Source organism: Xenopus laevis, chromosome 9_10S (genome assembly GCF_017654675.1).
Source record: "Xenopus laevis strain J_2021 chromosome 9_10S, Xenopus_laevis_v10.1, whole genome shotgun sequence".
Lineage (NCBI taxonomy): Eukaryota > Metazoa > Chordata > Amphibia > Anura > Pipidae > Xenopus > Xenopus laevis.
In genome coordinates, this window is record NC_054388.1 from 53,262,495 (window position 1) to 53,383,719 (window position 121,225).

A 121,225-nucleotide genomic window follows, 5' to 3' on the forward strand; every position below is an offset into this window, starting at 1 on the left:
AGAAGAAAATATTGGGTATTGTGGTTCTGGACCCCGAGTCTGATTTTTTCTTTGCAAATGAAACATAGTATGTGCTTTACGTGAAAAATGTGTACTGTCATGCATATGTAACATGCCAAAAGTAAGAACATGTGGCAATTGGGTTACATAGCACCAGGCACAGACAACTGCTTTATTGAAGAAAGGTTAAGCTAATAAGCAATATTTCAACCTTATTACCAGTATATAACTGTTACTCAATAACAGTTACTCAACAACTGCACTATAGGAAACATCTCAAAAGGGCAATTACGGGTCAGTGGCACAGCTGAATTCTACTTCCATTGTGTGTATTGGCTGTTGCACAAGGTGAGACATATTTTAAAGGCATGTGTCATGGTTGTATTACATAGTAACATAGTAACATAGTAAGTAAGGTTGAAAAAAGCTGCTAGTTGATCCAGAGAGGAAGGAAAAAAAACATCTGAAGCCTCTCCAATTTGCCTCAGAGGGGGAAAAAATTCCTTCCTGACTCCAAAATGGCAATCGGACTGGTCCCTGGATCAACTTGTACTATGAGCTATTTCCCATAACCCTGTATTCCTTCACTTGCTAAAAAGCCATCCAACCCCTTCTTAAAGTTATCTAATGTATCAGCCTGTACAACTGATTCAGGGAGAGAATTCCACATCTTCACTCTGTTACTCTGCCTAATAAATTTTCCTAATATTGCCTAATAGATTTTAAGACACTCTGGGATCTATGGAAAAAGATGAGTATAGAGAAAGAGTAGGAATCAATAATCAGAGCACAATGTATAACCAAAATAAAGACCACGGTACAGTATGTTAGAGAGTTTTACTCTTTGTTTCATAGGATGCAGAAATGTTATTGGGACTAAGGATGAGATGTAGCCATCCATGGGTTGTTCAATGATTACAGATGTTGCCAGAGGTATCCCAATGATAAGCTTGTAAGCTCTCATGAGCAAGGACCTTCTATGATTGAGTTGGGATCTTCCTAGTGATAACAAGCTTGTAAGATCTTGTGAGAGGGGCCCTTCTGTGCTTCAGTTTGGTTCTTCCCAGTGATATCAAGCTTGTAAGCTCTTATGGGAGGTGCCCCTCAGTCCTTGTGTTGGGTTGTTCCATTTTATTATTCCTGTTTGTATTCATTGTTCCCTATATGAGCACACGGCTTTTAGAGATCATTGCTCCTGATCCATTGTTCAGAGCTGCATAAAGTTGGGTCAGGAAAATGTACAAACTGCTCTTGACTGTAACCTGTTAGTATCAACAAAAATAATTTAGAGGCCTTTGCCATTTTAATGACCCAAACACAAACCATCAAATGAAATCAATGAATAAAGGGGGCCAAAAGAAATAACACAGCAGACCCTTATTTCAGGTCAAATATACTGTATTTACTTGCCTGAATTCTGGCCTAAAACCCACCCTAACCCACATTTGTAGGTTAAACCATGGGTAAACATGTGGGACATAGAGACTACCCTAGACATTTATATTGACATACATTTCTGCCATAGGCTTTCCCAGCTGTTAGTAGCATGAGATACGTCCTTTTACAGACAATATTACTTTTACTGGCCAGAACACTAAGATACTGATGAAGTTGAACAATAACCTCTATATAAAAGAGCTAATTCAATAAACAGCACCCATCACTTAAGACACATTTTAAACACATTTAAAAGCTAATAGAGATGCTTGTGAACCAAATCTCCTCTACTGTGATCTTCTGGTCACCAGCTATACATGTAATGAAAGATCATGATTAGGTACCACTGCATTATAGTCACTTGGGAAAGTACGATTAACTCATAATTCTAACCCAACCACTGTCTCGTACATAGAATGCAGCATAAAGGGGCTCAGTGAAGGTGGAAGTGAAGGTGTGGAGATGCTTGATTGGCTCAGAAAGCACATAAAATGATAATCGTCCAGCCTCATAATCAAGAAATATCCCAATTCTTTGGCAGTGGGCCTCAATGGTTAAGGGGTTTATGTTTGAGTTATGTATCACTGAAAACTCTTTATTGTATTTGTACAGGCACCATGACTTTTTGTTGTTTCCCAACCAGGACTGGTCTCCTTTCTTTTCTATACTGGGAAAGGCCACTCCAATTTTCCAGCCACCAGTCTGACTCGTCTCCACTTCCCAGTAACTTTGCCCAGTTGAGAACGACCTGATGCTTAGGATCTGGAAATAGAATTTAAATCTGCCCCGAGCTGGTCGGTGGCTTTGCTTCCTATCTGACCTTGAGAGACTTTTCAGATCACTGGATACAGCAATGTTACTGTGAGCTGTGTTGATATCTAGTAGAATGTCTCTGGCCTCCTGAATAAAGAGTCCTCTCTTTCTCTCTGCATCAGATACAATATCAGCTAAGGCCCTGTTCAGAGTCACTGAGATCAGCACGTCATCCAGATCTCCAACGGCAGCCATGTCTCTGTCATCTCTTTCTCTGTCCTTGTGATATTTGTGCTCATTATAATCTGACTCTCGCCCCTGTAGGACAGTTAATGGATCAGTAATGTTGCACAGCATTTCAATTTGGTGCATCTTTCCCATCAGCTCTTCCTTCTTTATTTCCAACTGCTGAATTAGATCAGAGACATGAAGTAAAACTTGTTCCTCCTGCTTGGAGATCTCACACAATACCCGCTTCTCTAGTACATCAAGTTGTTCTCTGATGTCCGTAAAAAAATCTGTGACTTGGTCCGATACAACAGCAGCTTTGTCTTGGACATCCCTCCGGTGTTCCTGCAGGTTCTGGATTCTTTTGTGGGCCTGCTCTTGTTTTGAGGTTAAATTTTCCAGAATATTTCTTAATCTTCGCTTCTTTTTCTCAGTGGCCTCATTAAGGAGCTCCACCTGGTGACCCCTGTGTTCCCCCAACACACAGCAGGAGACACATATGCAAACAGCATCTTCGGGGCAATAATACTTCAAGACCTCTTTGTGTACTGAGCATTTTCGATTGCACAGTGAAGTTGTGGGGTCAGTTAGAACATGTTCTGGGGACTTACTATGGACCATAACATGGTTATCACACAAATATGCCTCACAGAGGAGACAAGACTTGATAGCAGGCGCTGGGCTGTGAATGCAATATGTACAGAAGATTCCAGTCTTTTTGGATTGTGTAGAGCGAGTAGAACGGAATCGCTCTGCTATGTTGCTCAGCTTCATGTTTCTCTGCAGTGCTGGGCGCTCCCGAAACTCTGCTCTGCATTCAGGGCAAGAATAAGCTCCAGACCCCTTCTGTGTGGTCAACACACTTTTGATACATGCCAGGCAGAAATTGTGCCCACATTTAAGTGTCACAGGTTCAGAGTAAATATTTAAGCAGATGGAACAATTAAGTTCTTCTCTTAGGTCAGAAGATGCCATTCTGGAAAACAGGAAAGACATAGAAGTTTAAGTCAAGTGAAGACAAAGTCTCCATGATCTGTTCTCCTATCCCCACTGGTATATACAGAAAGAACACATATCCCATGATACAGTATGAGCTCTTTGCTAATAGTAGTGATTTTCCAATTGCATTGATCGAATCGGAGAATATAAAGCAAGTTGCTAATGCTCTGGCCACCGGAATGAATGCCAAAATGTAAACAGTATTAACACTGGTTCCCTTAACCCACTGTATTGCAATATACTCTGTGAAGCTAAATGCAAATGGACACAAATCCACTAGATGAATCCCACTGTGTATGTGAATCTCTCTCTTAGGCGCGATAAGCAGAGAAAATGCCAGAGGAAGTTTACTAAAGTGTGAGCACTTCTGTCATTGGCAATATTCTGGTGAACATACTGAATATATTAACACCTATTAATGCATTCATGCCACGCAAGTTGTCTCACAAGGTTTACTAAAGAGTATCACCAGAATTGTTGCCAAATATAGACACATTTCTCGCCAATTTTTATGGCTGTAAAAATAACGTCCAAAATATCGCATGCTATAAATACCGTACACAATTCACCTAAAATGAAAGGAAAAAAACGCTTATTAACTCAAACAAGTGAACTTTTACTGAATTGATCGTTAATTCTAAGAATATCAGAAGTGATGCCATTTTTAAGGGTTAGTTCACACGAGGAGATTCGGGGAGATTTTGTCGCCTGGCGGACTAATCGCCTCGACTTCTGGGCAACAATCTCCCCAAACTGCCTCCTCGTGTCTTCCCATCCGCTATGATGAAAAGTCGCCTGCGCAAAAGCACACACGGCTTCAGTCGTCTGAAGTTGCCTCACGAGGAAACTTCGGAAAACGCCGTGCCGCGTGTGCTTTAGTGCAGGCGACTTTTCATCATAGCGGATGGGAAGACACGAGGAGGCAGTTTGGGGAGATTGTTGCCCAGAAGTCGAGGCGATTAGTCCGCCAGGCGACAAAATCTCCCCGAATCTCCTTGTGTGAACTAACCCTAAGGCATGCTATAAATAGCACTCACTTTTTAGACCTTTTGTGAATCAGCCACTTAGTGTTAGAACTTTGACTAGACAGAACACTGGTTGTATTGATCTTATTGGGAGAAGGTAGCTGTGAAAAGCAGTTCTAAGAGAGTATAATCCCCCTCTAGTGATCCAGCTCTATTCAGCTGCTTTACACTACACACACAGAGATTGGCAAGAGGTGAAAAAAACCTTTAACATCCCTTCTCCTTCCTCCCCACAACAACTCCCTTAAATCTCCAGTCTCCTCCCACACACCTTTATATTACAGCCTCAACTTTCAGAATTCTCTAATAAGCTTCCTCTGGACTCCACTAACCCCCAGTTTTGTCTTATCCATATTATCCACAGAGTCTCCAATTTATCCCCACACATACCTGTCTTACTTTAACACTCCAATTTATGCTCCCATATTTTCAAAACTCTGTATGCCTACTCATGTGGAGATTCAGTCGCCCTTCGAAAGATCGCCTCTTCTTTGGACGACTAATCTCTCCGAACTGCCTTCCCCCCGGCTAGAATCGAAATTGCCATCAGGTTGGCACTTGGAGCGCGAGGAAGCTTCGGGAAAACAAAGCTCTCTGAGTGCCATCCCGCCAGCTATTTCGATTCTAGCTGGCGGGAAGGCATTGTGGTGAGATTGGTCGCCCAACGAAGAGGCGATTTGTCGCTGGACGACTAATCTCCCCGAATCTCCAGGTATGTCTGCCTTTAACCCCAACTCCTTAATCTGTATCTCAATACTGTTTCTGAAGTTACAGAATTCTCCACAGTATCTTCACAGCTGAAGTGCCCCTGAGTGATCCTCTGTAGTGGTACAGAAAGCTCTGATCCCCTGTCTGTGCATCTTTACACTATTCTGGATCTGCCATACTCTTGCCTGAACCTTCACAGAGGTCAAATTCCTCAAACTAACCCATTGTACCCCCATACCATTCTCCACATAAATCCCTGACTTTACCACACGGTTCACTCTATCTCAAAACAAGAGAAAAATAACCACATCTTAGTCTATATCAATATGTACTTCCCATGATCTTACACCCTCTTCTGTGAGACTCAAATAGCAGTTTGTGCCCCAATACCATCCTCTGCTCTTCACATTAGCTAATTATATCACCATGATTTCCTCTGTTCAAACCAATACACTTGCAAACATCCCCACTACCCCTTGGGTTACGGATTGCATTTCTACTTCAGACCTACCTTTAATCACTTGCTGTTCTGTGGGTAACTGTTCTCAGGCTGCTCCTGGCTTATTGGCAGTTCACTCTGGATCAGTGGCTCTTGTTTGTAGCTCTTCTACTTGCTGCTGTTTCCACCAGTAGTGGTGGGAGTAGAGAGGGGGAGTTTCCTGAAATGGAACAGCCTGGGAAAATGATACACTGGAATTCTGGCCTGTACATGTGCTGAGAAAGCATTTTAATACATACAGTACAGTGGGGTGGATGGGACAGATATACAGTGTGGGACGGATGGATACAGTGGGACAGTTGGAAGGGACAAAACTACAGTGGGTAACTGCCATATGACCGGCGATTGGATGGAACTCTTGTATGAATAGGGGGTAGTGCAGCAGTTGGATAGAACTGTATTTAAACTGCATGGGAAAATCCTGTTGGGCTAGAGGACCACACTAGGCTCGAGATGTGCTTCTCTTCCAGCTAGCTTTGGAAGGGCTACAGGTAAACAGGACAATTGTGTCAGGCAGTGGGACATATGTACAGTCAGGACTATTTTATTATTGGATGGGATGAGTGTTGCAGTTGCAAGGGACTGTGATATCATTGGGAAGGACAGTGATGCAGTTCAACTGTAGAGTAGTCGCTGACCCTTGCAACCAGGCAGTGGTCTGCATGACAGACTTCAGAAAGATTAGGAGAGGAACAGAAAGCTAAATAATCTGGGGTTACCGACTGGGTTTGAGCTGTGCTGGCACAGTAACTGGGGATCCTATTCAATATGTAACTATACAGGGTGCTTAGTTTACTCTTATCCATGAGGTTGCTTAGCTTACTTTTATCTATGAGAGTCTTAAAGGAATTTTATAAACATTAATATAATTAAGACAAGGCTAAACGGAAGGATTCCTAGTGCTTTGAATTCATTGTAAATGTTTGGTTGTGCAGTTGGCAATCAAGTAAATGTTTGGTTGTGCAGTTGCTAAATGTCATCCTGTGGATTGGATTTCAAGGCATTTAGCAGCCGGGTTATTTACAGATACTCAGAAATAGCCATTATGCATCTGTCAATCATCCTGGCAACCGTACAACTTCCCAAGTAGGTCTGTTTACTATGGGGGGATGGGACGATTTCCTCAAAGTTCACATAACAATTAAAAATATTATGGCAGATTTGCACTCAGTCTGAAAAGTCACTGAAAATCCCACAGACTGAATAATCTGCATTAACCCACGTGCTACCAGAAATCACTTCATCTAATAGTATAACATTTGTGACCCGAACTGTTATGGATGTAGGGTCCCTTAGTGTAGATTTCTACCTGTTCACAAGACTTGGGAAACAATATCAATGTATATTTTATGGAAACATCTAAAAGAAATGCAGTTATCATGTGAACCCACCACAGGCCAAGAGTAAAACACAGATTAAAGTGTACAGTCCATGTTGTGTTCTGATCCTCAGTCTGCTTGGTTAGTTTGTTGCTGTTTGTTTCTCCGGTGACATTGTTGGAGTCTGAGCTGCCAGCAAAGTAGGCTTAAATAACTCTGCAGCCTTGTGCCTTTATATGGTCACAGAACCCCTCATTGAAGTCTAATATCCTTATAATTTACAGTAGGGGGTACATTGTCCCTAATACGTGGGTGATACTCAAGAGTTCCCTGTATAACTTAGCCTGCAGCCTTGTGCCTTTATATGGTCACAGGACTCCTTAGTGACTTCTAATATCTTTATAATTTACAGTAGGGGATACATTATCCCTATGCACAAGTGATACTCAGAGTCCACTTTACAAATCTGCCCTGTGCCTTTATACGGTCACAGAACTCTTTAGTGATCCTTAAAGAAAACCTATCCCCCCCCCGAATAAATACTTAACCAACTGTTAGTTTATATCATATTAAGTAGCCAATAAATTAACAAACTGGAATATGTAAGTCAATAAATAGTGCCATTCTACATCTTTTCTCCTGAACCACCATTTCGTGATGGTCTGTGTGCTGTCTCAGAGATCACCTGACCAGAAATACTGCAGCTCTAACTGTAACAGGAAGAAGTGTGGGTGTAAATGACAGAAGTCTGTCCATTCATAGGCTCATGTGACCTAATATGTATGTGTGACCTTGGTGTTTGTGTGCACCGTGAATTGTAGGATCCTAGGAGGGAGGCCTTTGGTACTTAAAATGGCAATTTTCTATTTAGGATTACCCAATGGCACATACTATTAAAAATATGTATTTTTAAGAAAATGGTTTATTTAGATGAAGCAGGGTTTTATATATGAGCTGTTTTATGAAATATATTTTTATAGTGACCTACATTGTTTGGGGGTATAGTTTTCCTTTGATGGGGTGGTGCACCTTTCAGCTAACTTTTAGTAGGCTATAGAATGGCCAATTCTAAACAACTTTTAAACTGGTCTTAATATTTTCTTTTTTTCTTCCAATTCAGGGTCACTGACCCATCTAAAAAACAAATGCTCTCTACGGCTACACATTTATTGTTATTTTGTATTACTCGTCTTTTTATTCAGGCCTCTCATATTCATATTCCAGTCTCTTATTCCAATCAATGCATGGTTGCTCAGCTAATTTGGACCCTAGCAATCAATTTGCTGAAATTGCAAACCGGAGAGCAGCTGAATAAAAAGCTAAATAACTAAAAAAAACAACAATAATAAAAAATGATAACCAATTGCAAATTGTCTCAGAATATCACTCGCTACATCACACTAAAAGTTCATTTAAAGGTAAACAACACCTTTAATATCCACATAAGAGAGATCATTAACATTTCGTTTTATGCTATATGACTTTCTGTAGAGGGAAATAAGAGTATCAGACATTTCATTATTATTAGTTACTGGTTAATTGATAACCAGCGCCGGATTTGTTTCCCAGCCGCCCCCAGTGCCCGCCTACACTTCCCCTTCCCAGTGCGCCGGCGAAAAAGCACACGTCCCCACAATGTGGCTGGGCGGCATGCCGCCCCAGGCCCGGGCCTATGTGGCCTCGCCACAAATCCGGGCCTGTTGATAACTATCATTCACTTTTCTGCCAAGAGGTATGACTGATGTGTTTAAGTCTCAATAACATTGCACTGGATATATTTGTCATGTGAAATGCTTATTAAAATGATAATTCAATAAAAACCATGTGAAAAGAAAAAACAAGTCTGCTCTCATGCCGGTCTCGGGTGTATTTGGGGCGTGTGCAGGAACGCTCCTGTCATGAGGAAAAGTGAGAACCTTGTCTCAGGCAGCAGCAAGTGGCCAGTTACAAGGGGCAGCAAAAGGCCAAAAACACGGAAATTTGTCTCCGTTAATACAGAGAGCGTTATTGCACTCATTGCATTAGCATTGCTGCCCCCCTTTGACCCACTCCAACGCTGATCTTTTAAGCATCTGGGCTGCTGCCTCATACAGGTCATGGAACTCCTCAGTAGCTTCTAATATCCTTATATTTTACAAGAGGGGGTACTTTAGTCACTATATAAACCCACCGGAAGCCAGCACTCTCGACAATAAAGTGTTCATATGCCTGGGTGCACGTTCAACACATTATCTTCATCCATCCCATATAGAACTGCACTCTCAGTACTTCAAATGATAAAAAAAAGCCAGCACTCTCGACAGAACGCTGAGGTAACTTCTAATACCCTCATATCCACAGGGGGTACTTTATTTATTATAATACGCAACTTTCAGTGAGTCATGTGACAGAAATGACATCAGAACTTGTTTATAAGGATATCATTTACAAGACATACATGGCTTTTGTGTATTATATATATTTATATATGAACTTGTACACTGTACTAGTGGGCTAAGGACCTTATCTAGAAGCTCAGCTGCTTTATTAGTTAGGGACCCTATACGCTCCACAACTGGTCTCCCTGGTGGGTTAATAGGGTCCTTGTGTATCTTAGGTAAGACATAAGAGGGTTTATAGGAAAATCCACATTCATATACAGTAGAACCACCATTTTACGTTTTTCAGGGGACCAGAAAAAAATGGTGTAAAATCCAGGAAAATGTAAAATCAGGGAAATGTATTCTGCATAATATATAGGTGGGACCACTAAACAACAATGTAAAATGAGGGAAAAATTAAAATCAGGGGATGTAAAATTGAGGTTCCACTGTAAGGGAATCCAGTTCTAACCCCTTCTTGCCATGATTTTTTTCTAGGGATGCACCAAATTATTTTGGATTTAGCTGAACCCCTGAATCCTTCACAAAAGATTCGGCCGAATACCGAACCCAAATGCTATTTTGCATATGCAAATTAGGGGTGGGGAAACATTTTTTACTTCCTTGTTTTGTGGCAAAATGTCACGTAATTTCCCTCCCCACGCCTATTTTGCATATGCAAATTTGGATTCAGTACGGCCGGGCGGAAGGATTCGGCCAAATCCTGCTGAAAAAGTTCAAATCCTGGCCGAATTCGGTGCATCCCTAATTTTTTTCAGAATTAAATCAAACTCCAATTTGAACTTTTCATAAGGGTCACTTCCAATACACTTCCTTGTCTGCCAATTGTCGCTCTTTTCCGAGTCCAATACCACCCTTATAAAATGACTTGACCTTGATTTGTTGGACATGGAGAACAATTCAGACAGCCTGTTAGATTATATGGCCCTTTACTGTGATTCATATCAGTAACACGCTCAATTTCAAATTGAACTTTTTGGGTGGTAGGGTAGGTTGTAGGTTGAACAAACCTACTCTTGGCTTTGAGACCAATCTTATTTACATCAAAACCAACCAAAACACTAGATTCTGTAAGGTAGACTTGTTCCTGTGAAAAAAGTACTTTTAATCCAAATAATGAGTGTGGAGTTCAATTAGTGAGGTCATTCTGTGAAAATGATGGCCCTTATTTAAGAAGGGAAGGCAGCAAATGTTGGCATAATCATCATGATATGGGGAAGTTTCTCATACTATGGTGTTGGGTCTATTTATCACATACCAGAGATCATGGATCAGTTTCAAAACATCAAATTACTTGAAGAAGTCATTTACTTTATGCCAAAGAGGAAAGCAAAATCTTCAAAGAGTTTTCAGTTTATACAGTGAATGTTTGAGTTTGTAAAGAAGAATTCAGACATTGCTATTTTTTGGAACATTCTAATATTCCATTTTCTTCCATTTCTGTAAAGGAATAACACAAACATTTTTTCATGTTTTGATTTGGAATAGAATGTGCAGTGTTCCCAATGCATTTGTGTGTATGGAAATAAAAGCTAGTATAAGGATTTTGAGCTGTATTCACTTTTGTTAAACACACTGCTATTATTCTGAACACAGCGGTATACTATATATTTTAATTAGAGATCAATACAAGACGGGACCAGTGTGAAATGGCTGGTAAGATAATAAGACTGGATGGGAATGCTGGCACAGCAGCCATATTGTTTTAGTCCATCAAATGAAAGCATTTCTACTAATATGCAGGCTTTGTGTAGGGCCTGGTATCTTGTTGCTAAACTACAGCTCCCAGCAATCTTCAGCATATAAGCAAAGCCTAAAGTACAGGGCCACCATTGGGGAGCTGGGAATCCTATCAGGGATCTGAGGACTTAAGTAACAGGGTTCTAGGTCTTACCACCTATTCAAATGAGAAGTATACCCGTTTTACTATTAAAGAGAGGGTCTTTAATGTTGTTCAACAGTTTTCTCTCAAACCTAATTGCCCACAACATGCTTATAGCTAGCGGCACTGTTCTATTGCTTTCTATAGAAGAGACTTGCAGCCAGAAACAGGTGAGAACTGGTAATACAAGGCCCCAAAAACCTGTTAACCACAATAAGATTGTATCCACTTTCCATAATATGTATGAGAAACCTACAGCTATCCTACAAGTCATCAGAATATTCTACAGCGAGGATCAGCAACCTGTGGCTCTCCATTTGTAGGACCACCACCTTCCCATGAAGGCACCGAGTATGACATCCTGCAGCAGGAACTGTAAAGGTATATGAGAAACACAGCACATTCACATTTACATTCATCATTTATTTGGTTGTTATAAATTAAAATAAGCAGAAAAGGATTTGCAACTAGGGCTGTGTGGCTTAGGGCTCACCCAAGAAAACCTATGGGAAGTGGTTTTGTTTCTCCGACCAATCAAAGCAGAGATCACAGTGTCAGCGGAATATGTCATTGTCATGCACTTCCACCCCCAGTGCTTGTCGGACCTGAAAATAATGCAGAATATGTTCAAAGATCATCATTTTAGATTCAATGTTTACTCAATGCTGAAAGTCGCAATTGCAGCCTCAACAGGTTTCCCAGCACGTTAACCACTCCATGCTGGGACAAGCGGAGTAAGACTGTAAATATGACATACATTTACACATGCTGTTTTTTTATTCCCTTTTCTATTGGACCTCCCACTTTACAGAACATAAAACATGCCTAATAATCCATCACCTACAGTAAGTTTCCCAATATCTCTCAAGTCTCCCAGCTTTCCCTGACACAATAAGGCAACGTCCAACTAGAGTTTTAACTTGAATAAAGAGCCGGTTGGATTTTTTAAAGCTGGGGAAGGGGTTTGCCTATCATGCAGAAAGTAGGAGGTCACTGCAAGTGATGCATCACTTTTTAAAAAGATTTTTTGATTAGCATAAAATATTCCTATTAAAACTGTGCTATAAATTCTTACTTGCTGCTTTACTCTCTGTCCCAAAATATTTGTCCCCTGCCCCAATGAGCATGTCATGCATTTCAATCAATACTTATTTTGAATATATACATGTATTTAAAGTTCAAAGGAGATCATTCTGCTGCTTGTTGGTGCCACTTGCCTGAGCTTTTTTTCAAGTGCAGACAGATTCTCCAATCAATTCAAATAAATTCAAGGGTTCATCTACAGACATAAGAGATCATTTACTACTGTCATGGACACAAGTGCTATAATGTTGAGGCCCAGGTACAGATTACTAGAATTTATGGCAATGGTCACCTGCACCCAACACCTAAATAAATCAGTAATGTCAGACACAAAGAAGCCCTGTACTTCACTCTTGCTGGTTGCTAATTACAGAACTCTCCAGCATCCAGTAGACAACTAGTATCCTCATTCAGGGCAAGTTACCTATGGACCTCTCTGTAGAACAGTGATCCCCAACCAGTAGCTCTTGAGCAACATGTTGCTCCCAGTGGCCTCAAAGCATAAGCTTGTTTTTGAATTCCATGCTTGGAGGCAAGTTTTGGTTGTATAAAAACCAGGTGTACTGCCAAACAGAGCCTCAATATAGGTTGACAATCCACATAGGGCCTACCAAATGGCCAATCACAGCACTTATTTGGCACCCAAGAACATTTTTCATGCTTTTGTTGCTCCCCAACTCCTTTTATTTCTGAATGTTGCTCACGGGTTCAAAAGGTTGGGGATCGCTGCTGTAGAACAAAACCAGCTGTCTATACAGAGTGTGGCACTATTAATTCTCTCCGTTGTAGGGTGAAAATGTTTTGCCATGGTGGCATAGTGCAAAAAAACTGGTGTGCTTTATGAAATGAATAGCTGCTAAACTGCACCAGTACTGTGATCCCCAGCAAACAAATGAGCTTTGATCTATAGATTTTCAAGATTGGTATGAATGGAAATCTCTAGTGGCATTAGGGCTATAGAATACAGCACTGATGCAATTCAGTAGCTCCATCTGTAACAAGCACTGATATTATGCTTGCCATCAGGCAACACTGCGTGTATAGGCTCAGCTCTGATGAGTTTAAAGCTTTTGTCTGCCAAATGTTTACACTTAATTCAACTTTCCATCTTAAAGGAATTGTTAGGTGTAAAAATAAAAACTAGGTAAATAGACAGACTGTGCAAAATAAAAAATGTTTCTAATATAGTTAGTTATCCAAATATGTAATGTATAAAGGCTGGAGTGACTGGATGTCTAATATAACAGAACATAGCCCAACTTCCTGATTTTCAACTCTCTTGGCTTTCCACCAATGGTTCAGAGACTTGAAGGGGGGCCACATGGGTCATATCTGTTGCTTTTGAATCTGAGCTGAATGCTGAAGATCAATTGTAAACTCACTGAACAGAAATGTACCATGTGGCCCCCCTTCAACTCAGAGTTAGAGAGCTGCAAAGCAGGAAGTAGTGTTCTGGCTATTATATTAGACATCCAGTCACTCCAGCCTTTATACATTACATTTTTGGCTAACTAACTATATTAGAAACATTTTTTATTTTGCACAGCCTATCTATTTACACAGTTTTTATTTTCTCGCTGAACTACTCCTTTAAAGAACTTCTTTCCCTTTTGTACCCGATATCATACCAGAATATGATTACATAGAGAGGGGGTTTATTGTGCCTAGTCTACATATAACTGTAACCATGCAGCATGTCTGGTATTAAATCCAATGTTTAAATCCTTCTGCCCTATGAACAAGAGCCGTGTGCAGTTGGCAGCATGTGGTTTAGGGAGGATTCTCGCTGAATAATGGTTTGCCTCGAGCACCAGAAAGTAGAGTGAGATCCTTGATGGACACAACTGTACATCTGAGGGATGCATAGAGAAACAATTATATCAAGTAATCAGTGGGTTTTTGTTCCATTTAAAAATTTGATTTTTAAACGTATAGAATCACATGAAATTCGGAAACAATCTTCAAGTCCTCCTCACACACATCTCTCATACAATCAGATCAGTAAGACACTGTTAAAGGGTATCTGGCAGTCAGCTTGAATGCTTTACGGAGCAGAGTACAGTACAATTCACTTCAATCAGGCTTGTGCCTTAGATGCCCACAGCAACACTGTATTCATTAATAAGCAAGTGAATTTCATTATGGGATACATATGTATACTTGAATTCCACCTTGCTAATGTAGCTTTAAACATTTTTGCCACATGTAACAGTACTCAGTTACTTTGGGGGTCTGTAGCAAGAACATTCAACATGTATCTCTCCAGCTGCTGTCTGTCTACAACTCCCAAAATCCCCTGATTGTGGTTTAACGACAACTGGAGAGCCAGAAAAGTGAAACTTCTTCCTTCATGAACCAAACCTACTGCTTCTGGAACGCAGCAGATCAGAAAAGGATTTATTATTACAAGACTATACAGCTGACTTGTTTGCACAAACGTAACAGAGTAGCTGCTTCCCTTGAGATCCAATCAGCGCTGGCAGGAGGAAACGACCCTCTGTGTCCACAGAGCAGAGTAGCCTGTAGAAATAGTCGGTGACGTGTCTGTGCTGCAGTCTACGTTCCATTGGCTCCTGAGCTATGAAATGTTGCACATAGACCGTTTGGCATTTCGATTCTGTCCTTGGATCTGAATGTCACAGGAAAGTTTAGCCAGCCATGCATTGCTTTTAGATATAACATAAATAAAGTCCATATTATTGCAAGAAAATTCCTCTTATACAAGAAATTGGTTTCCTGAATAACAACATGAAAGTGTCTACCTCCCTATAGTCTCTTTCCCAGTGCTAAAGCTCAGCATATTACTTTGTAACAAAGGTTTATGTAATTTTAGTGGCTCCAACAAACCGAATTAGAACTTTCCCATCCAGCTATTATAAAAAGACAATTTCTGTTGTAGCATATAATTCATATGCCAGCTTCTACCCAAATATGAATAGAGTGCACAAATGGTTTATGCACTTAATAAACTATACCCTTGTACACCCTACAGTATGTACATACATATTACAGATATACAAACAATAAGCTAAACCCACATACTAGACACAGTATGATAGCTCCCATCGATAAATATGAATACAAATATAAAGATGTTCTGGCCTTCTGGGCACACAATAAGTTATACTCTGATACTGTGCTGTCTAAGAGACACAGTATGAAAGCTCCCACCCAAACTGTATACATATATACAGATAATTGGGCACACAACAAGCTATACCCACATAGCTTATGAGCATTTACAATTTTCTCTAATATAAAGAGCCATACTAGCAAACTCACCGCCTGCTGTTGCCTGTATTCCTCCTCACTTGCTGAGAGAGCTTGTGCCAGAGCTAAATCCTCTTCCTCTTGAGAGCTGAAATAACATAGTTAACAAACACTGTGGTATCTAAAATTTTAGAATAAGAGAAAACCTAGGGTGATGCCCCATAAATGGCCTTATGAAAGACCAATTGGGCTAAAACATTGGCCTGTGCCTAGGTAACTGCATGCTTTCTTATCCTAGAACTGCTCTAGGTATAGTGTTTTAATTTTCTAGACTTTCTGTTCCTAGTCTGCGCTCTTTACAATTCTTTATTGGCTTTTTGGTCAGAACCAATTCATGCTTCAACACCTGGAAAAGAGCAACCTATGAACAGAAAGCAAAGAAAACCAGATCCATAACTGGCTTAGTTTTAGGGAGATACTTTATTCCCTTACCCAGGTGTAAGTAACCAATAAATCTAAAAAAAAATGTGGATGAGGTTTTAGGTCATGTGGACCCTTATAAACCAAATATTATACACCCACCAATCCAGTCAGTGAAACTGTACTCACTTGCCCGACTGTGCTGCAGCTCCAGCAGATTCTGAAAGTGACATTTCTAGTGCCCTCTGGAGAGCCTCTTCCTCTGTCTGACAGAGCAAATTTAGAGTCAGACCCAAGACATTTTGGTAGAAAAGTAACACTCAATATTAGCTCACGAAGGGAAGAAACACACAGCATTCATAGTTTGCAGCATACAAAGGAATACTAGTTTGCAGCAGACATTATTTCAGGTACTACAAGTCCTTTAACGAGACCACGGCTAGATAAATAATTGTAAAGCTAATATGCTATGAAACTAGCAGTGATATAGTCCCATGTAGGTATATTTCCCCCTTATTTAACTGACTGGCATGAGATGGATTTGGGCCCACTTAAGAACCTTTATGCAATACAGGCAAATGCTAAAGAAACCATCTAATATGTACACTTCTGTGTTATTCATCATGTGTTTAGAGGGAGAGCGGGAGAAATGAGTACCTACCAACCCATTTTGCAAAGATGCAGCAGCAGGAGGTTGAGCGCTGGGGACACTTGTCCTTAAAGAGACAGGGAAAATGGAGTTATATGGAGACGGTGCCTGCTCATCATTTATATTACAGCATCAACACTACAGCCACTCCTTCCTTACACCCTACTCAATTAATTTTCCTGCCTACTCATTTGTCCCAATCCACTTCAGTTCAGTGGAATAGTCACTCCACTGACTCCATCTTAGTCTATATTTATAGGATCTTTATCTGAGAACAATAATCCTCATGCCATGCATGCTTACCAATAATATCAGGGTAAATAAGCCCCTACAGTTCCAAAAGTCAGAGACAGCTACTATATAATCTGTCTAGCTGTCAACTCTACTAATCTGGTGGCACTCAGGGCAATTTGCCTGCTGTCTACACAATGAAAATATTTTGGGTCACCCGAGATCCACTTCTATGGTACAGACTGGGAATTCCCAGACACATCCAACTAATCATGGGCCAATCACAGCCCACATTCAAGCACTGCCCGTGTGATGTCTCGGGAATCTATGATCAAAAGCACTGTCTGCCACAAGGTTAATTGCCTGCATTCACTTTCATAATTTTTTTGGGAAGATGGCATTCAGCACACATAAACACAAAAATGATTTACCTGCTAAGAGGAGGCTGTATGGCTGGTTTTGGTGCTGCATGACTGGAATACGCTGATGCCTTTGAAGTGGAAGCCTGGGATCTCAGCAAAGCCACATGACTTTAAGATAGAGCAGCACATGATATAAATAAAACATATACATATTTTTTTACTTTTAGTGTATATATTACATTTATTTTAGGACCTGGAGTGTTGCACCTTAAAGGGGTTGTTCACCTTTAAATTAACTTTTAGCATGATGTATAAAGTGATATTCTGAGACAATTTGCAATTGGTTTTCATTTTTTATTATGTAAGGTTTTTGAGTTATTTAGCTTTTTATTCAGCAGCTCTCCAGTTTGCAGTTTCAGTAATCTGATTGCTAGGTTCTGATTTCCCCTAACAACCATGCACTGATTTGAATAAGAGACTGGAATACGAATAGGAGAGGCCTGAATAGAAAGACGAGTAATAAAAAGTAATAATAACAATACATTTGTAGCCTTACAGTGCATTTGCTTTTTAGACGGGGTCAGCGACGCCCATTTGAAAGCAAATTAACTATAAAAAATAAATAATGAAGACCAATTGAAAAGTTGCTTGGAATTGGACATTTTATATCATACTAAAAGTTACCTTAAAGGTGAACCACCCCTTTAATGAAGTACTTGTGTGTCTGCAACACTTACTGATTGGCTGATCTCTGGTTCAGTTAATGGTAAGAATGTGGTGGGTTCAAATGCAGACAAAATAAAAGAATGTGAAACCCTTAGGGATTACGACTAGCAGCTAAAAAGACATGGTGCAGTTGAAAAAGTTGAATACTAGATATAGTAACCACAAGGCAAATGTTGTTCCTATGGTTTTCTTACCTATGACTTACTTACCCAGCCCTGGAAATGGGAGCGCTCTTCCCCTTGCAGTCATGATCAAGTGGGTGTCTGTGCTTGAGGCAGAAGTTTCCATGGCAATCCTCACAAATCACCTTCATTAGCTCTTTCTGTCGGCAGCCTGGCTTCGCACACTTGTTAGTGAAAATCTAAGACAAAATCAAGAGATATGTAACACTGTCCAATTTGTAGATCAAACTAGAAAAGCCATAATCAGATTTTAAGATTTCAAAGGTACCTGAACGCACAGCCTAATGGGAACTGTTCCGAACCAATCCTCTAAAACAATCAGACTATGACCTGACATTTGCATTCAAGGATTCCATTTGATATTTTCTGCCAAAGACCAGTCCCAAATCATCCATATTGAAAAAGTAAACGTGCATCACGTCTGTAGCAGTCCCTTTATAAAACTCTTACCTTCCGCTTCTGCCTAGCTGGGTCAGACTTGCAGTCCTGATCAATGTGTTCACCAACAACAACATCAGGAGTCTGTCCTCTTGTTACTGGAATTGGGGTATTGCATAGGGGGCAAACAGGAACCTGGACATCCTATAAAGAAAAGAATAATCCAAAGACAATGTAATACATGGCTAAAATGTTAAAAGGATTGCATGTAACCCCAGTACTTTTGGATTTGGCTATATCCCTAGTACTCAGACAAAATTAATCAGCTGTGACTGGATAACTAAAAACAACTATGTTTTTTTCCAGATCATGCAGATGTTTTTAGATTCTGTTCAAATATGAATAGTTAATGATTTTTAAATATATTTAATGCAGCATTCGGATATCGCTTGGCGTTGGGCTCAGGCTTTTGCCGAGAACTCCTTAGTGTGCGAGTGCATCCTTAGTTTGAGAAGGGCTATTAAACAACATAATTAAAATAGCAATTACCTTTTTATATGCTGAACTGCATTGGTGCTGTGCGTAAGCGATGTGATCTTTGCAGAATATTTGCTCACAGGCATCACACTTTAAAGGCAGGAAATCTATGGAACAAACACATGATTGCAATGATGAACACACAACTGGCATGGTTACGTCAATTGTTCCCCACACTCTGAGCCAGACACATGATAAATATGTTGCCAGCCTCGACCAATAAAATTAGCACCTCTGCAAAGGAACTGATGATCGCTTATCCAAAACTAGAATTGGCTTGTTCTTGAGTATTTAGTAATTGACCAGGCAGATATTCTGCTCAACTGCATTTGGATGTGTATGCAATAAACAGCTGGCAGCCCTCATGGGCCTCCCTGCTTAAGTCAAACACTTGGATCTGCCCTATAGCTTTTATGTGGGTACCCACAGAGGAGAGTAGCCTGAACTGCTCCTTGTGTAGAATAAACTATACCCGCAGTTTACTATAGTGCAGTGTAATAAGAAAAATATAACAAAATGCTGAAATTTAATACAGGGGGAGCAAGACATTACTATCCCAGCCATCTTTGTATGGTATAACCACTTCTATAATGCTGCCTACAGACATGTGACATGTCAAATAACCAAACCACTACCTACACAAACACACAGTACTGGTTTACATTAAATCAAGTCAGAGATTTCTTACCAAGCTGTTTGCATGTTGTCTCAGAGCAATGCTTCCCTAGGTCAGGAAACTCCATATTGAATAGCACAAGCAGGGTCTATTGTAAATAGCATAAGAGATGATCAGTGCACTTACTTGCATAATTCTATGAATCATTGACAGCATACAGGAGACAATCCCACAAACATGAGAAAATGTTAAATTTGGTCGGCCTCCACACCTCATTTCAATTGCTGCAATCAGTTTAGCAGTACACTTTCAGGTTTGGCATGTATAGGCATATAATACACAAAAGCTATGACTATCTTGTAAATTATATCTTTATAAACGGTGATGTCATTTCTGTCACATGATTCACTGAAATGTGTGTATTATAATAAATAAAGTACCCCCAGTTGTAAAATATGAGGATATTAGAAGTTACCTCGGAGTTCCATGACCTGTATAAAAACACTCTGCCTTTGGCCTCGTCCTTTTATATGGTCATGAAACTCCTCAGTAACTTATAATATCCTTATATTTTATATTTTACAAGAGGAGGTACTTTATTCACTGTATATATCCTAAGCAATGGAAGCAAATCTAGTATCTACATTGATGCTGCATTCTTATGTACAACTGGAAAAGGCAGATGTGTTTTGCCTGTGCCTGGGAAGAAAATTTCCTGGAACTTATGTGACTGCCACTACTTTATTTTCAGCAAAAGTAAAGCATTCTATTTGTCTTTTATAGCTGGTATTGCAGCTACTGACTCAGAATCAGAGCAAGAGTTTCATATGACTTATAGCAAGATTAACTGCCCCTTAACAAAAAGGTTATTTACATACCGTCCTATGGTGCCAATGTAGGCCAGACAGTCCTTAATTGTAAGTCCCAAAGTGGGTGGCACTTCTGTCTAATTTGTCCTGCTGGAAATAGGTGTACATGTATAGCACTGCTAGGGTACAATAGCTTTAACTAGTGCTAAATACACCAGCATTCAGAATGAGTTCAATGAATAAACATGTATTCAGCCAACTGTTTTTATATATGAAATATGTGTATGTGTTTAATTACATTACACCAAACCGTAAAGGACTGTGAAATTAAAGCCCTCTTTATCCTTGTTCTCACCTTATTAATTCTTCACAGCAGAAATTAGAAATTAGAAGTATTTAATTAGATCTCCCTCACAGCTAAACTCTAGCATTACGATCTTCTCTTCTGTGTATGAAAAGGACACAGGGAAAGAGCTTATTTATTCAGAGCTAGTAAACTATATTTTAAACCAACACCGCACGAGGTGTAATTAATAATTCCTTTTCAGATTAAATGAAAGGAAAAACAACTTTAATATTATTTCATTTGCTAATGTTGTTCTTTCAGCCCACTCTCAATAAAAGCTGGCCTGAGCCTTGACTTCTTTACAGACATTTTAGCTCCACTTTCTGCTGACGACTTACCAATATTATAAATACATCTAGAGCTAAAAATACGATTAGTAGGAAAGAGAAAAGATCTGACCCATATTGTTGCAGTCCCTCCACTAATCATGTTTAATCCACTTGATCACAATTGATGGTTGGTGCTCCCTAATCCTTGTTTATTAGAGCTAAAAATACCCACCAACCAGTGAAAGAGACTGGGTGTTAAATACTTTTATTACTTATCCACCAAGGTAAGTGACCAGTGAGTGCTTATGTAATTCTGCCTATTACTGGGAAGCCCCCAGGCCTTATATTGTGCAGTTCCCTCTCCACCTCCATACACTTTAGACTGGCACACACTGACAAGAGAATGGGGTTAAAGCTCAAATAAACGTGAATCCCAATTATCAACAACAACCCACACGACTCGAGTCTTAAATTCGCTCTCCGAACATCCCCTCTGCCTGCTGATAATACTCACCAAAGCACTGCCCTGAGCTTCATACACCCACAAATACCGTCACTTCCTGCCCGTTTCCCAGGAAACGGTCGATGCATTCCACACAGAACCAATCGTTAAGCCCAGTCGGGTTGTTATTCAGGATGAGGCGTGGCCTTCACATGTTGGTACACCCGGATGTTTAGATAAACCAGCGTCATCAAGTTGTAGGTCAGGGATTGATCTGTCAGTCTTATGAAATATGTTAGTGGGATTTTTTTGTTATCGTCACTGCTCAGTCATTATTTGAGTTTATTTGGCGGCCCGTGTCGACTAATACACCGACAGTGGGTGGGTAGGTCCCAGAGAAAAGTAAATGGCCTATTTAGCAAGCTTCACACATATTCCAAGTCTATTGTATTATACTGATCTGCTGTTTATACGTTGATCATAATTTTTTAGTTCCAAAGGCTATGGTTGCTAGGGTCCCACTTCCTAGCAACTTAACAGCACTGCCCTGAGCTTTACACATACCTCCCAACATTTTGGAAGTAAAAAGAGGGACAAAAAATTTTTTCCGCACATAGCGCAGCAATTTTTTTAACCACACCCCTTTCTGTGGCCACACCCCCTAATTACCATGTTTGTTTTACAAAATTTGCCAGGTTATGAAAGTTTGAAAATATTTCTCCTTGTCTAAACTGTGTTTTTGTGTCTGAAATTTGTTACAAAGTATCTTATTTGCACCTGTTAGCTGTTCTGGGCTCTCTGCTAAAAGCCAATTAAGTGAGAAACTTTGTTTCTTTTTCTGGCTCTTCAGTGCAGAGAAAAGACGGACTTTCCAGTACAAATGAGGGACTGCGGGTTGAGCTTTCAAAAGAGGGACTATCCCTCCGAAAAAGGGACAGTTGGGAGGTATGCTTTACACACCCAAAAATAGTGTTTGGTTTATACGTTGATAATTTGTTTAATTTCAAAGGCTATGGTTGCTAGGATCCCACCTCTTAGCAACCTAGTAGCACTGCCCTGAGCGCTACACACCCAAAAATAGTGTTTGGTAATTGTAATGGAACACGACGAAGGCATACAGACAAACAAAGTGTTGCGTCATGGAACTATGTTTCATTTAGTAGAGTCACTATCCTTCATAATCAGATAGTATTTTTAAAGATTTAAAAATTGTATATCTCCAACAGGGCATTTGCTTGTAAGGTCCTGGGGAACGTTCACTTTTCATATCTCAGAATGTGTGACCCGCTGAGGTGGGATGGGGGCTTCTTGGAACCAGCTAGAAAATAGAAGGTTGCAGTGACAACCCACTATGAGCACATTATGTTTGAGAAACTTTCAGACAGTACAGAAGAGTCTTTATTTAGAATTATACAGTAGTACAAAATAAGCAATATACATTTTCTATACAAAATATTTTCCCTCCTTATTTCAGTGGTGCAAATATTGACACAAACGCTCAGCAATGACAGGATCCTTTTAGGAGCCTTGCGGGATTATTATAAAGCTTTTACCATGCTAAGGGGTTTCATTCTGTAGCACACACACAATCATAATCATTATGAGTTGATGTTAGGAAAGGGATCTCCACAGCATGGTACACTAGGGTAAAGGGTAGAATAGGGGAGAATGGGTTCTTACTACATAGGGCCTGACTGTATTCCTTGTGGGAGGATCTCGGTTCTGCTCAAAGTGAATGCAAACAGTGATCTTCAGCCTGTGTGCACCCACCAGCTTTTGCTAAACAACTTCCAGCAGGAGAGCTCAGGTTGCAGGTGGACAAGACATCTGCAAAGGTTTTAGTCCTACCTCAGTGCTATGTATCCTTTGCTTTCCATAGAGTCTACTGTGTTAAAATCCCATCCCTTCGGCGAATCACGAGCAGGTGCATACGCAAGGCATCAATATACATATATTTTATGTATCTATAATTACAACGAGAGGAGGTGGCGAGGATCAGCACTCACAACCAGATTATGTTCCAGCTTCAGCTATCTTGTCAGATCAACAAGTAATAACAGGAAGGACAAGAGTAAAGTACACTGAAAAATGTCTCTCTTTTCCTATCCAATTGTAGGACAGTTGGGACAGCACCACACATTAGAATTTGTCTTTATTGCACACTGTAGGACATTCCAATTGTCCTACAATTGGTTTGCCGATAGGAAGTGGCCATTGGAGAACGCTCACTATGTAGAGAAGATTTTGCAAGTTCTCTTTTCCTATCCAGACAGCGCCTATACCTGTAGGGAGGAGACACATTAAATAAAGGCTTTGCTTTTATGAGATATGTGAATGATTTTATTTTGACATCCAGATATTCCTTGTGATACATCACAAAACCCACAAAGAAGTTACCTTCTGAACTTGTGGAGGGAGCTCATCTTCAGACCCTTCCTCTGGCACAGGTTCTGGGAGTCTGCTGGGCTGTACATCCTCACTCCACCCTCCCATTGGCTGTCGAGCTAGCGAAGTTCTTTGCACAGACCCAAGATCTGAAATGAGAGTAATGAAACAATACAATATAGAGACCTAATCCATTACAGACTATAAGACTGCAGTATCAGTTAAGTTTAAGTGCAACAATTTGGTGCATTTGGCAATTGTTTTACAGCAATGCAATGTTCTTATTCTGCATAGCAACATAACTACACAAAAAGCTGCATGGCTCCATCAATGTAGATGTGCTTGAATGTACAGCATCAATACCGGCATTTGTACAAGATTCAAATTGTGCAAGGAGCACCTATATGTGCAGCACACAAACAGAACTGAAATGTGCCAGAGCACACTTGGACTTTGCACCCAGTATTTGCCCAGTAGGAAAGTATAGAAATTATTTAAAAATCCAATTAGGAAAAGAAGGCAGAATAGACAATCTCCTTTACCTGTACTGGCACTTAATCTGTGTGTGCTGAGTGGAGGCAGCCTCTCTTCCCAAACTGCTGCGGCAGGGGATGGGCAGCTGAGTGAGGATGGCACATTAGATGTAGTGTTTATAAGGCCTTCGCCCTGTGAGCTCTCTCCACTTTCATCACTTTCCTGCCGGTGCCAGATGTGCCGCCCTGGTGCCATGCGCGTATGCTGCTGGTGCAACTGTACAAAATAAAGAGTATGTGTTACATTAGCTATGAGCATCCTATAACTTTCTCCCTCTTGGAACGCTACAATTTACAGTCACAGAGTAGCTACAAAGGATATCAACAAAGGATATGAATGGAATGGAAAAGACATGCGGGAGTTATCGTTATACTCCTGTCATATTTACCCATTGCTATACAGCGATTGCCCATTACTTATGAAGCCACACAACTATGGTTATGTGAAGACAATACTATCATAAAAATTTTGGAACACCGCCCCTGCAGGGGTAAGGTTTTAGGATACTCACCTCATGCATGTACAGGGCATGCAGGCTCATTTCAGTGGATGCATATTCAGACAGGGTACCGCTGTTCATGGGGCCCTCCCACACATTGCTGCCAAAACTGCCATTTCTGAAGTCGGCACTGCAGTGTTTATGGTATATAATTAATTGCATAAAAGTGAAACACGTGCTGTATTACAAGCCTAAGAATATCCTGCTTTGCCTGAATTATAATAAACTGTGGGGTTCATGATGCCTCTGCCTGTGTTTAATGTAAAATCACCTTTTTCTAACCCTCTGCTTGTGTGGCTCTCTAATTATACAGAAGTGCAGGAATCACAAACAAAGTTATTGGTGATTAGTGATACCTTATGGGGAACTCTAGGGTTAACTGTTAGTATATAAAGTTTCAGTTTCCTTACCTGATTCCACTCTGGCTCTGCACTGGGTGACAAGACTGCTGTGGGGATAGAGAGTGTAAAGCAGATGCCACCTCTGACACTGCAGAGACATGAGGAGAACCCAGAGCCTCAGTGTTAGCAGGGAACCCTGCAGTAGACACTCCTGAGAACATATTTGCCATCAGACTGTGGGGCTGGAAAACAAGAGAACATATATAGGCAGGAGGTGGAGGAGTCTGATGGAGGCAGAGGACACTGGCAGGAAATAGCTGCTGTACAATAGCAGGGAGCACACACCTCAGGATCGGACTGAATAGAGAGGCCTGAGCACTGCAGAGGCTGCATGAGGCCAGTGGGATGTTTCTGGTTGCCCATCGTGCTGTCTCGCTGAACTCTTTCCCTTAGCTGGCTAAGAAAGGCTGAGCATTCACGAGGAGGCTGCCACCGAGGGTTGGTTATAGCAAAGTGCATGAGTGAGAGCTCGGTCTTCCCATCCTCAGCCTGTTGGTAAATGGATGCTTCGGTCTTGCCTGCAGACATCCACTGAGAGAGAAAGAGTAATTGACAGAGAAAGAAGGCACACTGTTATACATACTTTATCTCTCCATAGATGTACAGCACAAAAATCCACCCTGCCGATTAGATCAGTAGAACCCCATAGGGTAAGCGATTAATATCTACCCAGAACTGCGATTTCCTGGACTACCTAGTCTTGGGATATCATTGGGTGGGCAGAGTAACAGGCCTAGGACTATAAAAAAGATGTTCAAATGTTGATGTACTACAATACCCATTTTGCTACATACAACCAAAAACTATACTACTGGTGCTGGGTGATTTAGTTCAGCCACATCCAGGGTCATAAGTTGCTCATCATTGTGATAAATCTGATCATCAGTGTTTCCAATCCTAAAACATGCCACATAAATAGCAACAGCATTGGCCAGTCAGTTGGCTGAGCATGACTCTGTATGTGAAGCTGCTTTGAATGATCAAAATCCAGATGAGAAGCGTTTTACTTACTGCAGGATTTCCATGCTGACGGACATCCATTTGTGCAAATGAACAGGTATCTCCCACTCCTACCACCTCTACTGTGAAGTTTCGAAAAAAGTCAATAATTTCCAGTGATTTGGGACGGAGGCAGAAAATTAGGACAAGGGGTGTTAAGAGCGGGCTCAGAAGTTCTTCTAAGATAAATACCTGCAGGCAGCAAACATTTGTTAGTGCATCTGTGACATTCACACTCAGCTATCTGCAGGGTACTTAACTCTAGTAGTGAACTGGGGAGCAGAACCAAGTAAATCTGTCTCTATAGATAAAAAAATGGGGTGTGGCCAGCGAGAGATGACCAGTGTGGATGGGGCATTTTATTTTTATTGGGGACATATTTCACTTATTGGGGGCAAAGGTATCTGGTGGGCTAATAACTGGGGACCCCTGGGAGGAAAGAGAAATATTAACTAAAAGTATGGGGCTCCATACTTATTGATGGTGGTACCTCAAGGAAAGATTTGGAAGCGCTGTATAGTGTGAAACTGTAATGGAAGACTCACTGCTTTGTATTGGAAGAGCTGAGAAAACTCTCCACGTGTCTCTGCTCTGTGAGCACTGCGCTGCCAGTGGTCAGGCATATAGTGGATATGAGCCAGAATAACACGGAGAAGCTGCTCAGGGCAGAACACCAGGTGCTGGTCAGGGATAAATGACCTGGGGACATAGAAATTCACTGTATCAGAACACATTCACAAACACAGATAAATTACATCTCTGCTTTCCTCTCAACGGGTAAATATAGAACATGAACCCAATAGACAGACCTTGTATAGGACACATATTTTCATGATTTATTGCTTAAAATCATGCAGAACAGTGAATATTAAAGCAGCCTTCATTCTTCAAAAAAATTGCAGAAGGAGTAAAAGGCAGTTAATCGAATTGCCCTTCCCAGTTATCCCCCTGTATAGTGGACTCCTCCTTATTGGTTAGCCTGAGACAGAAATACCCCCGAGCAAGACAAACAAAAGGGTTTTTAAAATATGCGTATAATTTGCATCGAATGTAATATATGCACATACTTTGAACAAAGGTAGAAGTGAATATTTTGTATGGAATAGCAGATAAAACCTACAGCATTTAAATGAAAATGTCCTTCAAATGTTACCGTACTTTGTTAAAATAGCTTTTTATTGATTTAGTTCTGTTGATGATTGAATCCTTACCTACAGATTGTCACTACAATTCCCAGCAGGGTGACAGCACTCAGTACGTGTTCTACTGCCAGCACATCCTCATCATAAACAGTAAGTGCTATCAGCACTGCCAATATGGAACCAGCGAGAAAGCCGAAGTGTTTGGCAACTACAGCCAGCAGTGGGGAGAGGAAGCAGTTCATATACTTGCTGGCTGGCTTATATGCTCGGCTTAGCCTGGCTTGTAATTGATGATCCAGTTCATTAAAATGTCGAAGGTAGCAGCGACCATAGAGGGACCAGCAACGAGCCCCCAAACTACCAGGCTCCCGTCTAAGCACCTCAGTGTAACTGAAGAAGGCGTAAAGAATCTGCCAGACTAGTACCAGTGGGCACAGTACCAGGTTGGCAAGTCCAATCCACAGGATGCGCTGAGCCAGCTTTTCAGAGAGCTCCAGACGGGCTCCTGAACGCTTATACTCAGGCTTAAGGCTCCATTCATTCTGGAAGAGACAGCCAGGGCCCCAGAAGAAAATCAGCTGAAAGTTGTACTTGAGGCCTCTGGTGTAGAAGACAGTATTGCCCAGCAGAGGGAGTCTGTGCTGAAGCGGCAGCAGGTTCTTATTTACCATGGCTACCATATAGTTCTTGAAGCGCAGGATTCTATGAGACACATCAAGTTCAGACAGCTCCTTTTTGTGAATGCAGATCTGGTGCTCTTTCTGGATCTGTACAATGCGGCTCTGAACCTCCTCCCAGGTATAATACGGAAGGTCTGACTGTGTAGGAGAGAGGCAAAGAAAGAGGAAATGCAAAAGTAACTGGCTGCGTTATAGCAGGTGCTACTCATCTATAGGTTTGTTTTGCCTTCACAGATTACGTTATGCTATGTTACAAATACAAACAGGATAAGTTGGTGCAGCCTGTAACAAGTAGTTAATTCATTATTCATGTGTTCCCAAATGGTGTTCTATTATCCCACAACCTTAAAGGAATACTGTCATGGGAAAAATGTTTTTTTCAAAACGCATCATTTAATAGTGCTGCTCCAGCAGAATTCTGCACTGAAAATCCATTTCTCAAAAGAGCAAACAGATTTTTTTATATTTAATTTTGAAATAAGACATGGGGCTACACATATTGACAGTTTCCCAGCTGCCCCCAGTCATGTGCTCTGATAAACTTCAGTCACTCTTTACAGCTGTACTGCAAGTAGGAGTGATATCACCCCCTCCCTCCCCCCCAGCAGCCTAACAACAGAACAATGGGAAGGTAACCAGAAAGCAGCTCCCTAACACAACATCACAGCTGCCTGGTAGATCTAAAAACAACACTCAATAGTAAAATCCAGGTCCCACTGCAACACATTCAGTTACATTAAGTAGGAGAAACAACAGCCTTCCAGAAAGCAGTTCCATCCTAAAGTGCTGGCTCTTTCTGAAAGCACATGACCAGGCAAAATGACCGGAGATGGCTGCCTAAACACCAATATTACAACTAAAAAAAAATACACTTGCTGGTTCAGGAATTATTTACAGTGTAAAAAGTGTAATTTATAAATAAATACATCATAAAAATCATGATTCCTTTAACGCTAGTGCAGATTTTCTCCAATCTGAAACCAACTAATTGTTTTAAGGTGAACAAACCCTTAAATGCAAAAACATGTCATATGTGTAAATGACACCCACTGATGTAAGATGGCCACTCATGCACATGTGGACGTTCACCTCAACCATCAAATAAATGGATGTATTGCCATACACCACACAGAGAGCTCAACTGGTTACTAAAGCAACAGTGCCCTATAATGATAGAACATTCTAATGGAGGGTGTTTCCCTTAACCTATATATGGTATCATTACTCACCATAGGGATGCGCAGAGCTTGCATATAGAAGTTATGGATCTCCCAGTAGCAGCAGATATTGTATATAAATTTTATGAGTCTGTGAATCCAGAAGACTCCAGCAATGGCCAATAAACAGACGAGAAATCCATTTTCTTGCATTCTGTGGCACACAGACGTGGAGTAATGTCAAGTATAGTTATTTACAAACACCTGAAAATACCCTTTTTATACTAAAGCAATGTAATTGCAAAACTGGTGTCCAAAAACGCATGTACTCCTGCAAAAATTAAGCAGTGTTCTTGCTCCATCAAAACTAATTATCATAATGAGGAAACCTACACTAGCCCTTTGTGATAAGCCTTAAACTTACCTGGTGTCTGACTATTAGGCTATGGACACACATGCGGATTTTCGGCTGGGCCGTGGGATGTTTATTTTTTTAAAAAGCCGACCGCTGCGTAAATACGCTAGTGGTTTCAATCTTCGGCAATGCAAAATTCTGCTAGCGTATCTATGCTGCGGTCAGCTTTCTAAAAACTGCATTACGAACCACTGTGAAAATCCGCGTGTCCATAGCCTAAAGAACAGAACATCTTAAAAAAAAGAAGTTACGAGGATCAGAGCACTGAACCATGGTAAGAATTGGTGGAAACATATACTGACTTATCCAGATGCATCCTACTGATATTCAAAATAGATCCTGGCATTTCAAGTACATAGAGGACTGGCATCTCCAGGAACTTTTTGCATGCCGGTGTTGCTCTCCAAATTTTAATTGCATTTGTATGTGGTGCACAGGTAAAAAAAGGTTATGGATCCTAGTCTATAGCATCTTACAGCAGCCCTATGGCATTTCCCAGAATCTACAGAATTCTAGTCTGGGTCTGAAGGATCCTGCCAGGACTAAAGCAAATGGATCTAGGTTTAAAATTAAGGATCGAATTGAAAATTCTATTTTAATCCATGGTCAAAACTCTCAAATCCAACTAGGAAATTATCCAAATCGATTCGAGTTTTTTTTTAAAAAAATTCGAATTAGATTTTCGAGATTTATCATACTCTGGCCCTTTAAGAATTCGAATTTGACTATTCGCCACCTAAAACCTGCCAAATTACTGTTTAAGTGAATGGGAGAGGTCCAGGGCTCAATTTGGAGTTGTATGTAGCCTTCCTGACATTCGAGTTTTTCAGAGAAGAAACTCGAATCAAGTTTGATCGAATTCGAATCAAATTTGATTTGAGTTTTCAGGTCTTTGAAATTTTTCCGACTTTTAAAAATTCGTTTTTTTCTTTAAGTCCAATTTCCAATTAATTTGAAATTAAGGGAGTTTAAAAAGACATAAATTCGAAATTGGACCCTTGATAAATGTGCCCTTAAAAACGATATTTCCTGTTAAATCTTGAAACAGATTACCTGTCTCTGCAGACCCCTGGAGGCAGGAAGGCATCAGGAAGCGTCACTTTAACGTGGTCACTCTGACTGTGGTTCACCATTTTGTTGGCAAATAGAATGTCATAATCCACACAGCTCACCAGTAATGTGGTAAAACTGACAATAAAGATGAACTGCCTGTATGGGGAAACACAGAGACATTGATTAAGATGTGACAAGCAAACTATCACTGATATCTTGTGCTGCAGTCTCTTGTGTCTTTATGTGTTGATAAAAATTCTTAAAAGGCCTACGTTTTATCAAAAGGGTACATTATTCCCAATTTGAAGCCAAACAAGTGGTTAAACTGTTTTTAGTTACAGGGTCGGTGATGCAGACAACCAGATATCTGGCTGGAAGCAAACATGATAGTAGGTTAATAAACCTAAAACTATACAAAATAAATAATGGAGACCAAATATTTATTTCCACCGATAATGTAAATTTGAAGGTGAACAACTCATTTAAGTACTGTAAATGTGTCTTTAAAGGAGAACTAACCGCTAAAAATGAATGTGGCTAAAAATGCCATATTTTAATGACCTTATTGCAGCAGCTTAAAGTTTCAGCATCTCAATAGCAGCAATGATCCAGGAGTTCAAACTTGTCACAGGGGGTCACCATATTGTAAAGTGTCTGTGACACTCACATGCTCAGTGGGCTCTGAGCAGCTGTTAAGAAGCTAAGCTTAGGGATCATCACAAATTATCAAGCAGAAAATTAGGTTTCCCTGTAATATAAGCTGATGCTACAAGGCTGATTATTAAATTCTGATGCTAGTTGCACTGGTTTTTGTGCAGCCATGTAGTAATTATCTGTATTAATTACTAATCAGCCTTATATTACAACATTTGTATTCTATGTGCACAGTATATTTTGAGTCGGTCCCTAAGATCAGTAAGTGACAGCAGCAAGAGAGTATGTGCAGTGAATCAGTAGAAAAGAAGATGGGGAGCTACTGGGGCATCTTTGGAGACAAATCTTTACTGCTAAATGGCTGTGGTTGCCTTGGGCTGGTACAGAAGACCAAAACATAATGTACAACATTTCTGCCCAACTTCTTTAGTTAAGTTTTAGTTCTTCTTTAAACATTCACAAAGCACTGCCTGAACACACTTACAGCAGCTCAAAGATTTCTCCAATCAGCATACAGGTGAAGCCATTCTTCTGGTGCAGATTGTATACCTGCATTTTCAGAGTCAAGGGCAATAACAGGTGAAAACTATAGGAGATAACAATTTATGTACAAAATAGTAAAGGGAAGCTATTAGTTTCTTAAAGTATATGGAATGGGAACGACCCAGAGTTCCCCTCCCCCACATACACAGGGAGAACATACAAACTCATTGTAGATAGTGCCCAGGCTGTAATTAAACCTACTACCCTATTGTTCCAAAGCAGCAGTGCTTACCATTTCACCACTGGGCATATGATATGGTTTCATTTCAATAAAACATGCAGGAAGTAAAGAACTATGTATTTCAATAAGCAAACCCCCGCCATGAATATAAGGAGGGAAGCAATCTCAGCAATTTATTGCCTGATTGTTTTACTGGGGTGGGGGTGCAGTTAAGGGATGTTTTCAAAAAACTTGAACAGCAAAAGGCTCAAATCTGACATCCGCTCTTATCCTAAATAGAGAAGGAAGTGTTGAGTTTCTTAAACAGGCAAGGGGAAATCTGTGTCATGGTTAAAACCAAAGTTTGACAACTGATTAATATCATTCGTCAGTTCCCTGCCCTGCCCTGCCTGTAAGCATGCCCCAAAGAATAACGTTTGTAGGATACATGAGAGAAGAAGAGATCGAGGTTTTCTATGTGATGCCATGGAGCTGCAGAGACAAATAGCAACATGATTACTTGGAAGAAACGTAGTATTTTATAAATGGAAAATGTGAAACTACACCAAGAGGAAAAAAGTGTTTGTCAGGTCACACATGCTGTTCAATAGATATAGTCTGTTATTCTATCAAACCACGGTGATTCTGTCCATTCAGTTACACTCTTTTGGAGCATCAGCTTCAATGAATGGGTTGATGTTATTTGGCCCTTCGTGTAGATGAGCAGGACACAACACGAACGTACAGCAATTTAGTAATTAGATCATTTTTATTGTTGTCATTTACTTATGTAGCACCAACATAGCGTGCAGCGCAGATAAGGAATGTACAACTACAAAGTGCATAAATATACCTACATTTACTGCCCTCTGGAACATGCACCAGCAGATCATCTTCCCCTAGAGGTGAGTCAGTGTAGGATGCCTCCAGTCTCTGGTATGGAGTGTCATACATAGCCATCTTCTATGCAGCCTTACTTTCCACTTTCAGCCTTTAGAATAAAGAAGGGTCAGAGACTGGAAGAAAAGCAGAAAACAGGCTGAATATGAAGTTGGAATGACATAAACTGAGTGTGCTCTGTGTTAAAACACTGTAAATCACACAATGAATGCATAAAGGGGAAGAATTCGTAAAAGTCCCCAAGTTGGACTATGTTTCCATTTTGCAATCTTTTACTACAATACTCTGCAAGGCACTGTGTTTGTGGGAAATTATGATACAATGGCACAGCATACAGTACAGTGGAGACACATAAAACATATTTGGTTTTGGCCATTTCTAAATATGCCCTTTAAATTCTTCATATCCATATTAAAAGTTGTTGGACCAACCAGTAAGAGACAAAATGCACCTGTCTATTAAATAGAGCTCAGATTTTCTATTAATTCTGCCTATTTTTTATAGGAGAAGGAGAACCTAAACATTGTGATTAGCACTGCCTAGTGACCTAGATCTCTTTTTTCAACAGGTCCTGTGTATCCCTCATTAAACAAAACATGCTGCCCATAGGTACTTAGTGCCATGCTGCCATTTGTTTCTTATTCCCAGGTATCCCTTGAGTCATGCTACTGTGGTTAGTTGTAGTTTTTTTAATCATTTTGCTTTTTATTCAACAGCATTCCTATTCGGAATCAGCAGCTATCTGGTTGCTAGGTTTCAAATTACCCTAGCAACTAGGCATTGATTTGAGGCTGGAATATAATTAGGTGATGGCCTGAATAGAAAGACGAGTAATAAAAAGTAGCAATAACATTAAAGGGGTTATTTATCAAGATCCGAATATAAATTGCCATATAATAGATTCAAATGGAACTTTGGGAAAAAGAATAAGAGGAATAAACATGCTAGAACTTCAACATTGAGCACAGGCTTCTGTTTATTAAGCAGGGACTCTGGGCCAATGAGTTGCAAAACAAGTTCAAAATCAGACAGCAGTGCAGTGCAGGGCAGGTTAACAGGGGTGGCAAAAAAAGGATGCTCCTGGTACATTTAAGAGCCAAATTTCCGATTTTTAAACCAGAAATTGTGCCTTTCTAGTGCAAGAGAGCTCAATTGCGCTATTTGCACTTCCAATGCAGACCCTAAAGCCTCTCCAATGCATGAAAAGGTAAGCGCTGGGGGGATCATAACTGTGCTATTAATCTGGATGCATAGTTGGTCACAAGGACGTTATGGAGTTATTTGTATATCTCTGCCCATAATTTCTTATGTGAGCTTTAAAATCTCAATTTTTTGTGCTATGTGTATATCATGATGCATGTTAATACAGTCTGTTTAAGAAGGTTTTACATAGTGAAAGGTTCTTTGGCTTCCTTTAGATCATCACTAACCAAGTTGGTTTTTCTACTTATGAGTCAGTAAAAATACCTTTGAGAATCCAGAATCATTCTATGAAATCTCTTTGGCTTGATATGGAACCTCTCTGGATGAATTCCATTCCATCTTTAGGCTGCTCTCTTTCCTATGGTCAGGCCCCAACTAAGCCTAAGGTCCATAAAAATCCCTTGGGAGATTTTACCTACCCCAATCTAACAGATAAAGTGCTTTGCTATAAGTAACGTTAAAAACACAAGCTATAAAAAAAGAATGGTTCAGATGTTAAAAGGAAGCAATTTAACCCACTGCTGCTATTACTTTCATGGCTCACCGTGTTTTAGTTTAATAAAAATGAGAGCAGAGAGTTGGACAGCCTAAAGTAGCATTGTAGGTGTAGAAGACTCTGTACAAGGGGTCCCAGTTTGAGCTGGAGATTTGAAGCCAATTTTTACAATATTTCATATATTTATTAAAATGCTATGTGCTAAGGATGGGGCAGAGAAAGGAAACATAAGGTTGCAAAGTGTGGCTCGACCCCCATTAAGTCTGAAAAAGTCTGCTTTACAGAAAAGGGTAATGATTTAAAGCAGAAGGAAAGCTATGAAGGCATTTTATTGCCAATAGATTAGCTGCAATCATGCAAGCTAGAATGCTATATTTATTCTGTAGAATGTTTTACCATACCGGAGTAAAAAGCTCTAGAAGTTCTCGGTTTAGGGTAGCAGCTGCAGTATTAGCTTGGTGTGACATCACTTCCTGCCTGAGTCTCTCCCTGCTTACTTATAGCTCTGGGCTCAGATTAAAGCAGAGAAGGGGGTGAAGAGGAGCAAACTGAGCATGCTCTTGCCCGGGGCAAGGAGGTTTAAGCTGAAGGCAGGAAGTCTGATACAGAAGTCCATGAGTACACAATAGAAGGAAAGAAATGCTGTGTTTCTTATGACAGGGGACTCAGAGCAGCATTACTTTGAGGGTTTACTGGTGTATTTAGGTGGACCTTTCTGATAATGCTTATTTAGTTTTAACCTTTCCTTCTCCTTTAAACTGAAATTAAGAACTGGAGCATGTAGTAATGGTTCCAAATAAGCAACTAGGTTATGTCTCCAACTCCCTGCTAGCACATTCCCAGCAGCCCACCTGACAGTACAATCAAAACAGGCTCCTCTATGCTCCTATGGAGTGCAGGAATACTCACTTGTTCATATCTTTAACCCAACATACAGGGGACCAAAGCAGCTTGGGGCTCCATGGTGGCATAGAAATGTAGTGCTGGGGGTCCTTTTGCCCTTTCACCATCTCCACTATGTCACGATCCTCTGCACAGTGTCACATTCAGCAGCAAAGTAAATTCTCATTCAGAAGGCATCTCTCTCATTCTGCATAATATCTGCACCTCAAAAAACATAAAGAGATTGCACAGTCAGTAGGTTTAATCTCTATTGAATAGGGCCAACTTTACCTCCTATATTGGCATGATAAATATATATATATATATATATATATATATGATTCAGTAAGCAGGACCCGCACTCGTTCAAATTCAGTGAAATAAAAGTGTCTTTATTCACAGGTTCATTTTCCAACGTTTCGGTCCTCGCTGGGACCTTTTTCAAGGAGCGAGGACCGAAACGTTGGAAAATGAACCTGTGAATAAAGACACTTTTATTTCACTGAATTTGAACGAGTGCGGGTCCTGCTTACTGAATTGTATTATACTTTGACCAACGCACCAACATCGATTGAAACAAATCCGGAAGGAGTGCGTCCACTGAACCGACAGTATATATATATATATATATATATATATATATATATATATATATATATATATATATATATATATACTCTCCTGAAGACGGCCCCAATGAGGGCGCCGAAACTTTGGGAATTAAGCTCTATCGTTTTTGAGCATTTTGGAAGTCCTTGGAGTGCGGTTTGTTTGTACATTATATATTCAGTGATTTGACCAGCACCCAGCTGAGGACTGTTTTGAGTGCATCAGTCTGGAAGACCACACACACACACACACACACACACACACACTGTATACATCCATCTGTTGTACAGAGCTGCATCATGTGATGGTGCTATATATATATATATATATATATATATATATATATATATATTTATAGATTTGACCAGAAAGGCACTGGCTGAGTGTATGTCTATTATGACATAGGTATCTGTGGCAGTTTTATTATACAAGTGCAGATACCTCCCCCCACCCCCACAGTAGCATATTAAACACCATTCATGCGCTGTAAATAAAGAACTTTACTCTCAAAAATCCAAAAGTAGCTGCATTCATACAGAGGAGCTGATCCAGTCAGAACATTCCATTCCGCTATACGAGGATTATGTGAAAATGAAAGCAAAACTAAAATGTGTCCTACAAAAAAGGAATCCAGCACTTGAGTTAGTTTCTGTCCATACTATTTTTTCCCAATTTTGCTTACATTATCAACTTGAACTTGTACTGCCTTGACCCCCACCTCTGTCAACCACCCACCGAGTCCTGCTGCAGATATTCAGCAGTTTTTCATCTGCAAGTCCCAGTGCTTCTAATCTAAATCCTGGTGCTTGTGCTGAGATAGGGATGGGGCAGGTAGGAAACCCTCTGACTATTCATACTCATCATCATATGCAGAAGGTGATCGGCCTCGCTGGTTCCTTCACTGTTTGTCTGTAGCGACACTCCTTCTCATATTACTCTCTTTATTATATCACCTGGTCTGGCTGCACTTCCCTTGGCAGTGGCTTATGCTTATCTGTCAGAGCTGTGTGGGGAGAAAATGAAAGCAGCAGTTACATGAGGCCACTGCAAGCACTGAAATCTAAAACCAACCTTTTGTCAGATACATTTAGGTACATGTATGTAAGTATAGAGAGAGAGAGAGAGAGAGAGAGAGAGAGAGAGAGAGAGAGAGCATCTAATGGATGTATATTTTCTCTAATGGCAAGTATATGTACGTATAATCATGCACAGCGCCAGGGGACCTATAAGAGCCTAGTATAATATATTATATGTATCACCATAGGAATCTATATGATTCTAGAGACTGACAGGCATATGTATCAGTATTATTGCAATGTGCACAGCATACGACCGGGTCATACCCTCCTCTATCACTTAATAAACACCAGGCTCTTCCTCCCCGTTATTTCCCACCAGATTTTATTTACCAGACAGTGTCAGCAGCTAATCTTGTCTCCGGTTACAGCAGCGCCACTGGCTCAGTCACGGCAGTTTCGGCTACTGATTTAGCTGCCCTGACACAAACACAAACCAGTCACCAAAGACATTCTGACCGCTGGGTGGTGTTCGAGCAAATTGGAACAGGAGTGGCCAACACAGTGACCAATCAGATGTCTGAGAGGCGGAGGTGAGCTGCGGTTTGTTTTGAGTCGGGTTGAGAAACAAGTGGCGCTGTAAGGCAAAGGGAGAACTGGCGGAAATGACACCAGACGCGGAAGTGTGGTGAGAAGTCAGCAAAGTGTGGGCAACATGTAATGTGTGAGACTTACTGATATCTGTAAGCATGCGATACATATAGAATAGATAATGTGGTCAAATGCACGTGAGATTCATAGTTGTCACGTGTTTCTCATCTATTCTTCTTAAATCTTATTCTTCAGTCTGTGTCATCCTGGCATAGATCTTATCTGATTATAAGCAGCCCTGCCCTGTTTTTATGGCTGAGATTCTAACTAACTTTATAACAGAAACTTGTGGCACAGCTCCTATCTGACCCCCATTGTTAGCAGCAGTCCTGTCCTACTTTATGGCTGAGATTGTAGCTATATGTATAACAGAGCATTCTGTCAAAGTGACCCAGATCCTATCTAATACCCAATGTTAGCGATAGTCTTGTCCTGCTTTATGTTTTAGATTGTAAAATATTTGTTGCTTATCAGGCCCTGTTTGATGCAGACATACATACAGCCCCCCGCTGAATGGGATCTCAGTCAACTGGAGCAATGTGAGGGAGGAAGAGTCCTTTATTAAAGAATCTGGTACATGGAGACCCACAAAGTGAGAAGGTACTTTGTGTCAAAGGGGACACTGAACTACAATTACAGACTTTAAATGCTGTCAGGGCTCACTGACACTGATCAGTAACAAGTAGGGGCTATGCTGCCATGAGGTGAGTTCAGGTGGTAACAGGCCACAAGTTACCAGGGGTGGCAAAACTCTGAATCAAAAAAGTGAAGATTTTTGTGCTCCATTCTGTTTTGTACTGCTCTCTGTGTAATTCCCTGCGTCATTGTTTTGTTCCAGGACATGGAGGTCAAACTAGAGCAGCTGCTGAACCGTGTAGAGAGCTTGCAGGAGCAGCCAATGATAGTGATTTTAATGGCTGGTTGAGGGCACTTTGCTGGGGCTGTTTATAAGGGGTAAGTAGTAAAAATAATAACAGAGATGGTGTTTATTCTTCTTCCGTTTTATTGCTCACAGAAGCTACATGTGCAAACATCTTTATTTACAGGAAGGAGGCGCTAAAGCACAAGACGTTCCATAGTTACACTGTAAAGGCCAAGAGAGGAACTTCTCAGGCTTTTCATGACTTTCAGAACCGAGGTCACACAGCCAAATCTCCAGGCGCAGCTCTTCAAAGATATAACCAGGCTGCTCTAATTGCAGTAAGGAAAATATAAGAGTTTGGACTTGAAGAAATGATCCACTTCGGATTCTGTACCCCAGTCATGCTCAACTTCTGCTTTATGCATTGTTGCTGAAATCCCGAGTAACTTTGCCTGCCTTGAAAGCTTAGAGAGTTTAGAGTTCTGGAGGGTTAACATAGGCCAGAGCAGCAATGTCCAAGTCGCAGGCAACAGGATTTCCTTCCCTGGGCAAATTTAAATTGAACAAGACTCTTCTTTAGGAATGGGTTCCCAGAAGTACCTGGTATAACCAAAAGGTTAGTGCAGTTAAAGCTTTTCTGGGTTACTGTCTTACATAGTATTTACCCAGGCTTCTGATTTTCTGCACTTCAGCAGAGAATGGTACTGCTTACTGTGTGCATAGATCTCTTACTTCATGGAAATCCAACAGAACATGCAGGAAGGTCCCAGCACCTCTAGCTCATATAACAGTTTTGTTTCTTTGTTTGAACTTAGGACATAAGCAAATTACTGCAAAGCTGAGCAGAGCATATAAGAAAGGCAATGGGTATATACCTTAGGTTTCAGTGCTCTCACAGAACCCTCTTCCTGGGCCATAATTCTCCCATCTTGCAAAAAGATCCAAGAGGGCATGGCATTCCTTTTGTCATACGGAGAGCAACCTGGTGTATGGCGAGGTCTGGGATTATGTGCAATTGCCAGATGGCCAGTGCAAAACTTAGTCCAGAACCCTCTAGTCAAATCAAACCTCCCATGCACCACAGTCACCACAAGCCTCCTCAAACCACTCATCCTTAAAATTGCTTCTGTGGCTATGTGACTATTTTATGTAAGATTGATCTCTGTAGCCCTGTGAAGCCCTACCATGTTCCTGGGCTCGGAGGTGGTAGCACCGATTTGTACTTTTTGGTTGACAGAAACATAATTACAGATAATACAATTTAAGTGGATGGGTAAATCAATATACCGCTATTCTGCTGTCTGGCAATTTGTCTGCATAATGCTGAAGTTGGGCTGTTTATGACTGCCTTTACAAATTTCTTCCTTCTTAAAAATTTCTTATGGTTCTCAGAATGTAACCATGATCTGGAAAGATCCAAGACCATCTCTGATTGTAGGAAGACCCTCAAGAACAGGAAGAGGATGATGATGATCAAACAGAAGAGGATAATGATCAAGCTGAAGAGAAACTCATAAAAAAAAGACGAAGCTGTGTTGTCAGCAGAAAGTGAGAATGCATGGCATTTATTTCATTGTTATCCACTGGCTATGTTTGTAGTCACTGCCTGGTGTAACTTTATTGGCTAACCTTACTACACACCAAAACCAATTCTCATTCTGTCTCAGCTGACTGTTATAAGCTTTGAGAAGCAGGAGGGTTCTTCTGTAAAAGGATTTACTAAATAATAACATTGAGTTCCACTGTTGTGGAACAAATTGTTTTGCTTGAAAGTAATGAAATGCAATTTACCTTTTGTCTCTTTCCTATACATGGAAGATGCATTTGCTATTTAATGAGAGGGAGAATAATCCTTTTATAATAAACCAATGGGTCACCTTTTGGAGTTATGCTGTTACAAATGTACATTTTGAAGCACCCCCTGCAAGAGATGGTATCACTAAAAGCAGAGGTTTTGAAATAGTGGGACAAACTTTGGTTCTATATATTGATAGAATGATAGATGAATGACAGATCAGCAGGTGCATTTACTTGCCCTAGTGCAGTGGTAATAATGAAAAGAAACATTTGATTGGTTGTTTATGGTTACTGGGCTTAAAAAGACTTTGTTCATTAACATAACATTGCAGAGAATCTACATAACCAGTTTCTGGTTTGCTTATAGATTCCAGGACCCGTATATGAGGAAGTGGAAGTCCAGAGAGCTGAAAAGAAGCGAGCACAGAAGGCAAAGAGGAATCAGAGAGAGAAGCAGGAAAGGGAAGCAAAGCTGCAAAGGGAGGAACAGGAAGCCGAAAAGGAGGTTTTCTGCACTAAGTGATTGTGAGAAGGTAAAAATCTATTTAAGAATCCATGGTGCGAGTTCCAAACCTGCAGCACACTGTAAAACACACTTGCAAAAGAGAACAGCTTTCAAACCAGAGCTGTTCAGGGAGAATGATTTTAAGAGCACACCCGATGTATGAATAATGCTAACTTAAATTTCAAAAGTGAAAGTCGTAAACTCCTCTGTATGCTGAGGTGGTATTCATCCCAGGGTAATTAGCGAGTTTCCAGTAGCTCTGTGATTGTCAAACCTCTTTGCTTAATTTTTCAGGATTCATTGAGTTCTGGCATAGTGCCGAGAGACTGGTGAATTGCTAATGTGGTGCCTCTATTCAAAAAAGGATCCCGTTCTCAGCCTCAAAACTATAGGCCAGTTAGTCTGACGTCAGTGGTAGGAAAGCTTTTTGAAGGGTTGATAAAGGATAAGATACTGGACTTTATAGCAAATCATAATACTATGAGTGTATGCCAGCATGGTTTTATGCGAAATAGATCTTGCCAGACTAACTTAATTTCTTTTCATGAGAAGGTAAGCATGGAGCACGATTCTGGGATGGCAGTGCATGTGATTTACTTAGACTTTGCTAAAGCATTTGATAAAGTGCCACACAAAAGGTTACTGGTTAAATTAAGGAATGTTGGCCTGGAACATAGTATTTGTACCTGGATAGAGAACTGGCTAAAAGATAGACTACAAAGAGTGGTGGTAAATGGAACATTTTCTAATCGGACCAGTGTTGTTAGTGGAGTACCACATGGCTCTGTACTAGGTCCCTTGCTTTTCAACTTGTTTATTAATGACCTGAAGGTGGGCATTGAAAGTACTGTTTCTTTTTGCAGATGATACTAAATTGTGCAGAACTATAGGTTCCATGCAGGATGCTGCCACTTTGCCGAGTGATTTGGCTAAGTTGGGAAACTGGGCAGCAAACTGGAAAATGAGGTTCAATGTTGATAAATGCAAGGTTATGCACTTTGGCAAAAATAATATAAATGCAAGTTATACACTAAATGGCAGTGTGTTGGGAGTTTCCTTAAATGAGAAGGATCTAGGGGTCTTTGTAGATAACACGTTGTCTAATTCTGGGCAGTGTCATTCTGTGGCTACTAAAGCAAATAAAGTTCTGTCTTGCATAAAAAAGGGCATTAACTCAAGGGATGAAAACATAATTATGCCTCTTTATAGGTCCCTGGTGAGGCCTCATCTGGAGTATGCAGTTCAGTTTTGGACTCCAGTCCTTAAGAGGGATATAAATGAGCTGGAGAGAGTGCAGAGACGTGCAACTAAATTGGTTAGAAGGATGGAAGACTTAAATTATGAGGGTAGACTGTCACGGTTGGGGTTGTTTTCTCTGGAAAAAAAAGGCGCCTGCGAGGGGACATGATTACACTTTACAAGTACATTAGAGGACATTATAGACAAATAGCAGGGGACCCTTTTACCCATAAAGTGGATCACCGTACCAGAGACCACCACTTCAGACTAGAAGAAAAGAACTTTCATTTGAAGCAACGTTGGGGGTTCTTCACAGTCAGGACAGTGAGGTTGTGATGGCTGATTCAGTTAATGCCTTTAAGAATGGCTTGGATGATTTTTTGGACAGACATAATATCAAAGGCTATTGTGATACTAAACTCTATAATTAGTATAGGTATGGGTATATAGAATTTATGTGAAAGTAGGGAGGAGTGTGTATGGATGCTGGGTTTTTTAATTTGGAGTGGTTGAACTTGATGGACTTTGTCTTTTTTCAACCCGATTTAACTATGTAACTACGGTATGTATGAAACAGGGTGCAGCACCTTCCAACTGAAGAGGCTGACATTGGGTCAGAATGTGCTTAATATTGAGCTTGCCCTGCTAGTCTCATAAAACCTGACTTGAGCATTCTAGTATTTAACTCCTGTGAAAAGACAAAACATCCACCAGCAGGGGGAGCTGTGAGATAAAGATGGGCATTGCTATGGCTGCATTCAGTTTTGTTGCTATAAATAAGATGTAATTTTCCCACTTCTATGTTAAGATTCCATGCATGTGTATAAATTTTTCTTTGTTCTCTCTACCCTAGAGGTCGCTGCTGAGAAGAAACTTGCTGCTCAACCCAACCACACAAAAGGAGTACAAAGTAATATCAGGTAAAGCATGCTTCTGTCCTGATACTATTCTGCAGAGACAGAGATTGTACTGTGAGTTCCATACATTATAACATATTTCCTACAAATCCTATTGGTCTTTAAAGTGCAAGTTTTCTGCAGCTCTCTGTGTATGTTTCCCATACTCCATCTAACTTTCTGATTAACATGTAATTGGTTAATATGGGATTATTGGTTCTAGATTGTACTTTGTAAAGAATTACATTGCCCCAAAAGTTAAAATGATATGGATTTTAATAAAGGCTATAATATTCCAACTGGTTAATCCTTGTACTGCTATTGTGATTCCTTTGCAGACCTGCTGGCAGTGCGGGGAGACTCTTTTAGTTTCAATATTTGGATTTTTCCATTTGCAACACTCGATGCCTCAAAGGGCATTGCAGGAACTGTGCAGCTAAATCATAGACACAGGAATAATGCATTCTGGATACTACATGGCTGAAACAAGTATAATATAAATATAATATAATAATTATATAATAATATATATAATAATAATATTATAATATAATAATATAATATAAATATTCTGTCCAAGATATTCAGGAAAAGGGAATCCAGTATGGTGCTATGCTCCACCAGCATCTGTCTTTGTGTATTTACATCCCATACATCTGTATGGAGATAAAATAGGTTAGAACCATTACCTGCCTCCAGGGTCCACGCTACCTCTCCCAAAAGGCAATAAGGTTCTGCAAGGGCAATGTGGCATATCCCACCAAAGTCTCGGATTGACAGGCCTTGCTGAGTCAAGTTCACTGTATGTTACCTGCTTTCTCAGTTGTCTCCTGAATAATAATGTTGGCTTTTTGGCCATAAACGAAGATCTATGAAATAGTTAGCAAATGGATTTAGATCATTTGAACAAAAAACTTTTGTGTATCTCTTTTACCAGATCATGATATTATTCAAACTTAACTCAATAACAACACATGCAGGACCGAATTTCCTGGGCAGGCGCCCCTAGGCAGCTGGGTCTTAGCGCCCAGCTGCCCGCTCTGCAGTAGAGCTGCAACACTGCATTCAACTATCTTTTCTTGTGGTAGGATGTACTAATAACCCCATAACTATCTTGCCTTATAAGTTCTTCTCATATTGCAAAGGTCACACTTGCCCTTGCCCCAAGGGCAAGAGACAGAGAGTCTTAGGCTTCATTTTTGGGCAAAAAAGTCTTGGGAATGTAGCTTAGTGGTATACCATATGCTTTTTATGTCTTAGGTCATTGGTTTAATCACCAACATTTCCATATGCAGGGTTTAATGGTATAAAAACCATGGTATGTGTCTTCTCTATGCAACTCACTGATGCCAGCAACTGTTCTTAGACTCTGTCTACTATAAGAGCCACTGTTTACCCATCATCGCATTACTCGTAACAGAGAGGCACTCACACAACCTAATTATATGTTGCTTGATGGGCTTGGTGCTCTGTGATGGAGGGTATGGCAACCTACTAAAATATATATATATATATCACACCAGCACACAAATTTAGTAAATGCAGGGCGAACCCTTGCAGTATTTTTTAATGCAGATGGGGCACCGCCCACTTGTCAATTATAGTAGATCAAAGGTTCAAGGTACATTTAACTATTCAATTTAGACAAAAATAGACATGTTTACATATGTCTCAGTGGCAAGTGCAAAAGTCCGTAATTAAGCTAATAAGCGAGAACGTGTAATCCAAATTGTAGTCCATGTTTATGAAGAAAAAATAAATCACTTATAAAATGATACAATGTAAAAAAAAAAAAACCTAAAGGATCGTTGATCTTAGGGAGAAAATAAACATAGGGCACCTTAGGATGTGCGGTAAATAGTTATCGATAAACCTCCTGTATAATTAACCCCTCCATAACAACAACATTTAACAAGATATTTATTTCATTTTTATATTTTATAGTTGAGTCACACATTAGTTTAGAGGTAGCTGTCTCTTTGTAACAGGCTCTAAAAGAACTAGTTTCCTAACTTGCCTCATTGGCGCAGTGCCCATCTTCTGCATTAAAAAAAAGTTTCACCCTGTATTTACTTTTGCTTTGTGTGATTCTTCTACATATCCTTTAAAACAATGCAGCTTTGTCTCTGTGGTGCAATCTTTTGGCACATTTGGCTATGAACTAGAAGGTTGGTGATTTGAGCCCACCCAGGTGTGTCTTTACCTTCTGTGGAATCAAAGACTTTAGCAGTACAAGGAGGCTTACGCTGACAATAAACGCAAAGATACAGTCATACAAAACAAAGATACATTTTTCGTACCATGGCAATTGTTTGTTCAGTTGATTGGACAGGTTAAAAGATTCATTTTGGCTACAGATAAGATCTTTGAATGTATTGCCTAGCTGACGATATGCAAAATATCTAAAAGAGAAGCGCACACAGGGCAATACTGTTTTGTGTTGTCTGAAAGGCAATCCAGCCAAAATAGGATTAAAAGGTGTTCATAAAAAAAGGTTAATTGGATCCACCCAAGGTGCACAGACGAATCAGGCTTCCCTTTTGGGAATTTACTTACAAACAGTCAATGTTCAGCATGCATGTCATATTTGTTTTGTGTTCCGCAGTTCAATCTTTACTCAATACATGAAGTGGAGATAAAAAAGAAAATAATAGTATAATTCCGTTTAAAGGAGAAGGAAAGGCAAAGGATAAATAGGTCTCAAAGGCTTTTACAAATAGTACTTACACAGCCTTTGAAAATATTAATCCGTTCAATGAACAGTAAGCTGTTGCTCTCAAACGCAGACTGCAGTGGCAGAGTGGGGTGACGTCACACTTTGCAGAGGCATCTTGTTTCAGGCTGCCAGAGGCAGCCTCGATGTGCATTGTGTACAATTAACATCCACTGCGCAAGTACAGTGGGCGCTTCCTTTCCTCAAGCCATGACGCGCATAGTAATCAGCATATGCGATTGGTTTTTTTTCTTGCGCATTCGCATTAATAACTAAGAAGTACAGGAAGAGGGCGCACTTGCACTAATATGGCGCCTGCGTGCATATTGAACCGTTGCGCACAGTAACATCGGTTATAACGGATTTCATCAGCGCAATGGCAATTCCAATATAGCGGTTCAGGAGGTCTGGGGGAGTACTATATTATGAGCAAGGTATGGTTTTTCTCCTTTTCTTCTCCTTTAATATATATTTTAAAAACAATCACAGAACGACAATTGCCTACACACATACAGTTCAGCATCAAAAGCGCATCACATTCCAAGGTAAAGGTCTGGACTTCTCAGAGGGATCTGCTGTTTGGAGATATCTGACGATATCAATAGGTGACTGTCAGTACCAGAGGGGGGCCACGCTGTCCAGGCGCCCTAGGCAAGTCGGGCAGTAGCGGCGCCTGTGCGAATCTGCGCATGCGCGAATCTGCGTTCACATGCGCGAAATGGAGTTTTCGCGCATGCGCAGAATCGAAGAAGAAGCGATAACAACCAGACAGTCGGGACAGGAGGTATGTGCCTGGCGCCCCCCAAGCTTTGCGCCCTAGGCACGTGCCTATTCTGCCTCCCCCTAGTTCCGGCCCTGGTCAGTACTATTTGTTGGACATGACTTTTGTACCATTGCTGTCTGTCAATTAATGGCCAGAACATTGTCCGATTTGTTATTTTAATCTGAATGGTTAATGGTAGATTGTTAGAAGTACAAGCTTTGAGCTCCACCTGTAAATCGTATACATGATGCCCACTGTGCTGTTGTTAAAATCTATATTCCTGCTCTGATGATAACCCAATATAAAAAGAAGTGCAGATTAACTCTCCCCTTTCTTCTTATTCATTTCCTTTGTGATATCCATAAGGACATTTTTCAGCACTGCGATACTGTGTTGGTGGCAAGTTGACTGCAGTCATTTTACTAAAGTCTCCTTTATTTGCTGTAAACAATGGATTTCAACTCAGATTCTAGTTTTTTTTTTTTGCAGTGGATGGTCTTAATCCATTTACCTTTGTTTTATGTGCCCAGCACACTTCTGCTGTCACACTCTGTTGCTTGGGCCATGCGAGATTACAGGTGACGAGACTTTCTTTGACTTAATTTGGGGCAGAATTAGTAATCTCCTTCATAGAAGTTAAGAATCAATTAAAAAACAGGCAATATGTTAAAAACATTTTCATGTGGAATACCTGTAAGTGATGTGAATTGACAAGGAAATATTTTTTGCCACACATGGATTCACAGATTATAATTTCTAGGTCATAATACTAAGAGCACTCTGGTGTGCCATGCGGGTGTAAGCCCAGTGGGAGAGGAACTGCTTCTCATGTATGAGGTCATGGGTTCAATTCCTGGCATTTCCATATGTGGGGTATTAAAACCAATAAGGGCAGGGGCGATTCTAGACCACTTCTGTGCTGCTGCCACACCCACCATCAAGGGGGGGGGGCGTGTTTCTAGCGCAGAGGGTGCAAATTTGCTCTCTTTGATAACTGAGAATCCAGCTCTTAAAGTTACTAGGAGCAGTGTTTTTTCCTCCCATGTGGTGCTGCCACCTGAGGAAAGTTTCTCAACTGACCTCATTGGCTTAGCACCCCTGAATAAGAGGCACTGCTGGTATGTGCACTGTTCACTCAACCTTCATCTTCTCTATGCTGCCCTCAAATGTTCTAAATTTCTTCACCCTCAAAAGGCATCTATGGGTTATGGGCCACCACAATTGAATGAATTATTTCATAGGGTGACAGGTCCCCTTTAAAGTGAATGAGAGGCAGTATGGGCAGTTTTAAAATACAAGATGGTTTCTACTAGCATGTGCTATTAGTTCAAAGCAGAGCAATGGCAGCAGCATAGAAGCATGTTCAGGCAGCTGTCTGTTGTTACCTGCCCATTGTTCCGTTGATAGGGTGCTGGGGGAGGGAGGGTTTGACATCACTCTAAGCAAGTCTGAAACTTATGAAAGCACAAGTCAAGGATGAGAAAAAGTAAGAAAATTGCTTCCCTTGTGTTATATTTCAAAATTAAATATTACAAACATTCTATTTGCCCTTTTTAAAAATTTATGTTTCAGGGTTCAGGTATGCTCTATTATATGGTGCACTTTGAAAAACATGTTTCCCTGTGATAGAATCCCAGGTTTACTACACACATTTGGTCAAGGCGATTCTATGTCTCTTGCTGCGATGCCGCCCCCCGCACTCGCTCCCCGGTGCTTATCTTTTCAGCGCAGCGGTTAGGCCACATCGCTAGTGCAGAGAGCGCAATTGCACTCTCTGCACTAGAAGAGCTGAATTTCCAGTTTAATGATGGGAAATGCAGCTCAACAGAAGCGTCTTTTTGCCGCCCCGGGTAACTAGGGAGCTGCTGCCGCCCTAAGCGGGTTTCTCATCTTGACCCATTGCAGCAGCTCCCCTGCATATGAGACCCCATAATTCTTTCTTGCAATTTATTAAACCTACTGCATGTTGTGTGTTTGGGATTAGTTGAAACAATGAGGCAGCTTTGTACTCTACTCCAAGTCCTTTAAGATCCCCAATAACTCTGACTGAATGAGTGTAACCCACCCCCTGATTTAACTATAATTAGGTAATACAGCAGGGAAACAATCTGAATATGCGTCATTTAACAATACTCATACTATTAAATTAACTACTCACTATTTACAGTATTGACTTGCTAAGTCTCTCTCACAAGCCCATTGTGTGAATGAGGGTCCACTAGATTGTTGTTTGAATGAGAGCGTATCTAGGTATGGCTAACATGTAGTCGAGTCCAGGGGCTACTGCTAGTATTAGAACTACTTTACCACAAACAGCACAGCTGGGAGAAGTCAGGATACCTGGAACCTTTAGTTTTCAGTGATGTTGATAACATGTTGTATCAAGGATTGCATACCGGCCAGGTGACAACCCTAATTGCAGCTTTCTGATGATTGTAATGGAAAAATTTATCAAGGTGTAGTGGTTATATGTCCTTATAATACACAAAAGCCATGAATATCTTGTAAATGATATCCTTATAAAAGGTGAGTCCTGATGTCATCAGTTATAAACGATGAGTTCTGATGTCATTTCTGTCACATGACTCACTGAAATTTGTGTATTATAATAAATAAAGTACCCCCAGTTGCAAAATATGAGGATATTAGAAGTTACCTCGAAGTTACCTTCGGCCTCGTGTTTTTATATGGTCATGAAACTCCTCGGTAACTTATAATATCCTTATATTTTACAAGAGGGGGTACTTTATTCACTATATTTACCACCAATGAAAGTTCTGGGGCTTGCTTCAGTTCCAGTAAGGTGACAGTGTTTTTACCAAGCTTCAAGATGTTTCCTGAATCATACAGAGTTATTTGAGGTCCCCTGGCTGGCCAGTATCTACCAGCATTAATTCAATTTATCCATACCTGACCCTAAAAAAAAGAGCAATATCTTGAGAAGTCAATAAGTATGCAAGGAGTCCTTGAGTTACATATACCCAGCTTACATACAACTTTTACAGACATAGGCTATTACAGTAATATACTCTGGTTTGCTTAGCCTTTATTAGCATTTAGCTTTAATAAACCACCTGACCCAATCCCCTCTGGCATGTGTTGTCTACTGCAGAGCACAGAAAGGTAAAAATAAATAAATACAAACATCTGTCTTGTTGCATTTAATAAGTACTTACAATACTCACCTACAGACCCTCGTACGTAACCCGGGGACTGCCTGTTTAACATTCCCTGTCTTATATGTATTCTCTGACATAGTGGTTACATGATGCCAAGCCAACATTACATTACAGTAAAAATCTGAAAATGGTTGCACAGATGTGGTGAACAGAATCATTCAAGGTTGAGTATAAAACATATCTGACAAGTACATTAAACTAGGTACTGTGTACTAGTCTAATTAGCGGTAAAGCTTTGCTGACCAATTGCTTCCATATTGGTGGGAGCCCATCCAATTCATAGTTATATCTTTCCTAGCATAAACTCATTCAGGACCCACAGGAGACAAGCGGAGAAACAACATTGGGAAAGTCTTAAGGTGGCCATACATATAGAGATCGCCAAAACAGCGTATCTCTCCCTGATATGCCCACTGGGCGATATCGGGCTGATCCAATTGTGGGCCCAACGAGCAGATCATAATGCAGGCAATACGGGCGGTTGGATCGTGGGACCGCATGAGCGAACAGATGTGGCTGCAATCCTACAGGGTTTCTAACCCTGCCCGGTCGGCACAAATCGATTGGGGAAGCCCATCAGAAAGCCCCACACACGGGCCAATAAGATGCCAACTCGGTCTGTCTGCAACTTTTATCGGCCCGTGTATGGCCAGCTTAAGACATCAAACATAATCTTGAAAATCTTTGACCCATACCTGGCTATATCAGGACAAGACTAAATCATGGGGAAGAATGTGGCTCGTGATGTATTACACCAGGGACAAGTGGTATCTGCTCTTCTACCCATGGCATGGAGCCACACTGGAGTAATGTAGAGTTGGTGTCATATCTTATATTGGATATGCTGGTCTCTAGTTGAGATCAAATTGTTGTTATAATTATCAGTTGCTTCCTCCCAGTCCTCGTGGGTCATTTCATGGATATGAAGGAGCCAATGATTTTTGGTTGTCTCAAAATGTTTTCTGTCTCAAAGGCCTATGGAAAGAAATAAAGGTTTAATTACATTTCCATCGTTAAATTATTTAGGGCTGAACTATACGTCGCATCTTCTTGACAACCGAAGTGCTGAGAGGAATCGCATGCGAGGAGACGGATGTGGCGAATATAATGTGGCGAATATAAGGTAAGTAAATGAAATGTCGGACCTTGTCGCTGCGTGCATCTGATAAGACACGACTGAAGTATGCACGCAGCAACAAGGTCCGACATTTCTATTACTTACCTTATGTTCGCCGAATAAGTCTCCTCACATTCGCTTACATAGCAGGTGCCCCTAGGCCTGCTGTCGTTCGTCGCACCATCCCCTCCCTTTTATTCAATCACATTTTCATCATCGAGACCAGAGCAATGGGGATTGACGTACAGGAAATTTTACAAACCATCATATCTCCTGCGCCTCCCCAGTGTTTTTGAACCAATGTTGGTGTGGTTGGGCAGCATGCTGCCCCCTAAAATCCTGCCGCCCTAGGCCCAGCCTTGGTGGCCTCTCCACAAATCCAGTCCTGGCTTCCTCTCAGCGATTCGGATCTCAAGAAGACGCATTGTGTGGTTCAGCCCTTAATTCACACTGAGGGAGTAAAGTGGATAGCTGAGGGAGGATGTCCTTGGCAAAGGTATCTGTTGAGACTGAAACATCGGTTTCATAACGAAACCCACTTTTTCACATTAAAAGTCCTGTGAGCGCAGTTTTTTATGCTGCTTTATTGTAAAACATTTTGGTACGCAGCCATTCTTAATGGAGTGCAACTGTTTGTGCATTATTATATAAATAAACCCACACAAAGAATAATGGGCGCTGGATGCTGCATTTAACCAACAGATGGAGTCTGGAAGGTTGAAGTTTAAATAATGTTTATGTATGAAACCTCACCTAAAATGGGGCTCCAGTATTTAATTATTGACTAATACCCCCTTTTAACTGGATGCATTACTGGGGTGGAATTTGTGCCATTTTACTTTTATAGTGCCATGTGACATTTTAAAAATTCCATAGTACATTGGGGCTCCAACCTTTTGCTTGCTAGAGACTCCCTTTCTTAAAGGAACAGTTCAGTGTGATAATAAAACTGGGTAAATAGATAAGCTAGCCAAAAATAAATGTGTCATGTCTAATATCATAGCCAGAATACAACTTCCTCCTTTGCAGCTCTATAACCTCTTAGTTAATCATCAACTTGAAGGTGGACTACATGGGACATAACTGTCAGTTAAAATCATGTTAGCCGTACTCAAGGCTTTATATATATATATATATATATATATATATATAATTTTAACGCAATTGAATAAAATAGATATAATGAATATGTATGATGTATCTGTGATACGAAACTCATAGGATACTGATGATTTTAACCTGCTGAAATAAACTTTAAACACTTTTATCCTTACGAGTGGTGTACAGAGTGCTTGCCAACATTTCTTATTTCATAACTATTCAGTTAGTTTGCTTTTGATCCTTAGCACACAGGCTAAAAAAAAAACTGTCACGAATAGGCTGTTCTGAAACTAAATGTAATTTAAAGGTGAACTACCACTTTGGTATGCTTTTTTTTCATTTAATCTAAAAGGTCTGAGAGCTTAAGAATGTTTGATTTTCCAGCAAAGAGATTTCCAGTGTGCTGAGCCCCGCCTTGACAGGTGAAGGAGATCTGAATAAAAAAGTGTTGACTGATGCGCTTAAAAATATGAATACCTTGAAAACTTCAAGTTTTTCAGACAAAGCAAAAAAAAATCTGAAATTGATTAAAAGAGGTCCAAAAAAATCAATGCAGCTCTCACTGACTTCTATAGGACCTCTTTTACTTGGCAAATGTTTACTAGGAAACCCTGCTGGCCATCACTCCCCCAATGCAACACCCCACTCCCACACGCGCATGTGCAACTGTGAATCTCCACATGAGCTGTAAGGTGAGGGAGGGGAGAAGAGCGTCAGAGGGGAGGGAGGGGAGAGAATGCAGAGAGGAAGAGCGTCAGATGGGAGGGAGGGGAGAGAATGCAGAGGGGAAGAGTGTCAGAGGGGAGGGAGGGGAAAGAGTGGGAGAGGAGAGGACAGAGAGGCAGAGGAGAGGGCAGGGTAGAGAGGACAGAGGAGAGGGCAAAGTAGAGAGGACAGAGCGACAGAGGGAAGAGAGTGGCAGAGGAGAGGGCAGGGTAGAGAGGACAGAACGACAGAGGAGCCCGAAGACAGAATGAAGAGAAACAGATGCCAAGAGGGGGATAGTGAAGATAAACTTGATTATTTCAGAAACGAGGCACAATTGTTAACTGATTTTATTTAGAAAGTTTCTTGTTTCAGTATGATGAAGCGTATATTACATTTTCATTTCCACGATAGTTCCCCTTTAATAACAGTGTCCACAAAATATCACCTGTCTATGCTTTCTGTGATTGTGAATTCCAGACTTAAGGAAACAAGATTTATACAATCTACATGATTAACGTGATAGAAACGGATTTTAGAATTAGCAGCTCCTGGTACAAACTACAGGGTAAAATCCTCCGTACAGGGCCAGATTTACATAGTGGGAGCCCCTAGGACCACTGCCATTCGTCGCACCTGTCCCCTCCCCTTTATTTGTGCAAATCTTCATCATTTGGACTGGAGCAATAGGGATTGGCACACAGGAAATTTTAAATATTATTGTATCTCCAATGCATCCCCAGTGTATTTGAACCAATGTGGGTGTGGTTGTGCAGCATGCCACCCCCTAAAATCCTGCTGTCCTAGGCCCGGGCCTGTTATGTTTTGGTTATCCGAGGATGAGTTTGGTGTAACAGTGCTTTATTAGCAGAGTCATGCAGGCATTACACAACAGTAACTTTCACTTTCACTAATAAGCTGTCAGGAAGACTGTCTGTGTGGCAGTCACTGGTGCTGTAGTAATAAGACCATCAACTAATTGTAGGTTTAATGCAGGAAAGAGATCCCATACTCGTCGCCATTTGTTATGTTTTGGTTAACCGATGATGAGTAGAGTATAACGGTGTTTTATTAGCAGAGTGATGCAGGCATTACACAACAGTAACTTTCACTTTCACTAATAAGCTGTCAGGAAGTATGCACAGTATAAGTCTGAGCACAGTGACATCTACAGGCCATTTGTATAAACACCACAGGGCCTAGGTGGCCTTTCCACAAATCCGGACCTGTCTCCGTATTATATACATATTCACAATCTAATGTGTAATTGGTAGGAGAGACTCCTGTCCACACTTCTCAGCAATGCCCATAAATATATGCAACGCAGACCAGTCGCTTTCCTTGGACGTTATCACGTGGTGCTGGCCTGCTTTTCAGCTTTTGGTTATAGTTCCGGTAGGAAGTTGAATGCTGCCATCACTAGGGTGGGCTGTGCAATAAAGGTACGGGGATAATAATATGCTTATCTGTAAGCAAGCAGTCTGAGGTATTTAGCTGGGCTTTCTTTCTATGGACTACAATGACCAGCAACCCCTCAGCAGCAAGGGACAGCAGGTGAGCCACACACCAAAGATCTCTCTGATATACATTTTTATTGAATTTATCATATTCCCTAAACAATGTATAAAATTAAGCTTGTGTTGTGTGCCCAGATTATGCTGTATTACAACTGCTTACAGCCTTACATTCTGTAATTTATATACCTGTAATGAGGGATTTAGGCAAGTTGAGAATAATATTGTTCCAACCTTTATGGACCCAAGGTTAAGAAACCGGGTATCAGGTAAAGGAGACATATAGGATCAATGAAAAAACCCAAATCTTGTAAGCAATTCTGATTAATATATGGTGTTGCTTTTACATGGTGCTACAATTAATGTTATCTTTAAAACTAGCCCCTTTATTGGAGCTCCCTATAGAAGTTCACTGGTCCCTGTCTGTGTTTCAAATAAGGGGTGGGCGTGTCCTAACAGTCCCTGCCAGAAGCACAGTAGGAGAGGGACAGCCAATCAAAGCCCTGCAGTCACACAAGCAAAGACAGGTTTCAGTTCCCTATCAGGTCCTGCTAGTTGCTGATTGGTTCCTCTCCTACAGTGCAGTTAGCTGAGAGCCGCCGGCTCCCCTGCACAGCCTGGGAATTCAGGGAGGAGGAAATGGAAGTGAAGGGAGGGACTAGTAGGGTTTTTGCAGAAAAATTCTATAAATCAGCCTCCATCAACCCTATATGACTAAATGGGAAACAGACCTAGACCTCACAATCTCAGACAAGACATGGGCATACATTTAAGACAGGGCCAAAAAAACATCCATATGCGCAACCTCCAGTGAACTTATAAAATCATCTTTCGGTGGTACTTCACCCCCACGCGCATTAGTAAACTGAGTGGAAATCCAGAACATGCCACCTGTTTTCGGGGATGCGGAGAAATAGGCTCTTTCCTACACACATGGTGGTCCTGCACAGTGGCTCAAGACTTCTGGAAAATGGTAGCGTCTCTGCTCTCCGAGGTTTTAAGCAACACAATTTAGGCAACCCCACATACATTCTTACTGGGCATGAAAATTGAGGGCATACACTGCAAACAATCCCTTAAACTAGCTACTCACATCCTCACAGCAGCAAGATCTCTCCTAGCAGCAAATTGGAAAAAACCACAGTTACCGGGCCAACAGCAGCTGATAAAGGTGAATTGGACCCGAGTGATGGAAAATATTAGAGACAGACTCCTTGATAGGAGCTATGAGGGGGAGCTGGAGTGGTACCCGTGGGCCCAATACCTGGAAAAATCCCAATCTGGACCTAACTTCAACGATTCTGGGACATTGTGAGCCATTTAATTGATGGGATGTCGCCTGGCAATGTCACGATGAAGTCAAATTGACTATTTCCCCCTGTATATGTATCTTCTTCTTCGCTTTTCTCTTCTTCACCTTTACTCTCCCCCCCCCTCAACTATTTTTCCTTTTGCTTTATTTGAAATCCAGCTGCAAGTTTAGTACCGAAATGAGATGACCGAAGTGATTGAGAATTGATCAGAATTAGGGAAAATCCTATTTGAAATAATCAGACAGGGACAAACTTGTAGCTGATGTACAATGTCTTTTATTGCACTTACTCTTTGTTTTAACGAAAACCAATAAAAATTTCAAATATTAAAAAAAAAAAAAAATCTGCCTCAAACACTACTTTTTAACCACACTTCTTATATATCTAAATGAGTATTAGGCACTGGTACATTCTTATTTTTACACAAAGTGTCTTATTTAATGCAGACAGTTCTTGGTTCTGAAATATAACTCTCACACATAAGCTAGACCCCAGCCCTGTCCAACAGATTTTATTAAACTAGTGATGCTTTGGAAAGTAGTTTATGGGGGAACTGACTTTAAAGTTTGAGATCCCCCTCAATATGGATAGCCATGTTCAAGATGATACAACAAACCTTTCTAAAGACACAGCCCAGGGATGGCAATCTGCAGCTCCTCTGCTATTTTGCAAGTTAACAGCTGCTCTGCACCATTGTTTATAAAAATACAAATCTCTCTCTCAGTGATTAAAGCATGTTGGAAGGACGATGGGCTGGGCTCTGTATCTGCTCTCGGGGTCCATAACCATAGAGAATAGGCGCTATTTCTTTATGCAGAAACTTGGTGAAGGTAAGTATTACAAAGAAAGTTTAGAATTGGTTATCAGTTGTCATCCATTTTAGATATCCGCTTTTGTACAAGGAAGGCAAAAGGCATGTGGGCCTCCAACAATATTCCCTTTTATTTTTTCCATCTATTTATTTGCAGCATAGGCAGTTTTATATACTAGGTTATAGTACCCTTACTTACATTGCCCATTCAGCAAAGGCAGGAGGGAACACTTGTTTCTTTCCAAGCTTGATTTTCTTTCATTTTGAAAAATATTGAAGTTTAATTTAAAATTCCTTTAATAGACCTGCAAAGAAGGAAAAACCACTGACCATACAAGGCATTGTGGGAAATTGCATATTGGTTGAAGAGGAGCTGCTCATTGATTATTTCAGTGGTATGTGCAGTCAGAACTAGCAATGCAGAGGATAACAAAGGACGGACAGATGCTGCTTTCAGTAGCAATTACATTTACAAACAACTGTTACGCTTCAGTTAATCATGCTGCTCAAGCAGAATTTCCCACTGAAATCCATTGTCTAAAAGAGCAAACAGATTGTTTTATATTTAATTATGAAGTTTGGCATGGGGCTAGACATAATGTCCATTTTCCAGGTGCCTCCAGCCATGTGACTTGTTCTCTGATGAACTTCACTCGTTACTGATACATGGCACTGCAAGCTGGAGTGATATCACCCCCCCCCCTCCAAAAAAATCATATTTGGGCATACAAAACCTTTTAATCTGATGTTTTGTCCCCTTTAACAGAAAAATATACCAAGCCCTATTTACAGGACTTATTTTCTTGCTGTCTTAGTAATATGACAAATATGTGACAACTATGTACATATTACTATCTAACTCAGTCCTTCCGCTGTCAAAGCTCATATACATAGTGGCTTCAGTTAAGTGGATCTTGTAGAAGGGATGCACGATGGGCGGTTTCATGCCCTGAAAAGGATCTTGTGTCATGACCATGAGGACCGCAAGAAGGCCCAGCATGAAGTGGAGATGCATCGACTCTTCAAGAACCACCCAAATATCCTGCACACTGCATCATAGAGAAAGGCCCCAAGTGGGAGGCCTGGTTACTGCTTCCCTTTGTCATGTAAGAGCCTCTAAAGGCAGGATTTGTGGGGAGCCAAGTAGGATAATGCACATATTGTGATACAAACCTGTTCTCTCAATTCTATGCCATATTGAAAGATTGGCAGCTAATGTAATGACTCCCTGGGTACATTTATATTTATTGTGGTATTCCCATGCAATATACAATTATGTTCAGCATTATAGCAGTGTGTTTAAATAGCTTTTCTTTTCATACACACAAATGCATTGGGAACATTGCACATTCTATTCCAAAACATGAAGAAAAATGTATCAAATTTGTGTTATTCCTTTACAGAAAGTAAAAAAATTTAATATTAGGCTGTTGAAAAAAACAATAGCAGTGTCTGCATTTTTCTTTTTAAAAAAAAGTATAAACTGAAAAATATTTCAAGACTTTGCCTTCCTTCTGAGAACTCCTGCACATTTGTGTTGCATGGAGTTAACCAACTTCTGGCACCTGTTACATTCCACATTTTGAAAATCAAAAGACCTTAGAGGGCGCACTTGCAATATATTTCCTTTAGAACTCCAAACAAGATAGTGAGTTCTCTGTGAGTCTTCATATTCTATGAAACTCTGTAAAACAAGGCGGGGTCAGTTTAGGTGGAGATATTCCTTATGTGTGTTCTGTATCTGTTTCTGCCACTTATAACTCATGCACTGCACCACTCAGGGACCTGGTGATTTAAAGGAACATTGAGATCACAAAATTAAAGTATATTAAAGAAAAATATAATGTAGTGTTTCCCTGCACTGGTAAAACTGGTGTGTTTGCTTCAGAAAGACAACTATAGTTTATATAAACAAGCTGCTGTGTAGCCACAGGGGCTGCATTCAAGCTTTAAAAGGGAGAAAAGTCTCAGGTTACATAGCTGATTCCGGATAAGATCAGCAAAATACCATTGTATTCTACACAGCTTATCTGTTATCTGCTATGTAACCTGTGCCTTTTCTCCTTTTTTACAGCTTGAATGCAGCCCTTGTGGCTATATAGCAGCTTGTTTATATAAACTATAGTTGTCTTTCTGAAGCAAACACACCAGTTTTACCAGTGCAGGGCGGTAACATTATTTCAATTACTTTCAAACACTTTAATCTTTTGGTGTTACTGGTCCTTTTTAAGGAATCTAAGAAAACAAGGAAACATTGCCTGCATGTTGCTTTCCCCACACAATATACTAATCAAACTGTATGAAACAATAACCCGGCCTGCACCCATCCTTTCTCAGACATGCTCTTAGGGTGTGGTGCTTATATTGTTACGTCTGTGTATGTTGGCTTTGAGCACAAAGTAAAGGGGTTCTGTAGTGGAGAAGTCAGTTCTGTTGTTTATTTGCTTAGGGATTGTGTCTTCATTCATGTCAAGTCTTTTTCTCACCTAGTCTTCTGTTTTCAGGGAAGAACCTTGTGGAAACAGGGATAAAAACAATTTCCTACAGGAAGACAGAATCGTGCATATTCTGCACGGAATTTGTTTGGGACTCAAAGCCTTTCATGACTGGGGTTATGCCCACAGGTAACAATATACTAAAGAAACACCCAGAATATGAAAATGATTCCTAAAAACACTAGACAAATAAAATGCAAGTTCAAAATTGATTGCACCCTTGAGGGCTCATACTCTGAGCACTTGTGTTTGCGGCAATGCTGGAACTCTTTACCTTGTGTTAGATCTAAATTCTGGATTAGAGCACTATTAAGTAGTGCTCCAACGGGGACAATTTGCATGGGGACAGCAGCTCTGAAACTGGTACATCCCGGCAAACGGGGACAAATGGTCACCTTACCTTAATATGCCCCAGCATATTGCTTTACTCCACAGTCCATCCACCTACAAGGATTATAGTGTAATACCCCCTGAATTTGGGAGTTAACTGACCTCTTTTGTTGGTATCAGTACAGAGTACTATGAACAACTAGTGCCTTTATGTTCACATAAGCAGAGCAGTTAGCTTTTGGGCTGCAGAATAGCTTTGGGAAGTATGTTTTTCCTATGTCTGATTTACTTCTGATACTCTTCTTAGAGACTTGAAACCCACCAATGTGCTGCTGGAGGACAATGACTGGCCTCTACTCATGGACATAGGTTCTATGAACCAGGCGCATATGGAAGTGAAGGACTCCCAACAAGCCATGGCTGTGCAGGTATTTTGTGCCATAATCACATGTATTCCCCCTAAGCATATTAAAGAGCAGCTAAAGATTTCATTGATCGAATATGACAGCAGTTTAATAGGGCTGTTCTACCAGTTCTCCCAGTCAGCAGCCATATGCAGAAGTAAATTGCATCGAAACACATTTCAGGTTCCTATGTCCCAGGCTTCCATCTTATAAGTCCAAATTGAAAAATGTTGTTAGTGAGAATAGAAAAGTCTTGTATTGACCAGAGAAATGTCAAATGACTCTAATCTTCTCACTTTCTTCATTTCACGTCTCTGAAACATCAAGACTTTTCTGGCCTCACTAACTAAACATTTGAATTTGGGCTTATAAGAGAAAGCATTGACCTTTTCTCACACACTTAATTTTCTACCAACTGTGTCCAGTCAACCAAAATGAACAGCAGGTGGCACTGTTGTTTCAAATTCATTATTTTAGAGGTGAAGGACATTACCTGAATTAATTTTAAGGGTTTATATTAATGTATATTTTAAAGTTACCTAGTATTATATTTTTCATTTTAAGGGTTTATATTAATGTATATTTTTAAGTTACCTAGTATTATATTTTTCTTTTTGTATGTTAAGGGACCCCTTTAACCAAGGCATTTCCTGGCCCAGGAACCTGCCTCTGATTCGTAATACGTGGCTATTTATGTGCTTTGTTCTGCAGGACTGGGATTCCCAGGATTGCACTTTGCATTTCTTATCGGGCACCAGCAGTGTCAGACTGTGTGATTGATGAAAGGACAGATATATGGGTAAGGCATTTCTCTTACCTATGTCAATTCTGTTGCGCCTTCTTTCTGCAGCATCACATGTGTACAAAGCCCTAATAGGCTCCTTCCATAGTTTGGACAGAAGAAAATCAGAATTTGACTCTCTAAGTTTCCTCTTCCCCAGTCTCTGGGCTGTGTGATGTTTTCCATGTTGTATGCCCTATGACATGATTTTCCAGAAGGGAGACAGTGTGGCCTTGACTGTCCAGAATAACATCTCTTTCCCTGCAAATGAGAGGTGAGCTTTCAGTCCACTCATTCCTGTAATGATCGACATATTAATGACCTTGATTAGCAAGCTCAGATACCTAGCTCTCTCATCCTACCTTGCTTCTTGGCTCTGTCCCACCCACTGCTTACTTAATAAGGGCTCTAATGTATCTATGCCATTTTGGTATCAGTTCCACACACTGACTGCAGTTACACTTAACCTGTGCTTATGTACCTTTTTAGTTGAATTTATTTAATGGAATCAAAACCTATAATATAGAACAACTTATAATACAACCATATCACATATGAACTGTGTGGTATATCATTTACCTTGTTAAATGGGGCTGCTATTTTCTGTATATCAGGGGGAGCCCTTGCTTCATTATAGTTCTATTAATAACATAGCTAAGAGCCCTGATTACCTAGGGTTAGACTAAGCACCTTGTTACTTGGGAGAAGGGCTCAGCCCAGGCAGGAATTAGAGCAAATGAGACTGGATATTGGTAAGTGTCCCTAACTAGGGATTTTGGGTGGTGTTACAGCAAAGTGGCCATTTAAAGCTGTTATGCAATTAAATGACATGTTATAAGTGACATCTCTTTGTACCAGTTATTCCCAAGGCCTGCAGTCTCTCCTCTGTTCCATGATGGTGGTGAATTATCAGGAGAGACCATACATCTCTACAATTATAAACTACGTTGAGGCTCTTCAGCCCATTGTGAATGGACAAGCAACCACCAGGATATGAGAGAGGGAAATAAGAGATGTGTTTGTTGCCTCTTTCTCTCTTGCACAGTTTTCCTTGGATAGTGATTAAAACCGGAAGAAGCTTATGGCCTCAGTGGAGGAGTTGGTCATTCCATAAGATTATACTTGGTCATCACTTCTAGGGAAATCATGTTTTTTTTCCCTTCAGATTAATTCTTTGTTACTTTTGCATGTTTTACAATGGGTGCACATGAAACCCAACAATATTCCTACTTTGTTTGGACTGGACAGTTTTTTGAGTACAGGTTCCAACAAGCCTGAGGATTAGAAATTTTTCAGTGCACCAGGACACCCAGAGGCTGTTTATCTCAAACTCAACCCCCTGCCTGTGGCCTCTGGCCCCCCTCTTATCTGTGTGATTATTCAGATCCACTTGTGTGTCTGAGGGACCATGATAGTCATGAAGCTAATAAAAATCATGGTTTTATTTTAATGGTTTGCCTGACATGCTTGTTCTTCTGCCTTAGTATCTATTAGGCATAGAGAGAAATTGAGTTATCAGAATGGATATGACTGCTCCATGTATGGCCATTGCAAATATCCAGCAGACATTGCAGAAAATGCATAATAAGATTGGTCATTGTCTTTACATTTTGAGGGTATCTCGGGTGAAAGCTTTAATAGGCTATCATTCAACCCCCGTTAGATGACAGCTCCACTATCTGAACTATGAATATGATCTATGTGCAAAGATTGGTGACCAACTCTGCAGCAAAAGGAGCCAACACTGTCTTCAAATCCTTTTTGTGCTTTACTCCTTCAGCTCTTTAGTCAAATACGCGAATCAATGGCATTTAATGGTGATGGCAGACGAGATTTTGGAGGTGCTTCCACAAATAATTTACCAGTGGCTTCAGTACAGCAGATCCTGCATATGTTGAGGCCTGGTCCCCCATTAGCACCCTACTTTCTGCTGGTGCACTGGGATATGGTAGGATAACTGGTAACGTGACCTGACAATTTTTTGTTTTTGTAGAATGGACAGGGGAAGTCACCTTTTGCCATTAACTGTTTGACTGGGCAGAACACCTGGGGGAGCCCCTTTTAAAAATATGAAAACTTAAAGGAAAAAAAAAGATAATGTAAACAGCAAAAGTTTAAAGATGACCAAATGAACATTTTACAAATTGCTTGGGTGGATATAGTTCCCTTCTTCATTTTCCTGATGCAGTTTGCTTTATTATGAGGCAGTGAGAGGGAGAACCGACTGTTCAGATGCGTACATAGTCAGGGAACCAGGTTAAAATAGTACACGATGAATCAATTTGCCAATTAAAGGGATATTGTATTGAAAAAAATGTGTTTACTTCATTCACCTGTGATGTTATGTTGGGAAATGTGGTTTTTGCTTGTGTGGATATTGCATATCCTGGTTGCCATGTGATTGTCTCTATTTTCTTTATGACAAATGAACAGCAGTCATGTCTTGTTTTATGGATGGTTCTTCTTGTACAACCATACAATCAGATATAGTGCAATGGAATTAGGCACTTTTCTCAAAATTTTGCTGCCAGTGTATATTTTAATGCAGGGTGCAAGCAGCAAAGGGTCTTAAAATGGCCCCTCACTATTCTGAGCACAATCAAACAATATTGCTGAATTTTTAATAATCTATTAATCCTGCAAAGCCTTGCATATAGGGGCGTGTATTCCATTCTACTGAAGTATATCCTACTTATTCCCCCCCCCTTGCATCATGACCGAGGGTTCTATAATCTATGCATCTACAAATAAAAACCATCCCCTTCTGAGTCAGTAAATTTTACTTTCCAGCGTTAGAGCGAGGCACAGCTGTTTCTATATCTAAATATAAGCACCTGACATCTCGGATAACAGGGGCTTCTGTCGAGGTTGGATTCAGGTCTAGACACATCCACTCTGCCAGGGCACATTGTTCAGTTTGATGAGAAAATCTGTATACAACAATTCCATTAAAATAGGGTAGGTTTACAGGCCCAAACATGGTTTAGTGAATCAAAGGCAGGCTGCTATGAGCTTGAACCAACACTTGCACCCTGCCTGGTATTGGAACTGTTGAGATGGTTTCAGACACATATGTAATGTTGTGCAACCCTAGGCAGGAATCCAGTATTGTAAAATACTTGTTATTGTGGCTCATGCATAAAATTAGACAGACAATTCATAAATCTTATTTAAACTTATTGAACAGTTTTTTTTAATAAAGCAAGCACAAATACAGCACACAGTGCTCTATCGGTAAGTAATTACAATTTGGGAGCAGGAAAAACAGCATTCTGAAGCAATAGCTCTTATAGGCAATATTTGGCTCATTCTCCCTGAGAACCGGGAAGGTCATATGTATGTCATATGCCTTATTTTTGTATTCAGGCCTTCTCCTATCATCCTTTAGTATGATACTTCGATTGGTGGACCTCTGTAGGCCCATATCCAACACTGTCCTTCAGATGTTACCCACAAGATAGATCTCCAGCCAGACTTGGTGGGAAATCACATAATCTCTGGACCATATTAATTCACATGTGGTACACATGTCCTTCTCATGGTGGTTGCATCATTGCCCATAGAGTTAAATTATATCAAATTTGCTTAAGAACTAGGAGGCTGAAGGCCAAATATCCACCTCTTCAGATCTATACAAGCATGGCCTGCTTAAAGGTAATAGCACTGTGGAATGTTTGGGCCCTTTGAGCACCAGGTTTCTAATTAACCCTGAGAGTGTCACCTTTTTACTTAAACTAAAACCTACACTTGTAAGGTGGTTGTTTGGGACCTTTGGTGCTGCATTTTAGTACTATATAAAAATGTGCTCATATAGCGTAAAACAGCCCTGTATGCCATTACCCCTGGTGAATGGGGGGTATAACTATCTGTAGTGAAAACACTTCCCCACTAGAATTGACTGCCACAGATATTATAGGCAAAAGTTAGAGTGGAATAAAGAAAAACACATACACACTGTTTTGGGTTTACCTTTTTTTGGTTTTTTTTTGTTTACATTTTGCAACTTTTTTTCACTAAAATAACCTCAGCTGCTAAAAATAAGATATTCACATTAAAAATAGAATTCAAGAGGACACTGGCAGGATATTTCTAGCTTTGGGTTATTGCTGTTGGGAGGGACAATGTGAAAAACATACCACCTTGCACCTTCCAAGCTCTGGAAAATTAAGATGATGGAAATGGGAAATTAATACTCCTCTCCTTCATCTTCCTCTTCATAGGAATCAATTCCAACCTCTTCATAATCCTTCTCCAGGGCAGCCATATCTTCACGGGCCTCAGAGAACTCCCCTTCCTCCATGCCCTCCCCTACATACCAGTGCACAAAGGCACGCTTGGCATACATAAGGTCAAACTTGTGATCCAGGCGAGCCCAGGCCTCGGCAATGGCGGTGGTGTTGCTCAACATGCACACAGCACGCTGCACTTTGGCCAGATCCCCACCAGGAACTGCTGTTGGGGGCTGATAGTTGATACCAACCTTGAAACCAGTTGGGCACCAGTCAACAAATTGGATGGTGCGTTTTGTCTTGATGGCACCAATAGCAGCATTGACATCTTTTGGCACAACATCACCACGGTACAGCAGGCAACAGGCCATGTATTTACCGTGACGGGGGTCACATTTCACCATCTGATTGGCTGGCTCAAAGCATGCATTTGTGATCTCAGATACAGAGAGCTGCTCATGATAAGCTTTCTCTGCAGAGATAACAGGGGCATATGTGGCCAGAGGGAAATGGATACGGGGGTAGGGTACCAAGTTTGTTTGGAACTCAGTTAGGTCCACATTAAGTGCCCCATCAAATCTGAGAGAGGCAGTGATAGAGGACACAATCTGGCTTATAAGACGATTAAGATTGGTGTAGGTTGGATATTCAATGTCCAGGTTCCTTCTGCAGATGTCATAAATGGCTTCATTATCCACCATGAAGGCACAGTCAGAATGTTCCAGGGTTGTGTGAGTGGTAAGTATGGAGTTGTAGGGTTCCACCACAGCTGTTGAAACCTGAGGAGCAGGATAGATGGAGAATTCCAGCTTGGACTTCTTGCCATAGTCAACAGAGAGACGTTCCATCAGCAGGGAGGTGAATCCAGAGCCAGTGCCACCCCCAAAGCTGTGGAAGACTAAAAATCCCTGCAGTCCTGTGCACTGATCAGCCTGAAAGAAATGGTACCAAATTAATCAGATATATGACACTTACTAATTGCATTATATTGCTAACACAAAGCAAGATAGCTCTTTCACTGTTGATTTCTGGAACTTAATGAACAATGAACTGGATATGCAAGGACCTGCCGCAAGGGTTTAGTGACCTGCTGCTTTACCCGCAGTGAGTAACTGAGCATCAGCATTAGTCTTGATATGATGCTGAGCAGGGAGAAGGCACTAGAGTGTACTGAGCATGGATTTCTTCAGGAAACACAATGAGACCAAGGGTGGACAAAGCACAATAGAAGGGTTGGAAACATACTAGTAACTTTGTACTTGTATCCATAAGGTTGCCCCTTGAGATTGAGTATTACACAAATAACTTAATTTTGATTATACAGTTATTTGTATTAATAATGCAAATTATGCCACAACTGTAAGATAAGAATAATAGAGAGGTAACAACATTTATTATTAACAACACTTTAGTGTACCAAAAATATAGAAGGATATCAGCCTGCTATAACAGAACTTGGACTGAGGCTTAATAAGGGTATCTTCATATACAATAACAGTAAATTTGTTAAAAGTATGTGATGTCACAACTAGGTGACATGTATATAGATAGCTAATAACCATATTTATTTACTATATTTCTCCATATATCCTATAACCTTGATTTTTCCCTTCATAAAATTATGACACGTGGTGAACCTCACCTAGAATTTTATTTATAGATTTCATAATATAATACATACCAATTTACGAATTCTGTCCAGAACTGGGTCAATGATTTCCTTGCCAATGGTGTAATGCCCTCGGGCATAGTTATTGGCGGCATCTTCTTTGCCTGTGATGAGTTGCTCTGGATGAAATAGCTGCCGGTACGTTCCTGTGCGCACCTCATCTGTAACGCAACCAACAGCAAGGGATTTAAGACTTTTTGAAGGGGACACCCCAAACAAGAATGGTAGGCAATTTTTTTTGATATAGCAAGATAAATGTTTGAAAGAGCTTTGTGTCACAGGTTTCCTATCCACAATTTAACATCTAGATCTGCTATGAAAAGGGCAATTACACTCACCAATCACTGTGGGCTCCAGGTCCACAAACACAGCGCGGGGGACATGCTTTCCAGCTCCTGTCTCACTGAAGAAGGTGTTGAAGGAATCGTCCCCTCCACCAATGGTTTTGTCACTGGGCATCTGACCGTCTGGTTGGATCCCATGTTCCAGGCAGTACAGCTCCCAGCATGCATTGCCCATCTGGACTCCTGCCTGCCCCACATGGACTGAGATGCACTCCCTCTGTAAGAAAAACATGGCATTTAAAATTAAACCTTAACCCTGGCACCTTTACAACAAAACACAACACAGACTCCTGTTGCACAAGCACCATATCTTCCCACTACAGAAGAAGGGTCTGTCACCCCAGTAATTCTCATCCTTTCAGGAGTGTGAGGTCTCCTAGAGCCCACCAAATCACTTAATGCTCCGGGTCCCTCTCTGACAACTATTAGATCTAGATAGTGATAAATATAATAGGTATTATAGTCCTACAGTAGGAAGAAGAAGGTTTATGGCCATTGATTGTCCTGGATCCCACTAATGCCTCTTGTAAGCAGGAATGCCAGTCCAACCCTGCCTTTTACACATGTGAGAAACATAGAAACCGTGAAAAGCAAACACTCACATTCCGGCCCATATCTTCACAAGGCTCAAAGGTCACTTGTTTATGACTGACCCAGATGAATAATGGCTTTGGAAGCCGGATGAGCTACCATAAAGTTAAGTCTCTCCACACTGTCAGGCGACTTCTTCTTGACTCAAGCACACCTCTACCCTCCTTCCCCCACACACACTGCACAGGACTCTACTCCCTCTCCTAAGGGCAAATTAGATAATTGCACCCGCCATTTAGTGCCTCACCCAAACAGGAATGGAAAATAGCAGCAAGCAGTCAGACAACAAATGTCTACTGGAGGGAGGGGTTCTGCAGAACTGAGTTTTAGTCAGGTAAATCTAAATGCTGTCTGGAAGCATGTTAACTGCTCAGCCTGTTTTTTAATTATCAATTTTTAAAAAATACTTTTGAGGTTCCCTCCTATTAATTATTCTGACATTAGCTGCTTGGCTAAATAATGAAAACAAATTGTGTCTCTGTATCATAAGAGATGCCTTATTTATTAAAAGGTTCCCTAGTAGCAAAATTGTGAACCTTTTGCCAGGCCTTGTGCACCGCCACCTTTAGGGTTGCCACTTGTCTGGATTTCAGGTGAATTCTTCCTGTCTGCATACCTCCCAACATTTTGGAAATAAAAAGAGGGACAAAAAAGTTGGAGCACGTAGTGCGGTGGCATTTTTTGACCATACCCATTAATTACCAAGTTCATTTTACAAAATTTGGCAGGCAATGAAAGTTTGAAAATTTTTCTGTGTTTTTTTTCCAGTTATTACAGTTTTGCTAATGAAGGTGAATTGCCCTTTAAGCTGTGAATCTAACTTTTCCAAGGCACCTGCTATCTTATATTGTTACAATTACTTATTTGCTTATCTAGAAATTGTTACAAAAGTATCTTATCTTCTGCTGTGGCTGTTCTGGGCTCTCTGCCAAAGGCCAATTAAGTTAGAAACGTTGTTGTTTCTTTTTCTGGCTGTTCAGTGCAAAAATAGGGACTTTCCAGTACAAATGAGGGACTGCGGGTTGAGCTGTCAAAAAAGGCACTGTCCCTCTAAAAACGGGACAGTTGGGAGGTATGTGTCTGGATTTCCAAATTAGGAAATCCGGACAGGAAATTGAAAATAATCACATGGTGACCAGCCATTCGCTGATTGCCACGTCATCAGTCCCGCCCACAATCAGGGCTGGATTTACATAATGGGCGCCCCTAGACCCACTGCCTTACGTCGTCCCTGTCCCCTCCCCTTTATTCATGCAAATTTTCATCATCTGCACTGGATCAATGGGTGAAATTTAAAAAATTATTGTATCTCCAGCGCATCCCCAGTGTGGGCGTGGTTGGACAGCATGCTGCCCCCCTAAAATCCTGCCACCCTAGGCCCGGGCCTAGGTGGCCTTTCCACAAATCCGGGCCTGCCCACAATGTCACCGGTCCTGCCACCCTGACCCCAGAAAAGGTGGCAACCCTATGCACCACTTCTATAATAAACTGAAACTAAGTGGCAAAGGGTAATTTTCAGGGGAAAACACTGGCATCATATTTATTTGTTATCATGTTTGGGCTGGGAGCATGTGCACTATAGTAACTTAGATTGTCCCACCCATGCACCCACTTTGTCATGCGATGACCACTTGGAAGGAAAAATAAAATGGTGCCTATGTTGCCCCCTTTAAAGCTCCCGAGACTGGTTCATTTTTTTATAAAACAGGGATTTTACCTGGGGCAGAAGTTTAATGATTGTGCTCACAGATGGTTGCTTATCAAATTGTCACTTGCCAGTGATGTTAACTTTCCCTTGTCCTTTAATGTCCATAAAAAGGGGGTGCATTCCCACAGTGTAGTGCATTTATTGCCCTAATAAAAAACGGTGCATATAATTAAAACAACAGTAGTGTGTTTCCAATATAAGCACATGATACACGTACATCTGAGGTACTTGCTTTCTCTGAAGTCAGCATATTACATGATTGAGCAGGCTCCTTACCATTAATATGTAATAAATCAAACCACAAAGTAGGATTGACCTATATATATATATGTAAAGCTTGAGAAAACTAACCAACAGTTGTCTATGCAGCAGTGGACAACTTCCCAGTAGGAAAATATCAATGTCATTTTTCTCTTGATATGAGGGCAACAAAGGGGAAAAGAAGTACAACTTTTGTACCTCTCTCTCTCTCTCTCTCTCGGGCCCCCCCTGTTCACAGTGTCTCCTCCCTCTATTGTTATGCCAGTGCCAGAGATCTGTAGCTGACAATAAAGGAAAATACAGTATAGTCACTGTTTTCTTTAACTTTTACATTTCTACAACCTTCATTTCAGAATACACAATTATTGTCTTTTGGATTTGTTCTAGATCACTGAGCAGCACAGAACCAGTCAGAGCCAGATGACAATTGCACTTTTGATCATATAATAACATGGCACACTTCCACGCTCACATATATATACACAAACACACACACTTGTGGCAGGCAAGTCTGTACAATGTGAGGTGTTTGTGGTCTGCTCCTCTAATAATCATATAAAAACAAATCCGCGGCTCAATAGCTTTCACTGAACAGCAAACAAGGTCAGTAAAATTATAGATTCCCTTGTTTGTATGTATGTGTGTGTATATGTATGTATGTATTTCCTAGAGAGGTGGCAAAGTCTGTGGATATAAAGGGGAAACCCAAACTGTTGTATTTTATTTGTTTCCCCCCTCTTGATTAATTTAAACAACTCTGAAAGGTGATCATTCAACTTGCAGTTCTAAAGGAGAAGCTGAAGCAGTCTTATAACTTATAATTCTTCAGATACTTGAAATGAAGATGTTTTTAAGTCAAATTTGGCTCTTTGAAATTCAACTGTAGCTTTAACTAAATTAGATTATGGGACCCTAACCCAAAGAATTACTCTTACAGGTATATTGGCAGATTTGAAATATATCTCCTTCCTCTACACCAGAGCACAACACAAATGGAAGAGTCATTTTCCATAACCAAACAATGAACATTAGGGCGAAGCAACCAATGATCTATATCATTTATGAACTTCAATACATGGTAGGGTGTTTCAGTTCAAGTTTATCCATCACGTGTATATTACACCACTTAACACTGAAAAGTGTGGACAGATCTACAAATGCCCCAAGTACTATAACATTAATGAAGGTTTTATCCATATGGTTTGGAAATTAGCCAATTTTGTTAGGTTTTGGGCCAATATTTTTAACTACTTGGAGACTCACCCAGATCTCCCTAAAGTTAAGTCCCAAGAGGTATGCCTCCTAGGATTAACTCTATTCTATGCTATCCAGTTATAAAGTGGGACCTAACCCCCCCCCCCACATTGTCAGAATGGATCAGACAACATGGGGATCTTACAGTCTGAACCTGGGTCACATGATTGCAGACATTATTTGACAAATGTATAATATGGTGCATGGTAAATGGATTATGTAATGGATGACTCATGTGACATGTCCCCAGAGCTATGAACAGTGTCTTTACTGTGATTGTTATATACTCATAACTTGACTGCAGTCATTATTTGATTTTGTTTTCTGTTTTTTCATACATACAAAAATAAAAACCTTTGAAAAAACCTGAAAGCTTAATGCTTTTTTTCAAATCAACCTCAACTGCTATGTAACAACATAATATGCTAAGCACATACAGAACTGTGCATTTTTATTGCACTTTTGGTCAGATAAGCTGCTCTTACATTACAAAGATGGGTGGAGGGTTGCACTTCACTAACATAAAGTGTTTTTTTTTTTCTTTTTACAATGTTGTACCTAAACATGCTTCTCTATAGGGCACATGGTCCAAGCCCCTACTCCCACCCTCTAAAAACAGTTCCATTGTTGTACATTATAAACATTGCAGGTGACACAGTTAGGAGTGGCACAGGCTGGCTATGCTATTTAGAGAGCCATACAACCTGAGCCATGATGGGTAACAAAAGCACTTACTCCCAGTTGCATACCTGCAAAACAAGAAGCCTATAACAAGTACCTATAAATATGGGTGTTTCCCTGGTTCCACTTGGTCTCATGCGTGGTATGTGAATGTATACATACCCACCCACAACCCAGTAATAGTGATTCCACAGCTGAATATTGGGACTTGGAACACCTGCCGGTGACCTAACTACTGGCCTTGTCCTTGGAAAAGTTCAGTTTGGGCCCCAGAGCAAGAGAGCGATTTGCTGCTTGTAATTTAGACTGTGATTAGCCAATGATTCTGAGCTTGTTGGCTTGCCACCAGTCCTCCTAGGCACTCCATTAGTAGCAAGGGAATATTTAGTAGTAACTAACTTCTTACCAGAGACTGTATCAACTAAAAGTCAAATCAGCAAATATTTGCTTAAAACAGGTATTTCTGGAATTCTTTACAGCAGCAGTGCCCATACTTTACTAATGCGAGGTCTACTTTTAGCAAAGCTGTCCCATTATAATCTACATCCATAAAAGCATTGTTAGCATTCTGATCCATGAAAAATATTACTTAATTATTATATAACTTTAACCTTAACATAATAAATATCTGAATGAAAAGAATGAAACAGAATTGTAATTTAGTAAAGCTGTTTGTTGACAGTGTCTTGCGATCTACTGATCACCAGCTAAAGGTCTACTGGTAAATCCCGATCTACCCTTTGGGAAGCCCTGCTTTAGAGCCTCTGTCTGCTATAACCCCCCTGTGTATCCCCGATTCTCTATTTCAACTTTCTTCTCAGCCCCCAGCGGCTGACACTTTCAGGCAGTTTCAGGTGCCCGTCACTATTTGCTTGAAGCTTTGTATGAAGCATGACGTGTGCTAACATGACTTGGGTGTGGCTGTTACGGATATGTGTTTACATACTGAAAAGCAAATTGCTGCTGTGTTTGTGTATTTTTACAGGTTCAGCTGCCAGATTTAAATAAAAACAGAAAACTTCCACCCCTACTTTGTTTGGGGGAGGGGGAAGGGGAATACATCTAAATAGATTTAAAAAATCTGACAAACTGCATTGGCAGTTTGTCTTCCACTGAGAGAATCATCAGTATGACCTTGCATTGGGCCCATGTGCTCTGCTATATACATGGTTCGGAACCTCTGCCATTAAACTGCATGGAATTGTGTTTTTTTTCCAGCAGGAAGGAAGTTAAAAAAAGTCACTATTATTCGGAAGTAAGCTCTTCCATGCAATAAGAAACTAGTCTTTGTAACACTAATGCCACAGCAGGTGACCTCTTAAGAGAATTCTTAGCATTCTCTCTAAGGGTCAAGAAAGTAGTTCAGCCTATGAAACTGGTGCCCTCCAATTTCCTCTCAGCCTGGGATTTGCAAATAAAATGCTCTGGCAGTACCAGAGCTATATTATACAAGAAGATTTTAATCATGTTTATAAGTGTAGAGCCAACAAATATGGGGCATGGTCAGGGTGCAACAGGGTATGGCTGGTGCTTTACAGAACTTGGGCAAAAAATCACATCCAGGTGGCCAACACCTCTATATAAAGGATGGTAGGACATTGTGTACCAATACAGCTTGGTACTTCCTCATCTTTTTCTAACCTCTCTTGCTCTACTGCTGCCATCTTGCCCTACCATCACAATCTTGCCCTACCCACTTCTTCCATTTTGTCCTCCCACCACCACCATCTTGCCCTGCCCTTTGTTGCATCTTAAAGAAGACATTTTGTGTAAAAAACAAGAATGTACCGGTGCATTATAATAAATATAGAAGGTTTATAAAGAAAAAAGGTAAAAAAAAGTAGTGTTTCAGGCTGATTTATTGAATATTTCTACATTAACCCTAACAATGGCCCCCTTCTCTTCCTGCTCCCTGAATTCTCTGGCTTTGCAGGGGAGCCAGCACACTCAGCTCCTGCACTGTAGGATAGGAACCAATCAGCAGCTAGGCTGACCTGAACTGAAGCCTGTCTTTAGAACATAGAACATCTTGCCCTTTCTGCCATCTTAACCTACCATAGAACATCTTGCCCTACCATAAAACAACTTGCCCTGCCCTTTCTTCCATTTTGAACTACCATCATCATCTTGTCCCACCCATGTCTTCCATATTGCCCCCCCACCATCATTTTACCCTATCCTTTCTTTCATCTTAACCTACCATAGAACATCTTGCCCTGCCCTTTCTTCTATCTAAACCTACCATAAAACATCTTGCCTTACCATTTCTTCCACCTTGATCTACCATCATCATCTTGTCCTACCCACTTCTTCTATCTTGCTCTGCACTTTCTTCTATCCTAACCTACCATAGAATATCTAGCCCTACCCTTTCTTCCATTTTAAACTACCATCATCATCTTGTCTACCCACTTCCATCTTGCCCTACTCTTTCTTCCATCTTAACCTACCATAGAACATCTTGCCCTACTGATGCCATCTTGCCCAACCCTTTCTTCCATCTTGATCTTCCATCATCTTGTCCTACTCACTTCTTCCATCTCATCCTACTGTCTCCATCTTGCCCTACCATTGGCAGCATCTTATCATATCCAGTGCTGGGCCATGCTTTTACAGGCACCCTAGGCAGGCCTGGCAGTCGCAGCGTCTATTTAGTGCGCGAATTTGCGCTTCTGCGCATGCGCAAATTTGCGCATGCGCAGAAGTGCACAAATCGAGAAAACTACATTGAGTCAGCCAGAGAAGGGAACTGAACTTGGGGTAGGCGACAGAGGAGGTATGTGCCTGGTGCCCTCCCAGCTTTGCGCCCTAGGCACGTGCCTACTCTGCCTACCCCTAGTTCTGGCCCTGATCCTATCATTACCATTTCCCTCTACTTTTGCCAGTCCACCCTACTGCCTCCATTTGTCTTACTGTTGCCAGTAAACCCTGTTACCTCACACTTCTGTCACAAGCTGTTGCTCTGAGAGGCCCCACTATATTCAGAGCCCAAAGAAGTTGTCCTTATTTACATCCCCTTGCTTGCAAACTGTGATTCAGAAAACATGCACGATATGGGAACAAAATACTACCCGACTGCTAGTCCATTGTTTTTAATAGTACATGTAGTCGGAACAAGCAGTGCAGAGAGTAGTATAGGACAGATACTGCTTTCAGTTGCAATTTACATTCCCTTTAAAGGCATTTTCAATCCAGTAATTGCCGGAAAGCTGCAGATGCTATGCCATAGGCTTCTCCTGAGCAGACAAGTTTCGGCACATTCATGTCCTGCCACTGAGTTACCTGCTAATAATAACTCCTATTTCTGATTATGCAAATTGAACAGATCCTGTGCAAGCAGCCCACTTACAGTGACAGATTTCACATGGAGATATGCGCTGTTGCACAATGAGACATTCTGCTTCTCTTTTGCTAGAAGTAATGCTGTGGGTTCTAGAATTTCAGCCAACTAACCCCCCCCCCCAAGAAGTCATCTATGCATTTAATAATGCCCCCATGATGATTCCAGCATGTGGCAGCACTCTGGGTATATATAGCCTTTGTGTCACCCAGGCCTCACCGTGACAGATTAAATATAAACAGGGAGGATGAAGGATCACCCTACGTTAGCCATGGGCCTTCTACAATTGCTTAGTTAGGAAAGCACAGTGATCCCTGCAGTCAGCAGGGGCTCTGCAGCACTACTGGTGAGGGGGGTGCAGAGGTAGAAAGCAACAGGTGGCCCAGCTGGCATGATGGGAAATATGTATTTCCACCATGGAAATACAAATATGTGCCTGACAAGTCTATGGGCCTTAAATGAACAGTTCAGTGTAAAAATGAAAACTGTGTAAATAGATAGGCTGTGCAAAATAAAAAATATTTCTAATATAGTTAGTTAGTCAAAAATGTAATGTATAAAGGCTGAAGTGACTGGATGTCTAACAGAACACTACTGCCTGCTTTTAAGCTCTCTAACTCTGAGTTAGTCAGCAACTCGGGGGGGGGGGCACATGGGACATAACTGTTTAGTGCGTTTGCAATTGATCCTTAGCATGCAGCTCAGATTCAAAAGCAAACAGTTATGACCCATGTGCCCCTCCCCCTCAAGGCTCTGATTGGTTACTGCCTGGTAACCAATCAGTGGAAACCAAGAGAGCTGAAAAGCAGGAAGTAGTTATCTGGCTATTATGTTACACATCAAGTCACTCCAGCCTTTATACATTACATGTTTGCCTAACTAACTATAGAATACTATAGAATTTTTTTTTATTTTGCACAGCCTATCTATTTAAATAGTTTTTATTTTTACACTGAATAATTTATTTAACCCATTATCCACAAGTGGAGCTGGTGAATAAATGGTTAAAGGGGGTTGTTTGCCTTCAAACAACTAGTAGTTTTCAGCTAGATCACTAAGACTTTTTCGAACTACTTTCTATGTGTCACCGTTTTTCTAATATCGAAGTGTAAAGTGTCATTTTTCACCTTCCTATGCAGCTCTGGGAGGGGGGTCGCCGACCCTGTAAACTGTTCTAAATTGATACATTTAGTTGATATATTTCTTTTCTTTGTCCCTGCTGAGCAGAATCTCTGGGTTTCATTACAGCTGTTAGAATTGATACAATAGTTGCTAATAATCCAGAGATGCTGCTGAGAAATGTATCAACTAAATGTTGCAAAATTGTAGTAGTTGAGACTCTGCACCTGAATTACTGAGCTGTCAGACTGAAACACCACAGACACGAACATTCAACTTTAAACTTAGATTTGGGCAAAGCCGTAAAAAATAAAGAATGAAAAGTAATTGAAAAAAATCATTATTTCTGGGGAATAATCTAAAAACAACTGTACTGAAAAAAAAAGTGTTTGGAAGGTGGATTTGGATTTGTCAGCCACATATCTGTTTTCCATGTGCAACTTGCACTTCTGGTTCAGACTACGGATCTAGCAAAAGCCCGCTGTTTAAAAGACTAAAAAGAGAACTAAATGCTGCTACATGGTTTCAAGAGTCAGAACCAGAAAACACAAAGGGATAAATAAATATCTCTTTGAATAGTATGTATTAGGGTCAGGGAACACAGGCAGATAAGTGGAGATTAGTCGCACGGGGCGACTAATCTCCCCGAAATGCCTCCCCTGTCTTCACGATGGCTAGAATGTAAATCCCCGGAGGGATGGCACTCAGAGCAATTCATTTTCCGAAGTCGCCCGAAGTTTCCTCGTGAGGCAGAAAATCTATCTACTAAATGATCCCTTACCCCCACCCCCCATGAAAGGAAAGTTCCAATGTTCAGACTTGTGCAATCAGTCTCAGCGCCAACGGCTGTGTCACAGGAGCCATTAAAGAGGAAGCTGGCAGTGGGGGGTGGGGTTACTAGTTTCCTTGGCTCATCTGCTGCAGAACCTCTTGTTGCCTCTGCTTATGCCCTATGTATAAGATTTATTTATGCTCCAAAACTTTCTCTTAAAAAGCGAGACAAAAGCAGACATTTCTGTGTCAAAATGTGGATCCCTATTGTGCGAAAGAAATAGAGAAAACCATTGGATCCCCCAAATGTATCTCCTTTATAAAATGTGGCAAATAACTCTCGCATCTGCTCCATAGGAATCCTGTGAGCTGTAGTCCTGCAACAGTCAGGGGCCGATAGAGGGATTATAAAGTGAAAGTGTCTCTTCCTCTGGTGAGGCTTGAAATGCGTTAGCTTCTGTGTGCTACAGTGAAAGATCGCGCTGGATGTATCACATGAGCTCACACAGACCCCTTTCCCAGACTGGATCTCTATATAGCTCCCTTTAACAGACACGGGATTTTGATTGACAGCCCTGCACCCAAAGAGGTTCATAGCAGCTGCAGGCTTCACAGCACTGATCCCTTGTCTGGACGTCCCAGTTGTATCCAATGCCAGACTAACCTTGACTGAAATCCCCAGCCCTCCTCCCAAGGGGCAATTAATTGTACAGATAAGATCACTCACCATGATTTTTGTCTTGGGTGAAGGTCTGTCGAACGGTTGAGAAAAGTCAGGGGAAGATCTCACCGGAGCCTGTGCAACGTGTCTCTGTGAGAAATGACTTCTAAACTACACTACCAGGGGCATTAAATATCGGGGCGGGGCAGACAGTGTCCAATCCGCGCAGCTAGGAGGGGGGCTCGAACGCAAGTCCCACCCACTCGGTCTAACCCACTGGGCCTCTGGGGAGGAGTTATGCAGAAAAAGCCACGCCCTCTGCTCCTGGAGCCTTTGATGTAGATTGTTTCCTACATCGTGTTCAACTTCTTAGTAACACCCATATTTCCTGTTTGGGCATGTAGCTAATAGATCAGGCGCCTGTTTCAGTTACACTACAACTCCCAGCATCCCCTAAACAGAGTGGAAGTATCTGTATTCTAAAGGTGGCCATAGACGTAGAGATCCACTCGTAGATTCACCAAACGAGCCAATCTCTGCCCGATATGTCCACATTGAACTGGGCGATATTGGGCTGATCCAATCGTGGGCCCTAGCAGCGCCGGATTTCACTGAGGCGCGCCCCTAGGCCGCGCGGTCCGACCAGGCGGCCGCGCGGTCCTAGCGCCCACCTCACCTCACTTTCCCAGCGCGCCGGCGAAAAAACGCCGGCGCAGCTGCTGTAAATGAATGGGGACGCACGCGTCCCCATAATGCAGCTGTGCGGCATGCCGCCCCTATTTTTTTGCCGCCCTAGGCCCGGGCCTATGCGGCCTTGCCGCAAATCCGGGCCTGGGCCCTAGGAGATGCGACCGACGGGATTTTTTAACCCGCCCGACACACGGGCCAATAAGATGCCGGGTCCATAAGCCTGGGCCTAATGTGGCAAAAAATTAGGGGAGGCATGTCGCCCAGCCGCAGTCTGTGAAGCACTGGGAACGCAGCTCCCGCACTCTCCGGTTTAGGCAGGGTCGGACTGGGGGGCCCGGGGCCCACCGGGACTCCAGTCCAGGGCCCCCCTACAGGCCCCCGTCCCCCTGCTGCAACGCGCCGTGCGGTGCCCTTCAGTGTGCATGCGCACACGGTGGCACCCTCTGTGTGCATGCATGCACGGCGCTGCGTCTGCACGCATGCGCACACTGCGCATCGACGAAGATTTTTTTTTCTCAAAAAACAAGATATCGGTCGAGGGGTCGGGGCCCACCGGGTTTTTTCCCGGTGTCCCGCCGGGCCAGTCTGACACTGGGTTTAGGTGCGCATGCACGCTCGTAGGGAAAGGTGTATGTGGGCGTCTCAGGGCCACAAAATCCGGCGCTGAGCTTTTATCTGCTCGTGTATGGGGGCCTTTAAGGTGGCCATATGCCAGCTGACCAATTTGGCAGCTTATTGACTTATTGACTCATATGGGCACCTCCAACAGACTTCCCTGACCAATATCTTGCAAAAAATCATCCATCTATCAACCAGACAAGTTTAGAAATCAGAGTCAGAGTGAAGACTGTATTGGTTTGTTGATGCAATCTTTGCTCTGATTGCCTGTATTCCTGATGTTGTGATTGGGTCAGCCAATACTGCCCAGCAGCTGTTGCCAAAATATATAATCCCCAACCACAAGTGCAGGAAGGGAGCTCCCAGTTTTAGTGGCCATGCTGGGGCACACACACAGAGATGGGCCAGGTGTCCTAGGCAACCCGGCAGGCAGGACAACGGGAAGAGAGGGGACCTGACTAGGGGTTGGCACATGCATGGCCGCCGTTAGAAGTCATGGGGCCCCATGGATCCCCTCCACCCCTGCCCCCGAGCACCACCCCAGATCCCACCCATTCCACATCACAGTTAAAAGACCAGACAGACATCAGCGCTAAAAAAGGTAACCCCCCCACACACAAATTATAAAAAGCTAATGGGGACCAGGGCCCCCCTATAAGTTAAAAAAAAACACTGGCACCAGGGTCCCCCTAAAAGTTTTTTTTTAAAAAAGCATTGGTGCCAGGGCCCCCCTTGCAAGTTAAAAAAATTGAGGCCCCAAAGAATATTTTTTTTAAAAAAAACATTTTTTGGCAGGGGTCTATAGAGTATTAAAATAATACATTGGTGGCCAAGGGATTAAAAAAAACACACATTGGTGTCCAAAGGAATTGAACTCGTGGCTTCATGACTTCAACTTCGCCTCCTTTTGTGACTTTTCGCCGTTTCAAGGCTTAAATTTTGGCAGTTTTCATGACTTCGGGTGTTTTCGCCGCTTCGGGACTTCAGCTATTTTCGTGGCTTCGGGCTTCGGGACTTCGGCTGTTCGGCTTTTCGGCACTTCCGCATTTTGTCTGTTCGGGACACGGCACGGCTTTGGCGCTGTTAAGGGGGGCCCAGCTCTTTCAAAAAGTTCAGCACTGCCGGTCGTCCCTTCAGGCCCGGCCCGGGACACTTGTACCCCCTGTACCTTGGTACATGCCTAGCGCTCCCCCAGCTTTACACCCTAGCACATGCCTACTCTGCCTACCACTAGTGCATAATGAGCAAATGCCACAACTTGCTCTTTATGTGCATGTGTGTGACATCAGAAGCAGAAAGCAGTGTTTGTCTATCTGTTTATTTTCTCTGCACTACTGCTTCTGATTACTGAAACAATATAGCAGAATCCAGAGCCCCCCCCCCCCCCCCCGCTTTTTTGGCCATCCAAACAGAAGCCCCACAGATGGAAGGGGGGTTGGGAGATCCATTATACCTGTTCTGTCTTGATGCCATTGCAGGAGGGAGGCTTAACAATCTCACATTCCTGTTGATTTTAGGCATTCCATTGATGGCCCCTTCCTAAACACATTAGTGGAGGAATCACACATTTCCTAGATTCCTCAACCTTTCACATTAGGAGTGCAAAATGTCATAATTCCACTACTGCAACTGCATTCCGATTGGATCAGTAAAGTTGCCCAATTGTAGTCAGATGACAGCAGCTCATTTGTGTCTAAGGTTAAAAGAGCAACCTCTACTGCAAAAGGCCTGTCAATGGGCGTGACATGCAATGATCATGCAAATTTGGGAACCTGGTTGGTTCTGCTGTGCAGTAGATGCCAAGACCACTGGTTCTGAGATTGTGGTGAAGGATGCTGGGAGTTGTAGTCCACAATCACAAAAATGCCACGTAAAGTAGGCATTTAGAGTACAATGAGGGTTGCCATCTGTAAAATGATTTTTTAATATTAAAATATGGGAAGGCAGGTATTTTTTTCCAGATTGTAATACAGACTGGGTCTACTAGGCTATAAACTGCTTTTGTTCTGCCTCCTCCCCCGCCACGTGCAATATTTGATTTGGCCCTAGCTTTAAACCTTTTCAGTTGTGGGAAGAGGAATAATGGCAGATTGTGATTAACTGTGCATGTAATTAAATGTCAACAACTCCCATACACCCTTCTGTATGCACAGTGATGTTTATCTTCTCACGGCCCATTCAGGAAATCACCTGACACCCATCACAAGTAGGAAGTGCCCCTTTAAGGCTTACAGAATAGTACAGACTGAATACTGAAATAATGCTGCCCCGCTGTCACCATAATTACTCTATATTAATGTACCCCTTACTGTAAATGATAACGATATTAGATGTTACTGATTAATTCTATGATCATATAAAAGCACAAAGTTGCTGGCTGAATTATACAGGGAACCATATCACTCCTAGTATAAGGGATAATGTACCCCTACTGTAAATTATAAGGATATTAGAAGTCACTAATTGGTTCTGTGACCATATAAAGGAGCAAGGGATATACAGGGAACTCTGGGTGTTGCACGTGTATTATAAGAATATTAGTCACTTAGGCGTTCTGTGCTCATATACAGGCACAACGCTGCAGGTAGAGTTATACAGGGAATTAATATATATTTGTGAGCTGCCATATTACTTTTAAGTGCATGCAATATCAAACTCTATTGATGATTGCATTACATTTGCTACAGACTTAGGTCCGCAATTCTTTTAATGGTTGATATATCAGAATATCTTGCCATAGGCAGGCTTTGCCCTGTGAGAAGCAGAAACTCACATTACCAGTATTTCCTGAAAGCCCAGTTGGGGAGTTTGAACTGAATGCAACATTGTTCCTTGTACCCACTGTCCAGCAAAGGAAAAGCCGTGGGCTGGATGTACTGGGACAGAGGGGCTTGAATATTGCCCATAGAAACCATCACCCCCTTCCTCAGTGGTTTAACCCATTTTAGTTCTTCAAAAGACACATTCCTGTATTTTCCACATTCCTGCTGATAAATATGTCTTTGCGCAGGTTGCAACCTTACTCATCAGCATCCTACTTAACTAAATAGCAGTTTGTTTACTTGCATGCTTCTGGCTGCACCGGTTTCTGAGCAGCCACGCTGAATACATAAATAGATTGTTGATTATCCAGTGAGGTAATTATCAACAGGAGTACAGTATTTTTTGGTGTAGAGGGTTGAGAGGGTGACTGATCTTTCATTGGCTGTTTAAAGGACAAGTCAACACCAAAATAAAAATTTGAATAATAAAAGAAAATATTATTCCTAGCAACTTTGCAATACACATGCATTACAAATTTTCTATGGGTTTAAATTATTTGCATATGTATTGCTATTGAAAGCAGTGTTTGTCTATATCACTTTCTGTTCCCTGCCCTGTGGCTCAGACATTTGATACAATGTAATACAAGGCAGCTGATTAACAGACCTGACTTTGCTAGGGAACCAAGACTTTTGCAACATTATTTAAAACAACCAGGAATAAAGCAAATGCTGCTGCTTTCAACAGCAAACACTTTTTACAAATAACTTTAAAAGCACTGAAAATGTTTAATTAATATATATTGGAAAGTTGCTTAGAATTATGTTTTCATTTATTAGGCAAATTTTTATTTTGGGGTTGGCTTGCCCATACTGAAGGCCCCAGCTGGGATTTATAGTTTACAAGAACCTGGTGGCCAAATGCCTGTACCCGGAATACTCTCTGCATCTTTAAATGGCAGAGAATTTCAAATTATAGTTTAATCCAAGATGGAGAGATACAGGGTAGGATTACAAAAATGGCATTCACACTAAAAAAAGTTTACAGACATAAACTATTTATTTATACAAATAAAAATACAGAACTGACCAGTCACATGACTCTCCTCTTCTCTCTAAGTTATATTTGGGGATTAAACATAATTTTCTGAAAGAAGAGATTTATTGGGGGGGAGAGGGAACATTCTGGGAATGCAACATCTTGTTTGTTAGGAAATAAATACTGTCTGGATTACACAAAGGCACAGTTGTGTAATGCAGTTCAGCAGCTACAAATTGTAAAAGGTATATCATATTTACAAATGTTTAACTCCTAATTTGCTGTATATCTTTTTTTTCTGGCAAGGGAAATACACAAAATTACAAATTTACTAAGATTTTGACTCCAGTTTTAGATTCCCAAATATTGTTTGAATATACAGTTTTTGGTTTTAGTGCCTAGGGCTGCCATTGTGAGGAGGCCCTGTCAGAGTGGGGGCCATGAACACTGTGAAGGTACAATTTGGACCACAAAAGCAGTAGATTATGGATTATGATTATGGGCATGTTTGGCAATACATCACCCCGGAGGATTAAATCAATAGTCTTCCATTAAGATGAGTTTAAAAAAAATAGGGACCCCATACTTGTTAGCTGACAAAGCCGGGCACTCAAGGGGGGGGGGGGGCAGCCAGACGGTGGGCTAATAATGAAAATTAACTGGATGAGTAGTATGAGGCCATGTGAATAATGATGGGGTCGAGCTTGTGCCCATACACACTCCTTAGAATCTTGCACCAACTGCCAATGTGCACAATTAGCCTACTCTCATTAACTGTCTGCATGAACCAAAAGCCTTGGAAATTACCCTAGCCCTGACCTAACAGTAAGTGTAATATTAAAACTGGAAGACCAGTGAATTTGTTGCATTAATATGTGCAAGAAGCAAGGACGTAACTACAGAGGAAGCAGACCCTGCGGCTGCATTGGGGCCCAGGAGGTGTAGGAGCCCTATACAATTTCAATAAATATTGGTAAAACAAGTCAACCTAGACATATTTGGCCTGAAAAACAATTTGCTGTAGGGCCCGGTAACCTAATCTAGTTCACTGGCAAGAAGGGTGGCATCAAAAGCTTTGCTTCTGTATCTGACGCTATAGGGAAATGTTTAACTTATGCTCTGAGCTGAGACACAATAAAAAGCAAAGGGAAGTGTGAGAAGTGAGAAACAGCAGACATAGGGATAAAAGTCACTGCAATCCTAAGAATGTCACAATCAACGTGTTTAAAGAAATACAGGCTGATGTTTTCCTTTGATGGATTATCCTCCGTGGTGTACTAGTAAATTGCACCTTATCCTTATACAATCTGGTTGGACTTGATTCCACTGACTGTACACAGCCCAGAACTAGCAACACAAGTTGAAAATTACAAGGACAAGCATGTTCAATGGATGGCCATGTGACATTCCTTTTGCAGTGTATCCTATATGGTTATATTATATCATTCGGATGCTTATAATGCTTTAGTGGCTATTTTTGATTCTGCTCAGACAAGAAGTCTGTTTACTGTGCAACCCAACATGCTAATGCTGCCGGATCCTTTCATAGCACAATAGTGACACCTATTGATGACATTTGTTTTTGCAACGAAACTCAGCAGATAAAAATCAACTTAATGGTAACTATTCTAGTCTCTAATGAACCTGTTATTATGCCCTAGAATGGCTCAATCTCTTGTGAAACATTTGTCACAAAAATTAAGCTGGACAAACAAGAGACTCTTATTAGCAAGAGTGAAACAATAGAAGACCCTGTGACTGCTAGGGGAGGAGGTATAGGGGCCCCATTGGGACACTCACTCGCAGTTCACTGCTCCATATACCCACCTGCACAGCCACCCATCCATATTGATGCTTCTGCTGAATGTAAATTTTATTTAAATCTAGGCCTATATTATCCTGCAAATTTTCATCCAAAAATGATTTACTCTATCTATATACTTTCCTGCAGGCTCCTTGCATGATGAGGGCAGCATTGTTAGCAATTTGCCAGTTATATAATGTTTTTTTTTTTTCCTGTGTGAAAGTATTGTGCTGGCAGTTCAGTGACTGGGCAGTAGATGTTCTATTTTATAAAAGGGGGAGGTCCCATGTGGTCAGTCTCTTTTAAAAAAAATTTGAAGTCACATCACACAAGGGAATTCTCCTGTTAAATAACTATTGTTATTTGCAATAACTGCTCAGCATAATGCTCCTTGAGTTATTTGGATTTAATGGCTTTTAGAAACAGTGTGGGACCCAAGCACAAACCGGCATTGCTCTATTGGTGTACAAAAGAACAGCCATGGCACATAAGGACAGTGTGCTCTCATCAATGGCCCAGTTGCAGACTACATTGCTGCACTCTGCCACTGGGGGGCACTCACAAACTGGAATATCCCACTGTCTCACAGACCATCTGTCATTCCCACTGTGATAAACTGCTAATTATCTTCCAACATAAACAGATTATCACAACATGATCCAATAATCACATTATTAATAGTAGCAAACACAGAAAGAAACTTATCCTTTCAAAGTCAGGAGCCTGATTTAAATAAGTCTCAGAGACAAATAGAGCCTTTTTTGCACCTTGCTCTGCAAAATTACTCCAACCTGTTCTGATTCAGTTTGGCAGCACTGGATTTAGAGTGGGCAGAACCACCATTAGGGGTGTACTCCAGTCAGGGGTCCTGTGATTAGGGGTCCCAAGAGATGAGAGGGTGCCATTTGTGTTGAGTGGGGGGAAGGGGGAGGAAAAGCAATTGTAATTGTAACCACCTACAAAGATGATTGTGGTAATTACACATTATAAGCAAGAGGTATTTGTCTTGCTTGGTTCAGCTGAGCTGTACATGTTTTTCAATTCTTATGAGTATATTTATTATGGTGTGGGAAAAAACGGAGGGATAATAAACCGCACATCGCTACGCTTCACTATGTAAAACACGGCATAAAATGTTTATGTATTTTTCCTTATGTGACTTCTGCCGGAAGCAAAGTAAAATAACAGCATCAAATCTGGAGTTTGCATGGCGTAAAATTAGACACACTTTCACCATTTATTTTACACCGTTTTCTTCCTGCTAATTTCATTTTACACAGAATGATACACATGCCCCTGAGTATTGATTATGTATTGTAAGGCATAATATAACCATACTGTAGTGTAAATTATAAGGATATAAGAAGCCACTGAGGAGCTCTGTAACAATATAATGGCACACAGTTGCAGTCATACATGGAACTCTGAGTATCATTCATGTATTATAAGGGAAAATGTACTCCCTACTGTAAATTCTATGGATATTAAAAGTCCCTGAGTGCTTCTGTGTCCATAAAAGTCACAAGGCTGCAGGCTGAGTTATACAGGGAACTCTGAGTATCACTCATGGATTATAAGGGATACTTTGGAGTCGGAAAAACCGACACCCCCACATTTCTGTTCTATGGCGCATGCAGCAAATTTGGGGGAAGAAACCAGGTAATTGGCTGCATGTGCCATAGAACAGACATATGGGGAGGCTGGTTTTGCAGACTCTAAAGTAGCAGTCACTCTTAAATGCAGCATGGAGAAAATGGCTCTGTACAGGCATAAACAAGCCTGAAAGGTCTGGGAAATCATCTACCTGGGATTTGAATTTGGGACTCCATGGTCGAACAACCAGTGCCTGATCTTGCTGGTAGCTGTTCCAGATCACTATAACAACCAACTGTCCTCTTGGGCCTCTTCATTGACTGGCAGTGCCGGTAGTCCATCTTCCGCCTTACAGAGTCAATATGAACCTCATGAAAGGGGGGCTCCCGAATGGTTTTACCAGTGCAGGGCAACACTACATTATTTTTTCATTGCTTTAAAACACTTTCATTTTTTTGGTGTTACTGTTCCTTTAAGGAGAAGATAGACTTTGGATATATAGGGAAGTCTATTGGATACATATACTGAAATAGAGATATGATATACACACGTATTTCAATCTGTTTATGCAAACTTGGGGGAGAGACAACGCAAAAAGTACAGGATAGATTTGTGCTGTGCACTACATGAACTTTGTATTAGTAGGGGATATGAAAGATCCCTTAACATGGACCTCATTACAGTAATTACCAATTGATGAAATAGGTAGTTCTATTCTGAGCTTGTATAAGCACACTGAAATGGAAGAACCCATTCTCCATTGCAATATGAGTTATTATCCTTTATGAACTCTGAGATTAAAAGAGTTAATAACAGATGGTGGGTCAGGTGTATTAAAATTCAAATAGTTTGGAAATAAATGTAATTTTTGTCCCTCCACTACATGCTCTCCTATTGAGACCTTTATACAAAAAGTAATGAATGATAAGAAGAAGCTGGTAGATTTAATGCACGGAAGTAAATTTCCTAAGGAGAGATTTAATCTTTCCTTAAAGGAACAGTAAGCCCTAGAGCAGTGATCCCCAACCAGTAGCTTGCGAGCAACATGTTGCTCTTCAACCCCTTGGATTTTGCTCCCAGTGGCCTCAAAGCAGGTGCTTATTTTTGAATTCCTGGCTTGGAGGCAAGTTTTAGTTGCATAAAAACCAGGTGTACTGCCAAACAGATAATCCTGTAGGCTGCCAGTCCACATAGAGGCTACCAAATAGCCAATCACAGCCCTCATTTGGCACCCCAGGAACATTTTTCATACTTGTGTTGCTCCCCAACTTCTTTTACTTCTGAAGGTTGCTCACGGATTCTAAAGGTTGGGGAGCCCTGCCCTAGAGGGACTTAAATAAAATAAATCCATCATAATATAAGCAGCAGATAAGGGTAATGAGTTTGTACATCAGACATATTCTACTGGTAAATTGATGAATATATGGCCGAATATCATGAGGTTGCATACCCAAAAATACTTCTGTTTTATATAATCCCTAACGTGCAAAAGCTCCCTGTGCATCCACCTGGTCAGCCAATAAGTCAGGCACCAATTCAGTATTCATCTCTGTGACAACTTCAATGGACAGGGTCAAAAAGTGAGATCATTTATAAAGGAAAATGGAGATTTTTTGACTGAGTTAAGATCATTGAAAGTTGAGGGGGGGTCTAATAATATCTAGTCTAGATGACAATAATCTCTATACCACCATCCCTCGAGATGGGGGTATAGGGGCTACTGAACATACAGTGACATTCTGGCTTATATAACCAACAAGAAATTGTATTCTTATAGGTTTGATGACATTGTAATTTATGATAATTATTTGCAAATTTCTGATTGGTCGCTTAAAGGATCAGTAACATAAAAACATTTTTTTAAAATTTTTTTTGTACATAACGAAAAAAAAAACCCCACCAAGACACATTTAACTTTAAAGTGCAAAGTCTTTATTAAGAAATAACTTACTGATACTCCCCTTGCGCTCCTCTTCAGAAAAGGCGGCATGGCGACCATCCATAGTTATTTCTTAATAAAGACTTTGCAAATTTAAAGTTAAATATGTCTTGGTGGGTTTTTTCATTCTGTACAAAAAAAATATTTTTAATTTTTTTTATGTTACTGGTCCTTTAAAGGAGAAGGAAAGGTAAGTTTTAATACCTATCTCTAAATATCTAGTAGAGGTCAATCTTCATAGTCATACCTATCTCTAAGTGTTGCTTGGGCGCACTCCCCTAAACCACTATACTTTCACGACCCAATTCCCACACTGACACCGTGCCATTGAAGTTTTTCCCTGTTACTGACTTGGCGGCCGCCATGTTGGCCTTGTACGCGTCACATCCTGTGTCTCCTTCTGTGAGATGAGCATGCACAAAATTGAGTACTCCCCCATGACCTCTTGCGGCACACAAACAATTCAAGGTGTCACAGTAAGTTTTAAAACTTTATTTCAATTTATACCTTCACAGTTTTTATCTGAAATCATACCTCATAAAATAAACTAAATTTCTAAGAAGTATCTCTTGCTTGTAATTTTTTAATCACAATTTTTTTTAGTCCGCAGTTGAATTAATTTAATTAATAGATTAATAGATGAGTAGATTGATCACCTACCCAGTGAAATCTAAAAGTGTTATGTCCAAACTAAGCTCAAGATATGCTAAGGAACTCTTGCGTTGCTATAGCAACCCGTAGCGATCATTTCTATTGGCACTGGAGCATGAAGGGGAGGAGAACATGAGGTCAACGATGACGATGCCTTGTACCACCTGACCTGATCAGCATTGCTTGCATGGGGAAAGTAAAGCGATCTTGTGCATATGCATATGGCTTGCAGAATTTCTACTGCGCATGTGCGAGCCCCGATAGAGTTGTTTTTGATAGCGAGAGGGATGTCTTTTGTATTACATGTCAAAAATAAATGGAAAGCCAATACCTTGTCTGCTACAAACGGGTGAATCCCAAGCTTTATTCCATGGTGCTCACAACCCTTCAATGTTCAAACGTTTCGGGACCGCATGGCCCTTCCTCAGTGACGTTTGAACATTGAAGCGTTGTGAGCACCATGGAATAAAGTTTGGGATTCACCCGTTTGTAGCAGACAAGGTATTGGCTTTCCATTTATTTTTGACTATTTCACTGGCGAGTGGCTAGGCCAGAGCCTCTACCCAATTCCCCTATCTGGACTTTAATGAGTATTTTGTATTACATGCACTTAGTAAATTTTTTTACTACGATCTTGGAATATAGCTAAAGGGAAAGACATATAGAGGCACGATTCTTGTAAGTTGTGCTCCACTTTGGGGCCAATATACAACTTTATTTGTTTTTTACCTTTCCTTCTCCTTTATGCAAAAGCTTAAATGTTTTTTGTTTGTTACTAGGAGATGTTTAGTACTCCTTTAAACAGCTGCCCCAGATCATATAAAAGCTCCTTTCCACAGAGACAGTACACCCAAAATTAGATGAATGTTGTCAATGAGATGTGATGCATTACAGAATCATATGCTGGAAAGGGACTATCCTGTGTCTTTACTAGAAAAGGAAAAACATAACAAGTCCTTATAGATATAGTAAGGATATAGTAAGAAAGTAAGGTCTACTACCAATACGTTATTCATTTATCACTGCTGTTGCAAGCATTTAAGAGGAGCTATTTATTTAAGAAATTGTGGTTATAGGGAACATTTCTTAGATTATGTGACGCTAGTACTGATCACAGGAGAGAAGCAACTGTTTCGTAGTTACCATTTATCCCCAAACACAACTGCATGGGTAACTGTTACTGTCGCTAGGGAAGTTTATCACTTCATTAGTTCTAACAAAACGAGCAGTCACCCTTATCATTGTTCTGGCCAAACACAAACAACCAACCCTCTGTCTTGCTCCCTTCTCTATTGAGAGCACTTAATATTAACCAGTGTATGTGACTAAGCTCTGCACTATGCACCCAGCAACAACATCTATTGTCATTGAAATAGGTTTTTCAGTTTGCATGTGAACTGATTTAGCCCAGGACAAATATCAGCTCTGATACAAGCCATTCAGTATCCAAGTTTCGTGAATTTTAGGCGGTAAGAAATCCAGTGCAGCAGAGGGAAGGCTTCTGTAAGTGTGAGAAAGGAAGTAACTGCTCTGTGTTTAGACAGCGTTTGACAGTTTTGTGGATTTGAGAAGTTTAGATTAAGATAGACACAAATGTTACCTGCTTTATAGAGTCAGGGGTCAGAATACCAAGTTTGAGGGGTTTCTTACAATTTATGGGACCTCAGGGCAAGGTTAGAACGTACATCAAGTGCTAGAAATTCAGCACGTTGCACCTAATCAAACTCTATGAACACTGGAATATAATTGGTATACCATAGGAAGATGGACACAGTGGAGCAAGATAGCAGCACTTGGGGAAGATGGAAACAGTTAACCAGATGGACAAAATAGGCAAGATGGACAAAGTAGGGCAAAATGGTGACAGTAAGGAAAGCAGGCAACAGCATATCAAGATGGCCACAATAAAACAAGATTATGACAGTAGGGACAAGATGGAGATAGTAGAACAACATGGAGACAGTAGGACAAGATGGTGACAATAGGACAAGATGGTGACAGTTGAGCAACATGGAGACAGTAGGGCAAGATGGTGACAGTAGGGCAAATGGTGACATTAGAGCAACATGGACAATGGAGCAAGATCGTCTAAAATGAGTTAGTGACAGAAGGCAAGATGGGGACAGTAGGGCAAGATAGTAGGATAACTTGTTGGCAGTAGAGTGAGACGTGTTAAATGGGAGAAGGCTAAAAGCAGGACATGTTTGAAAGGATTGTGACATTTGGACAAGATTGCAACTGTAGGACAAGATGGCCACAGTAGAGCAAGATTACAACAAAATTTCAACTACTATAAATTAGTCAGTGGTTCCTAATATTGTTCTATTGCATTTGGTATGAACAGGATAGCACAGAACGGCTTTTATGGCTTGCCATGAACAAAATAAATTATAGAGACTCAATTCAGTTGAAGAGTTATTATTGGGGTACAGAAATATGATGCCTGGACATATCTTGGGGCAAAAAGGCATACTTACCAAAACTAAGGCTGAAGCTATATACAGTATATTCAATGTATTTAATGGATGTAGTTTATCTCCCACTGTATATGAAGGCCTAACATATGCATATATACTTTTTGACGAAACATTGTAGTGTTTTTATATATTGATTCTACATAAAATATTTTTTTTCCCATATACCACCTGTGTTTTTGATTTAATACTTATTGAGTGTGCGAAACTATTGCAATTCTAAAGTATCTCTCTCCCCAAACTATAATTTATAGTTTCTAGGATCATTTAAATACTTCTAAGCAGTGGTCTATTAAAAAAAATGTAGGTACAAACAATTTTTGGGACAGAGAGACATTTATGGGTGTAACAAAATAACGGGGAAGACATATAAAGTGGAGCCTTTCCCGTCTATCCGAAAATAGTCTCCCCCCCAGCGACATCCCACAACTATAGGGCAACTCTACAGGTTCGCAGTTCCCATGTCAGTACAGCACCAGTTCAATGCAACACAGCCTACGCGTTTCGTGCCAACACCAACAGCACTTCTTAAACTCTGAAGAAGTGCCATTGGTATTGGCACAAAGCGCATAGGCTGTGTTGTCATTGCCACCTTTTCGCACTATTTGTCACAATAAAGCCAAATATTTGATGAAGAGTTAATCGTCTCTGAAATCCGACAGAGCGCCCATGTGTTGAACTGAATTGGTGCTGTAGAGACATTTATGGGTGTCCCAATAAATTTGTCACTATTAGTCATAAAGGGCCCTTAATCTCAGATCAAATAAGGTCCAAAAAGGCCAAAAAGTGACGTTTGGTTTCAGTTGTAACAGTTGTTATATGGACTCTGTACAATTATCTGGTACCTCCAGGCAGGGGCATTTCTGCCATGAGGAAAGGTGAGAACCTTCCCCCACAAGTTATCAGGGGTGGCAAACAGCCGCTCCTGGAATCTTTAAGAGCTTAATTTTCGGTAATTAAACCAGAAATTCGGCTAGCTATGTGCCCCCCCTGGACCCTCACCGATTACATTTAGGTTAGTGTGGGTGGCTAGGGATTGGCGGCATCACGAACACCACCTTAGGCGGCTTTAACACAAGAATTGCCCCTGCCTCCAGGAGCCCTGTGATGCTGCAAATTCCCTCTATGTCATATATGTCCTAGATACATATATTTCTGGGGATTTAGCATATGGGGTACTGTAGATATCAGGGCCGGCTTCTTAATTATATGCCAATATCTGGGTGAAGACATGCTACATTACTTCCTCCAATCACAGCAAAAGCAAAGACTTACCCTAGGTGCGGCTAACAATGGGGTTCACTTACTGTGGGGCAGCATAATGGACAATAAGTATTAGTAGTTGAGGTCTGTGATGCCACAGTTCACCCTTGGAAGCATGAAACTCCCACGTTGATATGTATTCATTGAATGCATTGGTATTTGAAGATAATTTCCATGGAATATTTGGAAATATTTTATGCCCTCACACTTACCATGTTTGTGCCACACCTACTATATATATATTCCATACTTAACATGTGCAGCATGTTTAATGCTTATGGGTGTAATTGTGCTATTGCTTATAGAAAGGGAACAAGCACTGAGCTTTTTAGCCCTAGTCAGTGAAAAACTTCTATGCTGCAGTTGGTGCGTACAAGCAACAGGGACAGTTCCAGAAAAAAAAAAATGGAAAGAGAAAGACCATGTCTGTAACCTAGTTCTTTTGTTCTGTCCTGTGCTTCCCTCTTCCCCATATTCCATTTTTTCTTTTGTATTTCCCTCCTTGTTTCCCTCTCTCCTCCTTCAAGCTTACTGCCCCAGGAAAGGGAGGGGGTGGTTCCATTGTCCTTGGATACAGTTGTGTTGTGCTGAGTGGATTGTGTTACAAATAGGGAATGGTTTTTGTTATGGAGACGGGGTGGGGGGGCAGGGGGAGGGGAGTGACAGCTGTACAGCCACAGGCCCCCCTCCTCTCCCTCCTCCCCCTGGTTACTAAGGACTCTCTGACTCCTATATAATGGGGCACAGTGAATGCTGATGAGATCAGAACTCCAATATCCGAGCACATAACTTATCGGAAACAGGAGACTATCAGTCAACAAAATGGTGAGTGTGGGACTGGGACTCTCTGCTACTTGGGGTAATTACTGTCCTCTGTGTACCTGTCTCTCACTGCTCATTTGTGCCATCTCTACTCTCTATACATTATTGTCAGAATGCCAGATAGTGCTGTCTATTCCTGCACAAATACTCTTTAATTATGCTCCTGACTGTAAGATTATATCTTTCTGCCAGTGAACTTCAACATTAAACATTTTCTGTAATGTGCCAGTGTGTGCCACTGTTTGCCAATGTATACCACTGTACACCTCTCTTTGTCTGTGCCATATGGTCTTTTGTTCTTACAATTCAATATTTCTCTATGCCATAATCTGGCTGCATGGGGTACCCTGGCCTATACTATATTTGTTTCAGGGCCAATCTGTGTTATTAATCTTTGTGCCCCTTGTGCCAGCCTGCTTTATTGATCTCCATACCTGCAGTGCCAGTGTTGTAGCGATTTTCCTTAACGTTTTTCACATTGATTGACAATTTGTCAATGTATGATTTCCCATAACAGAGGGAGTGCATCTCAGTCCATGTTGGGCAGGCAGGAGTGCAGATTGGCAATGCATGCTGGGAGCTGTATTGCCTGGAACATGGGATCCAACCAGATGGTCAGATGCCCAGCGACAAAACCATTGGTGGAGGGGATGATTCCTTCAACACCTTCTTCAGCGAGACAGGAGCTGGAAAGCATGTCCCCCGCGCTGTGTTTGTGGACCTGGAGCCAACTGTGATCGGTGAGTGTGTAAATCATCTTGGTCTGTGATGGGATTGTAGGCACTATACTCATACTTGGGAGGGAGATAAAGTTCTATTTTATGAAGCAATGAATTAACATATAATTTGGTTTATTCTAATATTGAGGTTAGATTTTATTATATATCACAAATACTTTATACTTTGTTCTCTATGGAACTCCTATGTGAGACAGCGCTAATCAGTTTTTTTGCCCTACAGATGAGGTTCGCACAGGTACCTACCGTCAGCTTTTCCACCCTGAGCAACTCATCACAGGCAAAGAAGATGCAGCCAATAACTACGCCCGAGGACATTACACCATCGGCAAGGAGATAATTGACCTGGTGCTGGACAGAATCCGCAAGCTGGTAAGTAAATTACATTCTTTTGAAAAGTGGGCTGAGGATCTCAATTCATTTCCAGCAGAAACAAGTTTATTTAGCTTAGAATGTTGTCCCCCTACTATCCTTTCCTTCAGGCCTGCTTTCAGTAGGGCTAATCTACTTTGCTTCTTCTTATCTTCTTATCTCTCACTCCACATTCATTTCTTCTTTGTTTCATTCAATCTTTTCCTTTAGCTTCTTTCAGTCTCTTACTATTGCCTCTGGCCCTGAGCTTCTTGTAACAAGGCCTTTGTCAACTTTGATCTATTTCACCATCCACTTCATCTGCCTCTTTATCTTCTCTTGTGACCCCAATTAATTCCTATTACTTTATCGTCTGACCCAAACAACATCACTTTTTAATTGCTCCCTTTTATCCCAGTCCCTCTTTATGCTCCATTGTCCACTGTACTTCTCATCTCATTGATAGATTCCACTTTTTAATCTGCTGCATTCTCTATATTATTTTTTCTACTCCTCTCATCTGTCTAGCTACATACCTGTCTACCCTCCTTTCTCTTATGATGTCTTCTAACTTATTGTAGTCACATCTACTGATCTATTCTTCTGCCTCTTTTGTCCTAAAAGTCCCTTCCTTCATTTTGCTCCACTCTCTCACATACCTCTACTTTCAGTGTGTAAACTTCCCCTAATACATTCTGCCCTGCACTTCAGTTTGCCATTCTGCTTTTGCATTTTTCATTATTTCGACATCAAGTTCATTTACTCTACATCTTTCTCATCCTCTTCCTTGTTATTCAAAGGTTTCCTTTAGCCTTCCTTCTTGTGCTTCAGTATGTTCACACATTCACCTCCTTTACTGCACTGTTGGCCACTATATTTTACTTTATATACCTACAGGACAAAGTTTCACATACATATATCCAGTAGTCTCAGATTCCTCCATTGTGTCTTATGATGTTGTGTGCTCTTAGGAGAGATGCCTGACTGGTTTTGTGCCTAATTTTTTTTGTTTCTTTCCTATAACAAGGCTGACCAGTGCACTGGACTTCAGGGCTTCCTTATCTTCCACAGCTTTGGGGGTGGCACTGGCTCTGGATTCACCTCACTGCTGATGGAACGTCTCTCTGTTGACTATGGCAAGAAGTCCAAGCTGGAATTCTCCATCTATCCAGCACCTCAAATCTCCACAGCTGTGGTGGAACCCTACAACGCTATCCTCACCACCCACACAACCCTGGAACATTCTGACTGTGCCTTCATGGTGGATAATGAAGCCATTTATGATATCTGCAGAAGGAACCTGGACATTGAACGTCCAACCTACACAAATTTGAACCGTCTGATTGGCCAGATTGTGTCTTCTATCACAGCTTCCCTCAGATTTGATGGAGCTCTGAATGTGGACCTGACTGAGTTTCAAACCAACTTGGTTCCCTACCCCCGTATCCATTTCCCTCTGGCCACCTATGCCCCTGTTATCTCTGCAGAGAAAGCTTATCATGAGCAGCTCTCTGTTTCTGAGATCACAAATGCTTGCTTTGAGCCAGCCAATCAGATGGTGAAATGTGACCCCCGTCATGGTAAATACATGGCTTGTTGCCTGCTATACCGTGGTGATGTTGTGCCCAAAGATGTCAATGCTGCTATTGCCACAATTAAGACCAAGCGCACCATCCAGTTTGTGGACTGGTGCCCAACTGGTTTCAAGGTTGGTATCAACTACCAGCCACCAACTGTGGTTCCTGGTGGGGATCTGGCCAAGGTACAGCGTGCTGTGTGCATGTTGAGCAACACCACCGCCATTGCTGAGGCCTGGGCTCGTCTGGATCACAAGTTTGACCTTATGTATGCCAAGCGTGCCTTTGTGCATTGGTATGTAGGGGAAGGGATGGAGGAAGGGGAGTTCTCCGAGGCCCGTGAAGATATGGCTGCTCTGGAGAAGGATTATGAAGAGGTTGGCACTGACAGTGTGGAGGGAGAGGGAGAAGAAGAGGGAGAAGAATATTAAATAATAAATCAAAAGCTTCACAATAATACCTGCAGATTTTGTTTGAAATAATAATTTTGAATAAATACGTTTTTATCTTGTACATTCTGTTATGGATCTTGGTTTATTTTATTTTTGCCTAATTTTTTGCCAGTTAGAAATTCTAAATGGAAAACTGCTTTGGGACATACCATTCTCCACTTACTGTAGGATAGAGAAGACTAGTTTTATGGTTAGGGGTTGCCTAGACTTAAAGTCTTTTAGAATTTAAATTTGGCACTATGGTTTGGGGGTCTGAGATACTTTTTGGCCTTTTAAAACTATAAAAGCCATTTAAAATTATTAAAGGGAAAATTGAATACAAGGGACAAAGCTTGCACAACTTCTAGTAACCAAACATGGTACTTGTTTGAGGCTCAGTAAGGATGAGATTTGGGTTGTGCTGGGTTTTTGGACCTATAGCTGAAGTACTCATACAAAAATATTTTCCTTTATCTGTAAACGTGTGTCAACAAATGATGTGTAGTTGGTATAGGGGGATACAGTATGTAGGGGTATATTGTCCAATTCAGTTACTCTGGAAGTACTAGGAGCCTTTCCTAATTAGTATACGTACTGACGAGTCCCCAGCTTATACATACCTATTTGCCTTAGTGACACTATACAGTGAGCCTACTTTTACTTTCATTGACTTCTTTGTGATTTTAATCCCTGTGGGAAGGCCCCAATCAGGCTAAACCTTAATGGCATTTTACTCCATTAGTCTGCCTATTTTGGTCTCATATTTGTCACTATTCTGTTACTCTGTGATCCCCATTTCGCTTCTCTCTGTCTGTATCTTGCTTCTCTCTGGCTGCTCTCTGTATCCAGTCACTTCTACCCTATAAATTTCACCTTGTCACTATATGTACATATTCTTTCTCTATATTTTGCCCTTAGTTACCAGACTGAGACCCGTGTCATATTCCCTTCAGCACTGTGGAAGTTAAATCACGAGAGGATTTGGGTCTCCATATATATATATATATATATATATATATATATATATATATATATATATATATATATATATATATATATATATATATATATATAGTAAAGAATGGACCCGCACTCCAATGTTCTTAGTGAAAAAAATGATGTGTTTTATTCACAATGCATATCCAACGTTTCGGTCCATGCTGGGACCTTTCTCAAGGATCCCAGCGAGGACCGAAACGTTGGATATGCATTGTGAATAAAACACATCATTTTTTTCACTAAGAACATTGGAGTGCGGGTCCATTCTTTACTACATATGCAAAAAACTTGACCAACGCACCCATCATCTAAAAAATCCGGTAAGAGTGCGCTCACCACAATTATATATATATTTGTTTCTAAAGCAAATGATTCTGTAGCTCACACAAAAATGTAAAAAATGGTTCACTTTTTTTGTCATTTCTATAGGACAAGAAGCCTATGAGCTTATATTGTGAATGGTTCATTACTACTGTTTTATCTATGGTAGTCAAAACAGGCAATATGTATAGTATAGCCTCTGGGAAGGCGCTGTGGCTTTGGGATAGCAGGTAAATAGAGAGGTATATGTTAGCAATGGCGTACATTCTGTATACTGCACCTGGCACCCCCACAAAACCAATATTCAAAGGGGCCCAGTGTCCAATGCAACTATTTGCTTCCTGCCTGCCAGGCCTGGACTGACAATCTGTGGATTCTGGCAAATGTCAGAGGGGCTGCTGTAAGATGCCATAGACAGTCACTATTTATTGGGCAAGTGGGGGCTGTTTGTGCCTCTGTGCATTTTAAATGCCAGTGCCTATTTTAAATCCCAGTCAAGACCTGCTGCCCACTCTTGTCTCCCCTCTTGTCCCTAGCACACTCACTCTCATGAAGGATAGCACCTGGGAAGGAGGGAATTCTCTGCAGCTACGGTATAGGGAAAACAGACCCTGTGGCTTATACTATAGTTATGTAACAGATCAGTACGGATACTAACTTCTAGGAAGGGACTGTGATTGTGGGATAGCAGGTATAGTAGGAAAGAGATGGTGCCTATAGTAGTAGTGGGGATACTAGCCCCATGGGAAGGGATTATGGCTGTAGGATAGAAGGTAAAGTAGAAAGAAATGGTACCTATAGTAGCAGTGGGATAATAGTCTCTGGGAAGGGACTGTGACTGTGGGATAGCAGGTATAGTAGAGAGAGATGGTGCCTATAGTAGCAGTGGGGATAATAGCCGCTAGGAATGGACTGTGGCTGAGGGATAACTGGTATGGTGGGGGAGATGGTGCTTATAGTAAAGTGGGGGTAATTGCCCCTGGGAAGGGACTGTGGCTGTGGGATAGCAGTTATAGTAGGGAGAGATGTTGCCTGTAGTAGCAGTGGGATAATAGTCTCTGGGAAGGGAGTGTGACTGTGGGATAGCAGGTATAGTAGGGAAAGATGGTGCCTATACTAGCAGTGGGGTAATAGTCTCTGGGAAGGGACTGTGGCTTTGGGATAGCAGGTATAATAGAGAGAGATTGTGCCTATAGTAGCAGTTAGTGATGGGTGAATAAATTCGCCAGGGTCGAATTCGCAGTGAAACTGCCGCGAAAATCTGCTGGGTTGAAAAAAAATACCAGGTGGGTCTGTATCTGTGGGGCCCACTGGGTTTTTTTGCAGTGTCCTGCTGGGCCAGTCTGACCTTGACAACACATATGCAGTACATCCAAACAAGGGCTTATAATATAAAGGGTGAACTTAGTCCTGCTACTGTTGTTGCACTGCATTTCCCAGGATTCTGCATGGTGCTAAATGACCATGTAAAGTTTTTGTTATTTCTATTGAAAGTAAATATTTTAAGCAGCTTTTTCACTGGGTAAAACATGCCAAGTCTGAGAGATGATGCTGCATTGGGAAAACCAACCAATCTAAGATTTGGTCACTTTGGTTTGTTTTCATTAGACAAAGCTTAGACTTGTTTACCTCAGCACAACAAGCAGACAACTCTAAGCACATATTAAAGGGGAACTATCATGACAATGAATATGTAATAAAAGCTTCATCATACTGAAATAAGAAACTTTAAATATTCGCAATTGTTTCTGAAATAATCAAATATAATGGATCTAACGGTCAATGATTATCTGACACCTAACTTCTGCATGAAGACAGAATGTGAGATGAATAGTGAAGATAGTACATAATTATTAATTGATTGTATTTAGAAAGTTTCTTATTTCAGTATGCTGAAGCTTTTATTACATATTCATTCTTGTGATAGTTCCCCTTTGAGGAAGGGAGATCGGTAAATGCAGACACACAGATACTGTAAATACGTTAGACAGGTTTTTTCACTACAGTATCTTATTTTATTGGTTTGTATTATATTTCTGCCCCCCATCTTAATATTTTGTCCCTCATCTAAATTCTTCTTCTTGTTCCCTCCTTCCCTCAGGTGCTTCCCTCTTCCCCATATGCCCTCTTTTCTTCTGAGTGGATTTTGTTACATACAGGGATTGGTTGTGTTATGGAGACGGGGGGGGGAGACAACAACATGGTGAGTGTGGGACTTACAGTCTGGTCTGTAGCTCCTGGAGCTACCATCTGTTCTGTGTGCACCTGTACCTCAGACTCTGCATAGATTTGCACATTATAGTTAGTGCTACCTTTGTATGTACATATACATTACTGCCACTTGGCACAGTGGCTGTGTCTTCTCTACGCCTTTACCCACTGCCATCCCTGTGTCCTACAGCAAGCCTATTATATCTTCTGTGTGCTACCACCCACTGACAGTCTGGTGCATGAAATGTGTTATACCAGTATGTACCCCTTCTATTTAGTGCCATTAATTATGTTTACCAGTATTGTACTGCCAGTCTGTGCTATATTTGCATTGTGCCTATATACCACTACCAATCTGTGTGCTAGCATCATACTGCCAGGATGTGACTTTTTTTCTATGGGCATTCTAATGCCAGTCTGTGCTTTGCCTCCATAACTCTCGCACTACTAACCTGTGCCATCTATTTATTGCACTTTTGTGTTGCTGACAGTTTGCTGTTCCTTACTGTGCTTTACTGTACTGTATCAGCCGGGAGAAAAGTAGGGAGGATCCAGCCTGTCTTTAGAACTGGCAGTCTGTAGGTGATGCTCTCTGTTATTCTAATATAAATTGTATACACACATCAGACCAGTGTTACATTGTATCTTTCTTGGATGTTCTCTTCAAAATACCAACACTTGCTAATACTATTTCTACACACTACTCTGCTTTTGGTTAATGTTGTAATTGCACACACTTCCAATACCTCTGATATATTATAACTCTCTGACCCCAGAGAGATTAACCCCTAGCACATTCCCTGTCTGTATATAGATGTGTGTATTAACAGGGCCATTAAATCCTTACATGGTTCATGTATCTCTTGGGGCCAATTCAACACTTACTGTAGCTAATAAATCCCCCTCCTACATTCCCCTGCTGTGAAAGGTCAGGGAGCACCTGTGTATCTTTATCTGGATTTATTTACACAAGAAATAATTTACAAATGCAGTGGCTGATTTATATGCACCATCTTCAGCAGCAGGAGAGAATTCCACTCCAGGGTCCCCCCTCACAGCTCTAGGCAGACACATAACAATACAAGCTGAATTTGCACTGCAAGGCTGCACAGAAACCAGCCCAGTCTACAGCATGTATCTACTGTAAATCAAATGTTAATATCAAATCCATTTTTCTGGTTTAAAAGTGGTGACATAGTTACATGTGGCCATCCAATGCAGCTCCCAGCATCCCTTTGCTGTCTGGAGATGTTTGGGAGTTGTAGTTCATACCTCAGCTGTGCATGGGGGAATAATGGAACTAGCACTAGTTCCACTGACTGGTTTCAGTTATTTTCTTTGGTGCAAAATGATTTTGTTTTGTTGTTACCCAATGCAAATATTACTCATTCAGTTCAGTTCCTCTATGCCCTCTCACTGTACCAGCCAAGCCGGTAAAAAAATGGCCAGATGGCAACCCTAACAGGTACCTACTGCCAGCTTTTCCACCCTGAGCAACTCATCACAGGCAAAGGAAGATGCAGCCAATAACTACTCCCGGGGTCATTACACCATTGGCAAGAAGATCATTGACCTGGTGCTGGACAGAATCCACAAGCTGGTAAATTCCCTAAATCTACCAGAATTTTCTAACACGTTCTCACTTTTATAGCCGCAATTTAGCATAAACTGCCCTTATTATCTGCAATAGAGAATAGATATTGTACTCCCTATGTATTATAAGGAATAATACATACACCCTATATTATATTGGATATTAGAAGTCACTAAGGGGTGCTAAGATCTGCCGTAGTTCTGCAAAAGATGTTCATGAAGTCACTACTACAAATGTCACAGTATTAAGTGTGGATAAAGCTGGTACATTTATTCCAGACAAGTTTATATGCATATGTGTCAGTGTCAGTACTGCTTCTGCTGACAAGGGACACTCCATTAACCTGATGCTTGATACAGCATACCTCCCAAGATTTTGGAAGTAAAAGGAGGGACAAAAAAAATGTTCCCGCACGTAGCGCAGCAATTTTTTGACCACACCCCTTTCTGTGGCCACACCCCCTAATTACCATGTTTGTTTTACAAAATTTGGCAGGTTATGAAAGTTTGAAAGTATTTCTCCTTATCTAAACTGTGTTTTTGTGTCTCAAAATTGTTACAAAGTATTTTATTTGCACCTGTTACCTGTTCTGGGTTCTCTGCTAAAAGCCAATTAAGTGAGAAACTTTGTTTCTTTTTCTGGCTGTTCAGTGCAGTGAAAAGAGGGACTTTCCAGTTCAAATGAGGGACTGCGGGTTGAGCTGTCAAAAGAGGGACTGTCCCTCCGAAAAAGGGACATTTGGGAGGTATGGTACAGGTTCAGCTGTTTCTATACTACCAAAGGATATTTTCTTGAAATACTTTGCAAAAGATCCGCTTCTTGCACCTGTGCTTGGTTGCTTGCCAGCGACTGTACAATTTGAATCAAATACTGCAAAATGTGACTTTTACATTGTGAATAAGGGTATTGCTATACTTGGAAGGGATCTCTTTGCTGCATTAAAGGAAAACTATACCCCTCAAACAATGTAGTTCTCTATAAAGATACATCGCATAAAACAGCTCATGTGTAAAACCCTGCTTCATGTAAATAAACCATTTTCATAATAATATATTTTAGGTGGTATGTGCCATTGGGTAATCATAAATATAATATTGCCATTTTAAAAACTAAGGACAGCCCCCTGGGATCGTATGATTCACAGTGCACACAAACATACCAAATAAACCATACATGTAAGGTCAAATGAGCCAATTAACAGACAGAGTTCTGTCTTTTGCTTCCACACTTCTTCCTGTTACAGTTAGAGTTCTAGTATTTCTGGTCAGGTGATCTCTGAGGCAGCACACAGACCATCACAAAATGGTGGCTCAAGACAAAAGATGCAATAGAGCAATATTTACTTAAATATATAGACCAGTTTGATAAGATTCTTTAATATTCCACTTAATTTGATATAAACTATCTGTTGGTCAAGTATTCATTTTGGGGGTATAGTTTTGCTTTAAACCTACAATTAGCAGGCCCGGATTTGTGGCAAGGCCGAATAGGCCCGGGCCTAGGGCGGCAAAAAATAGGCGCGAAGGCCGCCCAGCACCAGCTGCGCCGGCGCGCTGGGAAGGGGATGTGTAGGCGGGCGCTAGGACCGCGCGACCGCCTGGTCAGACCGCGCGGCCTAGGGGCGGCCCACAAAGAAATCCGGCGCTGACAATTAGTTGATGGTCTAATTACTACAGCACCAGTGCCTGCCACACACCCAGTGTCTAAAATTTCACTTTTAAACTGTATAGAATTTACAGTGTATGCACAGTATAACTCTTGAGCACAGTGACATCTACAGGCCATTTGTATAAACACCACAGACACTATCCCCACTTGTTGCTCTTTTCTCTAGACACGAATGTATAAAACAATTGATTTTCTCAAAAAAATGCACATGAGGTAGAACATCCCATTAGTAAACATTTATCAATGCATTAACCCCAATTGAATTTACATCTGATGAGGTAACAAATAAAATGCTGGCTCTATGTTTAGCTTTGCCATGAGTTCAGCTTTTTTGTGTATAGCTGGGGAATTCTCCCTCACTCTGAAAGTGGGCGGAGAAGCTGTCAAATCTGTTTGTCTGGGGGCTGGGTTGTAAAGCCGATTGGCTAGGCGGGTAACAGCATGTCTGATATTTTCTGGATGTTTCTTGATCAGCTGAGCCTGACGTCAAGACAGAGGTGATATAAACACATGTGAATAAGACCTGACTGGTAAAGGTACGAACACAGAGTGAGTGGAACCAGGTACAGGGAGATAGAGGCAGTAAGAGTAGCACGAGCTGGGACAGAGAACCACAGGCAGGGTGAGTGACAGCTACAAGGAGACATCCAGAGACAGTAACAGCCATGATGAGTGACAGCAGTTACAAGGAGACACCCAGAGACAGTAAAAGGCAGGGTAAGTGACAGCAATTGCAAGAAGACAGCCAGAGACAGTAACAGGCAGGGTGAGTGACTGCAGTTACAAGGAGACAGCCAGAGACAGTAACAGGCAGGGTGAGTGACTGCAGTTACAAGGAGACAGCCAGAGACAGTAATAGGCAGGGTGAGTAGCACAGGAGCGAGTGAAGGGGCAGCAGGGCAGATCTCTCAGGAGACAGCAGAAATACCTGTATTCCGGGAGGAGACCTATTTGTCAGGCCCCCCTCAGGGGCTGGACTATCATAAAGAACAGAGGTTAGCTAACTGTGCTTGGAAATGTGGGCCTGAAGTAATTAAAATGCTATAGATTAAGGTTGCCTGGGGAATTAAAGGTTAATAGAGACGCAGTTTTCCTCAGAGTGGCAGAAAAAAGCAGGACTGCTCAGGAATTAGTATTATTATATTGTCAATGTCCTGGCTAGAGTGCTGACTGTATAAATGAACCCAGTATTCTTCCTCCCTGTCATGGACATGTAGCACCCCTAGGCATCAGTCACATTCTAAAGGACAAGCTTGGGCTGATGGTTATTGGTTGATGGTTGTGTCTGGATCAATGGCCTGTGCATTAATCGCCTTCCATCTGGAGACTCCTACTGATTCCCATCCATAGACCTCTGCTCAGCACCAGCCCTGGGTATTCACTGACGGAAAGAGGTAAGGTGACTGAGGGATCAATTACTGAGCCCAAAGCAAAATCATTTTACATCCCCCCTTCACCTTTGTGAATAATAACATATACAGTCATTGCCCCACTGTGACCCCTCCAGGGAAGTCACAAGGTCTGCTTCCTCTATACTTTAATACTTACACCCCTTGATCACAGAGATCCTTGAATAAAAGGGTTAATAAACAGTTCTCTCTTGCATGTTGCAGCATAATTGTGACTCAGCCATAAGTCTCGTCAGTTGAATTTTCATCAACAGTTCAGAAATCAATTGATCAATGTTTGTGGTTAATTATATCTAAACAATATTTATTGTAAAGGTGAATTTGATATATGAAACAAAGATACCGGTATATCATTTATTGGATATATTATACATTCTACCTCTGTGCCAGTATCTAGAGACTACAATCCCCATTATCCTACAACAGCTTGAGGTTGGGAGGTGATAAACTAGCCATCAATGAGAACATTATTCCGTTTGCTGTTATTATCACTTCATACTTCTGTTAAACTCTTCTGTCCCATAAATGTTAAATTTATTCATTTATAATCTTAACACTTTTACACCTTGTAAAATATTCCCCCCCCCCTGCTTTGGGGCCCAGTAACTTTTAACTAGTTACCCCACTGCATCACTTTCTCTGCAGAAAGATGGGAAATTAAGCTGCCAAGCAATCTTTAGTAGCAGCTCAGGACAGACAAGGCTTTGGGTTTAGTTGTTACCGTCTCTATTGATGTCTCTTAGTTAGGGATGTAGCGAACGTCGAAAAAAAAGTTCGCGAACATATTCGCGAACTTGCGTCAAAAATGCGAACGGTTCGCGAACGTCGCGAACCCCATAGACTTCAATGGGAAGGTGAATTTTAAAAGCTAGAAAAGACATTTCTGGCCAGAAAAATGATTTTAAAGTTGTTTAAAGGGTGCAACGACCTGGACAGTGGCATGCCAGAGGGGGATCAAGGGCAAAAATGTATCTGAAAAATCCATTGTTGACACAGCGCTGCGTTTTGTGCTGTAAAGGGCAGAAATCACACTACATTTCTAAACCTGTGTAATAAAATGCTTTAAAACGTCCGGCGTCTACATGCCAATCAAGTCGTGTAAAAGTTACAGCCTGTTCACACGCAAAGACGAAACGCGGTGCTTACTGCAACGCTAAAAGACGCAAAGAGCTTTAATGAATGATACCGTCAAGTGAGCAAATAATAGTTTTTAATTACTAGTTGCTTGTCACCTCCAGGATGTTCGTCCTGTTGGTGGCAATATTTCTGTAGTGGTGTGTTTAGCAGTCACCGTGCTTGTGCGCACGTGCACGGTCAGGCAGAGGTAATTCAATGTACAGTGAAGTGAACCAAAAAACACTGATTCTGCAGTGTGGGCCCAGTTTTGGTCTACTTTATTGATCACCTGCGGTGACCATAAAAGATGCGATTTTGCCACTGTTGCAGAACCCTGAAAAATTAGGCATGTGTACTTTCCTGAAAAATTATGTTTTTTTTGTCGCAGCCACTGAACCAGAAGTCCAGAAACAATATGCCATATAAATGCTGAAAATATTAATTTTTTTTTGTGGCAGCCACTGCAGCACAGAGGCCAGAAAAAATATGCCATATAAATGCAAACAATATTAATTTTTTTTGTCGCAGCCACTGCAGCACAGAGGCCAGAAAAAATATGCCATATAAATGCAAACAATATAATTTTTTTTTTTGTCGCAGCCACTGCAGCACAGAGGCCAGGAAAAATATGCCATATAAATGCTAACAATATAAATTTTTTTTGTCGCAGACACTGAAGCACAGAGGCCAGAAAAAATATGCCATATAAATGCTGAAAATATTCAATTTTTTGGTCGCAGCCACTGAAGCACAGAGGCCGAAACAATATGCCATATAAATGCTGAAAATATTCATTTTTTGTCACAGCCACTGAAGCACAGAGGCCAGAAAAATATGCCATATAAATGCTGAAAATATTAATTTTTTGTCACAGCCACTGAAGCACAGAGGCCAGAAAAAATATGCCATATAAATGCTGAAAATATTCTGTTTTTTTTTGGTCGCAGCCACTGAAGCACAGAGGCCAGAAAAAATATGCCATATAAATGCTGAAAATATTCATTTATTTTTGTCGCAGCCACTGAAGCACAGAGGCCAGAAAAAATATGCCATATAAATGCTGAAAATATTAAATTTTTTGGTCGCAGCCACTGAAGCACAGAGGCCAGGAAAAATATGCCATATAAATGCTGAAAATATTCTGTTTTTTTTGGTCGCAGCCACTGAAGCACAGAGGCCAGAAAAAATATGCCATATAAATGCTGAAAATATTCATTTTTTGTCACAGCCACTAAAGCACAGAGGCCAGAAAAAATATGCCATATAAATGCTGAAAATATTCATTTATTTTTGTCGCAGCCACTGAAGCACAGAGGCCAGAAAAAATATGCCATATAAATGCTGAAAATTTTAAATTTTTTTGGTCGCAGCCACTGAAGCACAGAGGCCAGGAAAAATATGCCATATAAATGCTGAAAATATTCTGTTTTTTTTGGTCGCAGCCACTGAAGCACAGAGGCCAGAAAAAATATGCCATATAAATGCTGAAAATATTCATTTTTTTGTCACAGCCACTGAAGCACAGAGGCCAGAAAAAATATGCCATATAAATGCTGAAAATATTCATTTATTTTTGTCGCAGCCACTGAAGCACAGAGGCCGAAACAATATGCCATATAAATGCTGAAAATATTCATTTTTTTTGTCACAGCCACTGAAGCACAGAGGCCAGAAAAAATATGCCATATAAATGCTGAAAATATTCTGTTTTTTTTGGTCGCAGCCACTGAAGCACAGAGGCCAGAAAAACTCAGGATTTACCTGGATTCAAATTAAACCAGTAGGGTTTGCACCCTAGTTTTTAACGGTGGTGGAGGGAGGAGGACGCTAAAGGACAGCTGTATGTGGAGTCATGAGGCGTGCAGAGAAGGACAGCTGCATGGGGAGTCAGAATCAGAAACTCAGAACAAGTCTTCCGGCGTGCAGTAACCCTCCGAGATCCACCCCTCATTCATTTTAATAAAGGTCAGGTAATCCACACTTTTGTGACCTAGGCGAGTTCTCTTCTCAGTTACAATCCCTCCTGCTGCACTGAAGGTCCTTTCTCAGAGGACACTTGAGGCGGGGCAAGACAAGAGGTTCATGGCAAATTGTGACAGCTCTGGCCACAGATCAAGCCTGTGCACCCAGTAGTCCAGGGGTTCATCGCTCCTCAGAGTGTCGATATCTGCAGTTAATGCCAGGTAGTCCGCTACCTGCCGGTCGAGGCGTTCTTTGAGGGTGGATCCCGAAGGGTTCTGCCGCTGCCTTGGACTGAAAAACATTTGCATGTCTGACGTTACAGAGTGGCCAAAGTGCTTTGTCCTTGCAGGTGCGCTCGTGGCAGGATTACTGGCACCTCTGCCCCTGGAATGTTGATGAGTTCCTGAAGTGACATCACCCTTAAAAGCATTGTACAACATGTTTTGCAGGCTGGTTTGTAAATGCAGCATCCTTTCAGACTTGTGGTATGTTGGTAACATTTCTGCCACTTTATGCTTGTACCGAGGGTCTAGTAGAGTCGCGAACCAGTACAGGTCCTTCTCCTTAAGCCTCTTGATACGGGGGTCCTTCAACAGGCATGACAGCATGAAAGACCCCATTCTCACAAGGTTGGATGCAGAGGTATCCATCTCCGCTTCCTCGTTATCAAGGACTGCATCATCCACGGTCTCCTCCCCCCAGCCACGTACAAGACCAGGGGTCCCCAAAAGGTCACCACTAGCCCCCTGGGAAGCCTGCTCCTGTTGGTCCTCCTCCTCCACAAAGCCACCTTCCTCCTCTGACTCCACTTCTGACACCTCTCCCTGCGTTGCAGCAGGTGCCTGGGTTCGTTCTGGTGATTCCGACCAGAAATCGTGCGCTTCCTGCTCCTCGTCACGCTGGTCTACAGCCTCATCTGTCACTCGTCGCACGGCACGCTCCAGGAAGAAAGCAAAGGGTATTAGGTCGCTGATGGTGCCTTCGGTGCTACTGAACATATTTGTAACCTCTTCAAAAGGGCGCATGAGCCTGCAGGCATCGCGCATAAGCACCCAGTAACGGGGGAAAAAAATCCCCAGCTCTACAGATCCAGTCCTACCACCCAGTTCAAACAGGTATTCGTTGACGGCTCTTTGTTGTTGCAGCAGACGTTCCAACATGAGGAGCGTTGAATTCCAGCGAGTCTGGCTGTCGCAAATCAAACGCCTGACTGGCATGTTGTACCGCTGCTGAATGTCAGCAAGGCGTGCCATGGCTGTATAGGAACGTCTGAAATGGGCCGACACCTTCCTGGACTGCCTGAGAACGTCCTGGAATCCTGGGTACTTTGAGACAAAACGTTGTACTATTAAATTCAGAACATGTGCCATGCAGGGCACATGTGTTAAATTGCCCAGTCTCAGTGCTGCCAACAGATTGCTTCCATTGTCACACCACCACTTTTCCGATCTTCAGTTGGTGTGGGGTCAGCCACCGATCGGCCTGTGACTGCAGAGATGACAGGAGTACAGATCCGGTATGGTTTTTGCTTTCCAGGCACGTCATCCCCAAGACAGCATGACAACGGCGTACCTGGCATGTCGAATAGCCTAGGGGGAGCTGGGGGTGCACAGGTGTGGAGGAGGAGGACCCAGCAGCAGAGGACGAAGAAGAGGAAGAAGACGAGGTAGAGAGCGAAGGAGGAGTAGAGGTGGTGGCAGAACCGCGTGCAATCCGTGGCGGTGACACCAACTCCACTGTCGTTGTTGAGCCACGGATTTCCTGCTTCCCAGCCATGACCAAGTTCACCCAGTGGGCAGTGTAGGTGACATACCTGCCCTGACCATGCTTGGAGGACCATGCGTCAGTAGTCATATGGACCTTTGGCCCAACACTAAGTGACAGAGATGCGGTGACTTGGCTCTGCACATGGTGGTACAGGTGTGGTATTCCCTTTTTTGAAAAAAAATTGCGGCTGGGTACCTTCCACTGCGGTGTCCCAATTGCTACAAATTTGCGGAAGGCCTCAGAGTCCACCAGCTGGTATGGTAAAAGCTGGCGGGCTAAGAGTGCGGACAAGCCAGCTGTCAGACGCCGGGCAAGGGGGTGACTCACAGACATTGGCTTCTTACGCTCAAACATGGCCCTCACAGAAACTTGGCTGGGGGCAGATGACTGGGAATGGGAACTGGTGGTCAAGGTGGAAGGCGGAGTGGAGGGTGGTTCAGACGGGTCAAGGACAGCAGAGGTAGAGCAGTAAGATGCTGGACCAGAAGGAGCGTGGCTTTTAGTTTGCCTGTTGCCTTTGAGGTGTTGCTCCCAAAGTGCTTTGTGCTTGCCGTTCATGTGCCTTCGCATAGAAGTTGTACCTATGTGGCTGTTGGGCTTCCCAAGACTCAGTTTCTGACTGCACTCATTGCAAATTACAACGCTTTTGTCAGAGGCACACACATTAAAAAAATCCCACACTGCTGACCTTTTTGAGGCTGGCAATCTGGCGGTAAAAGTAGAAGTCGGCGGCGTTGGCGGCAATGGCGGGTGCGTTGGCCGGCTGACCACAGGTGCCGATACATGTTGTTGCCCTACTGTTCCCTGCGAGCTGTCCTCCCTGCTTCTTCTAAGTCTTATTCTCCTCCTGCCTCTCTGACTCTCCGTCTCTCCATCTGAACTATCCTCCTCTTGCTCTCTTCTACTGGGCACCCACAAAACATCAATCTCCTCATCATCATTCTCCTCAGATGCATCAATTTCTTCTAACAGCTCACAGAAGGAAGCAGCAGCGGGGACCTCCTCGTCATCACTCATTATGTCCATCTCTGTTGTGTTCTCTGCCAGAATTAAATCTGGTGTAACGTCCTCATCTCCTTCATCTTCTTCTGCCAATAATGGTTGCGCATCACTCAGTTCAAGAAACTCATGTGAAAATAACTCCTCTGACTCCAGTGAAGAAGGGGCGCCGGTGGTGGAGGAAGTGTTACGTGGGGTGCCCATAGCAGTGGAGGATGAGGATGTTGTGGTAAAGTTAGAAACGGTAGAGGATGGGGTGTGCTGTGTAAGCCAGTCAACTACCTCTTCAGCATTTTGGGAGTTCAGGGTCATTGCCTTTTTAAAACTGGGCAATTTCCTAGGGCCACAGGATAGCATAGCAGCACGGCCCCTAGTGCCTCTGCGTGGCGGCCTGCCTTTGCCTGGCATTATTTTTAAAACAAAAACAACAACAACTCAGGTGGTGTTTCTGGAGACGGTATTATTATTGATATTTAGACAGAATGTGAACAAGCTCACACAGCTAGATGGCAGTGGTTTGAAAAAGAAGAACACACTGGGCAAATAATGCCTACAAGGTCAACGTATACACTACAGCAGTGGTGGATACGGAATATATTATTGCTGCTTGAAAAACGTCACTCAGGTGGTGTTTCTGGAGACGGTATTATTATTGATATTTAGACAGAATGTGAACAAGCTCACACAGCTAAGTGGCAGTGGTTTGAAAAAGAAGAACACACTGGGCAAATAATGCCTACAAGGTCAACGTATACACTACAGCAGTGGTGGATACGGAATATATTATTGCTGCTTGAAAAACGTCACTCAGGTGGTGTTTCTGGAGACGGTATTATTATTGATATTTAGACAGAATGTGAACAAGCTCACACAGCTAAGTGGCAGTGGTTTGAAAAAGAAGAACACACTGGGCAAATAATGCCTACAAGGTCAACGTATACACTACAGCAGTGGTGGATACGGAATATATTATTGCTGCTTGAAAAACGTCACTCAGGTGGTGTTTCTGGAGACGGTATTATTATTGATATTTAGACAGAATGTGAACAAGCTCACACAGCTAAGTGGCAGTGGTTTGAAAAAGAAGAACACACTGGGCAAATAATGCCTACAAGGTCAACGTATACACTACAGCAGTGGTGGATACGGAATATATTATTGCTGCTTGAAAAACGTCACTCAGGTGGTGTTTCTGGAGACGGTATTATTATTGATATTTAGACAGAATGTGAACAAGCTCACACAGCTAAGTGGCAGTGGTTTGAAAAAGAAGAACACACTGGGCAAATAATGCCTACAAGGTCAACGTATACACTACAGCAGTGGTGGATACGGAATATATTATTGCTGCTTGAAAAACGTCACTCAGGTGGTGTTTCTGGAGACGGTATTATTATTGATATTTAGACAGAATGTGAACAAGCTCACACAGCTAAGTGGCAGTGGTTTGAAAAAGAAGAACAGACTGGGCAAATAATGCCTACAAGGTCAACGTATACACTACAGCAGTGGTGGATACGGAATATATTATTGCTGTTTGAAAAACGTCACTCAGGTGGTGTTTCTGGAGACGGTATTATTATTGATATTTAGACAGAATGTGAACAAGCTCACACAGCTAAGTGGCAGTGGTTTGAAAATGAAGAACACACTGGGCAAATAATGCCTACAAGGTCAACGTATACACTACAGCAGTGGTGGATACGGAATATATTATTGCTGCTTGAAAAACGTCACTCAGGTGGTGTTTCTGGAGACGGTATTATTATTGATATTTAGACAGAATGTGAACAAGCTCACACAGCTAGATGGCCACTGGGCAAATAATGCCTGCAAGTGCACTACTATTGGTGCACTACTATGAAGAACAGCAAACAGCACTGGACACCTTAAAGAACAGTAAGATAAGTAAAATAAAAAAAAAAATTATATGTATATTAAAAAAAAAAATATTCTCGGGTTGGTGCTGCTGAACTACTAGGAGCAGCACAGTAGCACACCAGTCCCACTCCCCAACACAGCTAGACTAATAGCACTTGGCTGTTAAAGTAGCAAAGTAAAACAACAAAAAAGAAAATAAAAGCAGTCCTTACAAGGACTATTGGGTTATTACAGCAGTCAGCAGATGAGATCAGAAGAGATCAGTGCCCACAGCAGGCAGCTACATACAAAGCACTGCAGTAGAAGGTAGATTACTAGCCAGCAAAGCTACCCTAAAATGTCCCTCAAATCCCTGCAGACTTCTGTCCCTCCAATACAGAGCAGTATCAAGTAGATTACTAGCCAGCAAACTTACTATCAACTGTCCCTCAAATCAGTGAAATCACTAGCAGCTCTCTCCCTACACTAGCTCTTGCAAGCACACACAGGCAGAATGAAAAAACGCTGCAGGGCTTCAGTTTATATATGGAAGGGGAGTGGTCCAGGGGGTGTGGGGGTGGTCCAGGAGGGAGAGCTTCCTGATTGGCTGCCATGTATCTGCTGGTCTGGGGTGAGAGGTCAAAAAAAAGCGCCAGGTAAGGCGAACCCAAAATGGCAAACGTCGCGCGACGTTCGCGAACATTCGGCGAGCGCGAACAGCCGATGTTCGCGCGAACAAGTTCGCCGGCGAACAGTCCGCGACATCCCTACTCTTAGTTTTCATATCACTTTCTAAACTAAGTGGGGAAATTCCTAAAATAGAGTGCAAATTAGATTATTCTATGTCGGGTCTGGACAATGTGACTCATGTGGGCTAGAAAAGTCCCCTGAATCACAGGCAATGCTGTTTATTGTTAGGGCATTTGCACCAACCTGCTGCTAAATGGAAGTCCCTTGTGTGCCCATTTATACACAAAATACATTGTTTTTATTTTCCCAGCACTGTGGGCTGTGGCCCCTTCTCTGTAAACAGTAGGCTCCTGCTATCTGTGTCAGATACCCCCTTGTTACTTGTGTCCCGTTGCTTTAATATAAGGAATTGTTTGCAAAGTCACATCACATGACATATCTGGAGCATGAGCTTCTGCTAGGGGCCCATTTACTTAGCTCGAGTGAAGGAATAGATTAAAAAAAAAAAAAAAACTTCGAATTTCGAATGTTTTTTTTGGCTACTTCGACCATCGAATTGGCTACTTTGACCTTCGACTTAGTCGAAGTACTGTCTCTTTAAAAAAAACTTCGACCCCCTAGTTCGCTACCTAAAACCTACTGAGGTGCCATGTTAGCCTATGGGGAAGGTCCCCATAGGCTTTGTAACAATTTTTAGGTCGAAGAAAAATCGTTCGATCGAACTATTTGCGGTAAATCCTTCGATATTCGAAGTCGAAGGATTTACATTCGGCAGTCGAATATCGAGGGTTAATTAACCCTCGATATTCAACCCTATGTAAATCTGGCCCCTAGTGTCTTGGAAGCCAATAGTGTCTTGGAAGCCAATGTATGTGTTTGTGCTACTGTGTATATATATATTTATATATCTATATCTATATCTATCTATCTATCTATCTATCTATCTATCTATCTATCTATCTATCTATCTATCTATATATATATATATAGATAGATATATACACATACAGTCTAGGTTTTCTATATTCATATTTATTTTGTTATAGGGTCATTGCAAAGAATCCCACCATGGTAGATTATTACGATACCCTTGGGGTTCCCCGAAATGCCACTCAGGATGACATTAAATGAGCGTAAGTATACATTCCAGCTCCTGTGTAATACAGAATGACTGGCAGTAGGCCCTTGGCAATGGCCCCTTATGACAGTTGCCAGAGGGGAATGCATAGTTCTGACTGACTAGTAGAAACCCTAAAACAGCCCTTCTCTATATATAAATCTATCTATAAAGATATCACCACGGTTGATCAGGCAACAGGGAAAATCAGTGGATGGATTATTTCTGAGAGTGAATTTGGTCACTGGCCAGTCTTGAACTGGTTGGTTGCATCAATTGGATGTTGTGAGAATTGGTTAGTGTGTGACTACTTTAAAGGGCTACATTGCCCCCATTAGCAACTTCTAAAACCTTTGTTCTGGTTCTTACCCAGGTACAAAAGACTCTGTGTAAAAGAGTAATATAACGAGACATTTTGCACAATGTAATGAAAGCAATCCATATATTTAAAGGATTTAAATATATATATACTGTATATATATATGCACTTTAGAAGTTTTTTGACAGATTTTGTTACTAAAATATATTGGATGTAGGCATACTAAAAAACCCGATGGGCCCCGACCCTTAATGGGCCCCCGCCGGGCCAGACCCCTCTCCCGACCTTTTTTTCAAAACAAAAAAATTTCTTTAGGCGCAGGGCCATCTGCGCATGCGCACAGCGCCATTCATGCACGAGCGCCGAGTGCCGCCTTTCAAGCACGCCCACCGAACGCGCTTGGTGCATCACGGTAGGGGACCGGGGGGGTCAGAGGGGGGCCTGGACAGTAGTCCCGGTGGGCCCCGGGCCCCCCAGTCCGACCCTGGGCATACTTAAAAGTAAAAACAAGACCTTAATTATGTATATGTGTAATGTTGCTTTAACATCAGAGTGTGATGTGGCAACACGTGATTGGTTTTAAATCTCTAAGGGAGGGATCTGGTTGGGTTTAAATACTGTGGTTAAATTGAATTATGTTAATGCCTATGAATAAGTACCAGTGGGTATGAAACGCGTAAGGCGAGACATTAATTGGTCTGTATGCCTATTATTTTAATTCTATGTTAAATAAAAATTAACTTTTTAACTTAAATGTAGAGTTTCTTTGGGATATATTTGGTGTACCTGATATATGTGCTATATATGGGCTATTTCTATAACTTTGGCCTCTTAGACAGGTCTTGTAGACTGCAGCAGATAAGTTCTAAATTTTATATCCCTAATTTAGGGTAAGACATGACTGCACATTTGAAAAGGATCTCAGCAAGTTTGTGTTGTTTTGTCATTGGGACTGGTTGTGCCTCTCACACAGGTATCGGAAGTTGGCATTGCGCTGGCACCCAGACAAGAATCCTGACAACAAGGAACATGCAGAAAAGAAATTTAAAGACATTGCAGAAGCCTATGAAGTCTTATCAGACAGTATGTATAACTGTAGAAATGTTGCTTATACAGTATTAATATATATATATAACTTGCTCTATGTGCAGTTTATTTGCTGAACAGCTTTTGGGCTACTTTATATCCTTTGATTAGTCTCTGTTCAGTTATTATTCAGGTACTGCTCCTGGGTTGCTCAATTTCCAATAGAATGGTCAGACAGGTTTGTCTGGGGTTTTCAAATTTCATTGATCTTAATGGGCCAGGGGAAACAGTTTAAAGAAGTCTGATGCAGCAAACACTTCTTACCATGGCCATCAAGCTGCTTACACTGCTAGTGGAAATCATGGAGCTTCTTAGTCAAGACCAATTCCACATCCTTCTTGGCCAGGAGAAAGAGAACAGCCAGACTCACCTTTTTATTTGAGTAGATACAAGAGATTAAATTGAGATTGGATTCACTTTTCCATAGTTAGGGGCCAAATGGGCTTAATGTCTATGGAACTGCGTCTTATCTCAATTGGGCACTGAATGGGCTTTATTTCCATTCATTTAAGGCATCAAATTTGTCAAAATGTTATTTTTTCCCCAGGAGAAAAGCGAGACGCATACGATAATCATATGACTTCAGGTTTCTCTGACGCAGGTGAGTAAATTCACCACCAGCTCTAAAAATGTATTTCCTAATGGTTTCCTGAACTCTCAAGCATCATATTTTTGCTCTCTGACTTTCCTTTATATAGGATCATTTAGGACCACAAGGGTCCAAAGACCTTTTGATTTTGGATTCCAGTTCCATCGTCCAGAAGATGTGTTCCGAGAATTTTTTGGTGGGAGAGACCCCTTCTCTGATATGCTTGGTAGGTCACATGCATTCCTATCCAACCATCCTTCAGAGAGTTGTGGGACACTCTCAGCAAACAATGTGCCTTTACATATTACCTAGTATTTGTAATAGGATAGTTGATTTATAGGTAAGGTTTACTTTTACATCATTATTTAAGTATTCTGTGTACCCACAGTTTATTCCTTATGTATCTACATATTTTTAAATAATAACATAACCAGTTACTTCTACAGATTTTCCCCACAGCTGTTACCCTATACCTGAATTTATTGTCTTTGTATCCTGATTCCTCTTTTAGGTGATGACTTCTTTATGTTCTCCAATCAGCCCCTTGGTGCTACTCATCGTGCCAATTCTGTGCCCATGTTTCCATCTACTTTCCCCTTTGGCAGCGGTAAGTGGACCAGATATTACCCATTGTTTTGTCTTGCTAATGAGTTACTTATCACATGCTCATGCTAATAATACTCCTGTTACAGAATTCTCCTTTCACAGTGGAGGCCTTGGAGGGTCAGGGAATTTCAGCTCAATGTCTACATCAACCAAGTTTGTTAATGGCAAGAGAATGACAACTAAAAAGTAAGACCACTACAAAGCTTGGCCTGTAGGGGGGTGCTGGTGGGTGTGCCTGTCCTATCTTTGAATATATAATGTTACTGTATTATACTGTATAAGCAAAATGTTACTGCTTGGGAATACTATTGTACAATATAAGATGCAATATTTTTGCAGCTTCTCTGTACTTCTTGACTGATAGATGGTAGCTTACATTTGCTTGCGTACCCCCTCCCCCCATACAGGATCATGGAAAATGGTGTAGAGCGTGTGGAAGTAGAAGAGGATGGGAAGCTAAAGTCTGTCTGGATTAATGGTAAGGATAAACTCTGGTGCCCTAGCAGTATGATTGACCTTAATAAAAATAGAGCCAGAATAGCTGCAGAGAGAGACTAGAGAAATTACATGAAATAAAGTCAAGGCCCTCAGTTCTGGCTCTGCTTGTCAGTCACTGACTATTTATATGTATGTGTATATATATATATTTATATATATGTATTTATATATATCTATATATATATATATATATATATATATATATATATATATATATATATATATAGTTACAGCTGTGACTTGCAACATATTTACAGCAAAGGTTGCATTCTGTTCTCATGAACCAAGGGGAAATTCTCAGCCCATCAGTTTTAGAGAAGGAGAAAAGGACAAGGTTATAACTGGAAGCATGATGCTGTCTTTTAAAATGGGAGATAAAACTAGGTAGAACATGTGGCAAGATAGAGGCAGTAAGGTAAGATGGCAACTATAAAATCATATGGGGACAGCAGGGTTAAATAGCAACAGGGCATGAGGGTGATAGTATTGGCGATATAAGCAAATATAGCAAAAATAGGCCTAGTTATAGAGTAGGGCAAGATGGTCGAGCTAAGACAAGATGGTGATAGTAGGGAATATGTTGACAATAGGGCAAGATGTGAATTAGCGCAGGGTGGTGACACCAAGACAAGTTGGTGACACATAGGGAGGATTGAGACATTAGGTTTGGATGGGGACACTCACACAAGATGACAAAAGTAGGCCAAGTTGTGGTGTAGGCAGGGCCGCCATCAGAAATCGCAGGGCCCGTTACGACAAAATTTCCTGGGCCCCCTGGGCTGCTCCCACCAAAATCCCCACCTACAGGTCTGCCCTCCCCACCCCACAGGTCCACCCCCCACCACACAGTAAAAAAAAATAAACATTGGTGGCTAGGGTTCCCACATGTTAATAAAAAAATATTGGTGGTCAGGGCCCCCTCATTGAAAAAAACATTTGTGGTCAGGGCCCCCCATTGAAAAAAAACACTTGTGGTCAGGGCCCCCCATTAAAAAATATTGATGGCTAGGACCCCACATGGGGAAAAAAGTTGGTGGCCAGGGCCCCTCCCCCACATTATAAGAAAATTGGTGGCTAGGCCCCCCCACTTTATAAGAAAATTGGTGGCCAGGGCCCCCCTTAAACATGTAAAAAAACTTGCCCCCCCAGAAGTTTAAAAAAGATTTGGTGCCCAGGGCCCCATCACACAACAAGGGGGCCCTGACATGTTACACGTACTTCATTAGTGTGGCCCACCTGCTGTCAGTGAGCTGCCAACTAAAGAAGGGAGGAGGGGAGCACAGGTGGCTGCATCTTCTTCCAGTGACAGCATTTTCTTGTCTTATTGGTCAAAGAATTACAAGTCCTGGTAAAGCTGCATGGTGATTGGATGAGCTGGAGGAGAAGTTTAAACCTCAGCTATCCAATCCCTGAGCAGCTCAACCGGGACTGGTTGAATTAAATGATGACAATAAGGCAAAATAGCAGCAGTAAGATCAGATTGTGATAGTAGTGGAGGATTGAGAAGATCAGTAGGCCAACATGTGAGGTAGAGCAGAATGGTGACACTAAGCCAAGATGGTTACAGAAGGGGAGGCTTGGGACACTGCAGTTGCATAACAACAGTAGGACAATATGGAGACACTAGGGAAGGTGGCAGCATATTTTCCATACTTGTGTTTCCCAACCTTTGGCTGTACAGCTTCTGTTAAAATACAGTTCCCAAGTAGGGCAGCTGTTCTGTATAATAAGGCCTCAGAAGCCTTTTTCAGCAATATTTTTAATTCAATGAGGAGGTAGTGCTGCGCTGCTCCAGCTGTTCAGCAGAACACATGAGAACTCACTTCATGTATAAATATATGAGCCAATAAAATAGCCAACTTCATTTTAAAAGGGATGGTTTGCCATAAAATTACATTTTGGTATGATTTATATTGATATATGCCAGAAAGTTTTCCAAGCACCTTGTATCTTGTTAGGCCATCTTTTGTGTGTCAATGGCTCTGGTTATGCTCAATGTGCTCTGGAGCTGCTGTTGGGTAGATAAGATTTGGGGTCGTGGGAAATCATCAAAACATCAGCAGTTTTGCTCTCTGTGTTCTATTGCAGGTGTTGAGGATGATTTGGCTCTGGCAATTGAGCTGAGCAAAAGGGATCCAGCCTCTCTGCCCAGAGCCAGCACCAGGACATATGGTACATCATACAATGTACATCGGCATTCTTCACCAGATACACCTGTGGTGCTGGACAGTGATGATGAAGATGAAGAGCTTCAGCTGGCTATGGCCTACAGTCTGTCTGAGTTTGAACAATCCAGACAATACCCAGAAGGTGTGCAGAGTAGGAAGAGATTGAGAAAAGAGACAGGGTTTAAGGAGCAAGCAAAAGGGCAATGTGGCTACATGCCAAACTGTGAACAAAAGAATCATCTACAGGCAGGGGACCACCAAGGGAAGCAGGTGTCAGGAATGCAGGCAGGGCACCAGAGGGAGCTGGGGGCAGAGAGGAGAACAGTAGGGCTGAGTCTGGGGATAAAGACAACCCCAAACCTAGCAAAAGCAGATGCTGTGTCTCCTGATGAGTTGCACTTAGATCTGTCCCCACCAGGAGGCACTAGGCTACTGCACCTAAACGTATGTGCTCTGGATTTGGGGCAAAATACAATCTCTTGTATTGGTGGATTAAGTAGAGCAAATCTGTTGCCCATCTAGTCCCATGCTGCTTTGGGAAAATTGTTGTGCCTTATGTATCCCTCAGGTACTCTGTATCTGGATGCTGGTTACATATTATGGGGTAGCATTTTTATATACCTCTACTTGAAATGTAAATATTGCTGGTAGCCAGCCAGGTGTGATATATGTACAAAATATTTTGATTGGCTAAGGCCTCTATCATGCACTATTTGCTTGTCTGCACCATGGCTTTGCCTGTTATTTCTGTACAATATTCCCCCCTTACGTAATCAGTGCCCTTGGGATCCCATTGGGCATAGTCCATGCCCTTTGGTTTCAATATATATTGTAATCATGTAATGCTTTGCATTGCCTTTGACTGTGCTTAAATGCTGCCATACTGAACACTGTGCTTCTTTCATTAGGTGTGTTCTGAGTCTGGAGTCAAACAATTGCCCTCACGTTTTCCAGTCGCTGAGGGTATAGGTGAACATACTTGCCCCTTGCACCCTCTCATTGCACAGACCATCCTGCGACCCAGGGGCACTTCTTATGCAATATATTCACAGGTATAGGGGTGCATTGTCTGCAGTGCATTTCTATAATGCTGAAGGATAGACAGCTTTTATCTGCAATTATATTTACAATTTATATACAGAAATATGCTTATAATTACCTTTTCTTTCATTATGCAAAAATCATTGGTTTCTTGGTTTAGTTCTGCCTTGGCTGTTGCCTTATAATTGTAAAAAAAAAACTGCTAAAATACACTAAAAAATACATGAAAAAGTTTGGGAACCCCTCTCAGCCTGCATAATAATTTACTCCACTTTCAACAAAAAAAGATAACAGTGGTATGTCTTTCATTTCCCAGGAACACTGGGGTGTTTTCTGAACAAATATTTTTAGTGAAGCAGTATTCAGTTGTATTGAATTAAATCAAATGTGAAAAACTGGCTGTGCAAAAATGTGGGTACCATTGTAATTTTGCTAATTTGAATGCATGTAACTGCTCAATACTGATTACTGTCAACACCAAATTATTAAGCCTTGAACTTCATAGGCAGATGTGTCCAATCATGAGAAAAGGTATTTAAGGTGGCCAATTGCAAGTTGTGCTTCTGTTTGACTCTCCTCTGAAGAGTGACAGCATGGGATCCTCAAAGCAACTCTCAAAAGATCTGAAAACAAAGATTGTTCAGTATCATGGTTTAGGGCAGTGATCCCCAACCAGTAGCTCGCGAGCAACATGTTGCTCTCCGAACCCTTGGATGTTGCTCTCGGGGTCCTCAAAGCAGGTGGTTATTTTTGAATTTCTGGCTTGGAGGCAAGTTTTAATTGCATAAAGACTATGTATAGTGCCAAGTAGAGCCTCCTGTAGGCTTCCAGTCCACATAGGGGCTACCAAATAGCCAATCACAGCCTTTATTTGGCACCCCAAGGGACTTTTACATGCTTGTGTTGCTCCCCAACTCTTTTTACATTTGCATGTGGCTCACGGGTAAAAAAGGTTGGGGACCCCTGGTTTAGGGGAAGGCTACAAAAAGCTATCTCAGAGGTTTAAACTGTCAGTTTCAACTGTAAGGAATGTAATCAGGAAATGGAAGGCCACAGACTCAGTTGCTGTAAAACCCAGGTCTGGCAGGCCAAGAAAAATACAGGAGCGGCATATGTGGAGGATTATAAGAATGGTTACAGACAACCCAAAGGTCACCTCCAAAGACCTGCAAAAACTTCTTGCTGCAGATGGTGTATCTGTACATTGTTCTACAATTCAGCGTAATTTGCACAAAGAACATCTGTATGAGTGTATGTGCACTCATGCCACAAACAGAGTCACTTGTATGCAAAAGTTCATTTAGACAAGCCACAGTCATTTTGGAACAAAGTGATTTGGTAATAACAAAAAGCGCTTTGCATGGCAGAAAAAGAACACCACATTCCAAGAAAAACACCTGCTACCTACTGTCATATTTGGTGGAGGTTCCA

At 41.4% G+C, this 121,225-nt stretch overlaps 6 protein-coding genes, 1 long non-coding RNA gene and 1 pseudogene across 19 annotated transcripts; 4 read left to right on the forward strand and 4 right to left on the reverse strand.

Annotated features, from left to right (window-relative positions):
* Positions 1 to 823: 823 nt before the first annotated feature.
* Positions 824 to 12,874, reverse strand: LOC108702921 (E3 ubiquitin/ISG15 ligase TRIM25). Its single transcript, XM_018238718.2, has 4 exons — positions 11,725 to 12,874; positions 11,488 to 11,604; positions 5,662 to 5,809; positions 824 to 3,394 (listed from the first exon to the last, which is right to left on the reverse strand). The coding sequence occupies exon 4, from the start codon at positions 3,391 to 3,393 to the stop codon at positions 1,813 to 1,815; it is 1,581 nt and encodes a 526-aa protein (XP_018094207.1). The 5' UTR covers position 3,394; positions 5,662 to 5,809; positions 11,488 to 11,604; positions 11,725 to 12,874; the 3' UTR covers positions 824 to 1,812.
* Positions 12,875 to 14,661: 1,787 nt separating this feature from the next.
* zfand2b.S (zinc finger, AN1-type domain 2B S homeolog) lies at positions 14,662 to 21,700 on the reverse strand. 7 transcript variants are annotated; one of them, XM_018237577.2, is made up of 12 exons: positions 21,564 to 21,654; positions 20,790 to 20,879; positions 20,504 to 20,584; positions 19,698 to 19,773; positions 19,022 to 19,116; positions 18,545 to 18,676; positions 18,122 to 18,273; positions 17,256 to 17,354; positions 16,606 to 16,660; positions 16,134 to 16,210; positions 15,597 to 15,672; positions 14,662 to 14,943 (listed from the first exon to the last, which is right to left on the reverse strand). In XM_018237577.2, the coding sequence occupies exons 4-12, from the start codon at positions 19,750 to 19,752 to the stop codon at positions 14,893 to 14,895; spliced, it is 792 nt and encodes a 263-aa protein (XP_018093066.1). In that variant the 5' UTR covers positions 19,753 to 19,773; positions 20,504 to 20,584; positions 20,790 to 20,879; positions 21,564 to 21,654; the 3' UTR covers positions 14,662 to 14,892.
* Positions 21,701 to 22,871: 1,171 nt separating this feature from the next.
* On the reverse strand, positions 22,872 to 37,741 carry atg9a.S (autophagy related 9A S homeolog). 6 transcript variants are annotated; one of them, XM_018238722.2, is made up of 17 exons: positions 37,613 to 37,741; positions 37,061 to 37,206; positions 35,622 to 35,813; positions 32,971 to 33,129; positions 32,562 to 32,605; positions 31,895 to 31,959; positions 30,757 to 30,912; positions 29,361 to 29,502; positions 27,521 to 28,269; positions 26,855 to 27,008; positions 26,322 to 26,501; positions 25,596 to 25,841; positions 25,320 to 25,492; positions 24,922 to 25,039; positions 24,419 to 24,626; positions 23,889 to 24,025; positions 22,872 to 23,773 (listed from the first exon to the last, which is right to left on the reverse strand). In XM_018238722.2, the coding sequence occupies exons 4-17, from the start codon at positions 33,071 to 33,073 to the stop codon at positions 23,768 to 23,770; spliced, it is 2,481 nt and encodes an 826-aa protein (XP_018094211.1). In that variant the 5' UTR covers positions 33,074 to 33,129; positions 35,622 to 35,813; positions 37,061 to 37,206; positions 37,613 to 37,741; the 3' UTR covers positions 22,872 to 23,767. The 6 variants fall into 6 exon arrangements, with proteins under 6 accessions (XP_018094211.1, XP_018094214.1, XP_018094208.1 ...); XM_018238725.2 differs by having other exon boundaries at positions 32,971 to 33,104; positions 35,622 to 35,819; XM_018238719.2 differs by having other exon boundaries at positions 35,622 to 35,819.
* Positions 37,742 to 37,866: 125 nt separating this feature from the next.
* LOC108702923 lies at positions 37,867 to 40,105 on the forward strand. The gene is made up of 4 exons (XR_001933397.2): positions 37,867 to 37,962; positions 38,345 to 38,574; positions 38,709 to 38,824; positions 38,917 to 40,105. It is a non-coding gene; the product is annotated as an uncharacterized LOC108702923 (long non-coding RNA).
* A 2,732-nt stretch (positions 40,106 to 42,837) lies between these two features.
* On the forward strand, positions 42,838 to 60,867 carry LOC108702254 (annotated as a pseudogene).
* A 2,692-nt stretch (positions 60,868 to 63,559) lies between these two features.
* Positions 63,560 to 77,263, reverse strand: tuba4b.S (tubulin alpha 4b S homeolog). Of its 2 annotated transcripts, none has more exons than XM_018238727.1 (4): positions 77,090 to 77,263; positions 66,632 to 66,854; positions 66,306 to 66,454; positions 63,560 to 65,556 (listed from the first exon to the last, which is right to left on the reverse strand). In XM_018238727.1, the coding sequence occupies exons 1-4, from the start codon at positions 77,090 to 77,092 to the stop codon at positions 64,582 to 64,584; spliced, it is 1,350 nt and encodes a 449-aa protein (XP_018094216.1). In that variant the 5' UTR covers positions 77,093 to 77,263; the 3' UTR covers positions 63,560 to 64,581. The 2 variants fall into 2 exon arrangements, with proteins under 2 accessions (XP_018094216.1, XP_018094215.1); XM_018238726.1 differs by lacking the exon at positions 77,090 to 77,263 and adding an exon at positions 67,240 to 67,266.
* Positions 77,264 to 92,531: 15,268 nt separating this feature from the next.
* On the forward strand, positions 92,532 to 95,856 carry tuba1cl.2.S (tubulin alpha 1c like, gene 2 S homeolog). Its single transcript, XM_018238729.2, has 4 exons — positions 92,532 to 92,681; positions 93,196 to 93,418; positions 93,639 to 93,787; positions 94,794 to 95,856. The coding sequence occupies exons 1-4, from the start codon at positions 92,679 to 92,681 to the stop codon at positions 95,772 to 95,774; spliced, it is 1,356 nt and encodes a 451-aa protein (XP_018094218.1). The 5' UTR covers positions 92,532 to 92,678; the 3' UTR covers positions 95,775 to 95,856.
* Positions 95,857 to 102,975: 7,119 nt separating this feature from the next.
* Positions 102,976 to 120,050, forward strand: LOC108702926 (dnaJ homolog subfamily B member 2-like). Its single transcript, XM_041578873.1, has 9 exons — positions 102,976 to 103,961; positions 113,417 to 113,503; positions 114,780 to 114,889; positions 115,440 to 115,493; positions 115,591 to 115,707; positions 115,993 to 116,088; positions 116,174 to 116,273; positions 116,495 to 116,565; positions 118,674 to 120,050. The coding sequence occupies exons 4-9, from the start codon at positions 115,469 to 115,471 to the stop codon at positions 119,273 to 119,275; spliced, it is 1,011 nt and encodes a 336-aa protein (XP_041434807.1). The 5' UTR covers positions 102,976 to 103,961; positions 113,417 to 113,503; positions 114,780 to 114,889; positions 115,440 to 115,468; the 3' UTR covers positions 119,276 to 120,050.
* The last annotated feature ends 1,175 nt before the right edge of the window (positions 120,051 to 121,225 follow it).

Coding starts and splice junctions, on each gene's coding strand:
- LOC108702921 (XM_018238718.2), bottom strand. CDS start 3,393: ATGGCATCTTCTGACCTAAGAGAAGAACTTAATTGTTCCATCTGCTTA.
- zfand2b.S (XM_018237576.2), bottom strand. CDS start 19,752: ATGGAGTTTCCTGACCTAGGGAAGCATTGCTCTGAGACAACATGCAAA. Junction 18,677..19,021: donor GCAGTTCAGCATATAAAAAG/GTAATTGCTATT, acceptor TTTTCTTTATAG/GATGTCCAGGTTCCTGTTTG. Junction 16,661..17,255: donor ATACAGCCTCCTCTTAGCAG/GTAAATCATTTT, acceptor TGTCTCTTTAAG/GACAAGTGTCCCCAGCGCTC.
- atg9a.S (XM_018238722.2), bottom strand. CDS start 33,073: ATGGCTATGTATGACACTCCATACCAGAGACTGGAGGCATCCTACACT. Junction 26,502..26,854: donor AGCTCTTCCAATACAAAGCA/GTGAGTCTTCCA, acceptor TGCTGCCTGCAG/GTATTTATCTTAGAAGAACT. Junction 25,040..25,319: donor CAGAGCCAGAGTGGAATCAG/GTAAGGAAACTG, acceptor TAAACACTGCAG/TGCCGACTTCAGAAATGGCA.
- tuba4b.S (XM_018238726.1), bottom strand. Junction 66,455..66,631: donor CCTGGAGCCCACAGTGATTG/GTGAGTGTAATT, acceptor GTTGCGTTACAG/ATGAGGTGCGCACAGGAACG. Junction 65,557..66,305: donor TGGACAGAATTCGTAAATTG/GTATGTATTATA, acceptor CATTTCTTTCAG/GCTGATCAGTGCACAGGACT.
- tuba1cl.2.S (XM_018238729.2), top strand. Junction 93,419..93,638: donor CCTGGAGCCAACTGTGATCG/GTGAGTGTGTAA, acceptor TTTGCCCTACAG/ATGAGGTTCGCACAGGTACC. Junction 93,788..94,793: donor TGGACAGAATCCGCAAGCTG/GTAAGTAAATTA, acceptor TCCTATAACAAG/GCTGACCAGTGCACTGGACT.
- LOC108702926 (XM_041578873.1), top strand. CDS start 115,469: ATGACTTCAGGTTTCTCTGACGCAG. Junction 116,274..116,494: donor AAGAGAATGACAACTAAAAA/GTAAGACCACTA, acceptor CCCCCCATACAG/GATCATGGAAAATGGTGTAG. Junction 116,566..118,673: donor AAAGTCTGTCTGGATTAATG/GTAAGGATAAAC, acceptor GTTCTATTGCAG/GTGTTGAGGATGATTTGGCT.